At 46.0% G+C, this 138,675-nt stretch overlaps 5 protein-coding genes across 11 annotated transcripts in view; 4 read left to right on the top strand and 1 right to left on the bottom strand.

Annotated features, from left to right (window-relative positions):
* Positions 1 to 28,516: 28,516 nt before the first annotated feature.
* NXNL1 (nucleoredoxin like 1) lies at positions 28,517 to 32,654 on the bottom strand. The gene is made up of 2 exons (XM_074980218.1): positions 32,253 to 32,654; positions 28,517 to 29,914 (listed from the first exon to the last, which is right to left on the bottom strand). Exons 1-2 carry the CDS (start codon positions 32,576 to 32,578, stop codon positions 29,653 to 29,655), a joined length of 588 nt encoding a protein of 195 aa, XP_074836319.1. The 5' UTR covers positions 32,579 to 32,654; the 3' UTR covers positions 28,517 to 29,652.
* Positions 32,655 to 37,174: 4,520 nt separating this feature from the next.
* Positions 37,175 to 80,162, top strand: SLC27A1 (solute carrier family 27 member 1). Of its 5 annotated transcripts, none has more exons than XM_074980155.1 (13): positions 37,175 to 37,369; positions 49,283 to 49,450; positions 51,980 to 52,374; positions 53,844 to 54,005; positions 55,806 to 55,875; positions 55,960 to 56,051; positions 56,219 to 56,328; positions 58,977 to 59,186; positions 60,379 to 60,505; positions 60,777 to 60,914; positions 61,408 to 61,572; positions 63,118 to 63,264; positions 78,147 to 80,162. In XM_074980155.1, the coding sequence occupies exons 2-13, from the start codon at positions 49,284 to 49,286 to the stop codon at positions 78,302 to 78,304; spliced, it is 1,941 nt and encodes a 646-aa protein (XP_074836256.1). In that variant the 5' UTR covers positions 37,175 to 37,369; position 49,283; the 3' UTR covers positions 78,305 to 80,162. The 5 variants fall into 5 exon arrangements, with proteins under 5 accessions (XP_074836256.1, XP_074836257.1, XP_074836259.1 ...); XM_074980156.1 differs by having other exon boundaries at positions 37,175 to 37,410; XM_074980154.1 differs by lacking the exon at positions 37,175 to 37,369 and adding an exon at positions 41,807 to 41,944.
* Positions 80,163 to 80,744: 582 nt separating this feature from the next.
* On the top strand, positions 80,745 to 89,231 carry PGLS (6-phosphogluconolactonase). Of its 2 annotated transcripts, XM_074979966.1 has the most exons (5): positions 80,745 to 81,088; positions 82,243 to 82,350; positions 83,400 to 83,501; positions 88,390 to 88,530; positions 88,774 to 89,231. In XM_074979966.1, the coding sequence occupies exons 1-5, from the start codon at positions 80,813 to 80,815 to the stop codon at positions 88,909 to 88,911; spliced, it is 765 nt and encodes a 254-aa protein (XP_074836067.1). In that variant the 5' UTR covers positions 80,745 to 80,812; the 3' UTR covers positions 88,912 to 89,231. The 2 variants fall into 2 exon arrangements, with proteins under 2 accessions (XP_074836067.1, XP_074836068.1); XM_074979967.1 differs by lacking the exon at positions 83,400 to 83,501.
* Positions 89,232 to 101,755: 12,524 nt separating this feature from the next.
* Positions 101,756 to 109,260, top strand: LOC142002973 (uncharacterized). Its single transcript, XM_074979533.1, has 4 exons — positions 101,756 to 102,118; positions 102,212 to 102,316; positions 106,575 to 107,809; positions 108,672 to 109,260. The coding sequence occupies exons 3-4, from the start codon at positions 107,146 to 107,148 to the stop codon at positions 109,238 to 109,240; spliced, it is 1,233 nt and encodes a 410-aa protein (XP_074835634.1). The 5' UTR covers positions 101,756 to 102,118; positions 102,212 to 102,316; positions 106,575 to 107,145; the 3' UTR covers positions 109,241 to 109,260.
* A 14,399-nt stretch (positions 109,261 to 123,659) lies between these two features.
* COLGALT1 (collagen beta(1-O)galactosyltransferase 1) overlaps positions 123,660 to 138,675 on the top strand; it is a 16,818-nt gene continuing 1,802 nt past the window's right edge. The window contains exons 1-11 of one of the 2 annotated variants that reach the window (XM_074979531.1): positions 123,660 to 123,914; positions 127,718 to 127,828; positions 129,211 to 129,328; positions 130,426 to 130,560; positions 130,714 to 130,918; positions 131,847 to 131,966; positions 133,333 to 133,409; positions 133,670 to 133,776; positions 134,373 to 134,505; positions 135,856 to 135,983; positions 136,788 to 136,994. In XM_074979531.1, coding sequence (XP_074835632.1) covers positions 123,700 to 123,914; positions 127,718 to 127,828; positions 129,211 to 129,328; positions 130,426 to 130,560; positions 130,714 to 130,918; positions 131,847 to 131,966; positions 133,333 to 133,409; positions 133,670 to 133,776; positions 134,373 to 134,505; positions 135,856 to 135,983; positions 136,788 to 136,994 — 1,556 coding nt within the window. In that variant the 5' untranslated portion in view covers positions 123,660 to 123,699. The remainder of the gene's footprint in view (positions 123,915 to 127,717; positions 127,829 to 129,210; positions 129,329 to 130,425; positions 130,561 to 130,713; positions 130,919 to 131,846; positions 131,967 to 133,332; positions 133,410 to 133,669; positions 133,777 to 134,372; positions 134,506 to 135,855; positions 135,984 to 136,787; positions 136,995 to 138,675) is intronic. The other variant, XM_074979532.1, reaches the window with a different exon arrangement.

The raw sequence follows: 138,675 nt of genomic DNA, 5'->3' as shown, positions 1-138,675 counted from the left end.
ATGGGAATTTTGGCTGTTCTGGCAGCTCCTCAGTGACAAGCAGCCTGTAGAACCAACACAGAGCCTGCATAGTAAAGTCCACTACAGAGCTGCCCCAGAAGAGTCAAGGGAGTGGGGAATTCTGTCTGTCTGAACTCCCCAGTGTGCAGGGGGAAGGCACTTACTATTATGCCCCTCCCAGAGGCTTTGTTTTCTCCACTGCAAACTGGCTTTTCCCGTTGAGATCATGATGCAAAAGGCGATGGTGTCATGGCCTGTTCCTTTGCTCTAATCCACAAGACAATAGACAGAGGACACCAACTTTCACAATGTTCTTTTTAAATATGAAGTAAAAACAGTTTGGTAGGAAGTGAGGAGGCTGGAAAGGTTCTGCAGAGAAGCTCACAGGGGTGGGGAGGGGGAGGGAGGGGGGGAGAGAGAGAGAGAAATGGACAGTGCAGCCCTACCCTAACCCATGGAACAGCCTGCATTGAAGAAGCTTGGCTAATTTCTGAGCTGTGATGAAATTCACAGTTCAGGCACCTTTTCTATGCAATGAGCACAGTGATGGGAAGTGTATAACTTATTTACATTTGCTCATCGAGGAACTAAGATTAATGGTAAGATCATTCTTTAAAAGTCTGAGCATTCATCCCAAGAGTGGGTTAGCTTTTACCAAGGTCTGGAGGAAGTACAGCAGTCATTTGGATTTGCCTGCCAGCCTCATAAGAGAAATTAGAACTGATTAAAATCACCATTGATGCTAATACATCATTGCAAATTAGATGATGTTTTGGAACAATTTGATAAACTTAACAGTAACAAGTCACTGGGACCAGATGGGATTCACACAAGAGTTTTGAAAGAACTCACACGTGAAATTGTGGAACTATTAACCGTGGTTTGTAACTGATACTTTAAATCAGCTTCTGTACCTAAAGACTGGAAGATAGCTGGTGTGATGCCAATATTTAAAAAGGGCTCTAGAGTTGATCCTGACCATTACAGACCAGTAAGTATGATGTCAGTACAGGGCAAATTAGTTGAAACTATAGTAAAGAATAACAAGAAGTCCTGTGGCAGCTTATAGACTAACAGATATTTTGGAGCATAAGCTTTTGTGGGCAAAGACCTGCTTCAAAAACTGTCAGATACATAGATGAATTTGTTGTGGAAAAGTCAACATGGTTTCTGTAAATGGAAATCATGCCTTACTAACCTACTAAAGTTCTTTGAGGGGGTCAATAAGCATGTGGATAAGGGAGTTCCAGTGGATATAGTGTCCTTAGATTTCCAGAAAGTCTTTGATGAAGTCCCTCACCAGAGTCTTAAGTAAAGTAAGCTGTCATGGGATAAAAGGGAAGGTCCTCTCATAAACTGATAGCTGGTTAAAAGAGAGGAAACAAAAGTTAGGAAGAAATGGTAAAATTAGGCCCGCTTTGTACTTCTGATGGCCTTAATAACAATATTATTGTTAAATAGTAACAAAGAGGAAGCCGTGCTAGTCTATACACTATCAAAACAAAAAGCAGTCAAGTAGTAGCTAGTCTTTAAAGTGCTACTTGACTACTTTTTGTTTTAATATTATTGTTAGTTTGTATCTTACTAGCTGCTCTTCAGCTTCTTTTTTGGCTTTCCTAATTGTACTTGATTTGCCACTGTTTATGGTCCTTTCTATTTTCCTCAGCAGGATTTGACTTCCAATTTTTAAGGGATTTCTTTTTGCCTCTAATCACCTCTTTGCTCTGTTTTAGCAGTTTTGGTCCTCTTACTTTTTTAAAGAACTGGGAATATAAAGTTAGCCTGAGACTCTGTTGTGATGTTTTAAAATAATTTCCATACAGCTTGCAGGTATTTCAGCTTTGTGACTGTTCCTCTTAATTTCCTTTTTAACTAGCCTTTTCTTTTCTGTGCAGTTCCCCTTTAAAATTAAATGTTGCTGGAATGGGTTTCTTTGCTATTTTTCCCTCTACAAGGATGTTAAATTTAATGGCATTATGTCTTCAATCATCTGAAGAAAGTGGGTCTTAGTCGCTAAGGTGCTACATGACCAAGGTGCTCCACCAACCCTCGCCAATGGGACAGCCTCATTTATCTTCAATTGAAGTCAACGGAGAACTGCTGGAAAATGTGGAGCACTTCTCATACCTTCAAAGTCATCTTTCTGCTAACGTTCACATTGATGCAGAAATCCAGCATCATCTGAGTCATGCAAGCTCTGCTGAGCTGAGACAAAGGGTCTTTGAGAACCAGGACATCTATCCCAAGACAAAGCTCCTTGTATACTGTGCAGTGGTTGTTCCAACGCTGCTGTATCCATGTGAAACCTGGACAACATACAAGTGTCCTCTGAAGGCACTTAAACAATATAGCTCTTGGGAGGATAGGCACACAAACACTAGCATCGAAACCATTATCCTTTATCAACAGCTTTGTTGGACTGGTCACATGGTTTGGATGTCAGGTCAGTGCCTCCCAAAACAGATTTTTTTTTCCAAGTTGGAGGAAGGACAGAGGAGCACTGGGGGCACCAGTGGAAGAGATATAAGGACATGCTGAAGGCACACATGAAAAAGTGCAGTGTCAGTTTCGACACATGGGAGAACCTTGCCAAGATTGTGGAAAGCGGTAACCTGGGAGGGGGTGGTGCAATTTGACAGGTCCTGCTGCAGTGCAGAGGAGGAGAGATGGAGAAGAAGAAAGGAGTGTCAGAAACTGCCCCATGCCTCTCCAACAGCTACCAACACCTGCCTATTCTAAGATAAGGTCTGCGGCTCCGGAATCAGGCTGATCAGCTATCAATGGACTTGCAAATAGGAGGGTGACATGAAGATGTCTTACTCATTAACAAGTGACCGCCAAGAAAAAACATGATTGCTTGTTACATTATGGATGTTATTACTGAGCACTTCAGCTATTGTCACCTCTTGGACTAGGTCATATCCTGGATTAGTTGCTTACAACTAAATCACAAACTGCCTCTACCCTTGTGTCTTTCTCAACTAGCTTCCAAAAAGCAGTCGTCAATGATGTCAAGAAATTTTCTCTGCAGCTTGTCCTGAGGTGACCTGTTCCCATACAATATCAGGATAGTTTAAATCCTCCTTTAGTATTGGCTTTTATGTTTTCTGTAGCCTCACTTCTCTCTCTGTGCATTTCACAATCACCATTAACATCCTAGTCAGGTGGTTGGGGGTATATTCCTACTGCTACACTCTTGTTATTCAAGCATGAAATTTGTATCCATAGAGATACTATGGTACTGCTAGATTCATTTTAAGATTTTTATTATTTTGACTCTATGCTTTTTTTTAAAAATAGTGTCACTCCGACAGTGTGATTTACTCTTAGTCCGATATACTTTGCACCATGGTATTACTATGTCCCATTGATTATCATCATTCCTCCAGGTTTCCACTATAACTGTTTCTACTGTAACTATATCAATATTTTCATTTAGCATCAGGCACTCAAATTTCATTCATCTTAGTATTTAGAACTCTGGAAATTGTACACAAGCACTTGTGAATGTTGTTAGTATTTAGTTGTCTGCCTTCATGTAATGTAATTTGATTGTTTTGCATCACTTCCTACCTGCACTTTACCAATTTCTCTCCATTTTACAAGACTGTGGAGTGTTCCCTTTAATAAATTCTGTCTTCAGGGATATGTCTGTTCAAACTGTGTGCTTCTTCAGCACCTGTCCACTTTTCTCCAACCCTTAGTTTAAAAAAACCCTTTGCAACTTTTTAGTTTTTACGTGCCAGCAATCTGGATCCACTTTGGTTTAGGTCAAGCCCATGTGTCCTGTGTAGGCACTTCCTTTCCCCAAAGGGTCTCCAATTCCTAGTCAACCTAAAGCCCTACTCTAAACACTGTTTTATTGCATTGAGAACCTGCGGTTCTGCTGTTTAGCTGGCCTTTAGTGCAGAACTAGAAGCATCAGAAAATACCACCAAAAGTCACTGACAAGTTAAAAGGTCTTGTTTGGCATTCTAGGAGAAATAGGCACTTCATAAACGGAGGTACAACATATCTAAGAAATCAGCTGAGACTGGAAAACTTTAGTGGCTTTAGGAATCTAACTTACTAACCAGCCTTGTTTTCTTTCCTGAGTGGTCACCTCCTTTTGCCTTTATTTATACACTTGTGATGATAAATTAGTGTGTAAAACAGTGTGATTCATCAATGTGTGATCTATTTATCAGGAATGGCAATAGGCAAAATGATAGATAATGCTCTTAAACATGAGGGTTGATTGGAAGGAAATATAAAATAGAACAGCTTCAGTCACTAAGCTTCTTCCTTCACTGTATTAATCCATAAAATGTCAATTCAAAGCAGAAAGAAATTGGATTTAAGACATTTCCTGTCCTAGCAAATACCAGCTCCATTAAGAACCTTGTTCTGTATTGAAAACACACATTAATAGGCATAGAGATAAGCATCACTGCCAGACACAAAAAGGACTACCTGTCCTGTCCTGCTCAGAGCCTTCAAGTAGTCTTTCTGCACATTCAGGTCAAGACTAAATTATTCACATGCCTCAAGAGTCTCTGATAAAGGGACTTCATCCCATTTAAAAATAAGCTGCTTGTATTCACTTTCAAGAGTCTTCATGGCCCATCACCAATCATTGGCCATAGTCCACTGTTGCAAAAAAAGGCAAATGTCAACCTAGGATATATTAACAGGAATATTATATGTAAAACATGGACTGTAATTGATCCTTTCTCTTTGGTACTTGTGAGACCTCAGCTTGGAGGGCCCATCTGGGGAATCACATTTAAAAACTGGAGAGTCCAGAGAAGAGCAACCAGAATTATAAAAAGGCTCAGATAACATGACCTGTGAGAAAAAGTGGAAAGAATAAAACATGTTTGTTATAATGTTCCCTCAGTTTTCTTCTGTAGACTGATCTTATGTTACATGGTTGTTATTAGTAACAGAGAGGTAGCCTTGTTAGTCTATATGCTAACAAAACAAAAAAGCAGTTATGTAGCACTTTATTAGGTGATGAGCTTTTGTGGAGCAGACCCACTTCTTCAGATCTGCAGCTAGGGCTGTACTATTTCGTTAGCCTTTAAAGTGCTACATGACTGCTTATTTGTTATGTTATGGTTGTTATTAAGAGAGCAGAGAGCAATGACCAATCTCCATGATCAAGGCCTGGCTGAGAAGGAGTTATCTTAGCTTTGTGATGAAGTGGGGATTGCCTGTGTGTGAGACAGGCTGTTTTCAGGATGCTAAATAGCTCACTTAGGGTATGGAGTCCTAGCCTAGGCCTGGTTATTTGTAAACTAGGCAACCAGGTAACATCTTTCCTCCCTGGGAAACAGAACAAAGGAGATGGGTGGAGCCTGACTGTTTCTGAATTAGAATCCCTGGGGCAGTTACGGGGGAGTTAGTGGGGAAGTGGGAGAGGAATAAACGAGGCAGGATCCCAGGTCAGGACTGGACTGGGATTGGATTGAGTATTTCTGGTCAGTGAAATAATTAGCTAATTTTGCGTCTGAGGCAAGAATATAAAATTGTTCCCCCTAATATATTCATGGTAGTTATTTTATAGAAAAAGGGAAAACTGCATAAACAAACAACAACAACACCACCACACTGCTTACGCTGGTTGTGGGGCCTGTGTCTGGTTTCCCCTGGGCTCGCTGGTGGGCGTGGGTGGGAAGGCTGTGTGCAGTAGACCCACCATGCCCCCATCCCTCCCACCTCAGTGGGGCCCACACTTCTACCGGCTACTCACAGCAGGCTGTGGCGGGGTCATGCAGGGGGCGCATGGGTGTGCTGACGGCAGTGGGTGCAGAGCCAAGATAGTAATGTGGGAGGTGGTGTGGTGTGTTGGGCCAACAGTATGTGTGGAGGTGCTGGTAATGCTGTGTGCAAGCAGTGTGTGTACCTATGAGCAGTATGTGTGTATGTGTAGATGCTGGTGGTATCTGTCAGAGAGGGTGTGTGGAGATAGTGAAGTGTGTACATGAAAGGTGTAAATGGTTCTGGTGCTGTACCAAGAGGCAGGTGTATGTAAGTGCTGGTGGCCCTGAGTGTGAAGGTGGGGCAGTGTGCAGGGGCAGGGTGTACGGAAGTGGGGTGATGGGCAGTGTGTCTGGAAATGGGGCAGTATGCAGGGGAAGGGTATGAAAAAGTGGGGTGATTAACAGGGGCAGGATGTGCTCGTGGCACTGTGTGGCAGGACAGGTGTGTGTAGTGGTGCTGTGCAGAGGGGCAGTGTATGTGTGTGTGTAAGCACTGCTAGTTCTGTGTACATGGTGTGCTGGTGGCAGTGGAACTGTGTGCAGGGATGGGTGTGTGGTGCTGTGCACAGGGGAAGGGTGCTTGGAAGTGTGTATATACATGATCAGGGAGTGTAAGTGGTGCTGTGTGTGGGGGATGGTGTGAGTGGTGCTGTGCACAGGCGTCGGGAGAGTGGGTCACACTGTTTGCAGGGACATGGTGTATGTGGTGGTGTTGTGTTTGGTGGCAGGCTGTGTGGAAGTGGTGCTGTGCACCTCTAGGCCCCCGCTCTAACCCAATCCCCCTCCACTCCCCTAGAACCAGGCACCCCCAGCCCCCTCCACTCTAACCCAATCCCCTACCCCAGAGCCAGGCACCCCCAGGCCACTGCTCTAACATCCTCTACCTCTACCAGAGCCATGCACCTCCACCCCAATCCCCAAGCTGTTTATTCTGGCGATTCCCTGGAGCTGCCACTGATGGAGGCACTGCGCCAGGCCACAGCCGCTCAGGCAGCATTTGAGCTGCATGAGCCACACCAGTGAAACAGTGGCAACAGGGGCCGCCGCTGCTGCCACATGCTTGTCCCACCATGTGGTGGAGCACATGTGTGGAGAAGTGGGAGGGGCACCCCATGTGTGTGGCTCTCCTGGACACGGTACCCAGGGGCAGGGGATGATGCACAGCTGCGTGGCTTGTGGCTGCCTGGCACAGGCTCTGAGCAAGCATGGGGCTCAGGCTACACCATGTCCACTGCCTCCCCCAGCCCAGTGCCACTCCCCTTTCTCTGCTGGGACCTGCCACGTGGCCCCATGACCCAGAGCATCCTGAGGCAGTGTAACAAGGGTGAAGTGAGTAAGGCACACACCTCAGGCAGCAGGAACTTGTTGGGTGCCCTGAACGGCATCCTGCATCTGAGGTGAGTGTCTCACCCTTGTTACAGCCCTGCTTCTGGTTGCTGTAGTGACAAGTCTGTATTATGCTGTGTCCCTGTTGCCTAATAAACCTTCTGTTCCACCTGCTGAGTGAGAGTCACTCCTGGCTGCAGATGCTGTGCAAAGCTTGGGGACCCCCCCCCCACCAAACACCCTTACAAGCTTACAGCAAAGAAGATTTAGGTCAAACTATAAGGATAGTTAAGCCCTTGAACAGATGTCCTAGGGAGGCTTTGGAATCTCCATCATTGGTGGATTTTAAGAACAGGTTTGACTGCTTCGTTCTGTGTTCACAGAGTACTTCATGCAATGGGTTCCCAGGCCATTACTGCAACTTCTAGGTGCTGGTACTACTAAAGTTAATACATCAACTTGTGCAGCCATAAACTACATTATGCCTTAGGAAAGAGCTTACCACTGTACAATTAAACAAACACATTGAGAGTCAGTACCACAAAGAACACTTGCTCAGGGAAAAAGAAATGGGCAAAAGATGAAACAGGACAAATGTCATTTAGATATTAAATAATACTGGGTTTCTCTTCTGTAGTGCCTCCCACTTGAGCCCTCAAAGTCCTTCAGAAGCCTTACGTAAGCCTCATAATCCTCATGTGAGGCAGGGAACTATTATTATCCTTATTTTATAGATTGGAAACCAAGACACCACATGGATAACCAGGGAGTGCAGCAGTCTGGTAAGAGTGATCATGGTGCAGTGAGGAAGTTTATGGGGAACAAAGATCTTTCATGCCTACTGCAGAAGAATGAAGTAGACTGTTTCTAGAAAATCAGCACAACCTTGAACACTGTTTGTCCTTGACTTTTATGCCCACAAGGACTGGGCTTTTAAAATCAGGAAACAGTCATATCGAGCGGCTTCATTATAAGAATGTTCCCCATTCTGAATCCTCTTTACTGATCAGGCTTTTAATCCCTGTATTTAAAAGTTCTTCCTCAGCCTGCCCCTGGTTGCAGTGACAGAACAGTCATGAAACCCTTCTGGTATCAGCTATTTATATTGCTTTACAACATACAGGATAAAGAAAAGGGACTGATATGTAAAGGCCAAGCCAGGAGCACGTCTGTCCAACTTTCAATGACCAGTGTGAGCAAAGACTTGTCATTCTCCTGGCATCCATGGAGAACTAGACCAAAAGTCATCTGATCTCTGTCTATCCAACAAAAGTCCCATAAGCCTTGTTTTCCATTTGCTTTGTTGCATAAAGGCAGGCTGCTCCCAGCAGTGGGTGTGAAGAGCAGTGTGTATATTTTTAGAAGTTGCTGCTCTGCAGAATGGCAGAAGCACTACTTCCCTTTAGTCACACTGTTGCCTCATTTCACAGTAGCATGTGTATAATCTCAAGTCCTAGAACAGTTGACTCCTATTTGGTACCAGCCTTCCACAGTCTCAGGCTGCTCCAGGGTTTCCAAATGGTGCCTGCCTCTTTCCCTGCTCTTGATACTTATCACAGACTCAAAGAGTCACTTTTTGCTTTGGCTGCAGTACAGTCTGCAGAGGACTGGCCAAGCATTCTGACTGCACAGGGCTTTAGTTCTCAGCCCAAGTTAATTTTTAAAGTATCTGTGGCTATGTCTGCCAATACACAATTTTATGTCCACAGAAGAACATGTCAACCTCATGGCAGCAACTCAAGATCCACTTTTTGCATTGCAGACTGACCCAACTTTAGACCCAATAAACTAAACTGAAGCTCTCTCTAGCCCCACTACTCTACTCTGGGAAAGTTTGTTTACTTTCTGTAACCTAGACATCGCCTCACACCTCATCTTTCTATTATCAGCAGAAAGAGTAGCTCAGATGGCCAGGTGTAAGAGGGAACGCTGAGCTAAAGTTCCAAGAGATGACAAAGGTAGCACATAGTTTGTTCCCACTCAAACCACAGAGTCTCCCTGCCTGTCAGTAGGACGTGAGTTTTAGAACACTATGCTTCACAGGTTTCTTGGAAAAGTCAGAACCAAACTGTTTTACAGAGACAAGGCTGTTTCTTATAATCTTCATATTTCTCGCAAGTGTCACCTACTTTCAAGGGTGCACAACCCCAAGCATAGCAGTAAAGCAAATGAAATTATAGTCTGCCTATAGCCTAAAGAGATTAAAATTATTCACTGTACTGCCTAATCACACATAACTGAGAGGAAAGAGAGGACTGGCAAAGTCAGGCTGTCTCAGTAAGGGGTGAGATACCTGATACAAGTGTAATATAGGAAAAAAATAATTAGACAAACATTTATTCTAGTCCCAGGAAAGAGACAGCTCTTTAAAGATATCTTTAGGTCCCAAACCTCTCGGGGGCAAGCCATGATGACAGATAAGGGTGAAATAAACAAATATTGAACATTTCTGCAGAAATCCAACAAGCAGACAACTTGGTCAAAACACAGGTAATACCACTAATGTGAAGTACCCCGGGTAGGGTCAACGCTGCATCACAATACTCTGCCCTTTCCTGAGGTTTTTCAAAGCACTTTATGAATGTTAATAAACTCAGACTCACGACCCCCAATGAGGTCTTACCTATCAATATTCATCTATCGCTCCCAGTGCCTGTGGTCAGTATAATTATCCCAGTTTTGCAGGAAGCTGAGGCACAGAAAGAGATGAAGTGAGATATTCCAGGCATCACAGAATTGGTTGCAAATACTGTAATACAATGTTTCCCAGGAGTCCTAACTCCCCACTCCTGTGGTTACTACTAAATCCCATTTCTTTCTGAAACTACTTGGGTCAGACTTTCACTTGCATGGAATGTCACTGGCTTGCTGGCTAATGTTGACACAAATACAATACCTAGTGACAGACCTAATATCTCTAGCTTATTTCCAATCTGGCAGTGCTGCTCCTCTCTAGTAAAAACACACACACACACACCCCTCACCTCCAAATCATAGGACACAGAAATACTATCATGTTGCACCACAAAGTGTTTTTTCACCCTAGAGGTCTCTTCATATTGCTAATGGTCTAAAAGTTCCTACAGGCTCAAAATGGAAATGGAAATTGAGCACATGTGCAATGGCCTGTTTGGAAAATAAAATAAAGTAATTGCTCTATTCTTTTTTCTCTCTACAATTAGCACAGCTTTGTCTCCCCAAAGGGGAAATCACTTGAAGTGTTGAATTTGGTAAACATTTTTTTTTTAATTTAGAAAACAAGCATATGAAATCTTGAACTGATTATTTCTGCCCTAATGAGAACGGGAAATGCCATAGGGACTGGGGGTATTTATGATTGAGGAAGAGATTCTTAAATATAGAGGTTATAACACAAAAGGTTTAATGAACCTCAACCCCAGAAGAGCAGCAGTACTATGTACCGTAGGAGACACAACCACATTCTCAGATAGCATGCTGGAGTCTGTGGATCCTGACAACACAGGCTCTGCATTCTTTTATTTTACAAGATGAGCCCTAGCTTCTGCTACAAATTAACCCACAGCTGCAGTTATCTGAGAGAACAAGATTCAATGAAGCGCACAGAACAGGCAGCATCATCAAGGAAAGGCAAAGATGCAGGAACATTAGTTTACCATTGCTTTACCTACAGCCTGCTAGGCAATTCAGACTGACACAAGGGATGGCCCCTGTCCCATAGAACTTATTTTACAAACTGTTCACAACATTAGTTCAAATGCCATCACATACCATTTGATTCAGAATCTCCCATGATTGGGTCTTCTCTATATTATCTTGAAAGCAGCAGGGTCCCTGTTTATCCAGCTCTGAAATGCAGCCAACTTGAGTAAAACACAAATCCTTGACCAGTTCTGATGTTATCTCATTAGCCAGAGTGTCCATATGAGTTGCATGCTAAAGGAATTGACAGAGAAGCCCTAGTCTAAGTGTAGCTGCTTTAACCAATCTACTTCCTGCAAACACATTTCCGTGTAAGGAAACTCTGCGCAATGTGCATGTGTTTGATCATGTAATTTGCATAAATTCAGATGTCTATGAATACAGTAATAGAGGGTGGTCCATTTTATAACTCCGCTGGCATCAGTGCCTACAGCTGCAGAAAGGCTCACTGTTCTGAGCTCTTATGCCCAGGTAACTTTCACTGTCACTCCAGAAAACATAACCCACAATTCCAAACTCCTGGGGCATGAAAATTTATTTGTGCAGACACAAGCAAATATATTAAAATAGAGACACTGTAAATGTGGCCATTGGTTTAAAAGCCTCTTCTTAAAATATTTCAGTAGCACACTGTGTAACAGCACTTACTCCAGAATGACACATTCAGTCATATCATGAGAAGATGGATTGCTTTAGGACAGTGGGAGAAGAGCACAAATTGTCCAGAACCCCAACACTTATATGAACCTTCTGCTCCACGTTTTGGTGGTTTGAAACAGAGACCCTCTCCCTCCAGATTTGGGTTTTTTAAAACACAAACTTGACCAAGGTTTTTCCAAAGTTGAACTCTAGTTTCCCTAGCTCACTCCCCATATGACACACTCTGTTCCTTGCTAGAATCAGTATTTCTTAAGTTATGGGTGACAGGGTCAGCCACAAAGATCCCCTTGAGACTTCTACTTGATGTGCTAAAATACCAGTGAGTCTGCCTACCTGCTCGCTGGGAAGCACCACCACATCTTCTGAGCCAGGCCTTCTTGTCTTCTCCAGCACTGGCACAGGGACGGGGTCACAGTCCACAGCACAAAACAGCAGTAACGTAACACTTTAATGACAAACAAAATGATTTATTCGGTGATGAGCTTTCATGGGACAGACTCACTTCATCAATAGCATTTCCAGTACAGACTGACATAGACAACAATTACCTCACGCCTTACAAGGACTGTTTCCCTTCCTTTGATGCTTGTAATTATCTCAGGCAAGACACTTAACATCCCCCACCCCTTGCCCCCCTCTTTCAGTCCTATGTACTTGATTTGTCAGTTTTTATTGCAAAAAAAATTGTGGACTGCTGCATGTATAGATGTCACTCTGTACTGGAAATGCTATTAATCTGATGAAATGTGTCCCACGAAAAGCTCATCACCAAATAAATCATTTTGTTAGTCTTTAAAGTGCTACATGACTGCTGCTTTGTTTTGTTAGAATACAGACTAACATGGCCACCTCTCTGTTACTAGTCCACAGCACAGTAACACAGAAACTGAGATCAGATCAGCTTTGGGAAAGCTCAAGCAAAGGGACTTGCCACAACAGCCAGATTTAGAGCTACAACAGGACCAGAAATTCAAATAAATCTATCTGACTCTATGTCATTTTGTATAGGGAAGCTCATACAGGATAGAGTCTAGGAAAGAAAATCAATTGTTTCACTACTGAACATGAGACACCAGCGTTTATGCCACGAGACAGGGTTCACCTGACTTTTATAATAAGAATTTGTTAAAACACTTTATATTACAATCAGTAATAGGCAGGATATATGCCACCTGTGTAATGATGTAACCAGACCTTGTGATGAAGCTCAGAGATGCTCACTTATTTCTATTCATATGACTCTTTCTGGGCAGGTATAAAAGGGCATCCTGCAGATATGAGCATGAACATTAGTGGTTGAACGCTTTAGGGTAAGTGATGTTGACAAGTTTCTGTGGTTAAAAATGCAGAACTGTGGACCCAAAAATTTCATTTCCTCTAACTCATCAGCGTTCTTCCTTTTTTTGACTCAGTCTTGCTATTGCTCTCTCTCATTGGATTAACTCTTTAAGACCAATACAGGAACAAAATTCTTGGGTGGAAAGCTGAATCCAGCATCATTATGACAATGTAGAATGCTGATTGGAAAAACTGCTGGTGCAGGCACTCCAGAACTTTTGTGGTTCACGAATGCCACAAGAAGCGTGATTTCCCCTTTCACCCCTCTCTGCCAGTTGCTATGGTAATGCAGTCTGTTAAAATTCTCACTGCAGCTGCACCACTGTTCCTGTGGCAGCCTCTTAACCACACACACAGAACCCTGTCTTTCCTACCATATATGCTGTCTACAGGCAGTCAAGGCTACAGCATTGCTGGAGGGCTTGTGTGAGTTAAGGATGCAGCAGCATTTCCTGTCTAAGTGCCTACTTAGATTCTAAAAAGAAAATGACCTTTTGGGCTGAAATTTGTTAGGCTTACGTGAAGAGTCTTTGTTCAATATTATACAGGTACAGAAATGTCACATTCATGTATGGTTTGTGATTCTTAGTTTACTGGTAATTTAAAAAAATCTAAGTGACATTCTGGGTCTTCATGTCCTCTCTCACACATGGGAGATATTCTATGTCAGGCGTGTCCAACCTGTGGCCCGCGGGCTGCATGTGGCCCTGGACAGCTAGTAATGCACCCCACAAGACTGTAAACTTTAACATTATTATGTGATTTATATACATTAACTATATTATATATTTTATATGTGGCCCAAGACAATTCCTCTTCACTCAATGTGGCCCAGGCAAGCCAAAATGTTGGACACCCATGTTCTATGTACTTCAAACTAGCTTCTCCTGGTTTACACCAGTGCAAATGGCAGAAGTAGGAAGGTTCACTCCAATGGAAAGAGCACAAAAAGCCAGGTTACAAGATATGGAAGGGCTTGCATGGATACATGGGTGTTGCTGCTCTCCAGCTGCTCCCATATCATCTGCACAAGCCTCCTCCACAACCTTTTGTAGGGGCATGTCAATTCTGTCTGCAGCTTTGCAAGGAATATTCCCAGGAGGAATCTAATCCACATGTGAGGAACTCTGCAGGCAGGGGCTAAAGTACACCAAACATAGGGAAAGGATGTACCCCTTATTTCAACTTACGGCCTCTTGACTCCAACCCTTATGAGTTTAGCCACTCTTTTTTTTTTTTTTTTTTTTTTTTTTTTTTTAACTGTGCTTGTCTTCTTAAAGCATAAAATATGAGGGGAGGGATAGCTCAGTGGTTTGAGCATTGGCCTGTTAAACCAACGATTATGAGTTTAGCCCTTGAGGGGGCCATTTAGGGATCTGGGGCAAATAGATTTAAAAAAAAAAAAAGAGATGGTGCTTGGTCCTGCCAAGAGGGCAGGGGACTGGACTCGATGACCTCCTGAGGTCCCTTCCAGTTCTATGCGATATGTGTAGCCAGACAGACCGCCTGACCATGGATGCCTCTACCCAGATCCTAGTGTGGCTTTGCAGGGACTGTGGCTTGCAATTCCCACTCACTGATATCCAGGCTGGGGGCACCGTCCAGTGCGAAAGGTGCCTGCTGGTGGAATCTCTCAGGTGGCAGGTGGGATAGCTACAGGAGGAGGTAGCCAGGTTGACGAGTATCTGACTCCACGAGCAGTTCCTGGATAGTATGCATGTGGAGACAGCTGAGGTAACTGTCCCAGTACACAAGACGGCTGATAAACCACTGGTGGAGAAGACAGATCAGGGTGGACACTGGCAGCTTGTTACTTCTGGCAGTGGGCAGTGTTCCACCCCTGCTCAGAACCCTCCCACCATGGTACTCGGAAACCGTTATGCTGTACTTGATACAGGAGACAAAGAATCACCCCATACAGCAGAGGAGAAGCCTCATGCCACCACTGCAAGGAGGAAACGTAGAGTAGTGGTGGTTGGGGACTCTCTTCTGAGGGGGATGGAGGCGCCCATCTGTTGCCCTGACATTTCATCCTGGGATTCTGTGTCCGAGATGTTACGGAGGTGATGTCAAGGATTATCCGGCCCTCTGACTACTATCCCATGCTTCTCATCCATGTGGACACTAATTATACTGTGAGGTATGATACTGAGCAGGTCAAGAGTGACTTCAGAGCTCTGGGGGAACGGTTGAGGGAGTTCGGGGCACAGGTGGTATTCTCCTCAATCCTGCCTGTCAGTGGTAGGGGCCCAGGCAGAGACAGGTGCATCCTCGAGGTGAATGCCTGGCTTCGAAGATGGTGTCGTCAGGAAGGCTTTGGTTTCCTTGACCATGGGACGCTATTCCAGGAAGGACTGCTAGGCAGAGATGGCATTCACTTTTCAAGGAGGGGAAAGACCATATTTGGACACAGACTGGCTAACCTAGTCAGGAGGGCTTTAAACTAGGTTCGATGGGGACAGGGGAGCAAAGCCCACAGGTAAGTGGAGAACATGGAAACCTGGAAGATGGGTCAGAAATGGGAGGGAGCATGGGCTACCATGTCAGAGTAAAAAGAGGGTCAGGGCAAAACAGGGAGGCAAGATCAAATCAGTATCTTATATGCCTATATACAAATGAAATAAGTATGGGTGATAAGCAGGAAGAACTGGAAGTGCTAATAAATAAATACAACTATGACATTGTTGGCATCACAGAAACTTGGTGGGATAATACACGATTAGTATGTTGGTATTGAAGGGTACAGCCTGCTTAGGAAGGATAGACAGGGAAGAAAGGGAGGCGGTGTTGCCTTATGTATTACAAATGTACACACGTGGACTGAGGTGGAGATGGACTTAGGAGATGGATGTGTTGAGAGTCTCTGGGTTACACTAAGAGGGGTAAAAAAGAAGGGTGATGTCCTGTTAGGGGACTACTACAGGCCACCTACCCAGGTGGAAGAGGTGGATGAGGCTTTTTTTAAACAACTAACCAAGTCATGCAGGGCCCCGGATTTGGTGGTGATGGGGGACTTCAGCTATCCAGATATATGGTGGGAAACTAATACAGGAGGGCACTGACTACGCAATAAGTTCTTGGACCGCATTGGAGACAATTTTTTATTCCAAAAGGTTGAAAAAGCTACCAGAGGGGAAGCTGTTCTAGATTTGATTTTAACAAATAGGGAGGAATTGGTAGAGAACTTGAAAGTGGAAGGCAGCTTGGGTGAAAGTAATCATGAAATCATAGAGTTCACAGTTCTAAGGAAGGGTAGAAGGGAAAACAGCAAAGTACAGATAATGAATTTCAGGAGGGCAGATTTTGGCAAACTCAGAGCTGGTAGGTAAGGTCCCATGGGAAGCAAAACTGAGGGGAAAAACAGCTGAGGAAAGTTGGCAGTTTTTCAAAGGGACGTTATTAAGGGCCCGAAAGCAAGCTATCCTGCTGTCTAGGAAAGAGAAAATATGGCAAAAGACCGCGTTGGCTTAACCAGGAGATCTTGCATGATCTCAAAATAAAAAAGGAATCATATAAAAAATGGAAACAAGGACAAATTACAAAGGACGAATATAGGCCAACAACACAAGAATGCAGGAGCAAGATTAGAAAGGCTAAGGCACAAAATGAGCTCACACTAGCTACAGGCATAAAGGGAAACAAGAGGGCTTTTTATAAATACATTAGAAACAAGAGAAAGACTAGGAATAGGATAGGGCCATTGATCAGTGAGGAGGGAGAAACAGTAACAGGGAACTTGGAAATGGCAGAGGTGCTTAATGACTTCTTTGTTTCGGTCTTCACTGAGAAGTCTGATGAAGGAATGCCCAACATAGTGAATGCTAGTGGGAAAGGGGTAGGGTTAGAAGATGAAATAAAAAAACGAACAAGTTACAAATCACTTAGAAAAATTAGATGTCTGCAAGTCACTAGGGCCTGATGAAATCCATCCTAGAATTCTCAAGGAGCTGATAGAGGATGTATCTGAGCCTTTATCTATCATCTTTGGAAAATCATGGGAGATGGGAAAGATTCCAGAAGACTGGAAAAGGGCAAATATAGTGCCCATCTATAAAAAGGGGAATAAGATTAACCCAGGAAACTACAGGCCGGTCAGCTTAACTTCTGTGCCAGGAAAGATAATGGAGCAGGTAATTAAAGAAATCATATGCAAGCACTTGGAAGGTGGAAGGTGATAGGGAACAGCCAGCATGGGTTTGTAAACTAATCATGTCAAACCAATCTGATGGCATTCTTTGATAGGATAACAAGCGTTGTGGATAGGGGAGTAGCTGTGGATGTGGTATACCTAGACTTTAGTAAAGCATTTGATATGGTCTTGCATGATATTCTTACCAATAAACTAGGCAAATACAACTTAGATTAGGCTACTATAAGGTGTGTGCATAACTGGCTGGATAAATGTAATCAGAGAGTAGTTGTTAATGGTTCTCAATCCTGCTGAAAAGTATAACAAGTGGGGTTCTGCAGGGGTCTGTTTTAGGACCAGTTCTGTTCAATATCTTCATCAGCGATTAAATATTGGCATAGAAAGTATGCTTATTAAGTTTGCAGATGATAGCAAGCTGGGAGGGGTTGCAACTGCTTTGGAAGACAGGGTCATAATTCAAAATGATCAGGATAAATTGGAGAAATGGACTGAGGTAAACAGGATGAAGTTTAATAAGAACAAATGCAAAGTGCTCCACTTGGGAAGGAACAATCAGTGTCACACATACAGAATGGGAAGAGACTGTCTAGGAATGACTACAGCAGAAAGGGATCTAGGGGTTATAGTGGACCACAACAGTGTGATACTGTTGCAAAAAAAGCAAACATGATTCTGGGATGCATTAACAGGTGTGTTGTGAACAATACACAAGAAGTCATTCTTCCACTCTACTCTGCGCTGGTTAGGCCTCAGCTGGAGTATTGTGTCCAGTTCTGGGCACCGCAGTTCAAGAAAGATGTGGAGAAATTAGAGAGGGTCCAGAAAAGAATGACAAGAATGATTAAAGGTCTAGAGAATGTGACCTATGAAGGAAGGCTGAAAGAATTGGGCTTGTTTAGTGTGGAAAAGAGAAGATTGAGGGGGGACATGATCGCGGTTTTCAAGTATCTAAAAGGGTGTCATAAGGAGGAGGGAGAAAACTTGTTCTTTTCGGCCTGTAAGGATAGAACAAGAGGCAATGGACTTAAACTGCAGTAAGGGAGGTTTAGGTTGGACATTAGGAAAAAGTTCCTAAGTGTCAAGGTGGTCAATCAGTGCAATAAATTACCAAGGGAGGTTGTGGAATCTCCATCGCTGGAGATATTTAAGAACAGGTTACATAGATGTCTATCAGGGATGGGTTAGACAGTACTTGACCCTGCCATGAGGTCTGGACTCGATGGCCTCTCGAGGTCCCTTCCAGTCCTAGTATTCTATGATTCTATAGAGTCCAGAATAGTGTTCCCTCTATTTTTGCCATTTATTGGTGGAATAAATTTTGTTATCCGCACCAAGGTTTGTGCAGTTGTGCACCACCAACAGACGCACATGCTGCTTGCTGTGAGCACTCTACTAATCAGCTGGATGGACCTTGAATATCTCCTGGGCAGTTGACTGGCACTCAGATTACAGGGAACACTGGTCATGAGCTTTCCTTTGGGAGATGGCCACAAAACGGAAGTACCATAGAAGTTCTGTTATCTGTCACCCCTAGGGAACTTGGGATGCTGGATAACCAAATGTTCTGTATATTGGAGCAGGGTCACCTGTCCTGCTCAGTCAGGCCCACTGCAGCTGCTGCAGGCCAGGCATCTGGCTGCTGGTCTTCTGGTTGTCAATGCTTGGCTAGACAGCTGGTCCCGTGGCTACCAGCTCCAGCCCTGACCAGGCAGCCAGCTCTGGCCCCACCGCTGCTGGTCCCCTGTCCTTGGAGCTGCCAGCACTAGCTGCATAGCTGGCCCTGTGGCTGCCAGCCTCACCCCTAGCCAGACAGCCAGAACTGGCCCCACTCTGCTGGCCACCCCAGCAGGGCAGATACCGGCAGAGATGGTGCCAGTTAATTAAGCATGCTGGTTATCCAAATTCTGAATAACCCGGCTTTGACTGTACCTGAAGTCTTCAGCAATGGATCAGCTTCTACATTTACATCAACATTAGGGAATAATAGAAACTCATGCCCCTTAGAGATTTAATCTCGTAAATAGGCCCTCTCCTCCTCCCCCATCCTCCATGTGTAGTTGAAGCAAGATTTTAAATTATCTCTAGATAATTACAGTAATCATTTGTACCCAACATCCAGATTTCCTACAAGACAGTTGCTGCATCTCCTTATTGCTTTTCTAATTAACAGCTGTACATTCAATGACTGCATTAGAAAAAGTTACATATTACACTATACTAATATTTTAGAGCAGCCCCTCCCCCATTTCTTGTTAAACTTCCCCTGAGGGAAAAGCACTGGTCTTTTAATATGACCTGTTTCTCCAGCTTGCCGTTGTGGGTGCAGGCCTTTTAAATGTGGCAGCAATGTCCAGCTGCTGTTCTAAAGTGGCTATTTAACTACTGCACTTTCTTTACAGGGTGAGTAGTGTCTTGGGGACATAACCTGGCTTGTTCTCCTGTACATGTTCCTGAAGTGCACTTAGTGTTTTAAACTAGGAAAAGAGTATGTACCACACTCTACCTGAAACCCACTGATCGCTATACTTACCTATACGCTTCTAGCTTCCATCCTACACACTTTAGTAGATCCAGTGTTTTCAGTCAAGCCCTTAGGTACAATCGCATTTGCTCTGATCCTACTGACAGGGACCAAAAACTACAAGGTCTTTACCAAATATTTATAAACCTGAATTACCCACCAGGACAAATAAAAAAACCAAATCGACAGGGCTAGACGAATACCCAGAGACCAGCTACTCCAAGATAGGCCCAAAAAAGCCAAGAACAGAATGCCACTGGTCATAACCTACAGCCCCCAACTCAAACCACTGCAATGCATTATTAAAGACCTACAACCTATCCTTAATCAGGATGCCACGCTCCAGAAGGCCCTAGGTGGTAGGCCTGTTCTCTCCTACAGACAACCTCCCAACCTTATGAGGATTCTCACCAACAGCCACAGTCTATACCCCAGGAATACCAGTCCTGGGACTTTTCCTTGCAACAAAGCCTGCTGCCAGCTTTGTCCACATATCTATTCTGGGGATACCACCACTGGACCTAACCAGGTTATTCACAGAATCATATGCACATTCTCATTTTCCTCAGCTAACATCATATATGCCATCATGTGCCAACAATGCCCAGATGCTTTGTATATTGGACAGACTTCAAACTCTTAGACAGAGAATTAATGGGCACAAAACAGACGTAAAACCACTCCTAATCTACAAACCGGTCAGACAACATTTTAATGGAGTGGGCCATTCTGTTAATGATTTAAGAGTTTGTGTGTTACTGAAGAGGAATTTTCACACTACTTTGGAAAGAGAAGCTGCTGAACTCTCTTTTATATTCAAATTCGACACATTAACACGTGGTTTGAACCAGAATGCGAATTTTCTGGGTCATTACAGGGGCTCTTTTGCAAACTTGACTTAATCTAATTCTTGACTCCCTCCCCCCACCCCTCTACTCTCTGATTTGCTCACCTTGATCATTTTTTTTCTGATTTGTTAATCTTGATTACTATTTTTGGTTCTCTATACCTTAAATATTGAGTCTGTTCTGGTATGGCTATGGTCTGAAGAAGTGGGTTTGTCCCATGAAAGCTCACCTAATAAATTATTCTGTTAGTCTTTAAAGTGATACTTTATTGCTTTTTTTTTTTGATAGTATATAGACTATCGCAGCTTTCTCTCCGTTACTAGGAAAACATTGTGTTCTCTATCTTAAAACAGTTTTTTTTTAATCCTAGAACTCTGCTAGCCAAAGTATTTGCCTGAAATGCAAGGCAGCTTTTAGGTAGAGTTTGTCTCTCTCTCTGTGCTATGGTTTGGGCTCTGTTCCTATGTGGTGTAGCAATGACTAGAACACTAGGCAGGCTCACTCCTCTTCCCCGATGGCTCCTGCCACTGCAGGGAGTACAGGGGCAGCAGTATGATTTCTGCTGCTGTGCAGTACGAGGCTCCCTCCTCACTCCCATGATACCCAAGGCCATGTGCTCACAGGATAGGGTGCCATTGTGGGGAGAGGCCAGGGCAAGGGTGGGGCTTGGGGCTGGAAAGGGACAGCTTCCCTGCCTCCAGGCCAGGCTCCATAGCATGATCACTCAGCTGGGACTGACTCACAAGCCCAGAGTTTGAGACACCTGGAGTAGGCAGTAGTTTTCAGAGCCCCCATCCCCCATGCTTTATGAAAACTGGCATATGAATAACTCAAACATTTTAGAAGAATACCTCATGTTACATATCTGAGTTTCTTCAGCATTCTTGGGTGATACCATTGGGCCCTCCTACCTTCCATACTGTTTGATTTTCTAATATGTTCCCATAATGACACCTCAATATGGGATAGTGCCTCAGATTTGTTACCTAAAACAAATGGCTGAGGTGTAGGAATATCCTTCACATCCCCTGGAGTGCAGACTGATACAAAGTCTTAATTTAAGCTTGTCTGCAACAGCTGTCTTCCTTGAGATCTCCTTTAATACCTTAAACATCCAGTGGCCCCACTGATAGGTTGGCACGTTTCCCCCTTCTGATATACTTACAATTTATTTTGCTGTTAAATTTGGTGCCTTTTGCTAGTTGATCTTCAAATGCTTTTTTAGCTTTCCTAATTATACTTGACATGAATGTGTTTACATTCATTTATATTTTTCTCAATGGGATTTGATTTACAATTTTTAAAGGGTGCCTTCAGCTCCACATATTGCTTTGCTCTGGTTAGCCATAGAGGCACTTTATTGGTCCACTTTTTTTTTTCCTTCCCATTTCTATGTTTAGTTTGAGACTTTATTATATTTTGAAGTAGTTTACATATAGTTTGCAGGCCTTTCACTTTTGTAACTGTTCTTTTTAATTTCTATTTAACCAGCTACTTTGTTTTTGTGTAGCTTTCCTTTTTGAAATTAAAACAAAAAAGCAGTCAACTAAAGACTAACTGAAGAAGTGGGTCTGTCCCACGAAAGCTCACCTAATAAATTATTTTGTTAGTCTTTAAAGTGCTACTTGTCTGCTTTTTTGTTTAGATAGTATATAGACTAGCACGGCTCTCTCTCTGTTACTTTTGAAATTAAATGTGACTTTACTGGGTTTGATATTTTCCCCGCATACAAGGATATTAAATTCAATTACATAGTGATTGCTATAACCAACTGCTTAATTTAATTACATAATAGTTGCTATAATCCTGGCCCCCATAGGGTACTAAATCAAGAGTTTGCTCTCCCCTTCTTGGGTTCCATCAGTACCTGCTCCAAGAAGCTACCATTAATGATATGTAGATATATTATCCCTGTATCTTATCCTGAGCTGACAGATACCCAGTCAATATGGAGATAGTTGAAATCCTCCATTATTATTGGGTTTTCTGTTTTTGTAGTCTTTCTAGTTTTCCTGAAAATTTCACAATCACTGTCAGCATCCTGGGCAGGTAAGAGTCTCTGCTATACTCGTATTATTCAAGCATGTCATTTCTATTCATGAAGATTCTATGTTAAAGTTTCATTCATTTAAGGATTTGTATTATATTTGACTCTATGGTTTCTTTCCCAGCTAGTACTACTCTACAAAGTGACCACCTACTGTCACTCCTGTATATTTTATGCCTGACATTACCATGTCTTGTTGATTTTCATAATTCCATCAAGTTTCTGTGATGTTTGTTATACCAATATCCTTGGTTGAGATCAGGTCCTGAAGTTCACCTACCTTCCTTTTTAGACTTTTTGCATTTGTACAGAAGTACTTATAAAAAGTTGACAGCATTTTGTTGTCTGTCTTCATGTGAGGTAATTGAAAGAGACTCATTTTAATCTGACTGTTTCTGCTCAAGTTTTTAACCTTTCCTTTATTAACACCCATCCTCTCTGCTTTCTTTAGTAAATGCTCCTCTAAGGGATGGCTTGTATCAAACTGTTTACTTCTCCACACCTGTGAGCTTTCCCTTTTCTGATATGATGTGTCGTTAAATAATGAGCCACTTTGCCATTTAGCATAAATGTAGATAGAAGCTTCCCTGGAGACCATCCATCCCTATAGAAGATAAACTCAGGTGATGCTAATGCTAGCACTGAAGGCCAGATCTTTTGCATCTGATTCCTTTTAGTGTCCGTTATTCATGATGGTCACTAACTTTACTGTTTAGAACTGCTGAAAGTCAGATTCTTCATCCAACAGTAATTGCAGATGCATAGCACTTAGAAGGTTTTGCTTTTCATTTGATGAAGCAACTGGGTTTTTATATGCTGAAGTGCTATAACATGTGTCTGCAGTTATTTATAGGTGCAATAAATATGTGTGCAATTAACACAAATAAGAGTGCACATTATTAAGCTCTTGCTTAAGTGAAGTAAGACTAAGAATCTGGTCTGAAAGCATAGGTAGCAGGTTTGCAGAAATGGTGGTGCCAAGAGCCTATGCCCCACACTCAACCAAACTCCCTCCACCCCCACAAGACTAAGGCTCTGAGAGGGAGTTTGGATGCAGTCTCTGGGCTGAGGCAGGGGCTGAGGTGCAGTGTGCAAGCTCTGGGAGGGAGTGTGGGTGGAGGATGGGTGAGGGGGTCAGGCTCTGGGAGGGGTACAGAGGAAGGGTATGTGTGTAGTACTTATCCTCTGGCAGTGGCTGTTAAGTGGGATGGCTGGGGACCTCCATGTGCTGCAGCAGCCCATGTCTGAAAGGTCTGAGGGTCATCTGACTTCCATGTGTTTTACATGGGGTGTACCAAAGAGTGCTGGGTGTTTTGCAGAACAAAGGCTCTGGGTCCTGTCCAGCTTTTTTCAAGCCTTTCTTGTGAATGAACAGATGTAAATTTTAAACATTTACCTTCTCCTGGAAAAGTTCCAGGAGGCTCTGGAATTTGCCATCAGTGTTCCTCAGATGCCTGGTGACATGCAGCAGCTTGTTGGTACACAGGTCTGTGTGGCAAATGCAGTTATCAGAGGTAGGTTTCTGGGCTGAAACCCAAACAACAATCAGGAACCTAGACTCATGGTCAGAAGTGATATGTCCATTCTCTGGTGTTTTGCCTCCAATATGAATGTAACTAACATTGTACTGTACTCCTGCCTGATTCATGGTCAGAGGTATTAGTAAGCATTGAGCCAAAACTCTGTCACAAAGCATATTTTCTGGTACACATTTTGGCAGTCATACAGAGTTCTGCACTGCTTGCCCTCTCTAAAGTAAGTAAGAGAAACAATCTGTACAAGGCCTCAATATTCAATACAAAGTGCTTGGAAATAATGGAAGTTTGGAGATTAAATCATTGCTGTCGGTACTTATGTTTTCATTCTTTTGCTGCTTCTTTTTGACAGTCTAACAAAAGACATTTCAATAATTTCAGATATGGAGTAAATATTATGAAAACTCCTCCTCCTGCACATTTCAGCAAATGGAACAAGTTCAGGAAAGACTCAGATTTTCCTCAGGGAGATGTTGATAGCAAAATGAAACTCAAATATCCACATGCAACAGTACTATATTTTCACTTTAGGTATTTTTAGTTAAAGTATGTGGTCAGCTGCACTGTATAGAAGGTTACAAGTCATTTTATTTTCCTTCCCTATTGAAGTTACGAGTAGGGGGGGAAACGAAAATGACAACCTGTTTGAGAAACCAGTTTGCTTAATGTACCAAGTGTAAAAGCCCTTGGCTGATAAATATGGAAAATAAAGTAGTTCTTCTATTTCTGTCTGTCATGTAACCACAGCTGTTGGGGTGTGTCTACACTACAAAGAAATTTCGAAAGGGGGAATATCGAAAAACAAAATTGAAATAAGGGATTTTTGAAATAGCGTGGCTACTCACACAAAATGGATCGCTATACTGCTCCGCTATTTCGAAAGAACTTCCCCCAATCTTTGAAAGGGAGCGTCCACACAGGAACACGGGCTCTTTCAAAATAAGCAGCTAGGAAACACCACGCATGGGGTCACATGGCCAACGAGCCCTTCCAGGTCCCACAGCCAGCAGCCACCTTAAAGTGCCCCTCCCAACACACCATGCTGCACACACACAGCAGTACACAGCACTGAGTGCACTGGATGGGAAGAGCAGTTTTGAAATTTGAGCCCTTTTTTTGACAAAAACAATTTTGAAAGAGGCTGTTGTGTGTGTAGACTCTCCGCAGCCAATTTCAAAATTGATTTTGAAATAAGGGGCAAGTGTAGATGCACCCTGGATGTTTATAGCCATTCTCAGAACTCTCCTGACATGCCCCTCCCTCATCTGAATCCTTTCAGTGAACAAATGTCCTGGAAGTCTCACTGCATGTCTTTGTGGGATGATTCAAACTCCAGACAAGTGTCAGACTATGTGGATTTTCCACATTCCTGTTGAGAGTTATGAAATCACTCATTTCCCATAAATGGTATAGACATTATAGGAGAAAACTGATCCTCCTACCAGTCTTTCATTAACCCCTTTACTACTTGAAGACCTCCAAACAGCCTTCATAGTAAAAAAAATCATTAGCAAGTTGAATTACACATGCGTAACAAGATATTTCATAAGATTAATATATAGTTAAAGAAAAATGAGTTATGCAGGCAAATCAAGCAGATGGAGATTTTGGAAAATGGATGGCTCAGAAATGTATTATTATTTGTATTATGTGACTGGGACCCCAACGTGTGCTACAGACACACAATAAAATATTTAGTTTTTATACATATTCACTTATCACTCAATATTTTATGTAACACTATCAAACTTAAAAATCTTAAATCAATCCTTTCAACAATTGTGGTCTGGGTCAGAAAGCATTGTTGTCCTCATTTCACTGATAAGAGAACTGGAGATGTAAAGAAGTCAAATGACTTGCCCGTGGTCACAGAGAGAGCCAATACTAGATCTAGCATTAGAATGCAGGAACTCCCAGTTTCTAATCTTGTGCTCTAGGCACCAAAGAACACCATCTCTAAGACAATAACTATGGCTGTGTCTACACTACCACCCTCCTTTGAAGGAAGGATGGTAAGTAGGGCATTGGGAGTTTGCTAATGAAGTCCCACACTGCATACACAGCACTTCATCAAGCAAATTCTGCCCCCCCCCCCAGCCCCAAGGCAACTTCAAAGTACCAGCTCACGTCTAGCTGCGGCTCACCCACCAGTACTTTGAAGTGCTGGGGTAACTTTGAAGTCCCTTTACTCCTCAGAGGAGTAAACAGTGTCTGTCAACACTTTAATGGAGTGGGCCATTCTGTTAATGACCTGAAAGTTTGCATCTTACTGAAGAAGAATTTTCATAACAGTTTAGAAAGAGGCTGCTGAACTCTTTTATATTCAAATTCGACACATTAACACGTGGTTTGAACCGGGATGAGAATTTTCCAGGTCATTATAGGGGCTCGTATGCATACTTGGCTTTACCTAATTCTTGACTCCCCAACCCCCTGCTTCTGCTCCTCTGCTCTCTGATTTGCTCACCTTAATAATATTTTTTTGATTTGTCAACCTTGATTACTATATTTGGTTCTCTGTGCCTTAAATATTGAGTCTGTTCTGGTATGGCTATGATGTGAAGAAGTGGGTCTGTCCCACGAAAGCTCATCACCTAATAAATTATTTTGTTAGGCTTTAAAGTGCTACTGGACTGCTTTTTTGTTTTGTTTGCATCTGTGTTTAAAGATGAGGCTATCCTTGTCTGGCCTAGGGGGCAGTGGAAAGTCATGCCACTGACTAACCAGGTCCATTGCAATGGGCACACGTGTTAGTTATCTGGTATTTTAGCTAGTAGGACCATACTTCATTGATGATAAACCTAGCAATAAGCCTTTGTTTCTTAACTAATACTGTGGTCATTGGGAGTTCCTTCAGGGTCTGTTCCCTAGTATTTGGCCTAATAGACTGTTTGAATAGGAGAGGCAGACCCCACAGAGAATGGTGCGGCGCTAGTCTACAGAAACTAAGCCACTCGACACTGGACAGGGAACAATGGAAGGAAATAGTGAGAAAGGCATCAGACACCAAAGGGTGCTGAGCCCGTGGTTGTTGATGATGATCAGGTTTGTTGGGCTGGCTAACTGTGCAAAGCTGGGACAGCACACAGCAGGAGCACATGCAAGCAGCCAAATGCTTATCAACATCTGACCATGCAAGACCTCTGTCAGGACACGGCATTAGTGGCATCTGACAATAACATATTTAAAGTATCAAGTGAGCACCTTAGGGGGATATGAAGCATACTCATGTTTAGTCCTCTTTAGCTTTCAGTGTTCTACTTTTCTCATCACACTTCTAGATCACAGTACTTTCTCCTAAAAATATAGGACATCCAGACCTGTTTGTGCACAATGCTATGCCAGGGTTGAAGGACTTATGTAACAATTCATCTTAGTTGGACAATTATTTCATACAGCATTCTTCATTACCAGAAATATAAAAGACCTTTCAAATGGGTGCACTTGAACTTTGAGCCTGTGCTGATTCCTGTTCCACCCTCAGTAACTGGTGCTCTTCGGAAACCTTTTTGGCCAACCATGGAAACACAGAACCAGGCAGCACCGGCTCTGACATCTATGCAGCTGGTAACTTCCTTCACAGAGTATTTGCTGTCTTTTTGGATTCTGAATAGCTTAACTAAGGTGTCAAATAGTTGGATCCTGCTATCACTCATAATCACTCCCTTTCGCTGGAAAGTCCCCATTGGCTATATTCAGCATGAAAGTGTCTTTCCTAGTAACTTGTGTGAGCTGAAACCTAATGACTCTGCGATGACTTGGCATAGTAAACACACTTGCTTATGCACAGGAGGCTCATCTTTTTTGAAGAATTTTCAGCAAGGTTTTTCTGTTGTGTGGGAGTGGGTACAGGCTGCAATGACATTTTTTCCTACTATAGGGAGCATTCAATGTCAATTCTATATCTTGGCTGCTATCTAGAAATTGTGATGTAGGTTGATTAGAAGTTGGCCTTGTCTAGGGATGCCAACAGTTCCCTATTTTTCATCTTTGTACAGCTAGTCAACTGCTGCAAAAAGCAGCGGGAAGGGTAGCAGTGCTAAAGAAACAAACCCTTATTTTTTAAATAGTGTTGGCAACCCTGTCCTACACCAGAAGCTAAGAGAGCATTCACTAATTAAAGTGGCACTCTTCACTTAACCCATGTTTTTTGCCTAAAACTTGTGCCCCTACTAATGTCACAAGCAAGGTTGTCTGTAAGATGTGTGCTTGGGTGGCTACCTGGTGAAATTCAAATGCCACCCAGCTGATTTGCACAGCATTCACAACTGCCCACAGCCAGCAACGTGTAATTTCTATTGGTGGTGCATATTTCAAAGTTTATTCCACATATGGATTAAAAAAAAAATTAGTCACAAGTAACTTTGCTGAGACTGTAACAGATGCAAAAGGCTTGTCTCCAGCACTTTGCCTTTTATCTGATTCACTTTTCTTTGATGTAGCTGTTTGTTTTCCCCATTGTACTTGTAGCTCTTTCAAACAGTAACAAAGGAAAGAAAAACAAAAGCTCATTACCTAATAAATACATTTGTTAGTCTTTAAAGTGCTACATGACTGCTTGCTTTTTTGTGAAGCTACAGATTAAACACTGCTGCCATCTGCTGGTAAATAGTCTCAGAGGGGTAACAGATTAGAAATTAAAACTGGTTTGTTTATTATTTAACATAGCCCCATAGGGGTGCATCACTGAATATAAAAACAAAACAACCAACAATGGTAGGGGAAAACATTCAGCAGCAATGAAATTGACATGTTCTAGAACTTTAAACTATGCAACATTACAGGTGATACACAAAATGCATCAGAAACTAACACCAGTATTGCCTCAGTTACAACAAGTAAAATATGCTAGCCTAATTTGTTCCACAGAGGGATTTGGTTCATAATCCTGTTAGCAGCCTCTCTAACATGTTATAGCTACCCATAAAAACATTATTTTTAAAAAAAAATTAAAATGTCTTCCTTGCTTGCTTTCTTTTGTGAATTAGCCTGCCTTATTGCAAATAGTAGTATTTCAGAAAGTCACTAGCTGCTGTTCTCTAGTAGTTGTCTGTCCAGTTGCTAAGTAAATGAATGTCCAAGGTCTCAGTATGAGACTTTCACTAAGGCGAGTTTAGATTCTTCACATCTAGACATCAAACTGTGAGAGCTGATACAGCAAGACTGTCATTAATGTGCTGCTACAGAAACTCTAGGCAATAAAGTGAACAAGGAGTGTTAGAACAGGAGAAAACGTTCTCTGGGGGCATTTCTGTCCAATGATGTCCCCACTAAATATAAACAGATCTGTTATTATAAGACTGTCCGTGAGGAAAACAAAATCCGTTCCTCAGACTGCATCTGAGGAACGGATACTGGCATGTCCCTGTTTTGAATCCTTCAGTGGTTGACTGCTTTTTTGTTTTGATAGTATATAGACTAACATAGCTCCCTCTCTGCTACTAAGATCTGAGGCTTTGTAAAAACACAATGTCCAAAGATGGGGTGGGGATCCCTCCCCTCCCAGTTAGGGGTCACTGATTCACAGAAAAAAAGTCAGGGAGGGCACCAAGTTGCAGCATCTGGGTGAGCTGGTACTCATGCTCTAGTCCTGCAGGAGGGGCAGGGGTGTGCCGAGGCTCAGAGACTTGCCCATGGGTTGTACGTTCTTCATGCCAGTCTAAAGTACTAACGCATTCTCTAGCAAAGTTATCCCATTGGGCCTAGAAACTGACTTCCTGGGCTGCTGTTTCATAATGACCACAGTGTAGCCTGTAGAGCTGGATCATCATAATGCGATATCAGGACTGAACCTGTCCTATTTTACTTCTTCTTTTTCTTCTTGTCCAGCTTGTACATTAGGCGGCGGATGGGATCAGTGATACTCCTCTTGGCCAAGTCATCAAAATCCTCTGCCAAGAGAAAGCTCCTGTCAACCAGCTCAGCTACCTCCTGCCAGTTTCTGAAACAAGCAGTTCCAAAACACCTGATCTCTTCCACAGCATTCCCAGAAATCACCTCCCCGCTTGGCTTCAGCACCACCACTACAGGTGTAGTGGACACAGCAAACTTCAACTCCAGCTCCCTATAAATCAAAAAGGGAACAAATCTTAAATCAAAGGCCACGGTTCCACAGGCAAGGCACTGAAGGAAGGAAAGTATGCTTCTTCTGTTTGGAATAGTTATGGGAATACCCAGATTGAGAATGGTCCTAGCCCTGCTTCTTTGTATTTGAGTTTCCAAACCTCCCTTGTAGGCAGTTAATTGAATGATCCATATATCTTCTCTAAGAAGCAGCAGCATGGGAGCAGCATCTGAATTGAAAGTTGAGCTAGAAATTCTGCTCTCTTGTTCTACTTCGCATGATGATTCTATACAGGCTTGGGCAGGTCTTCCACTCTCTGTGCCAGCAAAATTAGACTCGTCTATCATTGATGGTGGGATGTAAGAATTAATTAGTTGAATGCATAAGAAGTGCGGAAGATGTAATATGCTCAGTTTTACAACCAAGGGGGCAGGGTGTATCTGCATTTACTACTATTTACATTGCTGTTTATTTTTCCACTAACATGGTTGCAATATTTTGGTGCATGTTTCCCTCTTGCTTTATGAGTGTATTTGGAAGTATTTTCATAATATTTTCTAGTGCCTCACAAACACCCTGGTGGGACAATCTCTCTGTTGAATCCTTTAAGAGCAAGAAATATACAGGACAGTGTAAAAGCATGCAAAACATTCAGTATACGGATTGCCAGAAAACTTCAGTTATAACAAAGCTTTGAGAATCTGGAAATCACCATGATAGATGAGCCATTATAGCTTTGACTCCTCAGGTATATACATAAAAAACTGTTTTAAAACACTTTGTACATATCCAGCTCCCTGTACATACCTAGCTGTCTTCACCCAGGTTACAAAATGATAACATATTACCTCCATTTTGCACAGCAAGAACCAGGCAAAAGGGTGATGGGTGTTTGTGTGTACGAAAAGCTTGCTGAGGGTCACACAGCAAGTCAGTAGCAGAGATAAGAATAGAATCAAGATACCCTACTGCTAAGCCCTCTGCACAACAATGACACTCAAAGGCTACGTCTACACGTGAAGCCAACATCGAAATAGGCTATTTCGATGAGTAACGTCTACACGTCCTCCAGGGCTGGCAACGTCGATGTTCAACTTCGACGTTGCGCGGCACCACATCGAAATAGGTGCTGCGAGGGAACGTGTACATGCCAAAGTAGCACACATCAAAATAAGGGTGCCAGGCACAGCTGCAGACAGGGTCACAGGGCGGACTCAACAGCAAGCCACTCCCTTAAAGGGCCCCTCCCAGACACAGTTGCACTAAACAACACAAGATACACAGAGCCGACAATTGGTTGCAGACCCTGTGCCTGCAGCATGGATCCCCAGCTGCCGCAGCAGCAGCCAGAAGCCCTGGGCTAAGGGCTGCTGCCCACGGTGACCATAGAGCCCCGCAGGGGCTGGAGAGAGAGCATCTCTCAACCCCTCAGCTGATGGCCGCCATGGCGGACCTCGCTATTTCGAAGTTGCGGGACGTGCAACGACTAAGTGGTCCCTACGTAGGGCGCTATTCCTATCCCCTCATGGGGTTAGCGACTTCGACGTCTCGCCGCCTAACGTCGAAGTTAACTTCGAAATAGCGCCCGGCGCGTGTAGCCGTGACGGGTGCTATTTCAAAGTTAGTGCCGCTACTTCGAAGTAGCGTGCACGTGTAGACACGGCTAAAGAGAGCAGCTTATGTTGTAGGCAAACTGTACTGGGACTGATTCAGCTTTACATCAATGATTGCTGTCTGTACTTTTCCAAAGCCTCCCTAGTCTTTACTCCCATGATCTGCCAGGCCATACCTCCACCTAGGAACCAGAGAGAAAATGCTGGCCACTTCTGGAAGTGCCTGACATAAGTGCCACCCTGAGCTCCTTCCCATACTCAGTCTCCTACAACACTCCAAACCCCTTAGTCCCAGTTCACAGTACTTGCCTGCATTCCAAACACCTCATGCCCAGCCCAGTCACAGAGCCTGCCCTCTCAGCCAGAACAACCCTTCCCAGGTACCCCGAAGCCCTCATTTCTGGCTCCAAACCAAAGCCTGCACTCCCACCTAAGCCCATGCTCCTTCCCCACCCACACCGCCAACCTGTCCAGATGGATGAAAATGAGAAAGTGAGGGTGGTAAAGAGCAAGGGCAGAAGAAGGAGGGGGGCTCAGAGCAGGGCCAGGGTAGGCCTCAGGGAACAGCAATGCAAGAGTGTTTGGTTTTTCTGAAACTGCAAAGTTGGCATCCTGAACCCCTTTCCTTCTGAAAGCAGCATGTGAGATAAGAGCAGAGTACTAGGTTATCATCTGTGTGTGAGTTGTGAACTGTTACCTATTGTATTGCTTTATTAAGATCTTACCTTTTGAACTCATCCTGGAAGGGTAGGAATAGCCACCTTTTTGGCATGGTCTTCAGGAACTTTTCTTGCTTCTCTTCTGTCTCATCCTGAGACACGTACACCACTGCCAGTTGGGAAGCCCTTTCGATATAAAACTCATCAGTGAGTCTCACAAAGAAATCTTTGAGAACCAGTGAAAACTCCTGGCATTGAGTGCATTCACCAGATCCAAAATACAGCAGCAGCACCTTGTTATCCAGTCTTTGGCTAAGTTCACACTCGGTATCCACTTCATCACAGTCCTTGTTGTTTGTAATCAGCAACTTCCCAGAAAAAAGGGAAACCATGGCTAGCTATGCCTAGAGATCAGTCTGGAAAAAGGCTAGTTAATGAGCAGTTACTGTTTTGCAATGAAGGCAAGGATTCTATCCCTATGTCTGGGAGTTCAGTGAGAGCAGAGACTGCACAGCCTCTTCTGGGAACCTCCTGTTGCGTCCCCTCATGAAGTTTGCCAGTAAGGTCATTCCATTCCTTCTACATATTGTTCCCTTCCTTCACAATGCTATCAGAAAATGTACCAATCCTGCTACTGACTGGCTTTATAATAAATCCAATAATTATCCTGTTGTGCTTCATCTCTCGGGCTACTAACAATATCTGACAAATCAAACTCTGCAAAGCTACCTTTAATCTTCTTAAACTAATGACCTGGCTCCTGGGGGGGGGGGGGGGGGGCATTCAGAGCAGCTGTTCAACTATTACAGAAGGGCAACAGTATCTGTCATTAGTACAAACTGTAAGGATTCCCTGATAGGACAGCAGCCTGCGTGGAGGAGGGTTGATTGTTACTAAATGGATCTGAAGAGCAGGTGAATCTCTTCACACCCTCTGTTATGCCACTGAGGATATTCTTAGCTCAGGGGTGTGCAATATGTGGTTTGCCATTCCTGGCCATTTCTGGTCTGCACTGCTTTCTGCAGCCAGGTTCGGCGAAATAGTTTCAGGGGCACACTGACAGTGGGGCCCTGTGCAACTATCCTCACCTTGCCCTCAGGCCAAGCCTGCCCACAGCTCCTATTGGCTGGGAACAGCAATCCATAGCCAAGAGGATCTGCAAGCAGCCATGGCTGCAGAGGCACAGATAAATAAATTCCCGTGGCCCACCAGGGACTAACCTTAGCAAACTGCTTCTGGCTTATTGACCACCCCTGTATTAGAACTGTTCAATGACAAACCCCATCCATTGCTTTGCACAAAACATGCTTTCATAGAGTGAGATGAATGTTGTAAGGATGAGGATGTGACTGTTTAGCCTCAGTGTTTTCTTATAAATTCTCTTCAAGATAAGTGTAAAGTTGTTGTGGTGTTTTTTTTTTTTTGTTTTAGTTTTTTACAATGAGGGAAAAATAGTTTGGGTCCACTAAGCTAAGGATCTTTACAAAGGAACTAAAGTTAACAAGAAATCTGTTTTAAGATCTCAAATCAAAAGCATAACTAGGCTTATAAGTTTATACAGCATTGTATATAATACGTTCCAGCTGTGTTCAGTGCTATATGATAGGTTTGTACCAAAGATATATGAAGTTAGTATCTCATAAAATAAAATATTGGAAAATCTGTTTGTTTTATGTTATTCTCCTTAACTTCTGATGATAGGACAAGAAGGAATGGGTTTAAATTGAGGCAAGAAGGGGTTAGGTTGGATAGCAGGAAAAACTTCCTGTCAGGGTAGTCAAGCATTGGAATAAATGGTCAAGAGAGAAGTTGTGGAATTTCCATGATTAGTGATTTTTTTCAGAGCAGGTGAGAATATTTGTTAGTCTATAAGGTACCACGGTTGTTGTTTTTGAAGATACAGACTAACAGGGCTACCTCTCTGATATTTGTCAGAGACGATCTAGACCAGTCGTTCCCAAACTGGGTCTGACGACCCCTGGGGGCCTGTAAGGGTACTGCAGGGGGTATGTGGGGTGGTGGGGGGAAGATTTAAATACATTGCAAAGTTACAATCAATTATTTTTAAATATCTTCCAATAATATTATTAACCGCTGTCCCATACATCTATGTTGTGGTTTCCCTTTTTCATTTAATGAAGTGCATGTAGTAGCTAGAATTGACTTTGATGGGGGTCTTTGAATATTTTGGGGTGCAATTGGTGGTCTCCACTAGTGAAAACGTTGGGAGCCACTAGTCTATATAGTACCATGGTCTGAAGAAGTGGGTCTGTCCCACGAAAGCTCACCTAATACACTATTTTGCTAGTCTTTAAAGTGCTACTTGACTGCTTTTTGTTTTGTTTTAGACTTGTTTATCTTGCTACCGAGATCACAAACACCTAAAGCAGAGGTGTCAATTCAAAGAAAAATTTGTTTTCCTGCCAGCTGATATCATAAACACCTCAAATAAGGAACCTGAGCATTGGTATTTGACAGTTAAAAATAACATTTTAAATATATAATTCATATTAGTTAATAAAAACTCTACATCCCACATAATGATGACAATGCCAGGTTGAGGGAGAGTACACTTTGTAAGAATGCCAGGGAGTCCCAAACATGTTGGGTATGTGGGGAGTTCTAATGGAATCTGCAAGGCAAAGGCTAGCCCGGAGGAGAAAGCTCAGCCAAAATCAGCCTGTGGAAGGGCCATGGCAAAGAAAAGGCATGAGAGGTGTTTCTATTGCCACATCAAGGGCCAGGTAAAAAGGCAGTGCTCTCAGAGAAAGGGGAAGACACTAGTGAATGAGGCTCAGCATGAGATCACCCCAAAGGAGGGGTAGGTGAATGTTGAGGTTGTCTGCAGCAGAAGGGTCTGAGATAAATAAGAGAACCCACTTGGGAGCAGGATGAGATGCATGTAGGGACAGAAAGGGAGACCCCACAATAGTGGAGAGGGCCATTGTATCTAGGTCTTCAAGGAGGGAAGCAGGCGGCTTCAGAAGTTGAAGGGTCTGCAGAAGGAGACACTTTACAGGTCCAACTGAGGGAGAAGCTGGGATTGTAAGGTAACCCCCTTGCCACATGAGATATTTAAGGCAGAGGGGGTGTAGCAGGAGCCTCTCTCTTGCTCTCCTTTCCTGAATTCCCCAGCACTGTGCTGCTGCACAAGGTGTTTCTCTGAGGGAACTGCTCCTGCAACCTCCTCATGGGACCAGTGTTCCCTGTAAACTGAGCACTTAGGGCAGCCACTCGTGAGAGATTCAAATGCCACCCAGCTGATTAGCAGAGCATCCACAGCCAGCAGCATGTGTTTTGACTAGTGGTGCACATCTGCACATGCCTTAGTGCATCTAATAAAATTTGTTCCACACATGGGTGGGAAAATTAGAGGGAACAACAGCCTGCTGCTTTGCTGAGCAACTCCTTATAAGCAGGGTTGCCACAGCAAGCCGCCCTATGCTTGGCTCTCTCTGAGCCCTTCCCTGATTGAAGGAGAGGTTGAGAGGGCCCCCTCCTGCCTGCTCGTAACCCCTCCCTCAACCACCCCAGCAAGGGAGGGGTTAAGAGCAGGCAGGAGGGGGCCCTCTCAACCCCTCCTTCAATCAGGGAAGGGCTCAGAGTGACAGTGACACCAACTGCCATAATAAAGTTGTGACAGGCTCAGTCACAGATTTCCCTTGAGCCTGTTACTTGATGTACTGAAATACCACTCACCCTGCCTACCTGTCCTTTGGGGTGCCCCCCCCCCCAGAACCAGACCCTCTGGTCTCCTCTAGTCATGACACACAATTGGGTCACAGCCCACATCAAATGCTGATATCAGCTCATCTCTGGGAAGACTCAAAGAGACTTGCCACAGCACCCAGGTGCACAGCCCCAGTAGAAACATCATCTTTTGGCCTGCTAAACCCATGGTTGTGAGCTCAGTCCTTGAGGGGGGCACTTAGGGATCTGGGGCAAACAAATTTTTTTTTAAAAAAAGGGATGATGCTTGGTCCTGCCATGAAGGCAGGGGACTGGACTCAGTGACCTCCCAAGGTCCCGTCCAGTTCTATGGGATGTGACGAATCTATCTTAGTCCGTATAAAGATTTACCTCTCCAGCCTCTTCCCTCCAGCCCCTCCCCTGGCTCTCTATGCTCCTCCTCCTAACTCCTCCCAGGGCTCTTTATGCTCCTGGCTCCAACCTATCTATCCCTGCTTAGGCTCTCAGTAGCTGCCCAGGAGCTCTATGCTTCTTCTTTCAATAGTGACAAAGATAGCCCTGTTAGTCTGTATTCTACCAAAACAAAAAAGCAGTCAAGTAGCACTTTAAAGACTAACAAAGTAATTTATTAAGTGATGAGCTTTTGTGGGACAGACCCACTTCTTCAGATCATAGCCATACCAGAACAGACTCAACATATAAAGCACAGAGGTCCAACAATAGTTATCAAGGTTGACAAATCAGAAAAATTGTTATCAAACCAGAAGAGCACGGGGGGAGGGGGTAAATTTAAGAGTTAGATAAAACAAAGTATGCAAAAGAGACCTTATAATGGGACAGGTAATTGCTGTCCCGGTTCAAACCACGTGTTAATGTCTCGACTTTGAATATAAATGACAGTTCTGAGCACTTCCTCAGTAAACGATTGCTAAAGTTCCTTTTCAGTAAAACACAGACATTCAGGTCATCTCTATCGTTCCCCAGCTCTCTATGCTTCTGCACCCAAATCCCTATATCTCCTCCCCACATCCTCTGTGCTCCTCCCTCCAGCCCTTCCTTCCCCCGCCCAGGCTTTCTATGGAGCTCCCTCCAGCATCTTTATCCATTGCCCAGCTTACGTATGCCCCTTTCCGACCTAAATGCTTCTGGCTCCAGCCCCCCTACCCTCGCTTCCCGTCTTTACGCTCCTCTCTACAGCCCATCTAGCCCCATGACCGGGCTCTCTATGGTTCTTCCTCCAGACCTTCTATCCCCATGACCGGGCTCTCTATGGCTCTTCCTCCAGACCATCTATCCCCATCCCCATGTCCAGGCTGTTTATGCTACTCCCTCTCCCTCTCCCCAGTCTCATGCTGCTCTCTCCCTAGCCGCCCTCTCTATAGTCTCCGGCTCTTTGCTCCACCCCGCCCCGTCCCTCCGGGGGCGAGCCGGGTTCCGGGGCGGGGCTGAGCCGAGGTGCGTGGCTTGGGACCAGAAGCGGCGGGAGTGACAAGGTGACGGAGAGTCGAGGGCGCGTTTGACTCCGGTCCCGGAGGTGGGGGAGAGGGCTCGGATGGGTGCATGGGTGTGACGTGGGGCGGCGGGTAAATGTTGGGGCCTGGCACAGGGCTGGGGGAGAGGCTGCGGGTGTGATGTGGGGCGGCGGGTAAATGTTGGGGGCTGGCACAGGGCTGGGGGAGAGGCTGCGGGTGTGACGTGGGGCGGCGGGTAAATGTCATGGTGTGGCACAGGGCTGGGGGAGAGGCTGCGGGTGTGACGTGGGGCGGCGGGTAAATGTCATGGTGTGGCACAGGGCTGGGGGAGAGGCTGTGGGTGTGACGTGGGGTGGGGGGTAAATGTCATGGTGTGGCACAGGGCTGGGGGAGAGGCTGCGGGTGTGACGTGGGGCGGCGGGTAAATGTTGGGGCCTGGCACAGGGCTGGGGGAGAGGCTGCGGGTGTGATGTGGGGCGGCGGGTAAATGTTGGGGGCTGGCACAGGGCTGGGGGAGAGGCTGTGGGTGTGACGTGGGGCGGCGGGTAAATGTCATGGTGTGGCACAGGGCTGGGGGAGAGGCTGCGGGTGTGACGTGGGGCGGCGGGTAAATGTTGGGGGCTGGCACAGGGCTGGAGGAGAGGCTGTGGGTGTGACGTGGGGTGGGGGGTAAATGTCATGGTGTGGCACAGGGCTGGAGGAGAGGCTGCGGGTGTGACGTGGGGCGGCGGGTAAATGTTGTGGTGTGGCACGGCTGGAGGAGAGGCTGCGGGTGTGACGTGGGGTGGTGGGTAAATGTTGGGGGCTGGCACAGGGCTGGAGGAGAGGCTGTGGGTGTGACGTGGGGTGGGGGGTAAATGTCGTGGTGTGGCACAGGGCTGGGGGAGAGGCTGCGGGTGTGATGTGGGGCGGCGGGTAAATGTTGGGGGCTGGCACAGGGCTGGAGGAGAGGCTCTGGGTGTGACATGGGGCAGCGGGTAAATGTCATGGTGTGGCACAGGGCTGGGGGAGAGGCTGCGGGTGTGACGTGGGGCGGCGGGTAAATGTCGTGGTGTGGCACAGGGCTGGAGGAGAGGCTGCGGGTGTGACGTGGGGCAGCGGGTAAATGTTGGGGGCTAGCACAGGGCTGGAGGAGAGGCTGCAGGTGTGACATGGGGCGGCAGATAAATGTCGTGGTGTGGCACAGGGCTGGGGGAGAGGCTCTGGGTGTGATGTGGGGGCGGCGGGTAAATGTTGAGGGCTGGCACAGGGCTGGAGGAGAGGCTGTGAGTGTGACGTGGGGCGGCAGGTAAATGTCGTGGTGTGGCACAGGGCTGGGGGAGAGACAGAGGGCGTGACACGGGGCCGTGGGTAAATACCGGGGGAGTGGGGGAGAGGCTCTGGGTGTGACACAGAGCAGTGGGTAAATGTCGGGGCTGGCACAGGCTTGGGGTACGGGTTGTAGGTGTGGCAAGGCTTTGACAGGTTAGGTCATAGAGATCCTATTGTTCCTGCCCTCTGATGTGCTGATCAGAACACTGAGCCGGCCTTTCTGTTCTCTGGGGCACCTTGCTACCCTGTACTTCTGAACCAGAGGCTCTGATCTTTCCCAATAATTACTCAGAGCTTGGGTAGCAGCAACTCCCCAGCAGATTAACACAGACACTGGTAATAGTCCAGTTTTGAAAGTGGTCAGTTACAGGCACTTGACTGCACCCAGGAGCACAGCCCCCAAATGAGACAAAAACTCCAAATAAATCAGTCTTACTCTGTATAAATGCTTTTTACAGAGAAAGCTCATAAAGGTTGTGCCCTTTATCAAGGAAAAAGATGCACAGCTGTTATTCCCCACCTCCTGCCCTGTAACATTTATGCTGGGTTTGTTAGTAAAAGTGATTTTTATTATATAAGGGGCATTTAAGTGGTTGCATATGACAACAGGCATATCAAAGCAAGTTACTAAGCTAAAATTATCATAGTGTGCCAGGTAAGGCCAAGACACTAACAAATGGTTAGAAATAATTTCTTACCCTAGTCTTTATTTCAAGCAGAGTTCTTGAGGCCAGAGCTAATCTTTTCCCTGTCCTGGGTAACAGCTTCTTTCTTCATTATAGTTATTTTCTCTTCTGGACCTTTCATGTGTCCTCTTGAGGTGGGGAGCAATCTGTACAGCCAACTGGAGACAATCATTGTTTGCTTCCTATCCCTCACAATGGATTTCCTCATGGTGGGAAATCTTTGTTCCCTGCTTTCCACGAAAAAATACCAAATTCAAGATAGATTCCAGTGCCAGGTGGTATGGTCACAAGTCTCTGTAGGACCAACCACACTCACAGTTTAGTCTTACAGGAAAAAACAGAATATTCACAGATCCTTGTCTTGAGCACCAGATCGTTAAGTTCTTTAGTATCACTTATGATTTTCACTATAAGACTACAATTACTTAAACCCTTGTACTCTGAGTGGAGCATAGGTCATCACAAGTATTCTCCACTTCACTCTGGTACAAAACTTCTAGTTGACTCCAGGAGTACCTCAGCTGTTGTCCTTCAGTCTCAGTAGATCTTCTCCACATTGTCTGAGGTCTTCTTTGGAATTTTCCTTTGTGGGTTCCATTTGAGAGCTTGATGGATTATGCTGGATGATGGTTTTCTGAGAGTGTGGCCTAGCAATCCCCACTTTCTTCTCCTGATTTGAATGTCAAGTGGTTCTTGTCCTTCTCTGTTGCAAAGCTCCTCATCTGCATCAAAGTCTTGCCATTTGATATGAAGGATGTACCTGAGGCATCTGTTTATGAATGTCTGCATCTTGTGATTTGTAGACTTTTTAGTACACCAGGTTTTGCATCCATACAAGAGCACGCTCTTCATATTTGTGTTGAAGATCTGTAGTTTCATCTTCGCAGATAATGGTTGTGAATTCCATATGGGATGGAGAGTGTAATGCAGCTGTTGTTTTCCCCATCCTGGCATTAAGATCCTTATCTGTTCCTCCATCTCTGCCATCATACTCCCCAAGTAGGTGAACTGCTCAACATCTGCCAGGTCATACCGTCCCAGTGTGATGGTGGTGGTGTTGAGCTGATGGATCCTCATTATTTTGGTCTTTCCCTTGTCAATGCTCATTCCAGTCATTGAGACAGTTTTGTCTAGTGTTGTGACCTTTTCTTCCATGCTTTCATGTTGGTGTGAAAGGAGGGCGACATCATCGGCAAAATCAATGCCCTCTGGCTGTTTGAGAAGTGTCCACTGGATGTCTTGTTGATGGCCATCTGTTGTCCTGCTCATAATCTAGTCCATTGTGATCAAGAACAGGAAAGGTGACAATAGGCACGTCTGTTGCACTCATGAGAGTATGCTGAAAGATTCTGTCAAGACACCATTGTGAACAACTTGGCATGTTGCACGTTTGTACATTGAACAGATCAGGTTAATAATGTTGGATGGGATGGTGTTGGAGCAGTTTCCACAAAGTGACTCTATCAATGTTCACTAGAAGATCCAGATCAGGGGTTCCCAAACTATGTTCTGTTCTGCAAGCTATTGCAAAGTGTTCCACCAGTGAAATTGATTAATGGTGGTCTCTTCCCCATTCGCAGGGAAAAAAATAAATTTTGGGATGAAATTTGCTCAGTTTGACAGTTTGATCTCTGCTGTCTTAGATATACAGTAAAACATGGCTCAACCTCCTGGCCCTGGCTGAACCCCCTTCAGCCCCGCACACCTGCGGCTCAAACCATTGCCCCTGCTCAACACCCCTGGCTCCACATGTCTGCAGCTCAACCCCCCGCACAGCCTCAGCTCAAACCTCCTGGCCCCACACACCTGTAGCTCACCCACCCAGCCGCAGCTCAAACCTCTCAACCCCCTGCCAGCTCCAATTCAAACCTTCCAGCCCCATATGCTTGCGGCTCAACCTCCTGGCCTTGGCTCACGCCCACCCCCACTCCCTGGCTCAACTCCACTCTCCCATCACCCTGCAGCCCTAACCCACCCCAGGCTTAACCACCTTGCCCTACTCCCATGGCTTGAACCCACCTCCAGCCTTAACCCTCCCCAACTGTCCCCCCAAATCCAGGCCTTACATTTCAAAAGCAGTTCCACATGCTTCTGCTGCTTCTCTGGCTTCAGAATGGCAGCAGCAGCTGAGAAAAAAGGTGGCAGTACACAGTTGTGCTGTGTTCCGCCAGAAAAAAAGTCCCCACCCTGACTTACACATAATTACCATAACTCGGGAGACTACTGTACTTAACAAAATAAGCCCTACATTATATGGAAATCTCGAAAACACCCAATTTCATCCATACCAGTCTCTACTTAACAGACTACTGATGTCATTTCCTGTAAATAAAGCTGCTAAATGTAAGCTCAGGAAGGGCTCGGTGGGTTTTACAAAAAGTCATTATTTTTTATGTGTGTGTGAAACGTGCTTATGTTTTGAATAATTCAACAATTTTTAACAAATTAATGCTGTTTAAAGTTAGAATAGTTACATTAAATATTCAAATTCAATGGATCGTTGGCTGAAAACTGAGTCACTGACAAGCAATCGTGGTGTTCCTTCTGCTGAGTCCTCAAATAACTTGCAACAAGAAAATGCCGTGGTTACATTGACATTGTAAGTACCAGTACAGGGTATAGAGCTGGATTCAGTTGTCAGATATCACACTTGATATCAGGCATCTTTATTCATCCTGTCAGGCTCATCTAGCACATTAAATTTATTAATTAAGTATGCTGTTTTTATTTATGTTTTATCTGTTCTCCCTAGTATATTTGTTTTGTTAATGTATGGTTTCATTATTATTTTTTGAGTTGTATTTACCATATAAGAGTTATAATTGATGTTATTATGAAATATTATCCATTAGGTAGTATGATGTAAAAAAGGTGAAGTGTTCCAGGGAGAGCACTGTGATGTCTAAGTGTTCCACGATCAGAAAAAGTTTGGGAACCAGGGACCTAGATTAATAAACAGGTTTACACTTTATATTTCTAACTTCACATCTGAGAATGATATAGGTGCACAAATAGAATATACACATTTGGAGCATTACTAGCTCTTGAATGATAGGTTAGTTGCCTTGTTTTGCATAAAGCATATTCAAGCTGTGCATATTCATATTAAAAATAACATTGCAAATGTCAGGAGGTCCTCGTAAAAGGCTGGGATAGAGGTTGTTATTCTGACCCTGGGCAGTGGATAAATGTTGAGGGCTGGCACAGAGCTGGGGTAGAGATTGTCGGTCTGACCTGAGGCAGCGGATATCTGCCAGAACCTGGCACAGCACTTGGGTAGAGGTTATAGGTATGACATGGGGCAGTGGGTAAATGTTGGGGGCTGGAACAGGGCTGGAGTAGAGGTTGTAGGTCTGGCCTGGAGTAGTAGGTAAGTGATGTGGGGCTGGATGCTGTAGTTGATACAGTACTGCAGAAGATGTCAGAGAGTAGGTGCATTTCTTTTGGGGCTGGACTTAGTGCACCAAGATGTTTGGCTGTTTGGGGCTTGGTGGGGTTTGAGAGCAGGGGTTTGGTGTTGTCCCTAGAGAATGGAGCATATGGGCTGGCATCAGTGATCCAAGTAACTTACATGATATTAGGGATGGGAGTTCTGGGAGGGTACTAACATAGTGGCAGGGTGAAATAGATCTGGTTTAAGGTGAGGGCAGGCATGATGTCTAAACATGGGTAAGGTCTGATGGGCATGACATTTGCCCTGGGGAGTGTGTGGAGCCTGAGGGGTCTGACAATAGTGGAATTTAGGAGGGCTGAAAGGCATAGTTTCTGGGTGTTTAGTCTGAGAGATCCCATCTCACATACTGTCCAGGGGAGGATATTAAGATGCCTGAATGGTCTAGGGCAATGCCTGGGGCACCTGTGAGGAGAGAATCATGTGAGGGGCTAGCCCAATGCCAGTGACGGGTGAAAAGCATAAGAATGGCCATGCTGGGTCCAACCAAAGTGCCATCTAGCCAAGTGTCCTATCTCTGACAGTGGCCAATCTCAGGTGCCCCAGGAGAATAAAGAGAACAGGCAATCATCAAGTGATTCATCTCCTATCACCTATTCCCAGCTTCTGGCAAACAGGCTTAGGAAAACTATCCCTGCTTATCCTGGCTAATAGCTATTGATGGATCTATCTTTCATGAATTATCTAGTTCTTTTTTCAACCTTATAGTCTTGGTCTTTACAACATTCTCTGGCAAACAGTTCCACAGGTTAACTGTGCCTTGGGTGAAGAAATACTTTATTCTTGTTTTAAATCTGCAGCCTATTAATTTCATTTGGTGACCCCCCAGTTCTTGTGTTATGAGAAAAAGTAAATAACTTTTCCTTACTTTCTCCATACCATCCAGGATCTCATAGACCTATATCATATTCCCCCCTTAGTCATACTTTTCCAAGCTGAAAAGTCTCCAGTCTTATTAATCTTTCCTCATACAGAAGCTGTACTGTACTCCTAATAATTTTGTTGCCTTTTCTTGAACCTTTTCCAAACACACCTGCATTCGAAATGCAGGTGTAGCAGAATGATATTTTCTGTCTTCTTATTTATCCCTTTTTTAATGATTCCCAACCTTCTGTTAGCTTTTTTTCACTGCTACTGCATACTGAGTGGAATAATGCATGCTGGAATAGTGTAAGCAGCCAAGTGAGTGTATGGATGTTTTTTGCCATTGTCCTTGGAGAGGATTTTTCTCACTTGTCTCTCTTACTCTGCCCCCTGGCCTGAATACCCCTTCCCTGGTCAGGCAAGGCCTCCTCTACTGCTTGTAGTACCTGAAGGTGTGGCTCCATGGAGCTGGCCTCTCTCTTGCTTGTTACTTCCCCCTTGTGATGCACCTCCCTGCTCATCATTTGCACTAGAGGGCGGAATGTCTGCTACAGTGGGATTTCTTTCCTATTCATGCTACTACAAAAGTACCTAATGCTTTTTCACTAGAATGTGGTCAACTTGCACTTGATGCTGGCTTCTATCCAATAGTAGGATCACTCGATGATTGCCTTTTCATGCCCTCTGAAGCACCTTGCATTAGCAGCTTCTGGAAGTTAGGATATTGGGCTAGATAGATCGTTTGTCTGATCCAGTGTGATTGTTCTTACTAAAAGCCTTGCTTAAAAAGTCTTTTTAAAAAAAAAATCACAAAAATCCTTACTTGAAGCAGGGTTCTTATCCTGAAAAGGGAGAAGTATGATAGATTCCCTGATAACTAAAAGGGATTTTGCTGTTGCAATTGCCTTCACATGGAAGGTGTTTTGGTTACTGTGGTAAGTAGTGGCAATCACCAGTGTCCCCCTCTCGGCTTTACTGATATAGTCCAAAGGAGAGGATAACCGCCACGTCTGGTACTAGCTCAGCTGCAGGAGTTGCCGGGACAGTGCCAGAAGTTGACACCGAACCGCCTTCGGACTCCACTCCGGATTTTCTGTCAGGGTGTACTCCCTTGGTGTCTGGGCAGCCCAGAGTCTCCATAATAAGTGCCCAGGCTCGCGCTCGGAGAGGTACTCCGGCATCGCTGAACAGCGTTACATCAACACGGGAGGCAACAGGTACCGGTTATAAGCTCTTGCTCGATTGGCGTAGAGAATGAGCGCCAGGGGTTGCCTTTGACGGTGGGAGAGATCCTCGCATCTCACTGGACAGTCACCGCCCGCCTCAAGCTGGGCAGCCCCCAGCCAATAGGGTACTGTCCCGCCACAGTTCACCTGCCTCGCTGGGTGCGTGAGGCTTAAGGTTCCTGAACCTGACAAGTGACTGAAATTTGGGCACCAGGCAAACCAGTAAGAAAATCAACAAGAAATGAGAAACATCAACAATTTAAGCTTGCTTGCTGGAATGTGCGGACCATGCTGACTGGCTTGACTGAAGATCTTCAGGCCATCAGTGACACCCGAAAGACCGCTGTCATCAACGAGGAATTGAAGAGGCTCTGAGTTGATATCGCTGCATTGCAAGAGACGCGACTCGCAGATTTGGGATCTCTAAAGGAAAAGGACTACACCTTTTTCTGGAAGGGTAAAGCCCAAGAAGAACCCAGACAGCATGGTGTTGGCTTTGCTGTCAGAAACACCCTTCTACAAATGGTGGAATTAGTCATGGGTGGATCAGAAAGACTTCTTCGGATCACGCTTCAAACTTGTGCTGGTCCTGTCCACCTGATCAGCGCTTATGCTCCAACCCTGTACGCCACACCAGAAGTAAAAGACAAGTTCTATGACGTGCTTAGTGCTGCTGTAGTGCAAATACCTGCTCGTGAACAAAGAGTTGGAGCTGATTGGGCCTCATGGCCTTCCTGCTTAGGACACTTCGGTGTGGGAAAAATGAACAACAATGGACAGCATCTCCTTGAACTGTGCACGTACCACAATCTGTGCATTACAAACACATTCTTCTGAACGAAGCCACAGCACAGAGTGTCGTGGAGACACCCACGCTCGAAGCACTGGCATCAACTAGACATGGTCATCACTAGGCGTAATAACCTCAAAAACATCCTTCTGACACGCAGCTATCATAGTGCTGACTGTGATACAGATCACTCGCTAGTTTGCTCCAAGCTCAAGCTGAGACCCAAGAAGCTGTACCGCTCTAAACCTGCTGGAAGGTCCCGCATTGACACCAGAAAGACAGCAAACTCAGAGAAAGCTGAAAAGTTCAGAGAGACCCTCCAGGAAAATCTGCGCAGCGGCCCTGGGGGTGCCGATGTGACATCCAAATGGCAACATCTGAGGGATGCAGTTTACAACATGGCCTTGTCGGTGTTTGGAAGAAGAGCTAGAAACATGAACGACTGGTTCGAAGCTAACTCCGATGAGATGATTCCAGTCATTGAAAAGAAGCGTGCTGCACTCCTGGAGTACAAACGCTCACCGAGCCAGAGTACCCAGCAAGCACTTAGAGCGGCCAGAAGAACAGTACAGCAGACAGTCAGGCGCTGTGCCAACAACCACTGGCTCCAGCTGTGCAGCAGCATCCAGACCTGTGCTGACTTTGGTAATCTCAGAGGAATGTACAAGGGTATGAAGAAGGCATTAGGACCCACCCAGAACAAGATGGCACCTCTGAAATCCAAATCTGGTGAAGTATCACTGACAAAGCCAAACAGATGGAGCGCTGGGTTGAGCACTACTCCGAGCTGTACTCACGCGAGAACATTGTGGTTGACGCAGCCCTCGATGCTGTCGAGCTCCTACCAGTAATGGATGAACTGGATCAGGAACCGACTGTGGATGAACTGAAGAGAGCCATCGACAGCATTGCAGCAGGAAAGGGCCCTGGCCAGGATGGTATACCACCAGAGGTAATCAAGTGTGCTGCGGACACACTCCTGGAACCCCTACATGAGCTACTGTGCCTGTGCTGGAAAGAGGGTGAGGTTCCACAGGATATGCGCGACACTAACATTGTAACCTTGTATAAGAACAAAGGAGATGGAAGCGACTGCAACAATTATCGTGGAATCTCCCTCCTAAGCGTCACTGGTAAACTGTTCACTCACGTCATCCTTGGCAGACTCCAGAAGATTGCTGAGAGGGTGTACCCCGAATTGCAGTGCGGATTCCGCGCAGAGAGGTCTACCATTGACATGGTCTTCTCTCTAAGGCAGCTGCAGGAGAAATGCAGGAAGCAGAGGAAGCCACTCTACATAGCCTTCATCGACCTGACCAAGGCCTTTGACTTGGTCAGCAGGGATGGTCTGTTCAAACTGCTCCACAAGATAGGCTGTCCTCCACTGTTACTCAAGATGATCCAGTCGTTCCACGAAGACATGAGAGGAACCATCCAATCTGATGGCACATTATCGGATGCTTTCAGAATCAGGAGCGGCGTCAAACAAGGATGCATGCTTGCTCTGACATTGTTCGGGATCTTCTTCGCTCTCCTCCTGAAGCATGCCTTTGGATCTTCAACAGAGGGCATCTTGCTGCACACAAGATCTGATGGGAAACTGTTTAATCTTGCAAGGCTGAAAGCTAAGTCTAAGGTGCGGGAAGTCCTCATCAGAGACATGCTGTTCGCGGACGATGCTGCTGTAGTGTCTCACACAGAAGACCAGCTTCAAAAACTGCTGGATCAGTTCTCCAAAGCGTGCAAGGACTTTGGGCTTACCATCAGCCTAAAGAAGACAAACGTACTTGGTCAGGATGTTGCTGAATCCCCATCAATCAGCATTGACAACTATACGTTAGAGGTCGTCCACGAGTTCGTTTACCTCGGGTCCACCATCACTGACACCCTGTCGTTGGACACTGAGCTAAATAGGAGGATCGGAAAAGTGGCCACAACTCTGTCCAGACTCAGCAAGAGAGTGTGGAATTACAACAAGCTGTACACTTACACCAAAATGCAAGTCCACACAGCCTGCATCCTCAGCACCCTCCTTTCTGGCAGCGAGACTTGGACCCTGTATGCCCGCCAGGAAAAGAGGCTGAACGTCTTCCACTTGCGCTGCCTCAGGCGCATCCTTGGAATATCATGGAAGGACAGAGTTACCAACACCGCCGTCCTCGAGCAAGCTGGAATCCCAACCATGCACACCCTCCTCAGGCAACGTCGGCTCTGCTGGCTTGGCCACATCCACAGGATGAATGATGAAAGGATTCTGAAAGACGTCCTGTATGGTGAGCTAGCCTCTGGCAAAAGACCTCCTGGATGCTCCCAGTTGCTCTACAAAGGTGTCTGCAAGAGAGACCTCAGAGAGGTAAACATCGAGCTGGACAACTGGGAAGAACTAGCAGACGACCTTAGCAGATGGAGGCAGGGGTTACACAAGGGCCCTCAGAAGGGTGAGATGAGGATCAGACAGCTAGCAGAGGAGAAGCCAGCGCACAGAAAGCACACTAAGGACTTGCCAGACACCCACCACATCTGCAAGAGATGCAGCAAGGACCGTCACTCTCGCGTGGGTCTTCATACTCACAGTAGATGCTGTAAATGAAACCCTCAGTTGAAACTATAAAGGGCGCGATCCATAGTCTATGCAGACTGAAGGATGCCTACTAGTGGCAATATAAAACTCTAAGGCTATGTTTACACTAGAAGCATCTGTCAACAGAAGGTACTGTTGACAGGGAAATCTCAACAGAAACTCTGTCAACAGATTGCATCTACACACAACTTGCTCTGTCAACAGAGAACTGCCAGATTCTACTGCCCTGGGGTGCCAGAAAGCAGAACAGCAGCTCTGCAAGAGTACTGCCCAGCAACCTGAAGCCCTGTCTGTCGACCGAAGTATCTACACTGCACTTCTGTTGACAGTACTCTGCCAACAGATTGCTGTGCCTCAAATTTTTGAGGGGTAATACTGTTGAGGCAAACGCAGAGTTCTGTTGAGAATCTGTCAACAGAATGCTTTAAGTGTGTAGATGCTCCCTGAGTTATGTTGAAAGAAGGAACTCTAGTGTAGACACAGCCTTAGGTGGATGTGTTGCTGTTACTCCATCATCACAAGATGATAGGAACACCAATCCCTCCCAAATTTGTTGCATAATAGTCACCCATTTTTACCAAGTTTTAGACAAATAGCAAATGATTCGATGGATGATTTTTTGTTTTTTGGTCATTGAAATAAATATAATTGTATTCAAGTTTTGTATCAAAATGGCCTTTTTAGTTCAGAAAACTGCTATTTCAAAGCTGTTGTGGGTTATTTTGGCCGATGGCTAAATGACAGTTGGGGTTTGGGATGTCAGCCATCCAGAAAGAAATTGTGAATCTGAACACTTATTTCGTCCACAGATTTGTGAGAAATAACATAAGACTCATGTTCCCAGTTTCACTGACAGTCACTTAAGTCATTTGTAACTGAGAGCCCTGTGAACAAAGTGATGGCTCTGCGCTTGTGGTGAAAATGTTTGTTTCTAGGATGTGTCCCTGGACTTTTGTTTGTGGTCATTTACGGGGGATGGGCTGAGCCTGGCAGAGAATCTATTTTAAACTTCTTTCTCTGTCTAGAATGCACATGTTTGGGGTTTGCACTGCTTCTCTGAGCTCACTTGGGCTTATGCGGCTTCTTGGTGTGCCGTGGTCATGGAGTCTGGCAGCTACACTGGGTGTTTATGTTGGCAGTGGAGGATGGAGGTTTCTCCGTATCATCCTTAAGACTGCTCTGAGAGATCTCTTGTAAGTGTTGCTTTTTGAGTCTTCATCTTATTTTGTAATATGTTGTAATGTGACTTTTTTGTGTTTCTATAAAATTCCGTTTCACTATTAACAATAAGTCTGTTGTGTATATCTTGCATTGGCAGAACAGCAGGGGAATGAAGATACAGAGTGCTGGAAACATACCTATGAAGACTTAAATGATCCTGGACCTTAGCTGAAATCTGACCACCTTAGAAATCCTGAAATGTTTTGGAAAGGTGTTGAAACAAGAACTAAGACACGGACAGCGTAGTCACTCTTTATTGCTGGGGAAGAGCTCTCCTGGCAATATAAAGAAAAATTTCTCCCCAAATGAGCGGCAGTAGCTTTATCACTGGGAGCACACTTCCCAGTGATAAAGTGAAGTCTGTTACTGGTGCTTTTCAGAACCAAAACTTTAATTGATTTAGGGGCGTGTTTTTTCTTACTCTGGAATATCTAAAGTTTAGCACTGAAACTGGCAGTGTGGACACAGACTTAGGAATACAAATAAGTTGAATGCCTCAGAATGAGGACTTGAGCAAAGGGAATGTTCTGATTGTGAAATATAACTAAGTTTGCAAAACATTTGTTACATTCTGTGGAAGGTGTTACAGAATCAAAATATCTTGTTCCTGCTGAAGTTAAAGAGACAGTCAGTCAATATGATGTTTATACATTTTGAAAAATAACAACTGCTAATTTACACATTAGTCTCTATTTTCTACACTACATCCTAGGGAAGCCAAAGATTCTTTAATTTTTGTCCCACTTAGTTCTGTGCCTCTTGGGCTTCTGTGAGGAAGTGCCTTTGTCCTAAAGGATTTAGGGCTCTTGTGATCACCAGAAACTGCCTAGCTTTACTGTGGCTTTCAATGGACTTTGAAGGACTGTTTCCTCCTGATTGCACGGCAAGTGAGGAATAAAGGCAGAAAATAAATTGAGAAAATAAAGACCCTTCAGAATGCGAACAGGGTAGCTAACAAGTGAAAAGGCTCTTCTGTTCTGTTTCTGGCACAGCTCAGTGTAGGGTCACCATGAAAGGCCAGCTCAGTCTCACAAAATGCCTGCTGCCTGTTTCTAAAACATCCTCCTCCCTCATGCCATGGCTTTACTGACCAGGGTTCCTGCTGTTGACAGTCATGGAAGATGCAGGGCTTTTATAGTGCTGTTAAGAAATGAGTTTTCAGCTTTTTGGGGGCTTTTGCAAACTATTTCCTATTTGATGATAGAGGAGAATATAGCCAGCACCTTCCTGCCTTTTAGGGAAGTAGAACCCAGTGGATGTTCTCCTTTGTGTGTTGAGGCTATGATAGTATGTTTTTGCATATTTAAATCTGTGCCAATTGAGAAATTATAATAAGTATCGAAATTGAGAGAGATGATGAATCTTCAACAGAAACAAAACAATATAAGTGGGAAGAATCCAGAGGTACATTTTAGGAATTATAGAACATCGAGTCCAGTCCCCTGCCCTCACAGCAGGACCAAGCACCATCTAGACCATCCCCAATAGATGTCTATCTAACCTGCTCATAAATATCTCCAGTGATGGAGATTCCACAAATTCTTGCTTCATAACTTGCGTAATAGAAATGAGAGAAATCAGAAAAACCCACAAATGACTCCTTAAAGAACTGCATGTGGCTCCAGAGCCACAGGTTGCTGACCCCTGGCCTAAGCTAATAGCAATCAGACTGTCAACATAAAAGCTTTTTTCTCTCACCAGTAGAAGTTGCCTCAGAGGATAGCTGTGTTAGTCAGTAGTTTCACAAATAGTAAGCAGTAGTACCTTAATGGGGGGAGGGATAGCTCAGTGTTTTGCACATTGGCCTGCTAAACCCAGGCTTGTGAGTTCAGTCCTTGAGGACACTGTTTAGGGATTGGGGCAAACAGATGTCCAGGATGGTGCTTGGTTCTACCAAGAGGGCAGAGGACTGGACTAGATGACCTCCCATGGTCATTTCCAGCTCTAAGAGATGTGTATCTCCAATCTTTATTTTTATAAGACAAACAGATTTGTTAGGTCATGAGCTCTTGTGGGTAAGACCCACTTTTTCAGATTATCTGAAGAAGTGGTTCTTACCCATGAAAGAACATGACCTAATAAACGTGTTAGTCTTTAAGGTACTACTGGACAACAGAAGTTGGTCCAATAAAAGATATGCTTTCTCACCTTTTCCCTCTGATTTGAATCTATTTGCTTTCACTTTGAAGTGGCAGGGGAAGCCCTGGGGGCAGCAGAATCCCAGGAACTATAGGAACATGGCATTGCAGTGGGTCACATTTGGAAGTGCTGAATTATTAAGACAAGAAAGAATGTTAATTTAGCATTAAATGGTAGATTCTGAGGGAATTAATAGACTGGGGCTCTGAGCTATTCAGGGTAAGATTTCTCTGCCTGCCACTGGTGAGTGGGTGAAATTTTCATGCCTTATATGGGAGTGTTGACACGAGTCAAAATATATCTGCTTGTGTGTTAAACTATGTACTTTCTGCAGAAGTGTAACTTTCCTTTCCTTGCTGCAGTGGCCTTTCGGTGCTGTTACGAGTCAAGTATGAGTTGCGAGAGCATCAGCGTGCCAAAAACACTATCCCGAAGATTTTCCAGGATGTTGTCTGCAAGCACCCTCACAAAGTGGCTCTGATCTATGAGGCCAATGATGAGAAATGGACATTCCAGCAGCTGGATGAGTATTCCAATGCTGTGGCTAACTTCTTCTATGACCAGGGGTTCCGTCTAGGTGATGTCATTGCCATTTTCATGGAGAGCCGTCCAGAGTTTGTGGGCCTCTGGCTTGGGATGGCAAAAGTTGGTATTGAAGCCGCTCTAATTAACTTCAATTTGCGTCTGGATTCTCTGGTTTATTGTGTGACAACTTCAGGCGCAAAGGCTGTGATCTTTGGAGGAGAGCTGGCTGCAGGTAAGAAACCTGGTAGTTGGCACATATTAAAGACCAACTCATTAAGTCCTTACCTAGACCTGATTGAGGCAGGCTCTTGCTGAAATCAGTGGTAGTTCTGAGTAAGGAATTGGCAAGGCCCTTAGAGAGGTTCCTTTCCTCCCTCGTTTGGGTTTCAGCTGGAACAAAATGGGAGGATTGAGTCACTGCTGATCAGCCACTAAAGAGAGAGAAGTCTGTAATGTGGTTAGGAATAGTATTGTGGGACAAAGGGTGCAATTGCCCCAGGACTTGGTGATACAAAAGGGCCTGTGGCTGCTGGCCAACCCTGCTACTGCAGCTGTGGCAGTGGCTAGAGCCTTGGGTCCTTTGAATCATTGCCGGAGTGCTATGTGTCACACTCTGGCAGCACTGATGGCTGGGTGGCTACCAATACTACCTGTTCTCTTAACTTATTGTCTCCCTGATACTGATCATAAATGACAAATATTACTTGTGCTGTTAGGTCAGTATCTTTCTGATATTGAGTTGCTGAGGGCTGAGCTTATTAGTCAGATGTGGTCTCCTTGGAGCTGTGAAGAGGATTGAAAACTCTCAATTCCAGGAGCTTGACACCTGTGCACCGAGAGAAAAGGAAGGTTATTTGTTGTGTTAGGGGTATTCATTTCCTATCCTGTTGTGTTTTATTATCTATGGTTTATGTCACACTGTGTGTTTTCTATGTCAGTGATTCTCAAATTTCATGCCAAGGACTTCATGTGTGACTTCTGCAACTTTTGGGACCAGACTTTTTTTAATTTAAAAAAAAAAAACAACTCTAGTTGTCTGAAGAAGTGGGTTTTACCCACAAAACCTTATGACCTAATAAATCTGTTAGTTTCCAAGATGCTGCAGGACTGCTTGTTGTTTGTAATAACTATGTAACTGTTGTGGTATTAATAGTACATATTCTTTATATTGAAAAGATTTATTTTATTCACACGACCATGAATAGAGTGTCATTAGTATAATTTTAACAATCAAAAACTGTGGCCATTTTGAATTTGCAGTGGCTGCACATGCAGCCACAGCAAAAATTCATTTGAGAGCTACTGCTTTAAACAATGAATGTGTATGGACGTAGTGCATTATGCTGCTATTGATAAACTGTGGAACAAAGTTTAATTAATTCGCATATCTAATTTGGGTGACTGAACCGTTGGCCTTGAAATCCTTCTAGACTGCTGAGCTGCAGCTCATGTGACAAAAATGGATAGAAAGATAATTTTGCCTAAATTTGCAGTAAGAGTTCATGTTGGATCTAGGTCACTGAGATCATGGTAATTTGACGTTACTTGGATTGGTCACTTAGCATTGGCAATGTTGTTCTTGCAGCCCAGCGTGCTGTGCTTGTTGTAATAGAGGGTGTTGTGTATTGCTTAGAGCAGGGGGCTGGACTCGATGGCTTTTTTAGGTCTTTTCCAGCTCTATTGTTCTATGATTCTATGCAGCAATATCTGAAGTGAATGGAATGCTGGGCAAGAACATGGCAAAATTTTGCTCTGGAGACTTTAACCCAGACACTGTCCCTGTGGAGACGAAATACCTAGATCCTCTTCTGAGCACTACGTCAACATCTCCTCCAGATCAGCTTGCAGTGAAAGGGTTAGATGGTAAGTTTCTTAGTTAGTGTATTTTCCTATGATACATGTTGTAGAGGGAGAACTGGAACTCGAGGAGTCCTCCTTTTGGGACATGGTAATGAGTGAATGGGCAACTAAGCGAGCAGGAAAGGTGAGAGCAGTCATAAGTCAACTTTGAACCACTAGGTAGAGAAGAGAAGAGTCAAGGTAGGAGTGGTAACTGTAATATAGTCAGAGTGAATATCTGCCATTGGCTTCCTAAGGTTTGTCAAGTTAAGAAAATGGATACGTTTTACTAAGTGAGGGAAGGAGAGTGGTAGCACTACTTTCAACTTGAATCACTGTTCCTGGCCCTAGATCCAGAAGCCCTTATTTCCTAGCTTTAGATCTTGACAAAGGGACCTTCCATACCTTATCAAGTCTCTCCTGGTCTCTGCCTGTGGCACCCAACAGATTAATTTACGGATGACTGAAATGCTTGCATGTACGGCTCATGCAGGGTTAAATTTAATGGTCTGTAATATACAGGAGGTCAGAAGAGATGATCTGATGATCCTATCTAGTCTTAAACTTTATGAAACTATATCTAGTATTGTCTATAACTTTTTACACTCTAATGTCAAATTAGAACATAGGCACATAAGTTCAGAGTGTTCCCTGACTGCAGCTGCTGTCCAGATAACACATTAATTCAAGGATAGCAAGTATCTTTGCACACGTAAAACACTATACTGCAGAGTAATAGGTGACTGCTTGAAAGTGAGCTGTTAGTACTGTCAGGGATCAAGGAAGCATTCAGTGACAAGAGTTGGGTATTTCTGACCTTCAGGAGGCTTGGCCTTTATCATGCATCCAATCTTTTTAGGCACTCAACACTCCAATGAAGGAGTGGTTTGGACCCTTAATCCCTACTGGAGTCAGTAGAATTGCGTACATTGTGCATCTCTCTCGACTGGATCTCGTGAGAGGGGAAGGGGTTGCTGCAGCTGTGTGTGTCTAAGAGCACCAAAGAAACTAGAGGATCAGCCTGCTTGTATGTAGGGAAGGTGGAGGAGGATTTTCCTGTTCATAGAGTTTCCTTCAGTTTCTCCTAATTGGTCTGCTTTGCAGTTTGGTTTCATTGCTAATGAATTCAGCCATCTCTGTTGTATTTTACTTGTGGAGAAGAGAAGAGCTGGCTGGACAGTAGTGTTTCATGTTTACTAGAATAACAAATAGGTTATTAACACTTATGAGATGAGTAACACTGTTGGTGTTGTTGAGTGTATTCTTCCCATTTCAGTAATTACTGTAGGATCAGTAACTCCTGTTGCAGATAGAAATGTGATGTTTTGTAATGCCAGTTTGTTGGATTCTTCACAGAATCTCAGAAATCTTGGTTTGTGCTATTCTCTTCCTCCTCACTGTGCAGCTTGCCTCAGACACCCTGGCTGACATGACCTTTTCCTCTAAAATCATTTCCCCAGAAGTGTCTGAGTCAGGCAGCTGGCCTAATTCCAAGGCAATCTGGAGAAGGGAGAAGGAGCGTGAGTGCCCCTTGGGCCTTGAATTTTTCATTTAACAATTGGACCTGAGGCTGCCTTTCACCCTCTGTTTTTGGGGGTGGAGTTCATTAGCCACACACATTTTCTCTGCTAGGGCTGTAATCTGGGTTCTGTGCCAACCTTTCCAGTTTACCTTGTCCGGCACCAGCACTAGATCAAAGAAGTCACATATGTGATCAGCACATCACTGATGGGAGCAAAGATAAAACCTAACCCTACACAAAAAAAGACATTAAACAGCTGAAGTGAATCTGTCATCAGTCTGGTTCGTGTTTCTGTTCTCCAGATCGGCTCTTCTATATATACACATCTGGCACGACAGGAATGCCAAAGGCTGCCATTGTGGTACACAGCAGGTGAGGGGTTGAAGTTCAACTTAATTCAATGATACTCAGTGCTTTGTTCATTCCCATTTCTAAACAACCTTTATATTTCTGCAGGTACTACCGCATAGCTGCTTTTGGGTACTATGCCTACAGAATGCACCCTGAGGACATCCTCTACAACTGTCTGCCACTCTATCACTCAGCAGGTATGCTTCCTCCTTAGAAATCAAAGGTTTGCAGCATTGCTGCCTAACCTAATGCACAGATTTCTTTTGGTGCTGTTGAGAGCTGTGAAGGATCGTTGTAAATGAATTTATCCAAAGTGATTGAAGCCAGAGCCAATGATGGTCTCCTCCTCCTCATTGTCTTCCAGGTAACATCATGGGAGTTGGACAGTGTCTAATCTATGGCCTCACTGTGGTGATCAGGAAGAAGTTCTCAGCTAGTCACTTTTGGGATGATTGTATAAAATACAAATGCACAGTAAGCAGTGTCTGAATTCTGCCATATCTCTGCAGCCTGGTGTATATGGGAGCAATTTAATTTGGGCAGTGGAATTATTTCTAGCTTCAGCAGGGAATCTCCAGCTATCAGCTCTGATTTTTCCTGCCATCTACTTCAAGCGTTCAACAGCAACTACTCTCACTTCTCCAGCTAGCATTAAACCTTCACTTCCACCATCACCCATGAGATATTAGATTGTGCGCTTTCCACTGACAGATCAGTGTTGCTTCCAGGTCTCGAGGACTACAAGAGACAAAGATGAGAAGTGGAATCTGGGTTTCCCACCTGATGATACAGGGCATGCTTACTAACCTACTCGACTGACAGCAGCAAGTCTAACATCTTTAGCCAGTTCACGCCTAAATGAGCAAAAGAGGAAATATGGTGCATAGAGATGAAATGGTAAATTGTGCCTTGCACTTCACAATTCCAATGAGCTTACCACTGTGGTTTTATCTATAGTCTTGTTAAAAATACAAAACATTGAATTCTGAGATTCCTAACTTCCATATAGATATATAACCCAGGGGCACTGAGATGATAGTGAAGTTTGCCAGATGACTTTTTGTTCTTGTGGCAGAGGCTCGTGGCTTTAGCCCAAAGATCCCAGGTTCAATCCTGCTTGCTGGTGATCTATGTCTGTTGGCATTACAGATGTAAAATATGAGCACCCCAGGAGTCCCTTCCAGTCCTAACACCTCTGACTCTTGCAATAATGCAGTTATTTATACACACATGTAGTGACTTCAAGCGTTCTTTGGAGATAGACAATCAGAGAATAGGTTGCTGGCACATGAAGAGGAGGAGTCATCTCGAATTTCTCAGCTCTTAGAGAGCTTTGGGTGTTGTGTGGAAGCTTAAGAGGAGAAAAATCCTGACTTTAAAAACATGATATTTCTCTCCCTTCCAATAGTGGGTAATCTGCTGCAGGAGGATCTTCTGCTTGTTATGTAGAATGACAGGCACAATATAGGGAGGATTGGGCAGATCGCAAGCCTTTTTTTTTTCCTCCTCCTCCATTGGCGTTGCTGTTATGTGTCTTAAACTGGAGTTGAAATTTCTGTGTATATTGCCCACAGCTCCAGATGCTTGTTCTGAACTATTTTAACTGCAGACTGGCTCCAAAAGGCAGCATTCGCATGAGCACCTGCTCTTAAATGGACCTTATGAATAGGAGCAGCCCATTTTTGGATAGGGCATGAGCTTTGCTGGAGTTCAGGATAACAACTCAAGGGGTGAGCAGAGCAGGTTCCTTCAGGGGTGAGGGGAGAGCTTTATCTGAGACCCTCAGATGCAGATTATGGCTAGAGGAAGCAGAACAGGAGTTTCTGGGATGGGGCCAGCCAGAGCTGCTCAGCTAGCAGCTGAAAGGTAGTCACATCCATACAGGGTCTTTGGAATTGGTCACCAATTATGTCAGCACACTTCACTTTATTTGAATGTTTGGTATTATTTCCTCTCTGCTGATTGGTTGTTGCCACTTCTCTACCTTCCCTCCCTATCACACACTGGCTACGTCTACACGTGCACGCTACATCGAAATAGCTTATTTCGATGTAGCGACATCGAAATAGTCTATTTCGATGAATAACGTCTACACGTCCTCCAGGGCTGGCAACGTCGACGTTCAACTTCGACGTTGGGCAGCACCACATCGAAATAGGCGCTGCGAGGGAACGTCTACACACCAAAGTAGCACACATCGAAATAAGGGTGCCAGGAACAGCTGCAGACAGGGTCACAGGGCGGACTCAACAGCAAGCTGCTCCCTTAAAGGGCCCCTCCCAGACACAGTTGCACTAAACAACACAAGATCCACAGAGCCGACAACTGGTTCCAGACCCTGTGCATGCAGCATGGATCCCCAGCTGCAGCAGCAGCAGCCAGAAGCCCTGGGCTAAGGGCTGCTGCCCACGGTGACCATAGAGCCCCGCAGGGGCTGGAGAGAGAGCATCTCTCAACCCCTCAGCTGATGGCCGCCATGGCGGACCCCGCTATTTCGATGTTGCGGGACGTGGATTGTCTACACGTGCCCTACTTCGACGTTCAACTTTGAAGTAGGGTGCTATTCCCATCCCCTCATGGGGTTAGCGACTTCGATGTCTCTCCGCCTAACGTCGATTTCAACTTCGAAATAGCGCCCAACATGTGTAGCCGTGACGGGCGCTATTTTGAAGTTGGCGCCACTACTTCGAAGTAGTGTGCATGTGTAGACGCGGCCACTAATCTCCCTGTATTCCATTTTGGTATGGCCTTAGTTATATTAACTCCTTTCCTTGCTCTGCACCTTCACCTATCATAAATATTAAGGAAATGATACTACCACTGTGCCTCCATCTCCTTTGTTATTTTGTTTGTGTGTGGTACGCTGTCCTTACCCCTTGTTGTCATCTTCCGCTTGCTTAGAGTGTAAGCACCTTGGAGCAGTGATTGGTAATTTATATTTGTCTAGTAGCCAGCAGAGGGAAACTCCAGATGTCATTAAGGCTTCTGGGCATTACTATAAATTCAGTTGTGGAGGTACATGGTTTATGGGTTTACTTTTCTACATCCATATGTTTCAGCTATTCACAGGGCCTCATAAAGGCCACCTGGAGACTGATCTGTATTGGTATTTACTACTTCAGATTATTCAGTATATTGGGGAGATCTGTCGGTATCTTCTGAACCAGCCAGTACGGGAGGCAGAAGCACAACATCATGTGCGCCTAGCAGTAGGAAATGGATTGAGACCCACCATTTGGGAAGACTTTACCAGACGTTTCCGAATTAAACAGATTGGGGAGTTCTATGGAGCCACAGAATGTAATTGCAGCATTGCTAACTTGGATGGAAAGGTATGCAGCAGGTGACTACAGTGTAAGGGGGACAATACATAATAAGAAGTAAAGAGTATAAAGAGAGAGACCCTATTTCCCATTTTCATGGATGCTCTGCATGGTGTCTTTTGGGATCCTATCAGTGAGCTTCAGGGAGTTAAATCATAGAATCATACAACTTCAAGGGACCTCAAGAGGTCATCAGGTCCAGGCCCTGCACTCTTAGCAGAACTAAGCACCCTGGATGGTCCTTAACAGATGCTTGTCTGACTTGCTCTTAAAAATTTCCAGTGACAGAGATTCCACAGTCTCCCTAGGCATTTTATTTCAGTGGTCAAGGTCCAACTTCCTTTGCTGCAATTTAAGCCCATTGCTTCTTGTTATTTCATCAGAGGTTAAGGAGAATAATTTTTCTCCCTTCTCCTTGTAACAATCTTTTAGGTACTTGAAAAGTATTATTATGTCCCATCTCTAGTCTTTTCCAGAATAAACAAAGCCATTTTTTTCAATCTTTCCTCATAGGTCATGTTTTCTAGACATTTAATCATTTTTGCTGCTGTTTGTTCTCTGTACTGTTTCCAATTTGTCCACCTCTTTCCTGAAATGTGGCACACAGAACTGGACATGATACTCGTTTAGGTCTAGTCAATGCAGAGTAGAGCAGAAGAATTACCTCTCATTTCTTGCTTACAATACTCCTGTTAAGACATCTCAGAATTATGTTTTCCTTTTTTGCGACAGTGTCAGCTGTTGTCTCAAAGTTAGCATGTGGTTAAGTGGGTCTGTCCCACGAAAGCTCACCTAATAAACTATTTTGCTAGTCTTTAAAGTGCTACTTGACTGCTTTTTGTTGTGATTGTTGTTGTGTGTAGTATCAGAGGTGTGGCCACGTTAGTCTGCATTCTCAAAAACAATAAGAAGTCCTGTGGCATTTTATGGACGAACAGATTTTTAGGAGCATAAGCTTTAGTGGGCAAAGACCCACTTTGTCAGATGCATTTTTTTTGTGTGTGTGTCACTTTTACAGGACAAAATTGTCATGTTGGTGGTTGGGGATGATTTCGTTTTTAATAGGGAATGATTAGAAAATTCCTACACCTTTTTAGGAGAAGGTAGATGGCCAGATATAACAAGGAACATGCAACTTGAAGACTGAGTGCTTCATATTAGCCCTTCAGTTCCTCATGTTTCTTGGCCCATCTCTTAATAGGTTGGAGCTTGTGGTTTCAACAGCCGGATTTTGCCCAGTGTTTATCCCATTTGCTTGGTGAAGGTAAATGAAGACACTATGGAGCTGATCCGTGACTCCAGTGGGCTCTGTATTCCCTGCAGTCCAGGTAAATGTAATTGTGTGGATCAAGTGTTCCATGTTTCACAGTTATACAAGAATACCAAGTGGGGCACTAGCTGGCTCAAGAAGCTAGTGATGGAGTGTGAAGCATTTTACTTCCAGGTCTCTGTTTCAGAAGTAGTCCAGCTCAACAAAATACATCATACGGGAATATGGTAACCTGCATTAAGTGCATCTGTGTTGCAAAAACTGTCAGCATAGTGGTCAACCTTGTTAGCAGTTGTGCTCTCATATTGCCTTGTCTTTTTTTTTTCTAGGGGAGCCAGGCCTTCTTGTGGGTAGAATAAACCAGCAGGACCCCTTGCGTAGGTTTGATGGCTATGTCAGTGAGGGTGCCACCAATAAGAAGATAGCATGCAACGTGTTCCAAAAAGGAGACCAGGCTTACCTTTCAGGTACTGCTGGAACTCATGGTGGCATCACCAGTGACTGATACAAATATGTTTCAGTCCCTGGGCTGGGGATGTGGCTCTTAGAGCTCCCAGGATTTAATCAACTCTTTGTAAAGGATGATAAGAAATCTTTAATTAGGGTTTTATTCTTTTGCTAACCGTGCAGTGTTCTAGATCCGTGTGGAACCTATACGCGATAAGCAGGAAACCGAGAGGGATGGACTCACTCTACCTCACCCCTTTACTGTTTTAGCTTTTATCTCTTGTTTCTTTCCCTTCTATTCCAGCTGCAAATCCCGTGGGCACTGGGGAAATGACCGCTGATTTAGCTCTACCTTTAGTGCTCCACTCCACTGATAAGGGTAGATTGGAATATTCTTCTCTTTAGCTGCCTGTGCTGGCCCTAGGTGGCATATTCAGGGGCTGAGATGTAGGGTCTAGTGCTGCTGAACCAAATACTGAGATTGTGTGTGTTTGTGGCTTCTCTACCCTGCAGGAGATGTGTTAGTGATGGATGAACTTGGTTACATGTATTTCAAAGATCGTAGTGGGGACACATTCCGGTGGCGAGGGGAGAATGTATCCACCACAGAAGTAGAAGGAATCCTGAGTCACATCCTCAGTCAAACAGATGTTGCAGTATATGGAGTGGAGGTACCAGGTAATTGGAGACCCATCACTCTTAAGTTTAAGGGGGACGCATGTGAAGCAGATACACAAATTTGTATCTTATTCCCCAGAACAATTTGTAATTGACCATCTCTGCTGGACTAGGGTGCCCCAAAACAGGGGTGTATGGGGGAATGATGATGGGATAGATGGGACAACGGAAGGGTCTGGATTTGTCCTGCACTAATCTGGAGCAGTGAAATTAAATCCCGAGAGATAATTCACTAAGGAGTACTTATAAATTGTGCTGCTCTTTGTGAGATCCATACACAAGGGGAAAGATGTGACCATTAGTGGTTGAAATCAACTAAGAAGCAATCTTTCTGGGTGCCCAGAGAGCTCTGACCATATAATCCAGCTCAGTGCTGGAGCATTTAGTATATGCTTTCCATCTTGGTTTATAATGACTTGTTCTTAAAAAGAAAGAACTTGTTTAAGGAGGAGACTCAAGTGTTTGATATCTCAGCCTATTTATAGTTTACCCAGCAGAAACTCTTGGTGAAAGTAATGGAGATACACCTATCTCACAGAACTGGAAGGGACCTTGAGAGATCATTGAGTCCAGTCCCCTGCACTCAGGGCAGGCCCTATCACCATCTGTTTGCCCCAGATCCCTAAATGGCCCCTTCAGGGTTGTGAGTTTATTCCTTGTGTTTAGCTGGCTAATGCTCAAACCACTGAGCTATCCCTCCCTCACCAGGGATTCAGGATTCAATGGAGACTCATGTTTGAGTCTACATAGGAACATGCATCTTCGTATAATCCTAGGGTAGTGAGGATGGGATTGGATTGATCCCAGTCACTGGGCTTTCTCTGGGAGCTGCCACTTCTATGCAGGGAGACCTGTCTGCTGTCCTTCCCAGTAGTTCTCAGTCATAAAGATGTCTTGTATTGGGAATTGATACAGAGCAAAATGAGCTTTTATAAAACATAAACAAATGGCTCTTAAATTCACTGGGCACAAATAGTGGGTCCGGAAACAAGCTACACAGGGGAGAAGTCCCTTTATGAAAAAGGAAAATATTTCAAGCAAGTATCTAGTCAGAAAAGTTCCCACTAAATGGCTGTTTAGTCTCTGATTTTATCGCAAACTGAGTCTGGATGAGGGAAGGTTGATGGTAGAAATTCTCCTGTCAATCTCCCTTACTCCTTGCATCTGAGGAGGAGTACAGGGGTTGACAACAACCTGAGGTCGATTTTGCACGTCCACACTAAATGTGCAAAATTGAACCCCAGAAGATTAACCATGAGTGGGTCGATCTTCCGGGGTAGTAAAGACGTAGCCAAATGAGGACATTGTGACATTATCTTTGACAGAGGAGGAGCTGCTAGTGGTTTCCTTCAGGGTCTGTTAGAATTAGAAGTATCCTACCAGAGTGGCTAAAGATGATGCCTCTGCAGTGCTGCCCTCACTTGCAGCTGGAGGGAGCAAAGGCTGAGGTGCTGGGAAGTATCTGTATTTACACTGTGTCCACTGTCTGCATCCAGCACCATTTTCTCTGTCCTGTACACTCCGAGTTCTGTTGTTTTATTTCAGGGGTGGAAGGGAAAGCTGGAATGGCATCAATAGCTGATCCAAAAGCTAAACTGAGTCCTAATGCTATGTATCAGGAGCTACAAAAGGTGCTGCCTCCATATGCACGGCCTGTCTTTCTTCGTCTCCTGCCTCAAGTTGACACTACAGGTACTGATAGGTCACTTGCAAGTTCTTTTATTGTGAGTAATGCATGCCCCCCAGTAGCCTTCAGATCTTAGAGCTCAACTCAGACCTAGAATGTATCAAAGTTAGCTCTTGCTTAACTGTGCTGCTGTTACCTGAAAAAAATTCTCTGTCTACGTACAGTTTATGGGCACCCGCCCTTGCCCGTTCCTGGGGTTCAGGCATAATCATCTCAATATAGGCTACCTACCCGTTCCATGGGATCAGGTATAATCTTACACTCAGCAGGTTTGTGGGGTCTTTTGCCAGTGAAAGGGCCTTATACAGTAATATTCTATTTAACTATTCATTATCAAGCACCAAAAACAGAACGCACATGTTAAGCATACAATGCTTACCACCTCCCATTCAGAAAAATGAACTTTTTTTGATGGCCGGTCAGGATCAGGTCCACCTAGTGGAATCCTGTTTCTGCATGGTGTCATTGGCAGAGTGTTGAGGTCTGGAAGCTCTGATCATGGAGCTGTGTCCTGGAGTTGGTTCCCAAAGAACTTTTGTTTGGATGCCAGTTTATGTACTGAAACTTGAGTCCTGTTTACTGTAGCCAATTATTTTATTAAAATTTTACTAATCACTGCTAAGCATATTGTAATGTAATTCTCTAACCAGTTACATCCCACCACCTTAATTGATTTGCACGTAGCAAAATTAATTATACAGCAGTCAAAAGTAATTAAAGAGCCTGACATAGGTCATACAGACAAACGATAGGGAAGTGGGGGTCAGAATAATAGAACAACAAAGAAATGAGGATTTTACAACCCCAGTTATTGATAAGTAGTTTCTTTTGAGACAGAACGCTATTAAAATAAATTTTCTTTGAGCAGCTAAGATCTGTTTCTTTATCTGGTGATACTGGGTGCCATTAGGACAGGGTCTCCTCCTTAACAGCCTGCTAGTACATTGTTTTAGATGAAATGTGAGGTTGTGACTTACTGCTCCTCAGCTAATGACTGCTGCTCTTGCAGTCTGGCTGCAGATGAAGGCCTTAGGGTTTAGTCATTGCAATATGGCTACAGAAAAAAGCTTTATCCTTATACTGTGTAGCAGTAAGAACCCTGTGCTTAGTCAGCTGGTTCTGTTTTGAGTTAATTGGCTCTTGCCATGTGTTTGTCTTTCTTCCATGGATTACTTGTGATTCTGCTGGATTTTGCACATAAACTTTGTATGTGAAATAATAGATGTAGCTGAGTTTTATACAGGAGACTATCTGGACCAAGGCCATTATCTCAAGAGACCTTTGCAGACGGAAAAATAATTTCGTACTTTCTAATAGTTGTTCTGAGTTCTGTGCTGTGCTGTAGACTAGATGTATGTATGGGTTGGTGACAGCCTTTTGTCAACAGTATTGTGCTTGGAATATAAATGTAACTATTAAACAATCTATCGGGTGCTTGTAATCTGTTGAAAGAATTTAAACATACACAGGGGCTTTCACAATCCACTCGCTTCGTGATGCTCAGACTCTGTGGCTCTTGAATGTGTCTCCTGCAACTCTATGCAATATGTGTGATAATCTCCAAAAGTTGGAGAACCAAGCTTCAGCCCTATAGGGCATGCCTGAGAGGGCTCAAGGCTTCTGCCTTGTGCCTGCTGAAACTCCAAGCCCCAGCAGGTGACTCCAGCAGAGCAGAAATCCCAAGACTCCACCCTGCCCCATTATGGTAGGTGAAGAATGGAATGAAGTCTTGGTGGATTCTGTGAGCCACACGTTAACAGTAAAAGAGCCACACGAGGCCCCCAAGCTGCGTTTTGGCCAGCCCAAATAGATACACCAAACATTTCCCGTCATAGTGTTTAAAGCTGAAACAATGACTTTATCCCACTGTTTCTTATGCTATACTCCTCAGAACACTGGTGTTCTGTGAACAGTAGTGTTGGAACATCCGCTGCGGGGTATACAAGGACCTTGGTTTTAGGATAGATGTCCCAGTTCTCGAAGACCCTTTGTCTCAGGTAGGCAAAAGCAGTGCTTGCACGGCTCAGATGATGCTGAATTTCCGCATCAGTGTTGACTAGCGGAAAGATGATTTCCAAGGAATGGAAAGTGATCCACATTTTTCAGCAGCTCTCCATTGACTTCCATGGAAGGTACGTGAGATTGTCCCATTGGCGAGGGCTAGTAAAGCACCTTGGTGTTTTTGATGTTCAGTCAGAGGCCCAGATTCTCATATGCATCAATGGAGGCAATTAAGATGGTTTGAAGAGCTGTGGGAGAAAGAGAGCAGCAACCATGTTGTCATCTGCCTACTGGAGCTCAGTGATTGAGGTCGTAGAGGTCTTGCTTTTAGCCTTCAGTCTCCTGAGATTGAAAAGCTTCCTGTTCATTCTATAGAAGACCTTCACGCCATCTGGAAGCTTGCCATCAATGAGGTGAAGGGTCATGGTGGTGATGATACAGACCAGTGATGGGGCAAGGACACAGCCTTGTTTGACTCCTGTTTTGACCTCAAAGAGATCACTTTAGGATCTGTTGTCGCTCAGTACTGTGTCAGTCATGTTGTCATGAAGAAACCTCAAGATGACAGCACAGTAGGGTTGACTAACATTGTGCTAGCCTCCCTTTGCCTCTAATCTTCTCCTATCTGTACGGCAGTGTAACAACTAGCAAAAACATGCAGTGCATGCGCTGTGCTGGCATAGCAGCTATGCCATCAGCTGCTTGATGTCCACCAATGCACGTGTATGGCGTGTGATGATAAAGAGTAAACAGAATAAGTTACACTTCTTTTTTAAAAAGCCAGAAGTGAGTGAAAATACTAGTGCTGAGGAGCTAGTACCATCAGTGAGTGTAGTAAATTTTCATCGGTGCAGCGCATAAAAAATATTATTGTTTGGTGTTCCATGGTCTCAAAAAGTTTAAAAAACACTGCTTTACACTACTGTGGCTGTTTTGGGTAATGTTGATCATTGACTTGGCTCCTGAACCTCTGAGGTTTTGAGTGTCATTGCCCTATTTACTTCATCTTACACAGATTATTTAATGCCTGATGATTTGCCCTCATTTGTACTGGAGATTTTGCAAACATTAATACTTTCTCCTATTGTGACTCACTGCCAGATCAGCTGATTAAACAGCTTTAGAGGTAGCTACTGTCTCTTTTCCAGGAGGATTCTGTTTTACTCTTTTGGAAAAGTAGAAACAAGAAATTACATAGCTCACATATAATAAATTTCAGTCAACTCTAACTGGCAGAAATGACAGACCAGTATGACACAAGATCTATAATTGAGACTATGAAATAACTACAACCTGAATAAGAGCCTTTATTAAGTATTTATTAGAAGGCGCTTAAACTTTCAAACTGAAATTTGAATGACAGATATTTCACCATTGTGCAGCAACTACTAGCAACATCAAAAGCCAGAAAGGCTGGATGGATTTTCAGTGTGACAGCTAATTAAAGCGTCAGAGTTCCCATCTCCACTTTTTCCACATAACATAACCTCTAAAGCAGCAAATTGGTTTAACTGAGCCACTGAACTCCACTGTAACATTACCAGTTGGATTCAGTGCTACAGACAGCACTGAATATTAGAAATCTAAATATTGTATTATTTGAATACCTGCAATATATTGCACATTTCACCTTGAAATCTTTATGTGAACATGAACGATGTCTCAGAATGTCCCTATAATGAAGGTTTGGGCTACAGAAGTGGTCCCCAAACTCTTTTGTCCGTGCCTTGCACCTTTAACTATTCTTTCCTCACTTCCCCACACCCGGGGACCCACAGTTGGGGCTAAAGGCTGGGCCTTGGCACTGGGCCTCGGCCTGGGGCCAGAGCCAGAGGTCCATGGCTGGGAGCTTGGGGCCAGGCATGCAGCCATAGGTCCATAGCTGTGGCTAGACCTGCAGATAGAGCTGGGGACGAGTCCAGAGTGGAGCTTGGTGACACTTTCTGGCTGGTATAGGCTCTTCCATACCATCCCCCAACATTCTTTCTTAGTCCCCATCCCCACCCCAAGGGGCATACCCCAGTGCTGGGGACCATTGGCTTAGGTCAGGGATGCAACTGAAATTACAGGGGTCCTGTACACTCAGAAATTAGTAGAGAAAGAAACAAAACTTGTGGATTTATCTTTTGTACTGATCCCAAGGCATCTAGGGCCTGATTTATCCCATCTCATACCAGCCAGAAGAGTTACTTCTGATGTGTGTTGGTGAAAAGTATCTGGCTTTTAGATTTAACACCCCAATGGATTGTTTTAAATTGATTTAAATCACAACTTAGATCACCATTTTTTTTAAAATTGATTTAAATCACGTTACCAAAAGCTAAGTCAGACTGTGCTTAGTGTGCACTTAATTTTTGGAGTAAGCCCCATTGAACTCACTGGCACGTATGGCTTGTTTTCTTTTCTTTTTTTAAAAAAAAAGAGTATAGAATGCTGTTTACTTGGAAAAGCTGAGTTATGATGAAGTAAAATAGGGATAAACTTGTAGCACTACTGTTATGGTCTATGTCCACAATATTCCAAAATAAGAGGCATGTATGTATTATGTATTGTGTATATATTATGTAAAAGAAAATTACAACTAACGCATATACTGTCACTTGGAACGTGGAACATCTGAACACCGTGGGCAACTGGAATGTTAAGAGATGCTGAGGTGATGTACTTGGACGGGCAGAGATGTGTTGGATGACAATGGGGAGAGATGTGTGGTTGCAAAGTCATTTGGTCAGGGAACGAAACAAAGCATGAGGCAGGAGTCAGTTACCTTCTTACCAAAAGAGCTAGAGGAGGATTGAAAGGATACAAACTGGTGAGTGCAAGAATGGTGGTAGCAAGATTTGAAGCGAAACCAGTGAACATCTTGGTCGTTCAAGTGTATGAACCCACGTTGGACAACATGGAAGATGACACTGAGCTGTTCTGTAAAGACCTGACAAAGACGCTGGATGAGATACCAAAGAGAGATGTGTTGAACATCAGAGGAGATTGGAACATGAAAGTTGGAACAGATAACAAAGGTTGGGAGAGAGTCATGGGAAGGTTTGGATACAGAGAAAGAAACAAACAAGGCAAGAAACTACTAGAGTTTGCTACGGAGCATGAGATGGTGATCTGCAACACGAGATTCCAACAAAAGGACTGTAGGAAGTAGACATGGCAATTGAATGATGGGAAGTCCAAGAATATAGTAGGTATGATCTTGATAAGAAGAAGATGGGTAACATCAATACAGCAGTGCCAAACTTTCCAAGGAGTAGATATAGACTCTGACCACAGTCTAGTGGTTGCAAACATCAAGATGAAACTCAACAGAAAGTATAAGACATAGTTTAAAAGAAGAGACATGGGAAGGCTAGGCAAGGAAGAAACAGGGAATGCATACAGAGTAGCACTCAAAGAGAAGATTAGGAATGCGGGCACAGAGAAAGACCTAGATAAGAGAGTCGAAGGGATAGCCACAGCGAAAGAAGAGGCAATTGAGCAGACTGTTCCAGAAGAAGAGAAGATCCATAAGAAGTGGATTGCGCAGGAGATGCTGAAGTTGGTCCAAGAAAAGAAAGCCTTGAAGATCAGAAGGGATGTTTACGAGAGGGCGGAACAGCAATATAGAGTGAAATGAGAGGAGGTAAGGAGAGTGGCTAGAAAGGATAAAGAGAAATGGTTAGAGGAGCAATGTGAAGATGTAGAGGTATTTGAGTGAGTGTAAGACTAGGGAGGTGTATCAGATGATCAGGAATATTAGTAGGAAGTGGCAGCCGAAGCAGATGGTGATCAAAGACAAGAACAACGAGGTGCTCGTAACAAGAAGAAGGTACTGCAGTGACGGACGAGATATTGCACCGATCTGTACAAAGCACATTTGGACCAGAGTGTCTCAGAGGAGAAAGTATGATTCAGGAAATACACTGACTATGTGGTGTAGCATGGAAAGAAGGGAAGGTACCCAAGGAATGAGCAAGATTGATGCTAGTGACAATACACAAGAAAGTAAGTGTATTGGAGTGCAAGAACTACAGAACAATTGCCCTAACACGTCATCTAGGCAAGGTGCCGATGGTGACACTGATGGAGAGACTGAGATCACAGATAGAGCATCTAGCGAACAAGCAAGCAGGATTCAGGAAAGATAGAAGTACCATACAGCAGATATTGATATTGCAGAAAGCTGGACGAAAGAACAAGAACATCTACAATTACTTTGTTGATTTTCAGAAGGCATTTGACAGTAAAGATCAGAAAGTGACTTCAGTGGTGTTGGAGCCATACGAAGTAGATAGCAGACTGATACAGTTGTTGAAGGGTATCAGCGGCAATGTGGAGGCAGCGGTGAGAATGTGTGTAGAAAAGGGAAGTTGGTTTAGAACAAGTAGAGGTACAAGACAAGAAGATCCAATATTGCCGAATATCTTCATCACTCACCTAGAGAGAGCGATGGACAAGCCCAAGGAAGAGTTAGAAGGGATATCTATGCATGGGATGAGAATCAACAACTTGAGGTTTGTGGATGATATAGGTATTGAAGAAGATGAAGAGAATGTAGAGAAGTTCATGTATCTGAGGAGCAAAATAACATATGATCTAGGCTGCAAGAAGGAAATAGTGACTAGAATAGTGAAAGCAAGAGCGAGTTTGAATGCGATGGCTAAGATCTAGAAAAGCAAAGTGCTTAGCTTAGGAATGAAGCTGAGCATCTGGAAAATTTGCGACCGGGTGCTTGCGAACAGGGTGAGTGCTAACAGGAGGGAGTTTTGAGAGGGGAGTTTAGAGGGGGAGCTTGGAGGGAGCCAGTGACTTCTATTGCCCTTAAACTTAAATCCTTTATAACAAACTCTATCTGAAACATTTAATTAAACCCTCATATATAATTAGAGTAGGAAATGGAGGCAGAAGCCCAGCAGCAGAGTGGGGGCTATCCTGTTTATTGTGTCGAGTGCAATATGTATGACTACCTACCCTGTGGGCGGGTGGCGTATGTGTGCGCTCGATGCAAGGAGCTCCTGGCTCTCAGAGACCGAGTGCGTGCTTTGGAGGCCAGGGTGGCTGAACTGGAGGAGCTAAGGAAGGCAGAGGTGTTTGTTGATGAGACTTTCCGGGACATAGTAGGGCTGTCCCACCTCCAATCTGACAGTCCTGATGCTGTTACGGAGGATGAAAGGCTCAGGGAAGGAGAGCAGTCAATGGGAGCAGAGGGAAACCATCCCATAGTTGGGACCCTCCTTCCAGAGGGTGCTATTGTATCCTCTCACGCCGAGGATACTTCTCTGGGGGAGGGAGTGCCAGCTGTTAGGAAGAAGCAGGTTTTAGTAGTGGGGGATTCGATCATTAGAAATATAGGTAGTTGGGTTTGTGATGACTGGAAGAACCGTATGGTGACTTGCCTGCCTGGTGCGAAGGTTGCGGATCTCTCGAGGCATCTAGACAGACTTATGGGCAGTGCTGGGGAGAAGCCGGTGGTTGTGGTACATGTCGGTACCAATGACATAGGGAAGGGTAGAAGAGATGTTCTGGAGGCCAAATTTAGGTTACTAGGAAAGAGACTGAAATACAGAACATCTATGGTGGCATTCTCTGAAATGCTTCCAGTTCCACGCGCAGGGCCAGATAGACAGGCAGAATTTCAGAGTCTCAATGCGTGGAGGAGACGATGGTGTAGGGAAGAGGGGTTTAGATTTATTAGGAACTGGGGACACTTTTGGGGTAGGGGGAGCCTATACAGGAATGATGGGCTCCACCTAAATCAAGGTGGATCCAGACTGCTGGCATTAAACATTAAAAAGGTCGTAGAGCAGTTTTTAAACTAAGAGGTGGGGGAAAGCTGATTGGTGCGGGGGTGCACCTGGATCGGACGGAGACTTCTCTTACACGAGGCTCCCTAGAAGTTAGTCAGATAGGGAACGTGGGAAATAATATATGGGCAAGATCAGATGTGAAACAATCTCATATAAAAAAATCCAACGCGTCTGTGAAAGGCGGACATATAAATAGTGGTAGTTCTTTAAAGTGCTTTTACACAAATGCTAAGAGTCTGTCTAATAAGATGGGTGAACTGGAGTATCTCATATCAAAAGGAGGAAGTTGACATAATAGGCATCACAGAAACATGGTGGAATGAGGACAATCAGTGGGACACTATCATACCGGGATATAAATTATATCGGAAAGACAGAACAGGTCGTGTGGGTGGCGGAGTGGTACTATATGTGAAGGATAATATAGAATCAAATGAAGCAAAAATCCTAAAGGAATCAAAATGTTCCATAGAATCATTATGGATAACAATACATTCCTCTAATATGAATATGGCATTAGGAATATATTACCGACCACCTAACCAGGACAGTGACCGTGATGCTGAAATGTTAAGGGAGATTAGAGAGGCTATCAAAATAAAAAACACAGTAATAATAGGAGATTTCAATTATCCCCATATTGATTGGGTACATGTCACCTCAGGACGGGATTCAGAGATTAAATTTCTTGATGCCTTAAATGACTGCTGCTTGGAGCAGCTAGTACAGGAACCCACAAGGGGAGAGTCAATTCTTGATCTAGTCCTTACTGGAACGCAGGATCTGGTCCAAGAGGTAACTGTTACTGGACCGCTTGGAAATAGTGACCACAATATAATAACTTTTAATATTCCTGTGTTGGGAAGAACACCGCAGTGGTCAAACACTCCAGCATTTAATTTCAAAAAGGGGAATTATACTAAAATGAGGAAGCTAGTTAAACAGAAACTAAAAGGTAGAGTAACTAAACTAAAATCCGTGGAAGCTGCATGGAAACTGTTTAAAGATACCATACTAGAGGCCCAACTTAAATGTATACCCCAAATAAAAAAACACAGTAAGAGACCTAACAAAGAACCACCATGGTTTAACAGCCATGTTAAAAAGGCAGTGAGAGAGAAGAGGGCAGCTTTTAAAAAGTGGAAGTCAGATCCTAGTGAGGAAAATAGAAAGGAACACAAACACTCCCAAATTAAGTGTCATAATGTAGTAAGAAAGGCCAAAAAAGATTTTGAGGAACAGCTAGCCAAAAATTCAAAAAATGATAGTACAATGTTTTTTAAATACATTAGAAGCAGGAAGCCCACTAAAAAAGCAGTGGGGCCCTTGGGCAATAAAGATATAAAAGGAGCGATCAAGGAAGACAGTGCCATTGCGGAGCGATTAAATGATTTCTTTGCTTCAGTCTTCGCGGCTGAGGATGTTACAGAGGCTCCTAAATCTGAGCCAGCCTTTTTAGGTGAAAAATCTGAGGAACTCTCCCAGATTGAAGTGACATTAGAGGAGGTTTTGGAGTTAATTGATAAGCTGAATAGTAACAAGTCTCCAGGACCAGATGGTATTCACCCAAGGGATCTGAAAGAACTCAAATGTGAAATTGCGGAGTTATTAACAGTGGTTTGTAACCTATCCTTTAAATCCGCTTCAGTACCAAATGACTGGAAGATGGCCAGTATAACACCAATATTTAAAAAAGGCTCTAGAGGAGACCCTGGCAATTATAGACCAATAAGTCTAACATCAGTACCAGGCAAATTAGTAGAAACAATAGTAAAGAATAAAATTGCAAGGCATGTAGAAGAGCGCGAATTGTTGGGCAAAAGTCAGCATGGTTTCTGCAGAGGGAAGTCATGTCTAACTAATCTATTAGAATTCTTTGAAGGGGTTAATAAACATGCGGACAAGGGGCACCCAGTGGACATAATATACGTAGATTTCCAGAAAGCCTTTGACACGATCCCACACCAGAGGCTTTTACGTAAATTAGGTGGTCGCGGGATAGGAGGAAAGATCCTCTCATGGATCGGGAATTGGTTAAAAGACAGAAAACAAAGGGTTGGAATAAATGGTAGATTTTCACAATGGAGGGGGGTAACTAGTGGTGTTCCCCAGGGGTCAGTCCTGGGACCGATCCTGTTCAACTTGTTCATCGATGATCTAGAAAATGAAGTAAGCAGTGAGGTGGCAAAATTTGCAGATGACACCAAGTTGTTCAGGACAGTCAAAAGCAAAAGGGATTGTGAAGAACTACAAAAAGATCTCAGCAAACTGAGTGATTGGGCAGCAAAATGGCAAATGAAATTTAATGTGGGTAAGTGTAAGGTAATGCACATTGGAAAAAATAACCCAAATTACATGTACAACATGATGGGGTCAAATTTAGCTATGACAGATCAGGAAAGGGATCTTGGAGTTATAGTGGATAGTCCTCTGAAGACATCCAAGCAGCGTGCAGCGGCAGTTAGTAAAGCAAATAGGATGTTAGGAATTATTAAAAAAGGGATAGATAATAAGACAAAAGATATCATACTTCCCCTATATAAAACTATGGTATGCCCACATCTTGAGTCCTGCATGCAGATGTGGTCTCCTCACCTCAAAAAAGATATATTGGCATTAGAAAAGGTTCAGAAAAGGGCGACTGAGATGATTAGGGGGTTTGGAACGGGTCCCATATGGGGAGAGGCTAGAGAGACTGGGACTTTTCAGTCTGGAAAAGAGGTGATTGAGGGGCGATATGATAGAGGTATATAAAATCATGAATGGTGTGGAGAAAGTGAATATAGAAAAATTATTTACCTTTTCCCATAATACAAGAACTAGGGGACACCAGATGAAATTGATGGGTAGTAGGTTCAAAACTAATAAAAGGACATTTTTCTTCACACAGCGCACAGTCAACCTGTGGAACTCCTTGCTGGAGGAGGCTGTGAAGGCCAGGACTCTATTAGGGTTTAAAAAAGAGCTCGATAAATTTTTGCAGGTTAGGTCCATAAATGGCTATTAGCCAGGGGTAAAGTATGGTGCCCTAGCCCTCGGTACAAGGGCAGGAGATGGATGGCAGGAGATAAATCACTTGATCATTGTCTTCTGTTCTTCTCTGGGGCACCTGGCATTGGCCACTGTTGGCAGACGGGATACTGGGCTGGATGGACCTTTGGTCTGACCCAGTATCGCCATTCTTATGTTCTTATATTCTTAAAATGCGTGTATTCAGCAGCATGTTGTATGGATGTGAGGCATGGGTGATAATGAAAGATTCAAAGAGAAGAATATTGACATTCAAGAGGAGTTGTTATAGAAAGATCCTGAGAGTAGGATGGATGCAGAAGGTCACCAGTGAGGAATTATATAGGAAGATACAGCCGAAAGAAGACCTGCTGCAGAAGGTTATACAATGAAAGCTAACAGCTATTTAGGAAAACCTGCGGCATGAATGATAAAAGGCATCTTTTAAAAAGTGGAAGTCAAATCTTAGGCCGTGTCTACACGTGCCCCAAACTTCTAAATGGCCATGCAAATGGCCATTTCGAAGTTTACTAATGAAGCTCTGAAATGCATATTCAGCGCTTCATTAGCATGCGGGCTGCTGCGGCGCTTCAAAATTGACGTGCCTTGCCGCCGCGTGGCGCATCCAGATGGGGCTCCTTTTCGAAAGGATGCCACCTACTTCGAAGTCCCCTTATTCCCATCAGCTCATGGGAATAAGGGAACTTCGAAGTAGGTGGGGTCCTTTTGAAAAGGAGCCCCGTCTGGATGCGCCGCGCGGCGGCAAGGCGCGTCAATTTCGAAGCTCCGCGGCCACCCGCATGCTAATGAAGCGCTGAATATGCATTTCAGCGCTTCATTAGTAAACTTCGAAATGGCCATTTGCATGGCCATTTCGAAGTTTGGGGCACGTGTAGACGTAGCCCTAGTGATCAAAATAGAAAGGAACATAAACACTGCCAAATTAAATGTAAAAATGTAATAAGAAAAGCCAAAAAAGATTTTGAGGAACAGTTAGCCATAAATTCAAAAAACAATAGTAAAATGTTTTTTTTAAGTACATTAGAAGCAGGAAGTCTGCTAAAAAAGCAGTGGGGCCCCGGCACGATAGAGACATAAAAGGAGCAATCAAGGAAGATAATGCCATTGCGGAAAAACTAAATGATTTCTTTGCTTCAGTCTTCACGGCTGAGGATGTTAGAGAGATTCCCAAATCTGAGCCGTCCTTTATGGGTGACAAATTTGAGGGACTGTCCCAGATTGAATAGTAAGAGAGAGGAAGTCGTGCTAGTCTATACACTCTCAAAACAAAAAGCATTTGCTAGTCTTTAAAGTGCTACTTGACTGCTTTTTGTTTTCCCAGATTGAAGTATCATTAGAGGAGGTTTTGGAACTAATTGGTAGGCTAAACAGTCACAAGTCTCCGGGACCCAAGGATTCTGAAAGAACTCAAATGTGAAATTGCGGAACTGTTAACGGTGGTTTGTAACCTATCCTTTAAATCAGCTTTGGTACTCAAAGATTTGAAGACAGCTAATATAACACCAATATTTAAAAAGGGCTCTAAAGGAGACCCTAGCAATTATAGACTGGTAAGTCTAACGTCAGTACCGGGCAAATTAGAAGACACAATAGCAAAGAATAAAATTGTCAGACACGTAAAGGAACATGATTTGTTGAGCAAAAGTCAGCATGGTTTCTGTAAAGGGAAGTCGTGTCTTACTAATCTATTAGAGTTCTTTGAAGGGGTTAACAAGCATGCGGATGGGGGGATCCAGTAGACATAGTATACTTAGATTTCCAGAAGGCCTTTGACACGGTCCCTCACCAAAGGCTCTTATGTAAATTAGGTGGTCGTGGGATAGGAGGAAAGATCCTTTCATGGATTGGGAACTGGTTAAAAGACAGGAAACAAAGGGTAGGAATAAATGGTAAATTTTCACAATGGAGGGGGGTAACTAGTGGCGTTCCCCAAGGGTCAGTCCTGGGACCAATCTTGTTCAACTTATTCATCAATGATCTAGAGAAAGGGGTAAGCAGTGAGGTGGCAAAGTTTGCAGATGACACCAAACTGTTCAGGATTGTCAAAACCAAAGCAGACTGTGAAGAACTTCAAAAAGATCTCAGCAAACTGAGTAATTGGGCAGCAAAATGGCAAATGAAATTTAATGTGGGTAAGTGTAAGGTAATGCACATTGGGAAGAATAACCCCAATTATACATGCAATATGATGCGGGCAAATTTAGCTACAACAGATCAGGAAAGGGATCTTGGAATTATAGTGGATAGTTCTCTGAAAACATCCACGCAGTGTGCAGCGGCAGTCAGTAAAGCAAATAGGATGTTAGGAATAATTAAAAAAGGGATAGAAAATAAGACAAAGAATATCTTACTTCCCCTGTATAAAACTATGGTACACCCACATCTTGAGTCCTGCATGCAGATGTGGTCTCCTCACCTAAAAAAAGATATATTGGTTTTAGAAAAGGTTCAGAAAAGGGCAACTAAAATGATTAAGGGTTTGGAATGGGTCCCATGTGAGGAGAGGCTCCAGAGACTGGGACTTTTCAGTCTAGAGAAGAGGAGACCGAGGGGTGGTATGATAGAGGTATATAAAATCATGAATGGTGTGGAGAAAGTGAATACAGAAAAGCTGTTTACTTGTTCCCATAATATAAGAACTAGAGGACACCAAATGAAATTAATGGGTAGCAGGTTCAAAACTAATAAAAGAAAGTTCTTCTTCACACAGCACACAGTCAACCTGTGGAACTCCTTACCAGAAGACGCTGTGAAGGCCAGGACTCTAACAGAGTTTAAAAAGGAGCTCGATAAATATTTGGAGGTTAGGTCCATAGCTGGCTATTAGCAAGAGGTAAGGTATGGTGCCTAGCCTTTTGTCGAAGGCGGGAGATGGATGGCAGGAGACAAATTGCTTGATCATTGTCTTCGGTTCACCTCCTCTGGGGCACCAGGCATTGGCTACTGTCGGCAGACAGGATACTGGGCTAGATGGACCTTTGGTCTGACCCAGTATGGCCGTTCTTATGAATGCAAAATCGAAACCCTGTTTTTCAGGATAATGGACAGTTCGAATAGGAGAGGCAGACCTCACAGAGAATGGGTAGAAGATATAGTAGATTGGTGCGGAGCTACTTTACAGAAACTAAGCCACTCTGCACTGGATGGGGAAAGATGGGAGGAAATAGTGAAGGAGGCATCGGACACCAATGAGCACTGAGTCCATAGTTGCTGATGATGATCTGTTGTGTAATATAAAAGAAAATGACAGTGGCATCTGGCAACTCTAGATTTCTCTTGCTTCAGCATTCTATATTGTATACTAGAGTTATAGATTCTAAACCTAGTTAACTAACTAAATAAGCCATAAGGATTAGGTAAGATAAACTTTTCTTTCTAACAATCTCCAACACAACAAAGAGCTTGGGAATTACTTGTTAAATAACACTTGTACTAAAAGGCATAGAGTGTCTTGAAGAATGATGCATTGGAAAATGAATTATTTAAATTACTAACCAGTTGATCCTGTCAGACATATCCATATCTTCTGTCACATAATTTTCTCCCAAAAAGCAGTTTTCCTTTCCAACTAGGCCTTGCATCTTCTTGCATTGCTTACACTTGACATGTTTTCCTTTTTTATCCAGGGGACAAGTTTCTTCAAAATATTCCCAGATAGTCTCTTTTATGCTCAGAAGCCATGACAATTTTTCTGTGGCAAAAGTGTGGGGGAATATGGGAACCTGTATGTGTGTGCTGATTAATGCCTTCCCTTTTTCTTTCCAGGATACTCCACCATTCCTTTCTACTTTGTCTCTCTGTCTTAAGACAATGTCTTAACTCCTTTGCCGTGGTTGGCGAAGGTCCACCACCACATAAGCACAGAACACAATCAATCCTTTTTTAAATGAGAAATTTAGAATTTTTAAAAAATCAGTTTTTGAAATTTTCTTTAAAAAATTATTTTTTATCCACCTGGGTTAACACCAATAAAAAGTAGAAGGTTGGTTCAGATTTATCTTCCTAACTTTGTTTTTGTATTTCCATTTCTGAAAATTTTAATTGTTTTCTTTCTCTCTTCTAAGGCACATTCAAAATCCAGAAAACCCGTTTACAGAGAGAAGGATTTGACCCTCATCAAATATCAGACCGGTTATATTTTCTTGATCTGAAGTTGGGAAAATATGTTCCCTTAGATGAGTGCCTCTTTGAGAAGATCTGTGCCAGAAAGGTCACTCTGTGATTTGCCTCTTGCAGGAAACACTTCTGACAAGTTTAAGAAAGGACCCTGTCTGTAGAAGTGAGCAATTCCTGATTGACTAGTAGTGCAGGGTCCTCATGCAGTGCATTGGCAACCATGAAAAATTCATGTTTTCAGCACATCTTAAGCACGTTAGTTTGTGATCTATTCCTATCCTGGGTGTAAACATGCCATTTCTCTATCTAGAGATATTTTTTCCTTTTTGTAACCACTACAGTTTGAGGAACTCTGCAGCATCAGAGGTGCTTATGGTCTGAATTATTTACTGGGGCATCCTGAGTATGTAACAGAACAGAAATGTTTGTGTCCTGAGCAAGTGTTCTGCTTTCATTCTGTTTTTTTCATATATACACACACCTTTAGTTTGTAGCATGTTTTCTTCAGATAGAAACTTTGATTACCCCATGTTATGTTTCTCTTTCTTAACTGCACATTTAAGATTCATTGCAGTAGGAGATCTTGCTCTGAAGGGTCTAGCATTTGTTTACCTATGGTATTGCATTAGCACAGTGTGATCCTTGCCCTTAATGGGGGATCTAAGTATTATGATGATAAATCATAATAGGACCAAGAATTAATCACATTGCTTCCCACTGGGGTGCAGCCTCTATGAATCTTCACAAACTGGTCTGCGGAATAAATGGGTTGTTAATTCATGGAAGAAAGTAGATTGGGAGTATATGATTGAAAAGCATAATTGGGGCATACAGACACTTCCTTGGACATTACGCCAGTAAACAAAAAATGTATTTAAATTTGTTACTGGCCTAGCCAACGGTGACATAAGTGGCGGGTCTTGACAGAGGAGTCATATGCTAATTTCACACTTTTAATGCTAATGTGAGGTCTTATGAAATGTTCAGTATAATGCTGATGTGTTTTTCTTTTATTTTTTAAATATATTTACTGCTACTTCTTATCTGTAAGCTGTGCTGCCATCTGCAGAAAATGAGTGTCAATTGTTGAACACCAATGAAGGCCATTTCTGACAAGACAAATCAGAACATAGTAATTTTAATGTCTGCTCCGACCTCAATTAGAATTTTATATTCTGTTTAATGTGGGCAAGTCTGTAAACAGACACTTCAGGGTGCTTTTGCCTCAGTTTGAACTAAACACAATATAACTCTACAAACAGGAGAATTAAAGGTATTGACCTTCACAGGTGTGTGTGTGCAGTGGGTAGAGCTGGTCTAACAATGGATTATTTTCTCATTTTAATTGCTAAATCCTGAGCACCTAGTCATTCCCATTTTGGTAGCATTTCAACTTACTATATTCAGTAAGGGCAGCTATTGCTGTTGTATCCAGTCGCGTGATGCCTTAAGGAACTTTCAGTGACTCATACCTTTTATGCAATTTAAACTGGAAGGGTCATAGTCTGTTCTATAGCATGGTGTGCAGTTCCAATTACTTTGGTGATATTACATGGAGTGTAAGTAAGGAAAAAAATGCATTCTGCCCTTTCTCTGGTAGAGTTAGTGCTAATGAGTTTTGCAGATGGTTTTGAAACATGTTGTTTTAATGCACAATAGAAACTGGATCACTGGCATTGGTTTAAACAGTAATTTTGTACGTGGAATGTGCCTTTTATCAGCAGACACTAAGGAAAAATTAATTCAGGGTAAGAATAAACATAGTTAACTGGAGCTAACAACATGCTCAAAAACAAAATGAGGAGTCTGCGAATAGGGAACTGAGCTCATCAGCTGGGAATTGGATCACAGGCTATTGCTTTAAATGTACTAAAGTTTATTGTAGTTTAAAGGGTGTCATGTATTAACTGATTTTTTAAAACATATATATATAACTATTTGTTTTACCAAACTCAGAAATAAAAACAAACATTTAAAGAAACTTAAGAATTCAAAAAGCTTTAATTTCCCTTTGGTTTGATGGGCTCTTGTTTACCAGAAGATCTGTTATTTATAACTGAAGAGAGCAGAGTGGAGGTGAGTCGCTCAAAAACGTGAGAGCGAGTCAGACCAGAAACGTGATTTTAAGATGCATGGGAGTTGGGGAACTGGAGGTCTGGATGCAGGAGATGAGGAACTAGTCACTGCCTCAGACGCAAAGGGGGTGGGTGGTGGAGGGCGACACTGGCCCTTACAGGAGACCAAACCACAGTCTGCAGCAGGAGCCAGGTGATACATGGTGTTTTCGTGCCAGTCCCGCCTGCCGTGTGGGGCCCTATCCCTTAGAGCTCCGGGCGTGGTCTGCGTGCTCACAGACCTTGCTCCATAGCAGAGCGATTGTTCTCCCGCCAGTTCGCAGCGAGGCAGAATCCTACCCGCCGTTATTAAGCAATTAAGCATCAGCGTTTTCACATCTTGCTTCCGGTGTTGAAGCACACTCTAGCCACGCCCCTTCCCGCGCTTCCGGCTGGGCGGGGCATCCCGCACCGCCCCCCGGATGTCCAGGCATCCCCGCGCCTTGCCTAGCTTCCGGCAGTCTCTCGGTAACAGCCCAAACTTCCGCCCTGGTTTCGCTATGCCCGGGTTTGCACCCCGCCACATCTCCGTGTTTCCCTCGCCCCAGGAGCTGGGCTCCGCCCTGGCGCAGCTGGTAGCACAGCGCGCGGCTGAGGCGGGCGGCCGCTTCTCGTTGGGGCTGTCGGGTGGGAGCCTGGTGCAGATCCTGTCCCAGGAGCTACCAGCGGTTGTCGCTTCCTCTGGCCCCGCCGCGCCTTCCCGCTGGCTCCTGGCTTTCTGCGACGAGCGGCTGGTGCCCGCGGAGCACCCAGACAGCACCTTTGGCGCCTACCGGGTGAGAGGCGGGAAGGGGACCGGGGCCGCCCCCAGAGTAGAGACAACAGTGCGGAGATGGCTCCTGTGGCAACAGTTCCAGCCTCTTCCTCTTGAAATCAAGCCACACGTTGCCCATTGGCACCTGCACGGGCATTTAAATCCTATCACTGGAAGAGACCTTGGGAGGTCATCAAGTCCAGTCCCCTGGACTCAGGGCAGGACCAAGTGCCATCCAGGCCCTCCCTGACAGGTGTTTGTCTAATCTGCTCTTAAATATCTCTAATGATGGAGTTTCCATAATCTTCCTAGGCAATTTATACTAGTGTTTAGACACTGGGACAGTTAGGAAGCTATCCCTAATGTCCAGACTAAACCTCCCTTGCTGCAGTTTGAGCCCATTTCTTCTTGTCCTGTGATTGGAGGTTAGGGAGAAAAATTATTCTTTCTCCTCTGGGTAATAACCTTTTACTTATTTCAAAGTTGTGTCATCCTGTGCTCCACTTGGTCTTCTCTTTTCCAGACTAAAACCTAACTATTTCAGTCTTCTCTCATACGTCATGTTTTTTAGATCATTAGTCATTTTTGTTGTTCTCTGGAATGTCTCCAGTTTCTCCACATCTTTCCTGAAATTCAGTGCCAAGAACAGGACACAGTAATCCAGCTGAGGCCAATTCAGTGTAAAGTAGAGCATCAGAAGTACTTCTGGTGTTTTGCTTACAGTCCTCTGGTTAATGCATCCCAGAATGATGTTTGCCTTTTTTTTGAACAGAGTTATACTGCTTACTCATATTTAGCTGGTGGTCCAGTGTGTCCAACAGATCCCTTTCTGCAGTATTCCTTCCTAGGCAGTCTTTTCCATTTTGTGAACATGAAACTGTTCCTTCCTAGAAGGAGTACTTTGCATTTGTTCTCAATATAGCTAAGCTGCTCAGCTTTCTGCTCTTTTCACACTCTGACCAACCTGGTAACTGAACTTTTAAGCATAGATGAGATCTTACGATCTCTGTTTTTTTGTTGACATTCCTGTTCACTGGCAGATAATGATGTCTCCAAAAGTTATGAAATTGTATTTACTCTGATTTTGTTAATTAGTCACGGGAGAATCTCGGTACATACCACCATGTAGTTCAACTTCTTGGTTAGAATTCTGAGAGTCTTCATTATTTCTTTCAGACTCATCTCCTCACCAAGATCTCCATCCCAGAAAATCAAGTGGTTATCATTAACCCCTCACTACCTGTAGAAGAGGCTGCTGCAGACTATGCTGAGAAGTTAAAAGAGGTACAATGGGATGTTTTTCTATAAACTTCAAGTAAAAGTGAAAGTCACTAAGTTATTAAATAGGTTTTTGGGCTATTACCAACAATTCCTGCTGATGTTCACACAGAGAAATTTAAACATTTAATTTACCATTTACTGCTAATGTTACTTGTTTTCTTACTGCACTCAGTTAGAGGAACTAATTCAGACCATAGTTTTCATGTGTTAACATGAAGTTTTGATTTTTGAATTGTTAATGTTGTAGTGGCATGTGTAGTGTTCCACACATAAGCCAAAAATGTGCTACTTAATTTTTTTTAAGAATCATTAAAATGTTTCTGAACCATAGATTCTATAAAGGTTTTTTTCTTTTAAGTGAAACACCTAACTTGAGCCCTTCTTTTCCTAAAATATCTCTGTGTAATAATCCTTATGTTCCAAAATGATGGACTGCTAATAATCTTCCTTCAAGGCTTAGCGCTTTTGAAACAAAGTAATTTAACCAAACCACTCTTACGTTTACCAAGGTGGTTAATTCCCAGAAGCTACTGAGGAGGCCATCTTGGAATTTCATAATTGGGTCCACTTGCATAGACTGGAGAGCTGATAAGACTAATGAAATTTAAACTGGTCATTGTCATGTCCAATATGATATTTGCAAAATATTGCTGTAGATGAGATACTGTATTTACTGGGGGTATAGATGTGGTACTTTTACTCAGGGAGGGGAAGATGGTATGTTAATAGGGAGGTTTTCTAGTGGAATGTGTGTGCTGTTTTCAAACTGATAATATGTAATGTGGTATTAGATCAAAGGTGTGCAACCTACTGCTGAACTTCTGCCATTGTAATGTAGCTGCATTTTCTGATGGTGTGTTTGATTGTGAGTTGCCAGAACACGGAATGTGTGAACAGAAGTTCATTACAGTGAACATCTGATGTTCAGATGTTGTACAGTCTTATTCCTGAGGTGATTATACTTTTGCAGTGAAGGCTCCTTTTTCTGTTAAGTGCCCTTGTTTGTACTCTCCTATCACTTATCTTTCTAGGTTTTCCTTTCTTCTTTTCAGGCCTTTCAGGGTGAAAACATGCCTGTATTTGATCTGCTGATTTTGGGAATTGGGCCAGATGGTCACACCTGCTCCCTGTTTCCAGACCATCCACTTCTGCAGGTGATTGCACAGAGCCAGGGAGGGAGTATTGTGTAATGGGATAAGAACACACTTTTTTCATGACTATGACAGGAAATTTTCTACATTATAGTTTGTTCCTTGGTGTAAGTTTGAGTGCATGCATGTATGTGGTTGTTTTAAGAGTTTGATGAACAGTTCTTGAGTTAAGGTGTTAGGATTTGGGAGCTGCCAGTATATAAAATGCGATTTTTTTAAAAGAGAAAGGTGGCACCAAGAGGAAAAGCAGATGGAATTTGACTCTTTCCTTGCCACTTAGTCCTGATCCTTCAATCTGATTCATGTGGTTGTTACCCAGTGCATATAGAATCATAGAAGAGTAGGACTGGAAGGGACCTCGAGATGCCATCGAATCCAGCCCCCTGCCCTCATGGCAGGACCAAGCACTTTCTAGACCATCCCTGAAAGCCATCTATCTAACCTCTTCTTAAATAGCTCCAGTGATGGAGATTCTACCACCTCCCTTGGCAATTCGTTCCGGTGTTTGATCACCCTGACAGTTAGGAACTTTTTCCTAATGTCCAACCTGAACCTCCCCTGCTGCAATTTAAGTCCATTGCCTCTTGTTCTATCCTCAGAGGCAGGAAGAACAAGTTCCCTCCCTCTGCCTCTTATGACACCCTTTTAAATACCTGAAAACTGCTATCATGTCCCCCCTCAGTGTTCTCTTTTCCAAACTAAACAAGCCCAATTCTTTCAGCCTTTCTTCATAGATCATGTTCTCTAGACCTTTGATCATTCTCGTTGCTCTCCTCTGGACCCTCTCCAATTTCTCCACATCCTTCCTGAACTGCGGTGCCCAGAACTGGACACAATACTCCAGTTGAGGCCTAACCAGCGCAGAATAGAGCGGGAGAATGACTTCTCATGTCTTGTTCACAACACACCTGTTAATGCATCCTAGAATCATGTTTGCCTTTTTCGCAACAGCATCACACTGTTGACTCATATTTAGCTTGTGGTCCACTATAACCCCTAGATCCCTTTCTGCTGTACTTATTCCTAGGCAGTCCTTTCCCATTCTGTATGTATGACATTGATTGTTCCTTCCTAAGTGGAGCACTTTGCATTTGTCCTTATTAAACTTCATCCTGTTTACCTCAGCCCATTTTTCCAATTTATCCAGATCCTTTTGAATTATGACCCTATCCTCCAAAGAAGTTGCAACCCCTCCCAGCTTGGTGGTATCTGCAAACTTAATAAGTGTACTTTCTATGTCAATATCTAAATCGTTAATGAAGATATTGAACAGAACCGGTCCTAAAACAGACCCCTGCGGAACCCCACTAGTTATACTTTGCCAGCAGGATCGAAAACCATTAATAACTACTCTCTGGGTACGGTTATCCAGCCAGTTGTTCACCCACCTTATAGTAGCCCCATCTAAGTTGTATTTGCATAGTTTATTGATAAGTATATTATGTGAGACCGTGTCAAATGCTTTACTGAAGTCTAGGTATACCACATCCACCGCTTCTCCCTTATCCACAAGACTCATTATTCTATCAAAGAAAGCTGTTAGATTGGTTTGACATGATCTGTTTTTAACAAAACCATGCTGGCTGTTCCCTAGCACCTTACCACCTTCCAATTGCTTGCAGATGATTTCTTTAATGATCTGCTCCATTATCTTTCCTGGCACAGAAGTTAAGCTGACTGGCCTGTAGTTTCCCAGGTTATTCTTGTTCCCCTTTTTATAAATGGGTACTATATTTGCCCTTTTACAGTCTTCTGGAATCTCTCCCATCTCCCACAATTTACCAAAAATGATTGCTAAAGGCTCAGATATCTCTACTTTCAGCTCCTTGAGGATTCTAGCATGCATTTCATCAGACCCTGGTGATTTGCAGACATCTAATTTCTCTAAGTAAATTTTAATTTGTTCTTTTCCTATTTCAACTTCTAAAGCTTCCCCTTTTTCACTAGCATTCTCTATGTTAGGCATTTCTTCAGATTTCTCAGTGAGGACCGAAACAAAGAAATCATTAAACATCTCTGCCATTTCCAAATTGCCTGTTACTGTTTCTCCCTCGTCACTGACCAATGGCCCTACCCTCTCCTTAGTCTTCCTCTTGTTACCAATGTGTTTGTAAAAAGCCTTTTTGTTTCCCTTCATGCTTGTAGCTAGTTTGAGCTCATTTTGTGCCTTAGCCTTTCTAATCTTGCTCCTGCACGCTCGTGTTGTTTGCCTATATTCATCCTTTGTAATTTGTCCTAGTTTCCATTTCTTATACGATTCCTTTTTTATTTTGAGATCATGCAAGATCTCCTGGTTAAGCCAAGGCAGTCTTTTGCCATGTTTTCTATCTTTCCTACACAGTGGGATAGCTTGCTTTTGGGCCCTTAATAATGTCCCTTTGAAAAACTGCCAACTCTCCTCAGCCGTTTTTCCCCTCAGTTTAGCTTCCCATGGGACCTTACCTACCAGCTGTCTGAGTTTACCAAAATCTGCCTTCCTGTAATCCATTCTCTCTATTGTACTGTTTTCCCTTCTGCCCTTCCTTAGAATTGTGAACTCTATGATTTCATGATCACTTTCACCCAAGCATCCTTCCACTTTCAAATTCTCAATAATTTCCTCCCTATTTGTTAAAATTATATCTAGAACAGCTTCCCCTCTGGTAGCTTTTTCAACCTTTTGGAATAAAAAGTTGTCTGCAATGCAATCCAAGAATTTAGTGGACAGTCTGTCCCCTGCTGTATTAGTTTCCCAACATATACCTGGATAGTTGAAGTCCCCCATCACCACCAAATTCTGGGCCCTGGATGATTTTGTTAGCTGTTTAAAGAAAGCCTCTTCCACCTGGCTAGGGGGCCTGTAGTCGACTCCTAGTAGGACCTCATCCTTGTTTTTTTCACTCCTCTGAGTCTAACCCAGAGACTTTCAACCCATCCATCTCCTATATCCATCTCCACCTCTGTCCAAGTGTGTACATTTTTAATATAGAAGGCAACACGTCCTCCCTTCTTTCCCGGTCTGTCCTTCCTAAGCAGGCTGTACCCTTCAATACCAACATTCCAATCATGAGTATTATCCCACCAAGTTTCTGTGATTCCAACGATATCATAGTTGTATTCGTTTATTAGTACTTCCAATTCTTCTTGTTTATTTCCCATACTTCTTGCATTGATATATAGGCATCTCAGACACTGATCTGGTCTTGCCTCCCAGTTTTGCCCTGGCCCTCTTTTTACTCTCCCAGTGTAGCCCTTACTCCCTCCCATTTCAAATTCATCTCCCATGTATTCATGGTGTCCACTTACCTGCGGGCTTTGCTCCCCTGCCCCCGTCGAACCTAGTTTAAAGCCCTCCTCACTAGGTTAGCCAGCCTGTGTCCGAATATGGTCTTCCCCCTCCTCGAAAGGTGAACGCCATCTCTGCCTAGCAGTCCTTCCCGGAAAAGGATCCTGTGGTCAAGGAAACCAAAGCCTTCCTGGCGACACCATCTATGCAACCAAGCATTCAACTCCAGGATACACCTGTCTCTGCCTGGGCCCCTACCTTTGACAGGCAGGATTGAAGAAAATACCACCCGTGCCCCCAGAGCCCTGAAGTCACTCTTGACCTGCTCAGCGTCACACCTTGCAGTATCATTAGTGCCCACATGGATGAGAAGCATGGGATAGTAGTCAGAGGGCCGGATAATCCTCGACAATGCCTGTGTAACGTCTCGGATACGGGCCCCCGGCAGGCAGCAGACCTCCCAAGAGGAAATGTCAGGGCGACAGATGGGCGCCTCTGTCCCCCTCAGAAGAGAGTCTCCAACCACCACTACTCTACGTTTCCTTCTTGCAGGGGTGGCAGTAGACTTCCCAGCCTTGGGGGTACGAGGCTTCTCCTCTTCTGTACGGGGTAATTCTTGGTCTCCTGTATCGAGTACAGCATACCGGTTTTCCAGTACCACGGTGGGAGGGTTCTGAGCAGAGGTGGAACACTGCCTGCTGCGAGAAGTAACCAGCTGCCAGTGTCCACCCTGGTCCACCTCCTCCAGTGGTTTATCAGCCGTCCTGTGCACTGGGACAGTTACCTCCGCAGTCTCCACCTGAATACTATCCAGGAACTGCTTATGGACTCGGATACTCCTCAACCTGGCCACCTCCTCCTGTAGCTCCCCCACCTGCCGCCTGAGAGATTCCACCAGCAGGCACCTTTCACACTGAATATTCCCCTCAGCCTGGGTATCAGTAAATGGGAACGGCAAGCCACAGTCCTTGCAGAACCACACCAGGATCTGGGTAGAAACATCCATGGTCAGGCAATCTGTCTGGTTACAGGCACAAGTGGAGGAGACAGCAGTAGTGCTGGCACAGGGGTTGCGGGTCTTCCTAACCATTATAGCGCTCTGTCACACTCCCTCTTGAACTCCGCTGTCCGCTTCGCTCCCCTGGTCGCTGCTGCCTCTGGCTTTTAAGCCTGCTGGCCTCTTTCAGGCCCTCCCCCTATGAGTCACACAGGGGAAGGCTGATCAAGGAAGCAAAAGGTCAGGCAGGCCGGAAGCAAAAGGTCAGGCAGGCAGTCCCAACTGAAACTGAAACTCCTTCCACCTGGAATCAAAATGGCAGTTCAATTGCCAGCAGTTAAAGCACATGCTCACTCCCCCAGAGATCAGCACTCTCATCTGATGTATGGAACCCTGATGACATCATTTGAGTTATACATGGATGCATGAGTTTTCCCAGAATATTTTAGAGCTGATTAATACTAACCAGGATCTGAGGTCTGGTAATGATATCTGGTCATCTTTTACTGGCTGCTTAGTGAGAGTCAAATAGCACAAGCTTAAGATTGGTGAGACAGTCCTTTGCTTTGACTTCTGTCTCTGCACTGTTCTGATTACTTTTCACACTTTGGCTTTGTTTTTCATGGCAGGAGAAAGAGAAGATAGTTGCCTCTATTAGTGATTCTCCAAAGCCACCAGCTGAACGGATAACTCTAACATTGCCTGTTCTTAATGCAGCACGGACTGTTGTGTTTGTTGCTACAGGGGGAAGTAAATCTGCCATATTAAAGGTAAGGTTTAAAAATGAAGACAATTGTTGATGGTTAAATTGTGGGTTTTCATCAACACGATGTTTGGGTCAAAACATTCATTTAGTTAAAGCCATTTCCCACTGAAAAAACATTTTGATGGAAAATATTTTGGCCGGCTCTAGGGAGTTTTGGGTTGGTGAACACTTCTATGCTTGTTTCATTGCATTAAGGTTCCTTGGATTAATGGGACTGGCAGTTCTAATGCTCTGTTTCTTTGGACAGCGCATTTTGGAAAGTGATGAGGAGAACCCTCTCCCTGCTGCTCTTGTCCAGCCTCATACTGGGAAGCTGCACTGGTTTCTGGATGAGTCTGCAGCAAAAGAGCTGATTGTTCCCTTCGAGAAACACTCTATCTTGTAAAACCAAACAGTTGGCTGGGTTTCATGATGATGATTCAGGAGCACTGGCTGCAGTCCCTGCATAGAGCCAGCTCTACAATATTCCATAGTGAAGACTCTAGTCATAGTACTTGAGTGTGGAACTAAACTAACACTGTCTGTCTCTCTCTTTTTAAGCAAGTGATACTTTGTGGAGCTCTGTAATTACCTGTGGCAGGGGAGGGGGAGCGATCAGACTCTCAAATCCGGTTTCTAGCTGCAAATGGGAATGCTGGTGATGAGGTCTGTCTTGTGAATGGTTAATGTGGTGTGATGTGAATGCAGAATATTAAAGATGTACATTTCAGGTTTTCGGCTCTCGCTTGTTTTATTTTCAGGGTAGTGCTTTTTGCTTAAATATCAACTAAGACATAGTCTTTCAGCCCTTATTCTTGTGTGGAGAGCAGCAGAAACAACTTTGGGATTTTGGAAACCCTTGACTGTATAGTATTTATATCCTTTAAGGGGAAGCGATGCAGGTGAGGAGGTGAAATCCAAGGTCTGCTGACTTCTAAAAATGCCCCCAACAATTTTGGAGTCAGGAGAACTTTTTAAAAGTTTTATACACCCTTTTGAGACTCTCGTTCTCACTCCATTGTTATCCTTTCATTAGCCAGTGCACCTGATCCATCCATAGAACATGGATGTCATTAGTACTACAAATTTTGGTCAGTAGTTATCTTGTTTGTGAATGGACTCCATGTGGACAAGTACTCTTCTCAGATTTCTAAAACCGAATTTGCAATGACCACTGGCCAGAGTTACCCTGTTTGTTTCTGCTATGTTGTGCATCTCGCATTTCAGATAGGCATGGCCTTGTGTTCATTTGTGACTGTTTCCACTGATGTCACCATTAAGTTATCAGGAATGCACTCCTAGGACTGCAATCAGTCCTGGAAGAAGGATCTTCCAAAGAGATGAATAGTAACAGAGAGAGAGCTGTGCTAGTCTATATACTATTAAAACAAAACAGCAGTCCAGTAGCACTAAAGACTAACAAAATAATTTATTAGGTTATGAGCTTTCGTGGGACAGACCCACTTCTTCGGATCATAGCCATACTAGAACAGACTCAATATTTAAGGCACAGAGAACCAAAAATAGTAATCAAGGTTCACAAATCAGAAAAATTATCATCAAGGTGAGGAAATCAGAGAGCAGAAGAGCAGAAGGAGTGAGGGGAAGTCAAGTATTAGATAAAGCAAAGTATGTAAAAGAGCCCCTATAATGACCTAGAAAATTGCCATCCCAGTTCAAACCACGTGTTAATGTGTTGAATTTGAATATAAAAGAGTTCAGCAGTCTCTCTTTCCAAATGGCTGTGAAAGTCCCTCTTCAGTAACAACCAGACTTTCAGGTCATTAACAGAATGGCCCACTCTATTAAAGTGCTGGCTGACCAGTTTGTGAATCAGGAGTGTTTTTATGTCTGTTTTATGCCCATTAATTCTTGGTCTAAGAGAATTTGAAGTCTGTCCAATATACAAAGCATGTGGGCATTTTTGGCACATGATGGCATATATGATGTTAGTTGAGGAACATGAGAATGTGCCTGTTTTCCAAGGAGATGAGTGTTAGACTGGCTTGAGAACTACCAGGCCTTTTTATTTTCTTGGAAAAGGGCTAGAATCTGGTAGTAATAATAGTACTGCTTGGGCTTGTTTACACTAGCCGCCGCCTTCGAAGTGGGCATGGTAATCAGCCCGAACGGGGAATAGCAATGAGGTGCTGTGATGCGTATGCAGCACCTCATTAGGCTAATTCTCACCACAGGAACTTCGAAGTTGCACAGGTACGTTGCAGTGCCTGCAGCTACATGGCTTGCCAGTGCTTTCAAGTTTGCAACTTCGAAGTTCCCACGGTGAGAATTAGCCTAATGAGGTGCTGCATATGATTTGGCCTGCTTATTAGTCTCCTAGGTCTTTGGAAGTGGTTGCACTATTAAGAGCAGCTTCCCAAGGCCCTTTGAGGCAGTGCAAGTCCATTTTGCTGGTCTCAGTGATTTCAGGTGCTTTGCTTCTGATTTCATGTGCTCATTTGCTCATATTTTTGCATTTGAGGTTGTAGCGGGTGGGCGGCTCTGTTTAAAGTACATCAATTGCATCTGTTCAAACTGATTGTTCCCTGCCTCTGGTACCTTGTGTTGTCATTTACACTTCTGCAAATTGTTTGTAAATTTCTGCTGTTCTGCTTTGGTAGCAGTTTGCATTCATTTTGCAGAGGTGCAGATGATAACATATAGTGCATGGTACTGGAAAAGATGGTTTGTTGGTTGTCAGCTGTGCTGGGTCACAGATGTGGTAAAACAGCTTTAGTTGGAGTAAAGTGTTGATTTAGCATAGTAGTTGTGGCAATGGGGATTTGAAATCTCTGCTGCAATCATTAACTCTGCTATCAGAGAGGTAGCCGTGTTAGTCTGTAGCTTCGAGAACAACATGAAGTCTTGTGGCACCTTACAGACTAACAGATATTTTGGAGCATCAGCTTTCATGGGCAAAGAACCGCTTCATCAGATGCATGAGTGGGGGGGGGTGGTTTCAGAGGGGTATTTAAAGAGTGGGGTACCAGTAAAAGGGAGGGCCAGAGCTGACAAGGTCTACTCAGCAAGGTGGAAATGGCCCAGTATCAATAGTACTTATCAAAAGAGGAAAGAACAAGTCAGATCAGACAGGGGGATGTGAGCCTTTGTCAGAGTCTAATTAACTCTGCTGGAAGTTTCATTGTCAGGTCAATTTAAGCAGCCTCAGCGGTATTATCAAATTCGGTCTAGGTCTTCATAAAGAGAGTAGTGCAGTAGCATGTATTGTCTTCCCTCCTAGAAGCTGGAAGACTTTATGAGCACATTCCACAACTTGTTTTGAACTTTTGGAAAGCTGCTAACGATGGCTGCGTTCACTGAGATGACTTTTGAGATGTGACACACACAATCTAATTTAGGGTTTGATTACTTTTTTTTTCCCTAGTAAACCAGCCAGTAGTTCAAAGGCATTAGAACATTCAGACAAACACGCAGCATATCTGACAGTGAGAATGGGCTCTAAGTACCTTCTTCTGGGTTCTTATACAAACGGTGCAGTGTGTGTGTGAGAGAGAGTTGGGAAATGTCTTGTTTTTATACTTTGGTCACTCTTTCTCCCACTCACTGTTTAAACCACAGTTTTCTCTCTGCCTCTTCATGGGTCAGGCTGAAGGGTATGGCCAGGGGAATATACCACAGGAAATCTTCAGAAACTCAGAATCTTCAGTCAACCTGTGGAACTCCTTGCCCGAGGAGGCTGTGAAGGCCAGGACTCTATTAGGGTTTAAAAAAGAGCTTGATAAATTTTTGCAGGTTAGGTCCATAAATGGCTATTAGCCAGGGATAAAGTATGGTGCCCCAGCCTTCATAACAAGGGCAGGAGATGGATGGCAAGGAGATAAATCACTTGATCATTGTCTTCTGTTCTCCTTCTCTGGGGCACCTGGCATTGGCCACCGTCGGCAGATGGGATGCTGGGCTCGATGGACCTTTGGTCTGACCCAGTATGGCCATTCTTATGTTCTTATGTTCTTATTCATACTGTGGTAGCATTGTCAGCTTTGTCTGAGGTCACAATAGATTGTAGCTGTGATCTTTCAGTAGCATCTCAGTTAAGAAGTTTGTTTTCATGTTTTAATCTCCCTTTCTAGGTTGTGGAGAGACTCCATTTGGAGAAGCAGTGCTACATATGCAATTAAAAGATAAGATTCCTCAGACCATCTAACATTCAGAGCCATCCTCCTAATGCTTCACAGGCTGATTTTGGTTGCTCTCTGCTTCTCACAGAAGCACAGCAGTTCAGGAGTGTGATCCAGTGGCTGGAAGAGGGACCTGGTAGTGGGGACACCTCAGTTATGCACAGGGCAGAGAACCATGGGAAGTTTTCTTCACATTTCTATGCTTCAGTTTACCCACTGCAAAATTACACTAAACTACCTCATAGGGCAGTGTGAAGCTAAAAGGTTTGGCAATCATACTATGATCCATTGCAACACTGTAGGTGGAAAGAACCTTCTGGTTCTTCCCATGCTAGATCCTGCTGGGATAGGGTAACACAACCAAAAGGAACTGACTACCAGGCCAGGGATACTGTAAACTTTTCAGGATAGGGAGCATCTCCTTTCTACAGTAGTCAGCATGATGTCCCCATCTTGACTGTGGTCCCTGGGTGATGCCATAATGTAAATGTAGTAAGAACAGTGGTGCTATAATAAATCTGACATCTTAAGTCTGTCTCTTTTGTTGTGTTTCTTCCCTCATATCTGAATGGAAGTAAAATATTCCTGTTCCCCATCATATCAATGTTCCTTGGTCAAAGAAGGTTAGATCTCATCAGAAACTATTAGTGATACAAGTTTCTTTCTCCCATGTTAGTTGAACATGCTCTTTCTTATGTTTGGTAGGCACTCCATGACCTTCTCATTGCTGATGAGTACAAAGGTCCATAGCATGCACCTCCCAGGCACTTTTAGAGTCAAAGGGTTTCCCACCATTGACTCTCGGAATAAAATTTATTTTTATTCTTCTGGTGAATATTAGTGGCTGTTAGAATCTGGCTATAGCCTTACAGTGATCCTGTGAGTCTGAAATATATGTAGTGATGGCTCAGATTAGAACTTCCCCTTTGGGGTGCTCTTGAATTTTGGAGAGGGTTGGATTTAGATCTGCTCCAGTGGATGGCCCACTCTAGTAATTCACAAGCTATTGGGTGAGGGAACAATGCCAATTAGGCACAGACAGCTGTATTTCTTCCCTTGGGAGAGGACTGAGATACCATGGTCCTCTTGGTTCTTACTCTCCAGGTTGCACAGATGCCACAGTGAAAATTTCATGCCCTATTATCAGAGGCAACTTGCAACTACCTTTCTGAGATGGGTCTCAAAGGAGCTGGACCCACAAGGCAGACCTGCTCTACAGCTGCTGCAGAGCAAAGTAAGTCTCTCACCTCTTGTATATGCCATATTCCTCCTACAAACGCCTGGGCACCAGTGTCCTTTTTGTGGCACAATTCCCCTTGAAGCAATTATTCTCTTAGCAGCTGCTGTAATATGCAGTCTCCAGCTGCTTCTTCCTAAGCTCTAGCAGTGTCATATGTAGCCTTTTATTAAAAGTAAATTTTGTAATGTGGTGTGACTTTGGCTCTGTCAACTACAATTTTAAGCGTAACAGCATAAAAGTCTCCTGTTTAGGTTCTCTAGAAACTCTAAATTTGAAGTCAAGACCAAAGACCATTTTATGTTTTATTAAAGTGAACAGTTATGATTACCCAAGTGTACAGAAATTCTGTACAAATCTGTGCATAAGTTACAGATATAGTTATGCATGCACCCTTGACAAAAGTGTGAGTGTTTGCTGGGTCTCCAGTGGCTTGACTATCAGTAAATTCTTCAATTCCTGCTTGAGTCACTCATAGGGAGTTCAGTTTTCCTATTCTGGGCATTCCCTTTTCATATTGTGATTTTGTGTACACCTATATTCTGCATGTTTTCATCCTCTTTTTCTTTTATTGGTGTGTTCCCTATGCTGTGATTAAAACACATGTCTGAAATGATGTGCCTTTATGGTAATTTAATTATCTAATATTAATCATCTTGGTAATATTGCATAATATCACTTGATGCCTCTTTTCCCATCAGCATAAGGCATCAAGTTATTTTTCCAGTCACTCATAACATCCTTTCTTTTCTTCAGGGCCTAAATAATGAAGCTAAAATCTTGCAGGTGTCAACTTACAGGTTCTTGAATTTTAGCTTCTCTGACTGCTGTCTAGTATATCGTTCCTCTAAATCCTGAGATATCTTATACTTTTAGATATAAAATAAACAAATTAACTATAACATACAAAGCCTGTGTATAACGTAATCATACCATCACACAGTAAACTAAAATCAGTGGCTACACATGTAATTAATAGCTAGGATGTGGATCTCTGACCTAACAGTAGGGAGATGCTTTGGCTTCTGATGCCCTGGAAATAGGTCTTTAGGGACATATTTTAAAATGCTAAAGCAATGGTTGATCCATATCTGGGCGTATAGGGGTAGTTTTTGCATGCTGGAGGCCAGTGGTGGCACTGCCCAGTTCACATTGAAAGTACCAGCTAAAGTTTCAGAGAATTCAAAAGGCCATGTCATCCTGAATATCACTCCTCCTTCACCTTCCCTTCCTGATCCCTGCTGACTCCTGTAGGAGCGGTGAGCTTTGAGAGTGCAATACATGGCTATTTCTAGTGTTCTGGGAGAGTTTTTTCTCTTCCATCTATACCCTAAACTTGTGCCTTCTCCCAGATCTGAAGACGATTTTGCCTTCCTCCCTATTCTCTCTAGAGCTATGTCTACACTACAGCAATCTGTCAATCTGCTTTGTTAACAGAAAGCGACCAAACCACCCAGGTGCTGTTTTAACAGAACAGGCCCCAGAACCTGGTTAGACAGGGTTGCATGGCCGGCAAGCCCTTTCAGGAACCCTGGCCAGGCACACACTTAAAGGTGCCCCCCCATGTTCCCTGCCCATGCTGAGGCTTGCCTACCTCATTGAGGGACAGCATAGCTCCTGCAGGGCTCAGATGCTTTCTGTGAGAGACTGTGCACCTTCCAGATAGCCATGGTGCTAGAGCATCCCCTGGGGGGGGGGCTTGGATTGGCACAGGCGCTGCAGGTTCTGCTGCACCTGATTCTGGCCACCCTATCTCTTCCTCTGGGGAGGATGAGCCCAGCACTGGGTTCGAGGAGCATGCTGTGGCTGCCACGTGGGCCTGCCTCCACTTGCCCTTGGGTGCTCAGGTGGGTCTGGAGGTACACCACCAGTTCCGAATGGTGGGACTGGATTGTCATGGGACAGTCGGATGAACAGCAATGGCTCTAGAACTTCAGAATGAGAAAGGACACCTTCCTGGAGCTGTGCACCTGGCTCACCCCCACCTGATTGTGGCCCCTCATCCCCCTGGAGAAGTGGGTCACCATAGCACTCTGGAAGCTGGCTACCCCTAACAGTTACAGCTCTGTCAGGAAGCAGTTTAGTGTGGGCAAGTCCACCATCCAGGCTGTCCTCATGCAGGTAAAGCGCTCTTAGGCTGCAGGCCCTGCACAGAGAGAAGTAAGGGTGAGGTGTCCTGCCCAAGGAGGACCCTCGGAGAGTGGGGTTGGGGGTGACAGGGATAGGGTGGGGGTGGAGAGAAGCCCTGTCTCCAGGGCATGATGCCATCCCACCCTCATGCAGACCTGCTGCTGGGGGGGCTGCCTCACATGGGGGCTCCCAGAGAGCTTGGGGAGGGGAAAGGGGGACAGGAGGGCCCACGCCCACGCCCACGCCCACGCCCACGCCCACGCCCACGGGCTCCCTTCCACAGTCTCTTGTGTGTGGTTGGTTCACTCGCCTTGCAAGTTGTGATGGCCATCAACATGCTCCTGCTGCAGAGGGTCATCTGCCACACAGACCTGGACACGGTTGTGGCCAGCTTCAGTGCCGTGCGTTTCTCCAGCTGCCTCTGGGCAATTGATGGGACCCACAATCCAATCTGTTCCCTCGCCCACAGAGCAGCCAGGTTCAACTGCAGGGGATATCACTCCATCGTGCTGCAAGCCCAGGTCAACCACTGGGGACAGTTCCTTGATGTGTATGTCAGATGGTCGGGTTGGACACGTGTTGCGCAGCTGTTCCAGAACTCTGGCCTGTTCCGGAGGATGGAAGTGAGCACCTACATCTCCCACCAGGAGCTGGCCATTGGGGATGTGACATGCCATTGTGCTTTGTGGGGGACACCACCTGCCCCCATATGCCCTGGCTTATGAGGGCATGCCCTGGGCACCCAGACCCAAGCCAGGAGCTCTTTAATGCCTGAATCAACGGCATACAACCAAGTTGAGTGTGCCTTCAGCCTCCTGAAGGTACATTTTAGATACCTCCTGACACAGCTGGACATGGGGGAGCACAATGACCCACAAGTTGCGGCTGCCTGTTGTACCCTCCACAATATTGTGGAGGGGAAGGGGAGGCCTATGTCCTGGGGTAGGGGGGGCTGGATGCTGGCCACCAGTATGTGCATCCGGGTGCAGCTCTGGTCCGCCATGCCCATCAGGACGGGCTGTGGATCTGGGAGGCCCTGAGGGATAGCTTCTTCCATGGTGCCCTATAACCCTCCCCAGGGCACCCCCAGCAAGGTATCAGGCCCATAGCTCTACCCCATCCCCCCCACGACCCTTTCCTTTGCCCCTTCCTCAGTCCCCCCCACCCCCCACTAAAGAGGGGCAGGTGGATGGTGATTGAATACCCCATCCCCTCCACCGGGTCCCCCCACAGTATTGTCCACAGGAGTGTGTGCTGAATGTTGCCTGCGGGAATTCCCCTGTGGCGGGAGCGGCACTTCTTGGTGTATCTGGTGTTGGGCCATCGTCCATGTGGCTGGCCCACTTCCAGCTGGGGCAGGGGCTGGTTCTCTCCCTCTCAACCAACCCCGCCCCCTGCTGCAAGCCATAGGCTGTGTGACATGCCGGGTATTTACTGGAGTGTCCCTCAAAGAGGTCCAGGGATGCCCTGGATGTGGCCTGGCTGGAGGGACCCAAGTACAGGGTGATTACCAGTGTGCCCTCGCTCACCTTGGACCTGTGTCTGGCTCTGGGTCTGGCAGGGAGAGGGGCCTCCTCGGCTGTGTCGATGACATCTGCTGGGGGATGTCCTTGCGCCTCAGGAGGTTGTGGACCTTGTGGAAATAGGCGCAGGACGTGGGTCCTGTCCCTGACTTCCTGGCAGCATCCTGGGCCTGCGTGTACCCCTGCCTCAGTTCTTTCACCTTTGCCTAGAATTGCTCCATCATCTGGGCAGGGTGGCCCCATGCTACCAAGGTGGTGGCCTGCTGGCTGTAGGCAGGGGCATTCCTTCTCTTGGCTGAGGGATCCAAGAGGAGCAACTCTTCAGCCTAGAGGCTGAGGAGATCCTGCAGCTTGGGTCCAGTCCAGGATGGGGGCCCAGCATTTTGTGCTCCCAGATGGCTCCTGGGAGTCCTCAGGGTTTTCCCTTGAGGTCCCAGGGGTGGGGGGGTGGGTCCTTATACTCCCTGCTGGTCTGCCATGTGGGACAGCTTTCTGGCTAGGTGTGGCTGTACTGGTGTTTTCACAGCAGTCTGCAGCTCTACTGTTTGCACACTCTCAGCTTCCAGCCACGGGGTTTCCAGGGCTCCTGGTGGCTTTAAGACTGGCTGGAGGCAGTGCGCATAGATCTGTGATTGCTGTGGACACAGCATCTCCGAGGGTCATCTGACTGGAACCATAGAGGACTTATCTGTTGATTTACTGTTGACAGAAAGCATTTTTAGTATGGATGCCCTGTGAAGCTAGGAAGGCTTAAAAACTTGCCACCTGCTGTTACTTGGTCATTGTTTCATTCTCAATTCTTTTTATTGGACCAGTCGTTTGTGAAAGGGAGAAGCTTTCAAGTTTACACAGAGCTCTGCTTCAGGTATGAGAAAGGTATTTGGAGCATCACAGATCAATGGAAGGTGGAACAAATTAAGCATAGGGAGTTAATTCTGTACATGTTGCAAGAGACGATTCAGGTCAACTGGACTCTTAATGCTTCTGCATGTCTCTCTGATATCCTGGGATGAACACAGGTATGACGCTGCAATTCCATACTACATACAAGTTTTATAATTTCGTATGCACAGATGGAGCCAATAAATTATTACCTCTCCTCGGGGTTAGAGTGAAAGACCTTGTAAGCCCCCTTCAGAGCTACTGTCACTGAAATTAGGTGGGAGGGGGAGTTAATGTAAGTGTTTTAGTTACATCCAATGGCCACCAGATGTCCTCAGTCAATTGTCCCATTATTTTGTGGTAGCAGCTAAAGGTCCAGCTGCTTGTACTAGGCACTACATAAATGCAGAAGATGATGTGATCTTTGCCCCCAGAGTTTACAATTGCATCTTCATTTTCACTGGGACTTCTTTCCTGGCCTCTTATCCATTTCCAGCTCTGGAAGCCACCTGGTGGTCTTCTGCAGGAAGGTTTCCTGACACAGTACAATGGGGACACCTGCACGTGGAAGAAGTGTTATTTCATTTTGTCAGGAAACTGCACCCTGGAATGGTTTGATTGTAAAGAGGTAAATATGTTGCTTCAGTGCTTCTGTCTGCCTTTTATGGGTTGTAAAAGTATATGGATCTTGCATAATCTCAGCCACTCAGATGCGTCGCCTGCAGACACGTACACCCAGACATCTGGACATGGGCTTGCCTTTTCAAGGGACAGTTAGTCACACTATTCTGCAAAGTTATGTTCTGCCCTCTCCCAGCTTGCAGTTCCTCCTTCTGGTTTATAGGGTTGCATTCTCCTCCTTTGTTTACTCTCCAAAATGAATGTATTGTGTTTGTTAAACAGCTATTAAATTTCATACCCAAACGTGGCTATTACTGTCAATGAAGAGACAATGAAGAGAGAGAGAGAGGCTTACTATTAGTCACTCAGACCCTAAATCCTAACAGCAAAGTTTGTGTGAGCAATTCTGCCCTTAAGCAATCATAAAGATAATTGTTTGGATTTTTTGCCCCAGGCCCAAGGGAAAGAATATAAGCCCAGAGGATCCATCACTTTATCCAGATACTTGCTGGTGACCTCAATGAGTGAATACAACAGATTGATCAACAGTCTCTGCCAAGGATTAATAGGTAAGCCTGTGTTGTGCCCTGTTTCAGAAACGTGCCACAACACAGAAGAGACTAGAGTCTTACTGGCTCCTTACAGCATTATACAGGACAGCAACTTCAAGAACTCTTCATCAACGCTAGCTCTGAATAGAAAGGGCTCCATGTCTGAATTTTAGATTTTCATCATTTTTGTTTTAAGGATAGCAAAGTCCAATGCATAAAAAGAATACTGATTATACATATGCAACGGCCCCATTGTTCAAAGAGCTGCTGCATTCTTCAGAGCTAGAGACCATAAATAAACTGAACATATTGATGTGTCTCAGACACAAGGTTTTCAGGACCTCATGCTGTTTAAATCTATTTCCTTTTTGCTATGCTCTTGTACCATCTTTTACTCTCTTTAGAAGCAGTACAGTTAGTACTGGTTGTGGGTTACAGTGGTTTATTCAATCAGATGAAGAAGCCAGTTTTCATAGTAAAGTGACATGAAATTAGAAGCAGCTGCTGAGAGATGTTGCCAATTCCTGGACTCTTTTGAGACAGTTGCTTTGTTTTGTTTCTCAGTGCTGCTTGCCAGCTCTAAAAAGAAAATGGCAGCGTGCCCTAAAAGTTCCATCTAGTTGTAACAATATGTAAAGAGATGATCACTTTATTTCATACAATACACATTAAATTTGCTCATGTATCAGGGATCTTTCTTGTCTGCTGAAATAGTCAGTGAGAAAGGATGTGAGGCTTCATCAATTACTTTCAGAACAGAACAGATTTTTGTTAATGCTAGAATAGGAAAATCCTTAGTGTATAATTATGGCACGATATTTTTTTCGAAATCCTATCTAGAAAAATGCAAATGCTTTTAAGTGACTGTGCAAGTGTCTAGTCTGATTCATTGCATTCAGATGTCTCAAATTATAGGCCAAATCTCAGCAGGTACTGATCATATGTAGTTCCCTCTAATGTCTTACAAGTAGACAGGAATTCTTTAGGGAAGTAAAATGGCAGCTGTCAAGGAGAGACACTAAGATCTTTAAGAGCTCTTTTCTGTTAGAGCAGTGTTTCTAGAAACAACCAATTCTAAATGTCATTGTTGGAAGCATGTTCTGTGCTTTCAAGTTGACTACACCCACTGGGACCAAAATCCCTTAAATGAGCCTCCAGAAGAGTTTCTGCTGTTCCTCTACCATCCATTCTGAAAGTCCTTCTGTTTCTGCACAAACTCTGCAGAATCCCAGCACACCTGGAAATCTGTCCTTCAAGATGAGATCCGATATTGTTGCACAGGTAAAATTTGGAAATGTTTGCATTATTAGACATGGGGCAACATCTGCAAATGACGCTGAAAACAGGTGTTTTTTACTGACATGAGGATCCTTTCCTAAAATTGTATGGATTTCATTCAGTGAAGGATCACCTCTGCATTGAGGGCTCAGTGAAACTGTGGAGACCTCTAGAGACTCTTGGGTTTCTAAGAACATAACAATGGCCATACTGGGTCAGACCAAAGGTCCATCTACCCCAGTATCCTGTCTGCCAACATTGGCCAATACCAGATGCCTCAGAGGGAGTGAAGTGAACAGGTAACAATATCTTTCCTGCCTTCCATCTCCAGCTTCTGACAAAAAGAGGCCGGGGACACCATTCCTTACCCAACCTGGCTAATAGCCGTCAATGGACCTAACCTCCAAGAATTTATCTAGCTCTTGTTTAAACTTTGTTATAGTCCTCGCCTTCACAGCCTCCTCTGGCAAGGAGTTCCACATTTTGACTGTGAACTGTGTGAAGAATAGTTTTCTGTTGTTTTAAACCTGCTGCCCATTACTTTCACTTGGTGTCCCCTCGTTCTTATATTATGGGAACAAGTAAATAAATTTTCCTTGTTCACTTTCTCCATGCCATTCATAATTTTATATACCTCTGTCATAACCCACCCATTTAGTTTCCTTTTTTCTAAGATGAAAAGTCCAAGTCTCTTTAATCTTTCTTCATATGGGACCCATTCCAAACCACTAATCATTTTAGTTGCCATTTTCTGAACCTTTTCTAATGCCAATATATCTTTGATCTGAATCAGGTGCACACATGATACTGATGTAAGTCCAAAGAGTGTGAAAAATTCCTATCTGGGATTGAATTTATTATTTTTAACTTGAGCAACATCAAGCAGTTTTGGCTTTCATTTCTTCAAAAGGACAAGGTCAGTGTACAGAGATCTACCAAGATAGCCAGAGGCACTTCCACGTTTGTTGTTAGTACAATGTTACTTTCTGTCATAGGTTTTATATAGCACTTATTGTCATATCATATAAGCACAAGCTGACTTACATGTAACTGGATTTGAGCGTGCTAGGACTTGATCAGACTTTTCTGATTAACCTTAGCTAAATGTTGCTGGGGCTAACATATTTTGGATTCAGTTTTACAGAGACAGGACTCCTTTGAAGTTGAGGTGTTCCTAGAAGCACTGTGATTTTACAGGCACGAGAAAGGTTGTTATGGAGCAGGGAATCTCCTCCTGGAAACAGAGCCTGAGGTTTGTAATGTGCTCAGCATTCCCAAGCAGAAATACTTAATGCATACCATGTGTTAGTAACTTAGTGAAGATGATGTTTTTCCTTGGTTTTAGATTCTCAGTAATGTGGTGATGGACGAGTTGCTTCCAATGCTGCAGTCTCAGTTCCCTGTAAATCTCAAAGGGTCAGAAACCAGGAAGAAACAGATCTGGTGCCACGTAAGTCCACAGAGCAATGCTTATGTCTGAAATCCAAAGTTATGTTTCAGGGACTAACAACAAGCAACACTTGACTAACTTTCAGACTATGCTTAGGAATTTGTGCTTTGTTGGTCCCAGAGCAAAGAACAGCTCCACTAGCTACTGTTTTAACATCCAACTCATAGTCTCTGCATTTCATGTCTCCTGTGACATTTCTGCCTATTATGTAGTGTATCGTGTAAATTTTTAAAAAGGGTATTTGTGAGGACTGTCCCAGTGGCACAAGTGACATCCTCCTTTACGGCAGCGAGACTTGGACCCTGTATGCCCGCCAGGAAAAGAGGCTGAATGTCTTCCACTTGCGCTGCCTCAGGCGCATCCTTGGAATATCATGGAAGGACAGAGTGCCCAACACCGCCGTCCTTGAGCAAGCAGGACGCTTGAAAGTTTAGGTCCCACCAAGTGCAGAGGAGCTTTATCACACAAGTTACATTGTTTGTTCAAGGTAGTTTCTTCACCAGTTCGCCTTTTCCTGCAACAGCTGATTACTTAGTCACAATCCCCACAGAATCCAAGGTCTGGTTTGCCTTGTCTCCTCAGGGGAAGAATGATTTAGGTGCACTCTTCCCCTCTCTGCATGATCTAGTAAACCTTTAAAAAGTCCCTATCAAAGTTAATTGACCATGCTTCAACAGGCAGAAAGTCTTCCTGGAAGTACTGTCTGTAGCCCCTGTTGAAATTGTGATAATTTTCCCCGACTTGCTCTCCTGATGGTTTTGTTTGTCTGGCATGGATATCTGCTTTTTTTTGGTCATAGAATACTAGGACTGGAAGGGACCCTGAGAGGCCATTGAGTCCAGCCCCCTGCCCCAATGGCAGGAACAAGTACTGTCTAAACCATCCCTGATAGACATCTATGTAACCTGTTCTTAAATATTTCCAGCAATGGAGATTCCACAACCTCCCTTGGCAATTTATTCCACTGTTTGACCACTCTGACAGTTAGGAACTTTTTCCTAATGTCCAACCTAAACCTCCCTTACTGCAGTTTAAGTCCATTGCCTCTTGTTCTATCCTCAGAGACCAAGAAGGACAAGTTTTTTCCCTCCTTCTTATGATGCCCTTTTAGACAGCTGAAAACCACTATCATGTCTCCCCTCAATCTTCTCTTTTCCAAACTAAACAAGCCCAATTCTTTCAGCCTTTCTTCATAGGTCACATTCTCTAGACCTTTAATCGTTCTTGTTGCTCTTTTCTGGACCCTCTCTAATTTCTCCACATCTTTCTTGAACTGCGGTGCCCAGAACTGGACACAATACTCCAGCTGAGGCCTAACCAGCGCAGAGTAGAGCAGAAGAATGACTTCATGTGTCTTGTTCACAACACACCTGTTAATGCATTCCAGAATCATGTTTGCTTTTTTTGCAACAGCATCACACTGTTGACTCATATTTAGCTTGTGGTCCACTATAACCCCTAGATCCCTTTCTGCTGTAGTCATTCCTAGACAGGCTCTCCCCATTCTGTATGTGTGAAACTGATTGTTCCTTCCTAAGTGGAGCACTTTGCATTTGTCCTTATTAAACTTCATCCTGTTTACCTCAGTCCATTTCTCCAATTTATCCAGATCATTTTGAATTATGACCCTATCCTCCAAAGAAGTTGCAACCCCTCCCAGCTTGGTATCATCTGCAAACTTAATAAGTGTACTTTCTATGCCAATATCTAAATCACTGATGAAGATATTGAACAGAACTGGTCCTAAAACAGACCCCTGCAGAACCCTACTTGTTATACTTTTCCAGCAGGATTGAGAACCATTAAGAACTACTCTCTGGATACAGTTATCCAGCCAGTTATGCACCCACCTTATAGTAGCCTCATCTAAATTGTATTTGCCTAGTTTTTTAATAAGAATATCATGCGAGACCGTATCAAATGCTTTACTAAAGTCTAGGTATACAACATCTACCGCTTCTCCCCATCCACAAGGCTCATTATCCTATCAAAGAAAGCTATCAGATTAGTTTAACATGATTTGTTCTTTACAAACCCATGCTGGCTGTTCCCTATCACCTTACCACCTTCCAAGTGCTTGCAGATGATTTCTTTAATGACCTGCTCCATTATCTTTCCTGGCACTGAAGTTAAGCTGACTGGCCTGTAGTTTCCTGGGTTATTCTTATGCCCCTTTTTATAGATGGGCACTATATTTGCCCTATTCTAGTCTTCTGGAATCTCTCCTTTCTCCCATGATTTTCCAAAGATGATAGATAAAGGCTCAGATACCTCCTCTATCAGCTCCTTGAGTATTCTAGGATGCATTTTATCAGGCCCTGGTGACGTGAAGACATCTAATTTTCCTAAGTGATTTCTAACTTGTTCTTTTTTTATTTCAAATTCTAACCCTACCCCTTTCCCACTAGCATTCACTATGTTGGGCATTCCTTCATCAGACTTCTCAGTGAAGACCGAAACAAAGAAGTCATTAAGCACCTCTGCCATTTCCAAGTTCCCTGTTACTGTTTCTGCCTCCTCACTGAGCAATGGCCCTACCCTGTCCCTGGTCTTCCTCTTGTTTCTAATATATTTATAAAAAGCCTTCTTGTTTCTCTTTATTCCTGTAGCTAGTTTGAGCTCATTTTGTGCCTCAGCCCTTCTAATCTTGCTCCCGCATTCTTGTGTTGTTTGCCTATATTCATCCTTTGCAATTTGTCCTTGTTTCCATTTTTTATGCAATTCCTTTTTTATTTTGAGATCATGCAAGATCTCCTGGTTAAGCCAACGCGGTCTTTTGCCATATTTTCTATCTTTCCTACGCAGTGGGATAGCTTGCTTTTGGACCCTTAATAATGTCCCTTTGAAAAACTGCCAACTCTCCTCAGCTGTTTTTCCCCTCAGTTTTGCTTCCCATGGGACCTTACCTACCAGCTCTCTGAGTTTACCAAAATCTGCCCTCCTGAAATCCATTATCTCTATTTTGCTGTTTTCCCTTCCACCCTTCCTTAGAATTGTGAACTCTATGATTTCATGATTACTTTCAACCAAGCTGCCTTCCACTTTCAATTTCTCTACCAATTCCTCCCTATTTGTTAAAATCAAATCTAGAACAGCTTCCCCTTTGGTAGCTTTTTCAACCTTTTGGAATAAAAAATTGTCTTCAATACAATCCAAGAACTTACTGGGTAGTCTGTGCCCTGCTGTATTAGTTTCCCAACATGTACCTGGATAGTTGAAGTCCCCCATCACCACCAAATCTGGGGCCCTGCATGACTTGTTTAAAAAAAGCTTCATCCACCTCTTCCACCTGTATACTTAGGTGGCCTGTATACTTTGCTCGGTTTACATGAGAGATGCATTCAAACAGGAGGAACCACATTTCTTTTGCGGAAAAAAAAGCCTTTTCATCTCCCTCGACATGTCTTGTTTAAACACAGTTTAGTCAGAATTCCAGCGGAGCTGAATAATCATCCTTTGTGGGTTGAGCTTATAAACATCATGTGTATGACATGACACAATTTAGATACAGATTATAAAGAAAGTTGGAATACACCTGAACTGGAAAGGCCAGATGAAACTCCCTGCTACGTAGCAGGGAGCCAACTGCTTCTGACATGGGAATGCTCTTAGTCACACACATCTATAGGCAGAGAGGAAGCTGTGCTAGTCTATATACTATCAAAACAAAAAAGCAGTCAAGTAGCACTTTAAAGACTAACAAAATAATTTATTAGGTGAGCTTTCGTGGGACAGACCCACTTCTTCAGACCATAGCCATACCAGAACAGACTCAATATTTAAGGCACAGAGAACCAAAAACAGTAATCAAGGTGGACAAATCAGAAAAAAATGTATCAAGGTGAGCATATCAGAGAGTAGAGGGACAGAATGGGGGTGTGTGTGTCAAGAATTAGATTAAGCCAAGTATGCAAATGAGCCCCTATAGTGACTAAGAAAATTCCCAACCTGGTTCAAAGTACATGTTAATGTGTCGAATATGAATATAAAAGAGAGTTTGGCAGCCTCTCCTTCAAGAGTGTTGTGAAAATTCCTCTTCAGTAACACGCAAACTCTTAAGTCATTAACAGGATGGCCCACTCCATTAAAATGCCGGCTAACAGGTTTGTGGATCAGGAGTGTTTTTATGTGTGTTTTGTGCCCATTAACTCTTTGTCTAAGGGAGCTGGGTCTGTCCCACAAAAGCTCACCTAATAAATTATTTTGTTATTCTTTAAAGTGCTACTTGACTGCTTTTTTGTTTTGATATTATCTATAGGCAGCTTTATGCTTTCCTGTTTGGAGGACTTTTCATGTGGTGTTTGTGGTAAGTTCCAGTATTCCAGTGTTGAAATATCTTTTGCCATTCGCCACCTTTTTCGCTTCCCACAAATTGTAGTCCACATGGTTCCCATGGGTTAGTGTGGTGGAAATCCATTTTACAACCATGTTGTCATTTCAGGGATGCATATTTCTGGTTGCTTTTCAGAGCTGCGTCTACACGTGCACGCTACTTCGAAGTAGCGGCACCAACTTCGACGTTAGGCGGCGAGACGTCGAAGTCGCTAACCCCATGAGCGGATGGGAATAGCGCCCTACTTCGACGTTCAACGTCGAAGTAGGGACAGTGTAGACGATCCGCGTCCCGCAACGTCGAAATTGACGGGTCCTCCATGGCGGCAATCAGCTGGGGGGTTGAGAGACGCTCTCTCCAGCCCCGCAGCTCACTGGTGGCCGCGTGGAGCGGCCCCTTAAAGGGCCCCTCCCCCGCCCTGACTGCAGGAGGCTGAGGGAACGGAGCCTGCACATGCGGTGGAGAGCCTGCCCAGCCCTCAGCCCCTTCTGCAGCCATGGCTGCCCAGCAGCCCCCCCAGCACCCCCAGGGGACCCCCCCCAAGGGCAGCCAGGGCAGCCAGCAGAGCCAGAGGACCAAGCAGTATGGGAAGCGGCAGCGGGGCCCCTCTTGGACGGAGGCCGAGATGTGGGACCTGCTGGGGCTCTGGAGCGAGGAGGAGGTGCTCCAGGTAGTGGGGAGCAAGAGACGGAATGTGGATGCGTTCGCTCGGCTGGCCGACGGCCTGGCTGCCCGGGGTCACCCTGCCTGCACTCCTGACCATGTGCGCAGCAAGGTGAAGGAGCTGCGGCAGGGTTACGCCTGGGCCCGGGATGCGGCCAGCCGATCTGGGGCCGCCCCAGTCACTTGCCCCTTTTACAGGGAGCTCAGGGACATCCTGGGCTCCCGGCACACCTCCCCCCCTCCGGCCACCCTTGACACTTCGGCTGACGAGCCCCAGCAGGCCCTGCAGCCGGGCTCCGGCCCGGAGGTAAGCCCCGCACCCCGGGGGTCCCCCCCGGAGGCCATCCCCGGGACATCACGGCAGGGGGAGGAGGAGGAGGAGGAGGGGGGCTCCTCCTCCACCGATTCCAGCCTGCAGATCCTCCTCCTGCCATCCCGGAGCAGCAGCAGGGCCTCCGACCCCCGGGGATCTCCGGACCGTGGGAGCGGACCCACAGGTAGGTACCCCTCTCTGGTGGATACCCCGGGGCTGGAGGGGCGGGGGGAACAGAGATGTGTCCAGGGCCCCCCACACGCTCACATGGCCATGGCCCCAAGGACACCAGGGACAGGGCCCTCACAGCACTGCAGCCAGCAGCCCCTGCCCCCCGCCACCCTGCATGACAGTGCCATGCCCCATCCCCAGGCCAGGGGGGAGCGGAACCTCGAGGGGCCCCCGGGTGGAGGGGGTGGGACACCCCGCAGCACCAGCAGGCGATGGAGTGGGGGGAGTGCCAAAGGGAGACCCAGGCTACAGATGAGCCACCCGAGCCGAGGAGCTCCCAGGGCCAAAGGAGGATCCTGGCGCTACAGCTGGCAGGTGACACCTCTGCCCTGAACAAACAGGAGGGAGGAGCCGAGCTGGCTTTGAATTGGGGGGCGAGGGCGGGGGCCACAGGTAGAGGCTAGGGGAAGGGAGAGCTGATAGGCAGCCAGCCAGAGGAGAGGGAAAGCTGCATCGCAGAGGGGCCCCCCCTTGGGGTCTTCTCCCCACGACGAGTTGGAAGGACTGTCTCTTCCGACAGCTGGTGCTGTCACTCCTGCCAGAAACTGGCCAGCTGTGGCCTAAGAAACCTCTCCTGCTCTCAGACCCTGCGGGCTGAAGTGAGAGTCGCTCCCACCAGGGGACGGGCTGCAGGGCAGGGGGACCCCTGAACCCCATCCATCACAGCAGCATCTCCCGGGGACGGGGATGGGGAACCTGCAGCACAGGGCGGGGGGGACAAAGGCCACGGCTCGGGGACCACACTAACGCCTGTCTCCATTCTTCTTTCCCCCCTCCTCTCCTGTGTCCTGCACCTGCACCGGCACCATCCGAAGGACCGGAAGAGAGCGCCGGCGAGGCGTCGGTCGTCCCGGAGACTCCTCCGGGACCCTCGCTCCAGGGTAGCCCCTCGGCCGAGGAACCACCGGCCCCGCGGAGGGCAAGACGGCGGACCCCGCGCCTACTACCGGCGGTGGCCACAGACCCCCAGCTGCTGGCCATCCATCGCCGGCAGCTGGAGGTGTCGGAGCGGCAGCTGGAGGTGTCGCAGCAGTACATCCGGCTGCAGGAGCAGGCGCTGGCCTGGCGCCGAGAGTCATGGGGGGCCCTTGTGGACACTGTCAACCGCCTGGTTGATTTCCTGGCCCCCCATGCCGCGCCGGCCGCGCCACCGCCTGCCATGGCCGCTCCTGCAGCCCCACCACCGGCTGCTCCAGCCGCCGCCGGCCCGTCCGCCGTCGCCCCACCACCTCCCCGCGAGGGCCACCGCGCCGAGGGACCCCTGGAGCCACCCGAGACTCGCCGGCGCCGATATGTTCCGGTGGAGCCCGCTCCCACCCAGCCGCGGACCAGACTGCAGGCCCGCCGGAGCTCCCGGCCGGGAACGCCCACTGGGGGCCTGTAGGGGGTGAGGGGCCCGGGACGTGGCCCCCCCCCCCGATGGACAGACTTTGGGGACTGGGTGGGTGGGTGCTGCCCCTGCTTGCCCCGTCCCCCCTGTAAATAGTTCTCCCCGTTCTCCTCCCTGCTTTTTGGTTTTCTTTTGTTGATGGCGCACCCTGTTTGGATTTTATTGTTGTACATAGTTTTATTTGTGCCCATCTTGCTTTTGTTACATGTTTGTCCCTCCTTTTTGCTTTCCCTTTCACATGTGTATATTTTTCTATTTAAAAAAAAAAAAAGGTTCAGCCAAAGAAAACACTTACGTTCACCCACAAGTTCGATCTGTCGTTTCTCCTGGACAAGTGGGGGTGGGCGGTGGGGTGCTCCATTGTGGTGTGGGCGTTGAGGCAGGAGTGTGGGGGAGGAAGGGGCGGGCAGTCGGGGGCCTGGGCAGAGTTCACCCCGCGGCCTGGTTGTCGAAGTGGGCCCGCAGGGCCTCCCGGACCCGGGTCCCCTCTGGGTCCACCTGCCGACTGGGGGCAGCAGGTGGCTGGACGTGTGCCCTGCCGGCCTCGGCGGCCCAGCCCTGAAGGAAGGTCTCCCCCTTGCTCTCGACAAGGTTGTGCAGGGCGCAGCAGGCACCCACAATCTGGGGGATGTTGTTGGGGCTGGCATCCAGGCGGGTGAGGAGACATCGCCATCGTCCCTTGAGGCGGCCGAAGGAGCGCTCCACCACCTGGCGCGCACGGTTCAGGCGCTCGTTGAAGCGCTCCTGGCTGGCGGAGAGGTGGCCCGTGTAGGGGCGCATAAGCCACGGCCGGAGGGGGTAGGCTGCATCCGCAATGATGCAGAAGGGCATGGTGGTGTCCCCCAGAGGGATCTCCCGCTGGGGGATGTAGGTCCCCGCCTCCAGCCGGCGGCACAGGCCCGAGTTGCGGAAAACCCGGGCGTCGTGGGTGCTGCCAGGCCAGCCCACGTAAATGTCCTGGAACCGTCCCCGGCTGTCCACCAAGGCCTGCAGGACGACTGAATGGTAGCCCTTCCGGTTCACATATCGGCCTCCGCTGTGGTCCGGGGCGCGGATGGGGATGTGGGTCCCATCCAGAGCCCCGAAGCAGTTGGGGAAGCCCAGGGTGGCAAAGGCGGCAATGGTGGCATCTGGGTCCCCCAGCCTCACGAGTCTGTGCAGGAGCATGGAGTTGATGGCACGCACGACCTGCAGGGAAAGCACATGGGACAGCCTCAATGAGGGGTGAGCAGGGTGTGCATGGCCCTGCCCTGGCCTGCCCTGGCCCCCCCGGCCCCCCCTGGCCTGCCCTGCTCTGCCCTGGCCCCCCTTGGCCCCCCCGGCCCCCCCTGGCCTGCCCTGCTCTGCCCTGGCCTGCCCTGGCCCCCCCTGGCCCGCCCTGCTCTGCCCTGGCCCCCCTGGCCTGCCCTGGCCCCCCTGGCCTGCCCTGCTCTGCCCTGGCCCCCCTGGCCTGCCCTGCTCTGCTCTGCCCTGGCCCCCCTGGCCTGGCTTGGCCTCCCCCTGTGGGTTCTCTTACCTCCATGAACACAGCCCCGACGGTGGCCTTTCCGACGCCAAACTGCTGCCCCACGGATCGGTAGCTGTCTGGAGTGGCCAGCTTCCAGACAGCGATGCCGATCCGTTTCTCCACACTGAGGGCACGCCGCATGGCAGTGTCCCGGTGCCGGAGTGCGGGGCTGAGCCACTGGCACAGCTCCAGGAATGTCTGTCGGGTCATCCTGAAGTTGCGGACCCAGTGCTCGTCGTCCCACTCCCCAAGCACCAGGCGCTCCCACCAGTCGGTGCTGGTGGGGTGGCTCCACAGCCGCCGGCGTGTGAGGCGGGGGGTGGAGCGGGGTGCTGCAGGGGGAGGGGCTGAGCCCTGCTGCCCCGGGGGCATCTCCTCCCCTGGGGCAGGAAGGTGCTCAGCTGCCCCCAACATGACAAGAGCCAGGGCAAGCCCTGCTCCTGCCAGGAGGGCTGGCTGGACCTCTAGCTGCTGCTGCTGCGGCTGCTGCTGCTGCTGCTGCTGCTGGGGGTCCATGGCTGCGGCGCTCGGGGTCTGTGTGCCTATCTGGCTCGTCAGACCGCGTGCTGTGCAGGCTGAGTGTATGTGGGAGGGGCCCTTTAAGGGAGCGGCTAGCTGTTGCCCCGGAAGCGCTAGCCTGCCCTGTGACCCTGTGTGCAGCTGTGCCTGGCATCCCTATTTCGATGTGTGGTACTTTGACGTGTAGACGTTCCCTCGCTGCGCCTATTTCGATGTCGGGCTGCGCAACGTCGAAGTTGAACATCGACGTTGCCAGCCCTGGAGGATGTGTAGACGTTATTCGTCGAAATAGACTATTTCGATGTCGCAACATCGAAATAAGCTATTTCGATGTTGGGTGCACGTGTAGACGTAGCCCAGGTGTTTAAGAACAGGAGAGCTTTTATGTGCTGGCTAAATGGTAAATGTGGTCATTTTAAAGTAAGGCATCCTGCTCATCTGTTTGCTTTCATTGGCTCTGCTGATCAAACTAGCCTCAAAGCCCATTTTTAACTTTTCAAATAAGTTTTCAGTGGGGATCAGTCAGAAGAAGCATGTGACAGTAGAGCTTTCAAAGCCTCAAGAGCAGTCACAGGGACTTGCTCCTGGCTACCACATTAGACCTGGTTTCCCCTGTGGAGGGCTCATAAGGACTATGACATGGGACAGATGGAATATCAGTGAAGGAGGTGTGTGACCTGCACAGGGAACACAATTATAGATACATGCAGTATGAAGGAAGAAGGAATAGAGAGCAGAGTAGGATTTGGTATCTCTTGTGCCCTCTCTTCCTGTTCTTTGTTTCAACCCTGAAAGAGGCTTCAAGACAGAACAGACATAATCTTTACAGTGATAGCTTCTCCTGTGTTCTGGATAATGTGGACAATGTGCTGCAGCAGGACAGGGATGCTCTGAAATAAGGACAGGAACATTAGAGGGTAATTCCACATCTGACACCACATCTCATGAGGAAGCTTGCACAAGTTCAGACAGACATCATCTTTCTCTCCAAATGCAAACGAATGGACATCATACCGAATGGACTGAAGGTGAAAAATCCTTTGCAATCTACATACTGCACAGACTACAGTGAGAGATTATGCCACACACTCTCAAAGAAACTGAGGAACCACCTGATCAGCGTCCTGTACAACAAACAGGAGAACATCAAAAAAGAGCTCTCCAATCTGGAGTCTTTCATCAATAACCAACCTTCAACACAAACTTCCACGCCGCTGAACTTTACTAAAATAAGACAAGAGATTTACACTAGACACTTCACTACTATACAGAAGAAAAAGGACTGCAAACTTTCTAAACTCCTGCCTGCCACACAGAGCCACAGCAGTGGTACCACTAACTCAGCCAGCAATATCATCAATCTGTTCAACTACACGCTCAGCTCAGCAGAAGAGTCTGCCCTTTCTCGGGGACTCTCTTTTTGCCCCACCACACGCACAAACATGATACAGTTCTGCGGTGATCTGGAAGCCTACTTTCGCCGTCTCAGACTCAAAGAATACTTTCAACACAACACTGACCAACACACCATTACACAGACAACCTCCCAGCAGCACAAGAAGAATAACTCCACGTGGACTCCTCCCGAGGGCAGAAATAACAGTCTGGACCTATACATAGAATGCTTCTGCCGACGCACACAGACAGAAATTGTGGAGAAACAACATTGTTTGCCTCACAACCTCAGTCGTGCGGAACGCAATGCCATCCACAGCCTCAGAAGCAACCCTGACATTATAATCAAAGAGGCAGACAAAGGAGGAGCTACTGTCATCATGGACAGGTCTGACTACCAGAAGGAGACTTCCAGACAACTCTGCAATACTAGATTTTACAGGCTACTTTCCTCAGACCCCACCAAGGAATACACTAAAAAACTACACCGTCTGCTCAGGACACTCCCTACACAAGCACAAGAACAGATCTACACCAGCACACCTCTAGAGCCCCGTCCAGGGTTATTCTACTTACTACCCAAGATCCACAAGCCTGAAAATCCTGGACGCCCCATCATCTCCGGTATTGGCACTCTCACTGAAGGACTGTCTGGTTATGTGGACTCTCTCCTCAGACCCTATGTCACCAACACCCCCAGCTACCTCCGCGACACCACTGACTTCCTGAGAAGACTGCAATATGTTGGTGACCTACCAGAAAACACTATCCTAGCAACCATGGATGTAGAGGCTCTGTATACCAACATCCCACACAAAGATGGAATAAATGCTGTCCGGAACAGTATCCCTGATGATGCTACAGCACATCTGGCGGTGGAGCTCTGCAACTTTATACTCACACACAACTATTTCAGATTCGGTGACAATATATACCTTCAAATCAGCGGCACAGCTATGGGTACCCGCATGGCCCCTCAATATGCCAATATTTTCATGGCTGACCTAGAACAACACTTCCTCAACTCTTGTCCACTAACACCCCGGCTCTATTTACGCTACATTGACGACATCTTCATCATCTGGACCCATGGGAAGGAGACTCTGGAGGAATTCCACCGGGACTTCAACAACTTCCACCCCAACATCAAGCTCAGCCTGGACCAATCTACACAGGAGATCCACTTCCTTGGCACTACCGTGCTTATACACAATGGACACATGAGTACCACCCTGTACTGTAAACCCACTGACCACTACGCCTACCTTCATGCCTCCAGCTTCCATCCCAGACACACCACACGATCCATCGTTTACAGCCAAGCACTTAGATATAACCGCATTTGTTCCAACCCCTCCAACAGAGACAAACACCTACAGGATCTGCACCAAGCATTCTTGAGACCGCAATACCCACCTGAGGAAGTGAGAAAACAAATCAACAGAGCCAGACGTGTGCCACGAAGCCGCCTACTACAGGACAAGCCCAAGAGAGAAACCAACAGAACACTACTAGCCATCACCTACAGTCCTCAGCTAAAACCTCTACAGCGCATCATCAGGGATCTACAACCCATCCTGGACAATGATCCCACACTTTCACAAGCCTTGGGAGGCAGACCTATCATTGCTCACAGACCAACCTGCCAACCTAAAACAAATCCTAACAAGCAACTATACACTGCACCACAGTCACTCTATCTCAGGGACCCATCCATGCAACAAACCTCGTTGCCAGCTCTGCCCTCATATACACACCAGCAACATCATTACAGGACCTAACTGGATCAGCCACACCATCGTGGGCTCATTCAGCTGCACATCTACCAATGTAATTTATGCCATCATGTGCCAGCAATGCCCCTCTGCCATATACATCAGACAAACTGGACAGTCTCTACGTAAAAGAATAAATGCACACAAATCAGACATCAGAAATGGCAATATACAAAAACCCATAGGAGAGCACTTCAATCTCCCAGGACACACAGTAGCAGATTTAAAAGTAGCTATCCTGCAGCAAAGAAATTTCAAGAACAGACTCCAAAGAGAAATTGCTGAGCTACAATTCATCTGCAAATTCAATACCCTCAGCTCAGGATTAAACAAAGACTGTGAATGGCTGGCTAAATACAAAAGCAGCTTCCCCTCTCTTGGAGTTCACACCTCCAGATCTACTGATGACAATACAACTCAGCCTGCCTGACTGAGCTAACCTCGTTATCCCCAGCCTTGCTCTGGCCTATTTATACCTGGCCTTGCAGATTTCCAGGACCAGCATCTGAAGAAGTGAGTTAACTCACGAAAGCTCATGCTCTAAACTTTTCTGTTAGTCTATAAGGTGCCACAGGACCCTTCGTTGCTGCTACAGATCCAGACTAACACGGCTACCCCTCTGATATCTGACACAATGAACCTCATTCCCTGTCAAGTTAGTGAGACAACTTTAGATAAGAAAGATTGGAAATATGAAGGAAGCTCAGCTGGGGCTGCAAAATATCCAAAAGATAAAGGGCACATCTGCCTTGTAATTTCTCATTGCCATGAAGAAGCAGAAAAATCCTTGAGGGTATTGCCTGATCGTAGGACTTGGAGATACATGACGGCCTTGGAATCAGACATTCAAAGCAGCTGTATTACTGAGCTACAGGACATGTTGCAGAGAAGACTGCAGTTGTGCCCGAGGCTGAAAACTGTATGTGGGCAGGAGACCCAAATAAAAACTTAGATAATGACAAGTCATGGAGCCTTTTTGCAAGGAACACGGATCTGCAAGAACCACAGAACATTAAAAAAAAATGTTCTGCAGACAAAGCTGCTGCAGAGAAGATAGAGCGGGAATGTAGGAGGGCAGTGCTTGAGAAAGGAAAGGAAAAATTAGTTTAATCCATCTTGGTTTAAAGGAAAAGGCCAGAGCAGTGAGAATAACCAAAAATGCAGAGCCTTATTACAGGACCAAGAAGGTCCCTGTGAGGAATCTAGTGACTATACTTCTTTTACAAATACAAGCACGTCCAAGAATCAAAGTCCCACCCTAGACCATACAAATTCTGACAGCTCGCAGGCTGACTGTTGACCTAATACCAGTTCATTGCAAGTTATGGATTTGGACAGAGATACATATGGGGTGAGGGAGTGTGATGGGGTTCAGGGGTCCCCCTGCACTGCACCCCGTCCGCTGGCAGGAGAGACTCTCACTCAGCAGGTACAACAGCAGGTTTATTAGGCAACAGATGTCCAGTTTCTCACAGAAGCAACAGCATAGCAGCCAGAGACAGTCCTTCCAACCTGTCCTGGGGAGAAGACCCCGAGGGGTGCCCCTCTGGGGTGTAGCTTCCCCCTCCTCAGGCTGGCTGCCTTCCAGCTCTCCCTTTTCCTAGCCTCTAACTGCCGCCCCCGATTCAAAAACCCAGCTCAGCTCCTCCCTGCTCTTTGTTCAGGCAGAGGTGTCACCTGCCAGTTGTAGCCCCAGGGTCATCCTTAGCCACTGGGAGCTGCTGCTTGCCTCAGACATCCAGCCTGACTCACACATGCACTCCCCCAACTCCATTACATCTCTCCCCCCTTCCAGACCGCACTGAGCGGGGTCACTCAGCCAGTGACCTGGGGAAGTTCGGGGCCCTCCCTGCGTGACAGGGCATCAGCTATGGTGTTGTTGTTCCCCTTGACGTGGACCACCTCCATGTCGTAGTCCTGCAGGAGCAGACTCCACCGCAGGAGCTTGGCGTTGGCCCCTTTCATGTGATGCAGCCAGGTCAGGGGTGAGTGATCGGTGTACACGGTGAAACGCCGTCCAAACAGGTACGGCTGCAGCTTCCCCAGCGCCCACACCATGGCCAGACATTCCTTCTCTATGGCCGCGTAGTTCTGCTCCCGGGGCAGCAGCTTCTTACTCAGGTACACGATGGGGTGTTTCTCCCCTTTGTCATTCACCTGCATTAGCACCGCCCCCAGCCCCACGTCTGAGGCATCGGTGAACACCAGGAAGGGCTTGTTGAAGTCTGGATTTGCCAGCACTGGGGCCCTGACCAGAGCCTCCTTCAGTGCACAGAGGGCCTCTTGGCACTGCTCTGTCCAGACCACCTTGTCAGGCTTTCCCTTTTTACACAGCTCCGTGAGGGGGGCTGTGATGGAGCTAAAGTGGAGCACAAACCTCCGGTAGTACCCCGCCATCCCAATGAAGGCCTGGACCTGTTTCTTAGTCTGGGGTGTTGGCCAATCTCTGACAGCCTCCACTTTAGCTGGCTCTGGCTTTAAGCAGCCGCTGCCCACCTTGGCTGCGTCTACACGTGCACGCTACTTCGAAGTAGCGGCAGTAACTTCGAAATAGCGCCCGTCACGTCTACACGTGTTGGGCGCTATTTCGAAGTTGAAATCGACGTTAGGCGGCGAGACGTCGAAGTCGCTAACCCCATGAGCGGATGGGAATAGCGCCCTACTTCGACGTTCAACATCGAAGTAGGGACGTGTAGACGATCCGCGTCCCGCAACATCGAAATAGCGGGGTCCTCCATGGCGGCCATCAGCTGGGGGGTTGAGAGATACTCTCTCTCCAGCCCTTGCGGGGCTCTGTGGTCACCGTGGGCAGCAGCCCTTAGCCCAGGGCTTCTGGCTGCTGCTGCTGCAGCTGGGGGTCCGTGCTGCATATACAGGGTCTGCAACTAGTTGTTGGCTCTGTGTATCTTGCACTGTTTAATGAAAGTGTGTCTGGGAGGGGCCCTTTAAGGGAGCGGCTTGCTGTGGAGTCCGCCCCGTGACCCTGTCTGCAGCTGTGCCTGGCTCCCTTATTTCGATGTGTGCTACTTTGCTGTGTAGACGTTCCCTCGCTGCGCCTATTTCGATGTTGGGCTGAGCAACGTCGAAGTTGAACATCGACGTTGCCGGCCCTGGAGGACGTGTAGACGTTATTCATCGAAATAGACTATTTCGATGTCGCAACATCGAAATAAGCTATTTCGATGTTGGGTGCACGTGTAGACGTAGCCCTTGTGGCCCAGGTAGGTCACCTCAGCCATTCCCACCTTGCACTTCCCTGCCTTGATAGTCAGCCCGGCCTTCTGGAGTCGGTCCAGCACCTGCTTGAGTTGGGACACATGGTCCTCCCACGTCTGGCTGAAGATGCAAATGTCGTCCATGTAAGCCAGGGCAAAGCTCTCCATCCCTTTCAGTAGCTGGTCCACCAGACGCTGGAAGGTAGCGGGTGCCCCCTTGAGGCCAAAGGGCAGGACCAGGAACTCGTAGAGCCCCACAGGGGTGATGAAAGCCGACTTGAGCCGGGCATCTTGGTCTAATGGCACTTGCCAGTACCCCTTGGTGAGGTCTATGGTGGTGAGGTAACGGGCTCCCCCCAGCTTGTCTAAAAGGTCATCAGGCCTGGGCATGGGGTAGGCGTCCGAGACAGTGATGGCGTTAAGCTTGCGATAGTCCACACAAAACCGAACAGACCCATCTTTTTTAGGGACTAACACCACGGGAGAGGCCCAGGGGCTGGACGAGGGTTGGATCACCCCCAGAGCCAGCATGTCTTCAACCTCCCGCTCTATGTCCTGAGCCGTCCTCCCTGTGGCTCTGAATGGCACACACTTGATAGGGGCGTGGGTGCCTGTCTCTATTCGGTGGACAGCCAGGTCAGTGCGTCCGGGTCTGTCCGAGAACAGCTGTTGATGCGAATGCAGCACCTCCTTGATCTCTGTCTGCTGGGCAGGGGTCAGCTGGTCTGAGAGGGGAATAGACTCCAGCAAGGAGCGGGCTCCAGTCCTTGTGAGTAAATCCACCAAGGGATCATCCCCCTGCCCCTCCCAGTGTTTGCACACGGCCAGCACCAAGTTCTGTCTGTCCCAGTAAGGTTTCATCATGTTCACATGATAGACCCGGTGGCTGTGGGCCCGGTTCGACAGTTCCACCACATAATTCACGTCATTTAGCTGTTTGACAACCTTGAAGGGCCCATCCCAGGCCGCTTGCAGCTTGTTCCGCCGCACAGGTACAAGGATCATCACTTGATCCCCAGTGGCATAGGCTCGGGCCCTGGCGTTATGGTCATACCAGAACTTTTGCTTCCTTTGGGCCATGGAGAGGTTCTCCCTGGCCAGGCCCATGAGCTCGGTGAGTTTTTCCCGGAAGGACAGTACATACTGTACCACTGACTCCCCTTCAGGAGAGGCCATCCCCTCCCACTCTTCTCTGAGCAAGTCCAAGGGTCCCCGTACCCTCCTTCCGTACAGCAGCTCAAACGGGGAGAACCCCGTGGATTCCTGGGGCACCTCCCTGTATGCAAACAGCAGGTGGGGTAAGTACTTGTCCCAGTCATGGGGGTATTGATTCATGAAGGTTCTCAGCATCTGCTTCAGAGTCCCATTGAACCTCTCCACCAGCCCATTGGTCTGCGGGTGGTAGGCTGTGGCCCAGGTGTGCCGGACCCCACACTTGTCCCACAAGCTTTGCAGTAGGGCCGACATGAAGTTGGACCCCTGATCTGTGAGGACCTCCTTGGGGAACCCCACTCTGCTGAAAATGGACAGCAGTGCATCTGCCACGGTGTCAGCGTCGATAGAGGTCAAGGCCACTGCTTCTGGGTATCGCGTGGCAAAATCTACCACTACCAAAATATATTTCTTCCCCGAACGCGTTGCCTTGCTGAAGGGGCCCACTATGTCTATAGCCACTTTCTGGAAAGGCTCCTCTATGATGGGCAGTGGCCTCAAGGCAGCTTTCCCCTTCTCCCGGCTCTTCCCCACCCTCTGGCAGGGATCGCAGGATAGGCAATACAGATGGACAGCTGCAAAGATCCCTGGCCAGAAAAAGTTCTGTAACAACCTTCTCCTGGTGCGGTGGATCCCCTGGTGTCCTGCGAGCGGGACATCATGGGCTAGGTACAGCAGCCTGCGCCGGTACTTTTGGGGAACCACCAGTTGCCTGTGGACCTTCCATGGCTCCGGTTTGCGTCTGGGAGCCCATTCCCGGTACAGGAATCCCTTTTCCCACAGGAATCTCTCCCTGCAGCCCTCCCCCAGCTGTGGAGCTGGGCTGAGACTGGCCAGTTCCCTCAGCTTCTGCAAGGAGGGGTCTCTCTGCTGCTCTGCCTGGAATTCTTCCGCTCGGGCAGGAGCGGATGCTACTTCCCCATCCCTGCCTGGCTCCAGCACCCCTGGCCTGTGAGATCTGGTTTTTGGGGGCCCCCTTTCTCTCAGGGTTGGCCCCTGTGGCTCCTGTGACTTTGGCTGGGCCTGTACCCCTGAATCTGGGGAGCGCACCCCTCGTTTTCTTTGGCTATGGGTCAGGACCAGGGCACGAGGGCGTTCACCTTGCCAGTTCTCCAGGTCAGCCCCCATCAGTACATCCTCCGGCAAATGGCTGTGCACGCCCACTTCCTTGGGGCCTTCCTTCTTCCCCCATTTCAGGTGCACCCTCGCCATGGGCACCTTGAAAGGGGTCCCATCAATTCCTGTTATCGTCAGGTGGGAATCGGGTATCATGCAGCCCGGTGCCACCACCCCGGGTCGGGCCAGCGACACGTCAGCGCCTGTGTCCCAGAACCCCGTGACCTTTTTCCCGTCTACCTCGAGGTGTTTGAGACACTTGCTCCACAGAGGCATTGCTGCCCCCACTCTGTAAACTGGCCTCTGAGCATTTGGTCCCCCTGAGGAGCTGGTCTGTGGGGTGGACTCAGCCCAATCCGAGTGCCCATTGTCAGCACCACCCGCCTTGGCCGCCAGCCCCTCTGGCTTCTGGGACCCCACCCAGTTGACTCCATGACCCCCCGGCTTGCTCAACCTGTCTGGGAGCCTGGGGCACTGGGCTGCTCTATGCCCCTTTCGCCCACAGCGATAACAGCCTGGGTCTTGTTGTGTCTCTCGGGCCGGCTGCTCTGTCCGGGCTCTGTTTGGCTCTCTGGGGGGTGGGTGGCTGGCCCCTCTTTCCTGGGCTTGCCCAAGAGGTGGTCCCCTCTGTCGTACAGTTAGGGACCGGTCTCTCTGAGATTCTCGGTTTCTCCAGGACTCCCTCTCCCTCCGAGACTCCCTCTCTTTGTGGGGCTCACTTTCAAACCTGGCCCAGCTGTTTGTGAAGTCATCTGCCAGTTTCCCTGCATCATGTGAGTCCCCTGGCTTCCGGTCCACGAGCCACACCCTCAGGTCAGGTGCGCACATCTCGTAGAATCGCTCCACGACCGCCAGCTCGATCAGGTCGTCTACGGACTGGACTCCCATTCCGAACGCCCACTTCTGGTAGTATTGCTTCAGGCGGGCGGTTGTATCTACATGGGTTTCCTCTGGCCTCTTCTGCGCCTCCTGGAACTTCTTCTTGTACATCTCCGGAGTCAGCCCGAACTTATGCAGCAGGGCCTGTTTGAACCGTTCATAGTCCCCAGGCTGCAGCCCCACCAGCTGGCTGAGCACCGCTGCGGCCTTCTGGCCCAGCAAGGGGGTGAGGTGCCGGAGCCACTCATCTGGGGGAACCTCATGCAACTCACAGGCTCGCTCAAAGGCGGTAAGGAACTCATCCATGTCCCCTGGGTCCTGACACTGGGCCAGCACACGCATCTCCAAGTGACTGGCCACCCCGAGCCGTCTGGCCCTCTCCCCGCTTACCGCAGCTGGGGCCTCTTGGCGTCTCGCCTCTGCCATGGTTCGCTCATGCTCCCGCTCTCGCTCTCTCCTCACGCTCTCACTCTTTCCTCCCGCTGTCTCTCTTGTAGCTGGCACTCGTGCTCACGCTCTCTTTCCCGTTCGTGGCGCTCACGCTCTCTTTCCCGTTCCTGGTGCTCCAGTTCCTTTAATTTCACCTCGAGTTCCAGCCGTCGCAGCTCTGCGGCGGGGGACTCTGCCTGCGATGGACCACCGCTAGCTGAGCGCGACCTGGCGGGCACCGCGTCTGTCTGACGGCGTCGAGCCCCTGCTCCTGTCGGAGAATCTGAAACGCTTCCCGAGGCTGACCGGCCACTTTCTGCCGGGACAGGCTCTGCCCACCCGAATCGGTCATTCTCTTCCAGCTGTGCAATCAGCTGGGCCTTGGTCGCCTTCCCCACGGTCAGGCCCCTCTCTCTGCACAGCCCCGCTAGCTCTGCCTTCAGGAGTCGGGTATAATCCATCTCCCCGCTATCTCCCGGGGTATCCACTCACCAGCAGCAGCTGCAGGAATGGCTCTGTTCCCCCTCTGGCTCTTGTGAGACTCCTTCCTTCTCTGGTGCTCAGTCAGCCACTGCTGGGAGCTCATCCATGGGTGCAGTGGATCCCACTTCTGACACCAGTGTGATGGGGTTCAGGGGTCCCCCTGCACTGCACCCCATCCGCTGGCAGGAGAGACTCTCACTCAGCAGGTACAACAGCAGGTTTATTAGGCAACAGATGTCCAGTTTCTCACAGAAGCAACAGCATAGCAGCCAGAGACAGTCCTTCCAACCTGTCCTGGGGAGAAGACCCCGAGGGGTGCCCCTCTGGGGTGTAGCTTCCCCCTCCTCAGGCTGGCTGCCTTCCAGCTCTCCCTTTTCCTAGCCTCTAACTGCCGCCCCCGATTCAAAAACCCAGCTCAGCTCCTCCCTGCTCTTTGTTCAGGCAGAGGTGTCACCTGCCAGTTGTAGCCCCGGGGTCATCCTTAGCCACTGGGAGCTGCTGCTTGCCTCAGACATCCAGCCTGACTCACACATGCACTCCCCCCACTTCATTACAGAAAGGTTTAAGAGGGCAAATTACATTGATCTGTAACAAATCATGTGGCATCAATTGTTTCGGATGGAGACAAGTGAGGAAAAAATCAGTGCAGTTGGGAAATGACTACAGTGTCAGTGGGTGGAAAGTTTGCCATGGACAAACAATCACAGTCTGTTCATTTTCTGTGCAGGAAATGAGGAATGCTACTTGGATGCATCAACTTCAAGAACATGTCCAGAAGCTGATTCCTGTGGAGCATCTGCAAAGAAAGTTCTGTCAGCTGGAGCTAGGGTACAATACTCAGCAGGAATTCAAGGGATGCAGGCATGCAGGTGGGCTGTCCGAAGAAAAGTCTGCTCCCGTTTTACTCATTAGAAGCCTGAGACAAGATGATGTGTGTAAGGGTCCTGTTCTGGGGCACCAAGAAGAATCCAGTCAAGTAACCTGCCAGACCTTGCAATCGCAAAAGGAAGTAAACAAGGAGGAGATAACAGAGGCAGATTACAATGGCTATGTCTACACTAGCCAAAAACTTCGAAATGGCCATGCAAATAGCCATTTTGAAGTTTACTAATGAAGCGCTGAAATACATATTCAGCGCCTCATTAGCATGCGGGCGGCCGTGGCACTTCGAAATTGACGCGGCTCGCCCAGACGGGGCTCCTTTTCGAAAGGACCCCGGCTACTTCTAAGTCCCCTTATTCCCATCTGCTCACAGGAATAAGGGGAGCTCTGCTGTGGTCATAAAATTAGACACTAGAAGCGTAAAGGACCGCAAGAGTTCCTGGAGCCCAGTCCCCTGGCAGGCCCTTCCCCCGGCCACCTAGAAACCCATTTATAGAACCCTACCTAAGGCTGATTAACTTGGGTCATGGGCACGAGGGAATGAACCTACAACTTTATGGGTAAAGCCACATACTCTTCCACATGAGCTAAAAGCCAGCTGGCTCTCAGCCAAGCCCAGAGAGCAGGAGCCGGAGCTTCCCACCAGCTACCCTCTTCCAGCTCTGTTTCGTGCCGCATCTGCCCGGGCGTGGGCTACCGTTGCTCTGCCACGCTCCCTACTAAGGCCCTGGCTCGCAAGGGGCCAGGCGGCCCGGTCCATACGCCCGCCCGCGCATGAGGGAACGGCTGTGAACCTGCGTAGGGAAGACTGGAAAGGAACACGAACGAAACCTGGCCGCGTCTCTTTAAGGCGGTGCACGCGGGCTGTAGCCTGCCCCCGGGTAGCGTCTCCGGATCTTTCCTGCCGGCGGATAAGAATGTGCGTTAAAGGAGAGGCGCCCGCTGGCGTGTGCGGTGGCCATTACTTCGCTCCTCTCTACTCGTTGCCTTTAAGCACCGTTTTCTGTCGGAGGGTAGCTGTGCGGATCGGCCTGACGCGCTATGGCGCCGGCCGCTGGGCTAGCGCTGCTGCTGTTGCTGCTGCTGCTGGGTACGGGCGGCGCCTACTTCCCCGAGGAGCGATGGAGCCCAGAGTCGCCGCTGCAGGCGCCGCGGGTGCTGATCGCTCTGCTGGCCCGGAACGCGGCGCACTCGCTGCCGGCGACGTTGGGGGCGCTAGAGCGGCTGCGGCACCCGAAGGAGCGGACTGCGCTGTGGTGAGAGCAGCCCCCGTGGGACTTCCGCGAGCCCGGCAGCCCGCTCCCTGGCCTCTCGCCGCACGCTCCCGGGAGTCGGGGGCGGCAGGCGGGCCCACGGACGCGTGGTAGTGGGGAGGTAGTGCAGGAGTCAACGGAGAAATCTCGCTGCAAACTTTCAACACCCCCAGGCCAGGAATAATCCTGATGTCTGGACACCACGGGCTCATTCAGTTTGCTGCCTCTGGCTATTCGGGCTGTGGTGGGGCTTGACCCGCCTGGGATTCCTTTCCCGCTGACGTAACGGAGGCTGGTGAGATGCGGGCATCTCCCTTTGCCTGCTGTGGCTGCCCTACCCTGGGGCCTTTCTGGTGAACACAGAAATGTAATGAGACCCCGGCCTGTCTCCTGTTGGGCTGCTGTCCCACGAGGGTATCATTAAACGTGACGGTCCGGTTACCTTTTCTAGGCTGTTGATAAGCACTTTAAAGCTACCATGGTCCTTTCAAAACACTTGCTAGCAAGCCCCAAACGTTTTGGTTTTAACAGTTCAATGGGCATCAGGCCAGGTTTTGGCTTTGTCTAATGTAACTAAGGAAGAGGTAGAGGGGATATCTGTGCACAGGAAAAGAATTAACAACTTGAGGTTCGTGGATGATATAGTTATCATTGAGGAAGATGAGAAGCTAGCAAAAACGTTGCGGGTGTTAAATGAAGAAGGGAAGCAGTATGGACAGATTATGAACATGGATAAAACAAAAACAATGGTATTTGGAGATAAGGAAATAGGAAGGAAGATCAGTGTGGATGGTATTGAACTAGAAAATGTAGAGAAGTTCACGTATCTGGGGAGCAACATATCGTATGATCCAAATTGTAAGAAGGAAATAGTGACTAGAATAGTGAAAGCAAGAGCAAGTTTGAAGGCAATGGATAAAATCTGGAAAAGCAATTAGCTTAAGAACGAAGCTGGGCATTTTGAAAACGTGTGTATTCAGCAGCATGTTGTATGGATGTGAGACATGGGTGATAACAAAAGATTCGAAAACAAGAATATTGGCATTCAAAAGGAGTTGTTATACAAAGATTCTGAGAATCAGATGGACGCAGAAGGTCACCAATGAGGAATTATATAGGAAGATACAGCCGAAAGAGAACCTGCTGCAGAAGGTTATAAAATGGAAGCTACAACTATTTGGACATATTTGCAGAATGAATGATGAACAAAAAATCAAGACCCTAGTATTCGGCATAATGGATGGTTCGAATAGAAGAGGCAGACCCCACAGAGAATGGATAGGTGATGTAGTAGATTGGTGCAGAGCTAGTCTACAGAAACTAAGCTACTCTGCACTGGATAGGGAAAGATGGAAGGAAATAGTGAGAGAGACATCAGACACCAACGGGTGCTGAGCACAGTTACTGCTGCTGATGATGATGAGGAATGTAAGCAAACTAATGGAAATTTTGGTTGTTTTCATGTGAAAATAAACCCTTTTGTCATCTGTAAGAAAATAGGTATGTAGAATGCATCGATTTTTATTAATTGTTATATAAATGTGAATACATATACATAAAAACAGTAACATAGCTCAGCATTTTTAATGAGCTGGATGAGCCTGAGATCCATCAGGTGATTGTGCTGCGCCCCTCTCTCGTGAAATTTCATGCCCCCTTGAGGGGTCCTGCCCCCCACTTTGTACAACCCTGCATTTAGAGTCATGAAGCAGAACATGGCTGTTAGGAGGAGGAGCTGAGTGGCTGCTGTTGCCAGCAGGGAAGGTACCTATCCTGAAATTACCACTAGTGCATGCCTTACAGTAGAAGGAGAGAAAAAGGAGTTTCTTTGAATTCTCTACCTCCCTGACTGAGGAAGTGACCTTTTCCTGCCACTGTATGAAGACCGAAGGGGTGATTTTGAGGGCCAGTGAGCCCTGAGACAACTTTCTCTTATAGGCCGGTTGTATGCTTAGAAAGGGGAAAGTTGACAATATGCCCATCTACAACCCACCGTAGCAACAGGGTTAAAGACAGCTGTGCATGTCCTGTCATGGATCCATTCCTAGCAAGACTGGGTTAGAGCAGGGTGTCTGGTATGCTGACTGCCTGGTTACCTTAAGTGAGGGCAAACTATTTGAAAGGTGCAGAGGATTCTTGTTTAATGGAGTAGGGGTTGTCAACCTTTTTCTTTCTGAGGGCCCAGCAAGGAAGGGAGGACCGTGGAGCTCTGGGCTGAGGGAAGAGGAGAGGGCCTCAGGCTTAGGTGAAGTTTGACTTCTATTTTGCAGTGTATGGACCAGCAGAGTTCGAGCCATCTCTATGTGGCAGGGCCTGGGGAGGGAACACCGGCCATCCAGCCTGCCTGGGTTGTGGGCAGGAGAGATGCAACCAAAATTTGTAATTAAAATGGGCAGGGGGTTCAGTTCAGAAAGTTTGAAAACAGTTTAAGGTAGGTAGGGGCTGTGTGCAGCTTATGTGTGGGCAGAGTGGTAGCTCAGAGTGTAGGGGGAACGGTAGCTAAGGGCTCTCTGGGAGAGGGCTAAGTAAGTTCTGTGTGCTGGGAGGGCTCTCCTGAGTTCTCTGTCAGCCATGGAGCTAGGTTCCCTGACCCCAGGCGGTTCTTAATGGTTACATGAGCAAAGGGGGCTGGGAGCTGAGCAGCAACTTCAACAGAGGCAGCAACAGGAGTTCAGGGAATGGATTGTCAGCTTCAGACTTATAGGGTGGTGCTAGGGATCATGCTTTAACCTCTGCTGCTCCCAGGGCACACTGTGACTCAGATCTTCAACCTCATGGGGGGTGCGCAGGGACACGGGTTTTATCCATGCAGCTCCTGGACCCAGCCCTAGGAGGTGGTGGGTGGTGGTGGCTCAAGCTCTGGGTTTCAGCCATGGACCCTGCAACCCCCTGAAAGGACTTGTGGACCCATGTTGAGAACCACTGCAGTAGAGTATGAGAGGCAGCAGGATTAGAATGGCGAGCCCAGAATCAGGAGCCAAGGGCCGTGGCCGTCCCACTCTTCACAATAGGCCTGGCCACTTGCCCTTCTCTTTCAGCTAGGTCCTGTCGAGGCTGGACACTGGAGACTGGGCCGTGTAAGTGCAGCCTAGGGACATGGGTAGCCCCCAGTCTATCTCCCTGCTCCTGTCACCTCCCCGGGCTCCCTGCCAAGGGCAGATGGAGAGTTCATAGCTCCCCACAGTTGTCTTGGGAGTTCTTATCATGACTTGGCTGCAAATTTTCAGCCCCTGATTTCCTGCCCCCAACCCAGAAATTGGAGTCAGGTTGGGGTAAGAGCCCAATGGCAGCTTTGGGGAGCTATTGACCCTTCATCTGTCTGGGGAGGGTACATGGGCCAAGGGCTGTTCTTGGGCCCCCTCTGCTGGCTTCTGGCTCAGCTGAGGTGGGCAGGGCCTCTTTTGGTGGCTGGTGGGGACGTGTCTACAACAGGCTATATGCATGGACAGCCAGGAGTCCAGGAGGAGGTGGTAAATCAACCACTTACTGCTCTCCCATCCATTCCAATACTTCATTAGCATGAGAGGAGTATGTGGAGTAGATAGGAGAGCATCAGCTGTTGACTTACTGTGCCGAAGACACCATGGTAGGCAATTCAGAGGATGTTGACGTCAGCTATGTTATTCATGTAGCTGAATTCAATGGCTCTCGGTAGTGCAGATGAGGTCTTGGAATCTCCTTTATGACATGAAGGGTGGCAGGATGGACCAAGATCATTGTTCCAGTTTCCCTTGTGGTGAATGGGGGGAAAGGGCCAGGAGGTTTCATGTCCCTACTTAGCAGTGTCACTGTTGGGGGTTTTTCAGGGTGGCAACAGACCACAACATTGACAACACGACGGCTGTACTACGAGAGTGGCTGATAAACATGCAGACCTTGTATCACTCTGTGGAGTGGAGGCCCATGGAGGAGCCCAGGTGAGACCCTGCCTGAGAGACTGTTACCTGCACCAGGCTAACCTTGCCTGTCAATGAATCTGCCTTCCCTGGGGAAGAGAGGCAGCTGCTCAAGTTTATTGATTTCCTCAGTGAAAGGGTGAATTAAAAAGTTGTTTGGCTCAAAGTGGATTTAACCTCTTTGTGCAGGGAGGGATTGGAAAAGACCTACCCGGGATCTGTGAAATGCTGGCCCAGGGGACATATGGGGTTTCTTGATGATCCTTGTTTCTCAGAGGCGTGTGATGTTAAGTTTCATCTTGTCCCCGTTGAACTCTCAAAGTGAATGACTAAGTCGTCTTTACCATCATCATTTGTTCTTGCCTCTTTCCCACCGAAGGCCTCTCTTGGTCTCTCAGACATACATTCTGATGGGTGTCATGGATGGTAAGATATTAGATGGAGCATTTGCTCCAGTTGGGAAGGTCAAGGTGCCCTGCCTTGCAACTGTCAGAACTCTATCCTAGTCATACAGTCTTGCAGACCTGCCTATAAATTACTGAACAGATGGAGTATCAGAGGGGAGGTGAGTAGTCTGTATCTTCAAAAACAACAAGAAGTCCTGTGGCACCTTGTAGACTACCTGGTATTTTGGAGCATAAGGTTTCATGGGCAAAGACCTGCTCGTCTCCTCCAAGAGATGTTAAGAGGCCGATGTAAATTCTTTGCTGTTCTTGTTTATTGGAAATATATATGAAAAAAAATCAGTGTATGCCCTTTTCAAAACCTGCAGGCTCTGAGGAGGTGGCATTAAACTCTGCTTTATCTGGTCTTGCTGGTTTTAGAGGATTCTAGATGCTTGTCCTTTGGGAGCAGTGTGCTGGAGAGCAGGCCAGAGCACTGATACAAGTCACTATGGCAGGGTTCGATTGGCTGCTGTTTTAAAAGGGATTTTTGTTCAGAGATGCTCATAAATTGGTAGATGAGAACAATTAACTCTGCTATATCAGTGTGTTCCACTGCATATAGAGAATATTCCGTTTGCCCAGGAATAGAATTGGGTTCATGGAGACCAACAAGACAAGTGTCTATCAAATGCCTTTCCTTTTCTGTAGCGTCTTAGGGGCCTCCATGACATTACTGAGCAGAAATCTTGCTGTTCGTCTGTAGCGAAGACTCCAAAACCAAGCAGGAGGTCTTAGTTTCTTGTCAGAGTAAGCCTCTTGGATTGCAGTGTGCCTAAAGGAGGACAGGGTCTCTTGTGCAATTAGCTTGCCTTTCACATCTGTGATTTGACGCATGCTGAGTTCATTCCACCTATCCTTTTAGGTCTACCTGTTCATGTCATTTAACTTTTGGGAAGGGAAAGCAGTGGGGAGAGATGAATGCAGCTAGGACTTTAATTGTGGCTTAATACCTGACAGGTCCTATCCAGACGAGGAAGGACCAAAGCACTGGTCAAATTCTCGCTATGAGCACGTGATGAAGCTCAGACAAGCAGCCTTGAAATCTGCTAGGGACATGTGGGCTGACTACATCTTGGTAAGAAAATCTCTTTGCCTTAGGAGGCCCTTTGATGTCATCCAGACATTTTTCGTTTTCAAATCAAACACACTCTCTTTTCTTTAGATGGATTAAGTTAATTAAGGAATTGCTATCAATGCAGTGTCCTGAAATAAGAATGTGTTCTAAAAGTTCCCAGTGTTTCTTCCACCCCACCCTGCAAGCTATCTCAAGCACTTGTGTGCTGGCACTGAGTGCTCCTGCCTGCTTGGAGAAGTGGAAGCATCTTTAAAATAATGCTGTTGTGAAGATGTTGTTCCAAACCAGGAGGGATTTGAAGTGGCAGCCTTTTTTAGTAGCTTTATGATCTAACTGGCTTTGGAATCTGTAATAGCAGCTGCCTTTAAGGGAATTTTGAGAATGCTTTAAGTCAGGGTGAGCAAACTTTTTGCATCAAGCTCCACGTTTTGTCCCTTCAATTAGCAGGGCCCACAACCTGTCTAATGTAATCCAAACTGACAGAAATTTCAGTTAGGTTCATATGAAAAAAAATATTTTGTAATGTGTAAGAAAATAAGTATATAGAATGTAAAAACTTTACTAATTGATAGAGAAATGTGAATACACATGTATTAAAACAGTAACATATTTCAGTATTTTTAATTATCTGTATGAGCCTGAGACACAGCACCTGATACTACTGTGCCTCCTCTTAGGAAATTTCACACCCCTCAAGGGGGCCCACCCCCAACTTTGCACATCCCTGCTTCAGATTATAGAAGTCCATTTGGACCCAAGCACAGTCTGCGTTATACTAATGTGCAGGTGTGGGATGCTATGTGGCTCAATAGTCCTTGTGCTTCTAGGCTTGGCTAATGGATCCTGTCTTTCAGCTCTGGGACTGAGGAGCAGAAATGCCCAAATTTACCAAAATAAAGTCAATGATCCCTAACTAGTGTGGAACTCCTATAATCAATGCATATACTGGAGGTGTGTCTGTAGACCAAGAGAAGGTGCAGGCTCTCTCAGGGTTTAGACAGCTACTTACTGCACAATGTGGAGTGCACCAGGCTGGTGCAGAGACTGGACTGGCTGTGTTAGCATGACTCTGCTTGTTGTCTCTTTGCTATTTGCAGTTTGTGGATGCAGATAATCTCCTGACAAACCCAGACACTCTGGGGCTGCTGATGGCAGAGAACAAGACCGTAGTGGCACCGATGTTGGAATCTCGTGCTGCCTATTCTAACTTCTGGTGTGGAATGACCTCACAGGTAGGAGGAGGTCTGGAGTTGTGACATAATGTTACTCCTCCAAGCCATGTTTACAGCAGGATTTTGCCCATGGGATCCATTGCACGCACAAGAAGCTCCTAGCTGCCCCTTCTCCTAAGGGCTCCTGCGGTTATCTCCTTTCCTGCTTTTTAGGGTTATTACAAACGCACTCCTGCCTACATTCCCATTCGAAAACGAGATCGTCATGGCTGCTTTGCTGTCCCTATGGTGCACTCCACTTTCCTGATTGACTTGCGGAAAGAGGCCTCCCGGGACCTTGCCTTCTACCCACCACATCCAGACTACACCTGGTCTTTTGATGATATCATTGTCTTTGCATTTTCCTGCAAGCAGGCAGGTGAGTTAAAGGATATTGCTGTCCATGTGCTTCTTGATAGCATATGCTGGATGTGTAGCTCTGCTCTCAGTTGACAGATGAGAAGCTTCCAGTCATCCTTTTCCAAAGGGAGATTAGGTTGTTTGGTGTGTTGGTAAGGGCTTGTCATAGGCTCAACAAGGATAGGATGTTAACAAAACCATTGTTTATTGTTGCAGTGCACAGTAGCGAGGTAAGGTTCGAGGTCACATATCAAGTAATTGCTAACACTCCTATTGTAACAATCACGATTATAAAATATTTATAACCATTTAAAAATCACAAAGGAAGAAACAATTCAAGGATTCCAGAAGCATTAAGTGAGGTTTTTGTTTTAATAGTTTGCCACTGGGAACCGGGGGGTGTGAAACCTTCCTATGCTCAACATACCCTGTCTCACAGCCCAATAGCAGTTTACCCTCATGGGTCCATGCAACCTATTGGCTGCAGTTTGCCCACTACTGGTTTAGATGGTCTGGATCTGCTGCTGCTGTTGAAAGTTGTTTTCCTTATAACCAAACAATGCAAAGGAACACAGATGGTGGGGGAAAAAGAGAAGGCGTTTTTCTTCTAGGCTTATGGAGAGTTCTGCTTTTGGTTTGCAGCTTTGCTGCTGGGAAACTATAGGAACAGTAAATGTTCTTATCAGCTACTCTGAAACCTGGCAAAGTTTTACCAGCATTGGTCTGTTTAAAGAATTGCTTTAAGTTGCTTCTCCAGTCACACCAGAGCAATGCAAAAGTGGAATTGTCTTGGACAGCTAAAGCCAAATACGAGGCCACCTTGGGCTGAGTTGTGCAGCCACAAGCAAAGGTTCCTTGTGCAGTACCATCACGTGAAGTAGGTTTGCCACTGAGTGATTCTGAGCACTGACCTATTAGCATGTGCTCACTCTGTGTATTAATTTCAGAAATCCAGATGTTTGTATGCAACAAAGAGGTTTATGGCTTCCTGCCAGTGCCACTGAGAGCCCACAGCACCATGCAGGATGAGGTGGAAAGCTTCATGCATGTGCAGCTGGAGATTATGGGTACGTGCTGAAAGCCAGCAGAACCAGAGCATGCGTAGGCTTTAATGATTTTCCTTATTCCCTTTTCTGACATTCTGAATTTGGGACCAGCCTCTGTCTTGGGGATTCAGCAGCAGTTTCCCCAAACCTGACAGTTGGATGGAAGGGGGAAAGAAGCGATGAAGAATTTTTAAAGAGGATGACTAGAATGGTGATTTCTATGGAAGCTCTACCTGAAATGATTCCACAGTGCCCTTCGCCATGCTTGGAGTAGCTCGTGTCTGCTATAGGTAGTAGAAGAGTGGCATTGTATCTTGTCTGGTAACATTTGGGAAACATGTTCAGTTCTTGTGGTTGCTGTCTGTGCCACTTGAAAACCGAGTGTGTTTTTTCCTGACTTGACTTTTGTTGCTTTTTCCACTAGCCTGTGAGGCCTCTCATCTCCTGAAACTGCAACTTGCCACGTAGGCCTCTATTTCAGTCTCTTCCCCCGCCCTTGGCCTCTGGTGTCTGCAGGGCCTGAATGGCTCTGCTTACCCATGCTGTTGTGTGAGGGCTCTGAATTCTGCTCAGTGCAGTATAGGAAGAGTGCTGAACTTCGTGTTTTCTCCCCAGGTACATTTCTAGGTCTGACTCATAGTATCTCTTTGCATTTGGTTCTGGCTGCACAAAGATTCTTTTACTAAAGTGAAGTATCTGACTTCTGTCAGCAGAGAGATAGGGACTAATTTCTGGCCACTTTAATATATGTTTCTGTAAATCTGAGTAATGCAAAAGGGGGATCTCAGGTGACAGGATAACTGTTTTAAAATAGATGTTATAAGTCTGAGAACTTGGTGCCAGAAGTTTATTTATCTGGTTTTAACTTGGCTGCACACACAGGTTCCTTCAGCTGTGCAAGTTTGCATTCTCCTTGTCTTTAGAGACAGAGTATTTCTGTAATACCAGCTCTAGATGGAAATTTCCTGTTGAAATCTGTTTGCAGATGTTTTCTAGTTAATAGCTTGAATACTCGTAGTTCACTCCTGGAGACTGGAGAATTTCCTGCAACAAGAAAAGCCCGGAGAAAATAATAAATAAGACAGCACAGCATGTCAGTCAAGAGGACTGATAAGCACAAAAGTCTGTGTCTGGCACTGGCTGAAGGCTAGCAACAAAAATGGATATAAGAAATCATTTGTGGAATAGAATATTAGAGGATACTTTTGTTTCTTGGTCCCCAAGGGGTTGTTGGTAACTGGTTACTCTGTGGTTGGTTTTTTGGAGTGCTGTTCCTATTATGCCCCATTGGGAGTTGTGTGGGCTATGAGAGGTTCCCTTGCCTTATTTCTGGAAGATAATGTCTTACAGAAGTGCATTCACATTCCATTTTTTGGTTTTCCTTTAGTGAAGAACTCTCCAGTGGAACCTTCACAATACCTGTCCATCCCACCCAAGATCCCTGACAAGATGGGGTTTGATGAGGTGAGTCAGAACTATGCTCTGTGTGGGCAAGTTATTGAGATGAAGAATTGTGCCTAGTTTGCACAAGCTGAGCTTACAGGTTTCCTCTTGTGGGCATTTCTGACTAATGCCTGAGCTGGATCACTGAAACTTAAATGAGCGCAGGGTATCTGTTCCCTTGCTCAATGCAGAATGCACCAAGTTTGCAGCTGAGTTCTTGCCTCCCTGGGCTTGGTAGGGACATCCTTTTACCTTCATGGCCCTGGGTCTTATTTCCTCAGGTTTTCATGATTAATTTAAAGCGCAGAGCAGATCGACGAGAGCGAATGCTGCATACACTGTACGAGCAGCAGATTGACTGCAAAATCATTGAGGCCATAGATGGAAAGTGAGTACACCCAGAAAACATAGACATGGCTGGTCTAACACATGATAATAAGGAATCAGATATCCCAGTGGGATTCCTGGAGTGTGGATTTATAGGGGAGGGGTTGATGCTCTGTCTTGGAGATGTGAGGGAGCAAAGCAACTCTTTTTCGGTGGAAGGGAGAAGGACAGATGCTGTGGGTATAAGTATTTTCCAGTCACTTCATAAAGTTTTTCTGCTGTAGAAGTCCCTTATGGATTGTAAGGTTTACCTCTTTTCATCCCACCCTGTGATATATTCTCTGCAAATGCACACAAACCACCTCAGGATGAGGAAATAAGGTAATAGTTGTGTAGTACCTTGAGCTGTTGCCAGAACAGCTGTTGTAATGATCTAAACTGTCTGCATTCTTTATAAACAGACTGTGAGAGTCTGTAACCCTAGCATCTTCTATTCTGTTTCCCATTATCTGTTTTGCAAAGAGAGCGGCTTAAAATAAAGTGGCCTGGAGATGAATCCTTGGGAAGGGAAGCTGCATGTGTGAGCATTACCAGAGCAAAGCTGTGTGTTGGTCTGTGCTGGCAGGGAGGCATTAACTGCATTGTGCTGGTTTGTAGAGCCATGAACAGCAGTCAGGTGGAAGCCATGGGGATTCAGATGCTTCCAGGATATAAAGATCCATACCATGGCCGTCCGCTTACCAAAGGAGAACTGGGCTGCTTCCTAAGTCACTACAAAATCTGGCAGGAGGTGAGAGAGTCTGTATTCTCAGGAGAGCTCCCGAGAGCTTGGTGCTTCTGACCCCTTCAGGGCACTTGTTTCATTAGTGGACCAGGAACTTTTGGATTTCTGCTCCAGCCATGGGACTACCATTTCCAGCATCCCACTGCTCTTGGCAGGGTTTGTGATTGCACAAAGGATAAGTAGGGGCATAGTCATCACCACCTCCCTCGAGATCCTGATGTTTACTTCTATCCAGGTACTCTCATTCACCCTTCAAGAAGCAGGAATTCACATGCTGATGCTGTTGTTTAAGCTGGGTGAGAGGAATGTGTAGGTAGCACAGCGGTGCCCTCTGCTAACTATTGGGTTACTGTGTGAGTCACAGTGGGGATATTTATACACAGCAGATTTGAGAGCAGTGTTGCAGGGGTCATGCTTAAGGATAAGATTGTCATGGAGTGAGGGTAATGCGTGGGGAGAGCATGATGGGTCACATGCCCAAAATCCGAAATGTGGTAGGGCAGAAGGGGGTGGCCAGCGGGCAGCAGGGAGGCTAAGGGGGGAAGGCCCTCCCTTGTACTCACTGACCACAGTAGAAGAAATGAAGCAAGGTGACCTCAGTCTTCTCTCTCAGCATGTCACTCCAGGGGAAGGGCAGGACTGTCCTCACCAGTGGGAAGTGGAGTGATATGGCCAATGGAGCAGAGTGAGCTGGGGTTGGTGGGGGCATCAGATCCCTGCTGCCAGTGTTAGTCCCCAGCACCAGTTCCTGAGCAGCCTTGGTTGGGGGAAGAGGTGGACCCTGGGGCAGAGCTTTCCTGGGATATGGGGAGCAGTTATGTGGCAATGGTCCCCACCATCACCAGTCGCCTGTCATGGCGGTCACAGATCCATGACTTTCAGTGACCTCCATGACATTTCCTTCTTCAGCCATAGTGGGGAGGCCCACAGCTCTCAGTTGCTGCAGGTGGCAGGGAGCCATGCATGGGGACTCAGGTTTTCAGCTTCCCCTCCTCCACTCAGGCTTCAGTTGTCCCCCACCTCTCCGCAGCAGGCTTTTTCCCATTATTTTTAATGAAAGTTGCAGACAGGCCATGAGCTTCCATGTATTTTTATTTACTGCCTATAGCCTATTTGTGACTTTTACTAAAAATAACTGACACAATCCGAATCTTACTTGTGAATGATGCTTAGAGGTGGCAAAATGGAATACATATGGAAGAGGTTGGGACGCGAGAGAGAGCAAATTCTTAAACACTAGAAATCAATAGATACCAGTGCTGTAACTGGAGATAAATTACCTGTCATGAAAGTTAAGGTGAAGGTGGGGAGCGGTTTCAGGTTCTCTGACTGGCTATCATAAGTCTGTTTTGCTAGATTGTGGAGAGACGACTGGCGAAATCAGTTGTGTTTGAGGATGACCTGCGGTTTGAAATATTCTTTAAACGACGGCTGATGAATCTGGTGTATGACCTGGAAGAAGAAGAACTGGATTGGGATCTTATGTAAGTACTGAAGATCAAAATGTTATATGGGTGTTAAACAAGGAAGCAATGTAGATCTGTTTACCTCTGGCAGTGGACTTGATGTTGTACAGTAAATAAATCTTGCTCCGAAGAGCTTGCAGTCAAAAAGAGAGAAGAATAAGGGGGACCCTGGGAAGTCCAGAATGGAAGATAACCTGCTCTTTTGATTATTATTAATTGCTTTCTGTAGGTATTAGGAAGAAATGACATTTTGAAAGAGATTTGAATAAGGAGAGGGTGATACGTTGATAGCTGCGAACAGAGAGAGCGTTGATTTCTCTGGGGAGCGCGTGAGGGGGTCATGTGCCCTGCACCCTAATTGTGGTAGGGCAGAAAGTGGACAGCAGTGACAATGTTATAATGACTCCAGTGGAGCAACTCTCTGGTAGAGCCTGGGTGTTGCTGAGAATGCTGAGCTACATTCTGTTCAGAGCACTGATTATTACACAAGATTTCTGTGCCACAAACACAGCATCAGCAAGGACCGCATACTACGTTAACCAGAGAGTGGATTTATTTTTATGCTGGGAAGTTGCTGCCCTGTGGTACAAGGGTATTTGCCACTTCTGCTCTCCATGCATGGTAACTAATTCTGGGTATGGGGCGTTTGTAGTTTTTTGTTTATTTTTTTAAGGCCAGCAGATACTATTTACAAACCTCTAATCTGACTTCTGGCAAAACACGGGCCAGGGAATTCCTGCATGAGGCCTGTAACTGCTGCTTGACCTACAGCATATCTTTTCAGAAGAGACTCAATCTTTTGTTGCTGTCTGTCTCCCCCAGTTACATTGGGAGGAAACGAATGCAGGTGGAGCACCCAGAGAAGTCTGTGCCTCATGTGCGGAACCTGGTGGAGGCAGATTATTCCTACTGGACTCTAGCCTATGTGATTTCACTGCAGGGTGCACAGAAGCTGCTGGCGGCTGAGCCACTCTCCAAGATGTTACCCGTGGATGAATTCCTTCCTGTCATGTTTGACAAACACCCTGTGTGAGTCTGGCTTGTGTCCTCTGGGTCCCAGTGCTGGAGAAGAGGGATGTGTTATCCTATCAGAAGTGTTGGTGCATGTGTTGGTGAAGGAAAATCCTGGAGCATTGTATTCTGAAGGGAGAAGTCTGCTGCAGGCAGAGCTTTGAACAAACATTCTTTGCTGCTTCTGCATTAGTTGGAGATAGAGTCCATCTATAATCAGTTGATGTAGCTGAGCAAGGAACACCCCCTCTGTTCTGAACTTGGCAGTGAAGTCTTGCATATCCCCGTAGTAGCCTGTGGAATGGGTGTGAGAATACTGCAGCATTATCCTGCTTATCCCTGAAGGAAACAGAAGAACTTGTTGGAAGAAGTTCTAATTAGAACTAGTTGGGAAGTGATTATTGTTCCCATGAAAAAATTGAATGAGAAATGAAATTTTTCTTAAAGATCTTTGATTTTATTGAATAACCAGAAATGCTCATCTTCAGCACCGAGAGGCTGTTTTTGATGAATACCTGAGAAATTTGTATAAAAACAAACTTACTGCAGAATTTTATATTTTGACAAAAAAATCCATTTATTAAATGCCAAAATCTTTGGCTAGCTCAAGGAGGAGCCATTGGAGTTATGAGGCTGCTTGAATGGCGCTCCCTTGCACTCTAAGGGCACAAGCATGCTGAAGCCCATTGACAGTTGACTGGAATGTCCAGTCTGATCCTTGATACAGCTTCTGCAATGTGCCACTTGAATGATAATCAAGTGGGCCACCCAGTCTTGTCCATGAGAGCTGAAATCACACCTTCAAAATATCTTGTTGAATGCTGCCTGGCTCAAATACAGCTTGAACCTCTGAAATCCAGGACACTCTGGTCTGACAACATCTGTTGGTCCAGCAGGACCGTGGATGTTCGTGGACCTGAGAGTCCTCTGGTTGGAAGGAGGAGGCTAGGGTTGGGGAGCTGGGACAGCTGGGAAGCTTCTGGCAAGCTGTGGCAGCTGGGTCGGCTGGTAAGCCTCCAGGGAGCTGGGATGTCTGGGAATTCTCAGGAGAGTTGTGCTAACTGGGGTAGGGAAGCTGGAGCAGCCGGGAAGCCTCTGGGAAGCCGTGACAGCTGAAAGTGGAGGGCCAGCGCTGGCAGCCAGGAAGCTTCTGGGGAGCCACAGCAGTCGGGAAGCTGTCTGGCCTCTGGGGAGCTGCAGTGGCTGGGAAATCTCCAGGGAGCCATGGCAGCAGCTGAGGGGACCGGTCTCTGGAGGTGGGGAGCTGGTGGCAGCTGGGAGCAGGGCTGGGAAGCCAGCAGTGGCCAGGGAACAGGATTCACACCAGGGTGGGAAGCCAAAGGCTAGGGGGACAGTGTCCAAGTATCCAGTTGTGGGTCAATGCCTTGGAGCAGGGCTGGCAGACAGCAGGAGAACATTGACCTCCCCTGGTTTGGCAAAATCCGTGATTCAGAACCACTCAGGCCCTGAGCATGCTGGACTAGGGAGCTGCAACCATCAGTGGTTTTTTTTTTTGTTTTTTTTTTTTCCTGACTACCCTTGGCTCACTCCCACATGGCAGAATCTCTTCTGCAACCTGGCTATGCCCATGAGGCTGAAATCTGTTTGAAGCTACTTCTGGATGTGGAGAGGGCTCTAACACACTCATTTTTTAGAGAGTGGTGACACTGCCATGTTTTGTACCGCTGCTGTTTTTAGG

Source organism: Carettochelys insculpta, chromosome 29 (genome assembly GCF_033958435.1).
Source record: "Carettochelys insculpta isolate YL-2023 chromosome 29, ASM3395843v1, whole genome shotgun sequence".
NCBI classification, from domain to species: domain Eukaryota; kingdom Metazoa; phylum Chordata; order Testudines; family Carettochelyidae; genus Carettochelys; species Carettochelys insculpta.
The sequence above is the reverse complement of the archived record's forward strand: the minus strand, read 5'-3'. Positions and strand labels throughout refer to the sequence as shown.

Coding starts and splice junctions, on each gene's coding strand:
- NXNL1 (XM_074980218.1), bottom strand. CDS start 32,578: ATGGTTTCCCTTTTTTCTGGGAAGTTGCTGATTACAAACAACAAGGAC. Junction 29,915..32,252: donor TTCCAGGATGAGTTCAAAAG/GTAAGATCTTAA, acceptor TTTGATTTATAG/GGAGCTGGAGTTGAAGTTTG.
- SLC27A1 (XM_074980154.1), top strand. CDS start 41,838: ATGGATCGTTGGCTGAAAACTGAGTCACTGACAAGCAATCGTGGTGTT. Junction 55,876..55,959: donor GCCATTGTGGTACACAGCAG/GTGAGGGGTTGA, acceptor ATATTTCTGCAG/GTACTACCGCATAGCTGCTT. Junction 60,915..61,407: donor AGACCAGGCTTACCTTTCAG/GTACTGCTGGAA, acceptor TCTACCCTGCAG/GAGATGTGTTAGTGATGGAT.
- PGLS (XM_074979966.1), top strand. CDS start 80,813: ATGCCCGGGTTTGCACCCCGCCACATCTCCGTGTTTCCCTCGCCCCAG. Junction 81,089..82,242: donor GCACCTTTGGCGCCTACCGG/GTGAGAGGCGGG, acceptor TATTTCTTTCAG/ACTCATCTCCTCACCAAGAT. Junction 88,531..88,773: donor GTAAATCTGCCATATTAAAG/GTAAGGTTTAAA, acceptor TTCTTTGGACAG/CGCATTTTGGAAAGTGATGA.
- LOC142002973 (XM_074979533.1), top strand. CDS start 107,146: ATGGCTGCCCAGCAGCCCCCCCAGCACCCCCAGGGGACCCCCCCCAAG. Junction 107,810..108,671: donor CCGTGGGAGCGGACCCACAG/GTAGGTACCCCT, acceptor CACCATCCGAAG/GACCGGAAGAGAGCGCCGGC.